The following is a 117,464-nucleotide window of genomic DNA, read 5'->3' on the forward strand; positions in this document are numbered from 1 at the left end:
AGTTCAGTTAAGGATCGCCTGGGAAACTTACATCTTGTAACTGGTAATTGGTGCCTAAATTTGTATAACCTCCCATGTTGCTACAATACTTTGAATGTTATTCTACGAAATTCTATTATGGTAATGGTTCCTGGAAAATATAATTGTCTTGATAAAGTGTGATAGATGTTAGTTTAGCTACATGCCAGAACAAATAATAGATGAATAAATAAACAATATAGTGATGAAAGAAGCCAACAGAATAAAAGTAGATGTAAAGAGAGAAGCTTATGAATTCATGCTACATCTACAGTACTAAAAATAAATGCCAAGCTGCATGGAGATTCACCAAAAGTAAAACTTCCAATTGACGTACTACTGATTCTATCAGAATTTTATTTTACCTAATCAATGCAATCACTGAGCAGAGGATTTTCTTTTGAATATTAACTCTTCTACTGTTTATCCAAATGATTTTGTGAGAAACTGCAAAATTCAAAGTCCTGATTCCCATGGAAATATGTAATGACACTTTATATAATTAAAACTGTGATCAATTCAAAGGCTCAAATAGTAGTAATAATATGGCCACTCAAATGACTTTCATAAGGAATTAGTAGTATATATTTCCCAAACATTGCCGGGGATCGAGATGGTGCGGGGGCTAACGAACTGGCTTCCCACCCTGAGGGCGCGGGTTCAAATCCCGGCGGTGTTGAATATTTTTTCAGAGGTATCTCGATCCCTACTTGAGGTGCTTTGTGGAGGGCACTTTGAGTGAGTACGGCGTCCGTCGGATGGGACGTTAAGCTGCGGACCCCTTGGCGCCTTTCGTAAAGAGTAGGCTAATGCCGACGCCGGGTTTCTCTTCACCCTTCATCCTTTCCTGTCCATCCCCTATGGCGCAAATGACCTTAGCTGTCGGTCGCCTCCCCTCAAAACTACTACTACTACTACCAAACATTGCCTGCAATCATTATCGAGTGCCTCTTAGAGGGTGTTTTTCCTTTTAAAGTGCAGCAGGTTAAATCAGTATATAAAACTGGAGATAAAAATAAACCAGCCATTATCTATTGTACTTGCTCTTTCAAAGCTATATCTGAATTATTACTAAAGAAAAGGTGTACATGTACTTTGATACCAACAATCTATTTACCCTTTCTCAATGTCTTTTGAAAATCAGGAGGGAGTTTACGTGATGTTATGTGATCTATTTAAAGCTTCTGACCATGTATCCCGTGTATTATTATGCAAGAATGAGAATATTATGGTGTGTTACCCTCTCAGAATGAATTGATAAGATAATATCTGTCTAAGAGGAAGCAATGAAAGACTTTTGATTCGACTGTGTGTCCCACAAGGTTTGTCTTGGAACCCCTTCTTTCTTATATTCAATATTGTACCATTGAACATTCCCTGTGAATCAATGCTTTTCATGCCAATGATTTTATTCATAGGCATAAAAATGTAAACTTGACAAAGGAACTGTTAGACTATACTCATCCCACAATTGGTTCTTTGTCCAAAAGTTAGTTGAAAATAGCCAATTTGTTAAACTACTAAGCTTCATTTTAGACTTTGAACTAATGTGGGACTATCATGGTCACAGTGTATATTTTAAACTGTATTGTAATATTCTTGAGAATATTGAAAAAATTAGTCCGTTCTTTGTTAATGCATACAAGTTGCCATTGTTTGGAGTGGATTGAAACTTAGGAGCTATTCTTCTGGTGATGATTCCGTCCTTCTTTTGCAAAAGTAAGTTCAGAATAATCGGCAATGCAACTTATAAAGATCACTGCCAACCACTGTGCATTTGCTAATTGTATTATGACTGTGTACAGCCTCTATTTTTATGATAGTCACAATGATGTAAATGAAATTTAAATCTTTGGATAAGATCCAATGTACATAATTACAAAACAAAAAACACATAAAAGCTAAATGCTTCATATTCTCTTCCCAAAGATTCTTGTAAAATATATGGTCATCAAATTTACTACCAGTCTTTGCAAGTAGCTTCAATATTGCACAATTAAATGCTAAACCGTATCATTGACTATCAACCAAGCCTTTTAACTCAATCAATGAATTTGAGCGACTTGGTTTTGAAGTAAAATGAATATAAATATGCATCTACCACCCTTTACTATGTAGTATTGTCTTTTTCATATCTTATTATATCTATTCTGTTATGTAACTATCTAAAGATGAATAAAGATTATGTTCACTAGATGCAGGACACCAATCCTTTAATAAAATAGAGATATTTGTTGTCTGGCAAGATAAACCCACGTAGAAGCTATGTTTGGGAATATTATGAGGAGTCAAATGTAAGCATACAGCCTTGGAAACACTAATCATTTTATATTTTGGACTAATATAACCTCCAATTTCTTCCTCCTCAGCCTTTAAAGGCCATCATCTCTGCCTCAGCTTCTAATTAACAGCCAGTAACTGCAAATAATTTCTCTTACAATGGTTAAGTCTACTTTGAATGCAGTTACTAGCATCACTAACCAATTCTGACCTGATTATATTTGAATTGTTAAAATCTAGCAACAGTGTATTGAAGAGAAATGAAAATAGCTACGTAAAAATCAAACTGTTGAAGAAATTGTGCAGCAGAAGCAATGGAATCCCAGAGCTTTTATTTCTACTTAATCAGGTTTTTCTCCTCCTAGCTGCCATGATAAGCTTGGTCAAGTCACTAGAAATCTTCAGAACGGTAGGTAGCACATAAAAATTTCAATACTAAAAATGCATATTGGTGGAATTTGAGGATTTAAATGAGTGTGTGTCACAGGATAATGGCATGACTTAAAAATTTCCTAGTAGACATAGTTCTAATCTGAGCTAAAAAAATACAGATAATTATGTGATTGCAGTTTAAAATTGGAGTAGCACGTCTATGGAAAAATAAAGAGCTTGTTCTTTAAATCATATGACTATCATTTTTATTTTAGCCCACATTTCAAAGCTGAGTGCATTAAAATGTAAGTTATTAACTGGCTGAGTCTATATAAAAATATTTTATTTTAGTATAAGAAAAATACTACACGTAGGTATATGCCGCTAGTTATATTGTGCACACTAACCTTTTGAAAAAAATAATGTGGAAAAATATGAACAACAATCATCCATGGAAAAATCTGATATCTCAATCATGAATGCCACTATTGTTCTTTGCCTTTTTAGAAAAAAGTTAAAATGAAGAAATAACAGCAAATTACCTGAGCAACCTATCATTTGTGACACTTCAGCCATCTGCCATTATAAATATTCTTCACTCTTTATACTTCGCCATGGATTGTTCGCCTACCTTTATGGAGGATGGTGTGCCTTATTATAAACTAGGTATTATACTTTAAATCCAAACAAGCCTGTAAAATCTAAAACTATCAAGGTGAATGTTAGCTTCAAACTGAGACTATTTCTAATGCTTGCTCAAGTGAAAAAAATAATAAACCTTTTGTAGGAAATTTTAAACCCCAAGAATCTTTGTATGTGACTGTTGTCCCTTTGATAAAATATTGGCCAATAACTTCACATACATAAAAAATATGGCAAAAAATCTCTGTAATTCCTGTCCTTGGGAACCCCTTCTATTTTTTTAACATATGTATATCTGAAACGAAGTTAAAATATTGTTTTAAATTATATGTACTTGTGTTTATAGGGGGTTAGGTGATAGAAGAGACTCCATAGTCTCAATCTCGTAGTAGTAGTATTTAGGGGAGGCGACCGACAGCTGAGGTCATTTGTGCCATAGGGGATGGACAGGAAAGGATGGAGGGTGGAGAGAAACCCGGCGTTGGCATTAGCCTACTCTTTACAAAAGGCGCCAAGGGGTCCGCAGCTAAATGTCCCATCCGACGGACGGCGTACTCACTCAAAGTGCCCTCCACAAAGCACCTCAAGTAGGGATCGAGATACCTTTGAAAAATATTCAACACCGCCGGGATATGAACCCTGGCCCTCTGGGTGGGAAGCCAGTACGTTAGCCCCTGCACCATCTCGATCCCCCTCAATCTCATTCCAAAATAAAGACGACTATCCATCTATGTGTTTAACGTCGGGATTTGTTGATTAAAAGTGTAATTGTGTTTCCTTTTTTTACAAAGGAAGGATCCCAATTACTTTTTTATTGAATATATAATTATTTAAATATTAATTATACAAGTGTGTGATAGAGATGAAACAGGACAGGGTTGAAAAAGGAATTTGAATGGGCTGGATGGATAGAAGATTGATACAGCAGCTATGTATAGGACCAAGGCCCAGTTTTACAATGTGTCGTTTAGCTTTAACATCCAGTTAAGACCGAAACTCAAGTTTATGACTGCTAGTTAAGTTGAAAACCAACCATTGAACAGCTCAGTCATTGACAGTTGATGATACTAGTTATTGTTGTGTATTAAATCAGATTGTTAGAAATCTCCATGTTTAGAATTCCCTCACTTTAATTAGCAATTGGATTTAATAAGACATTATAACACTAGACCTAAGGGTAATGGGAAAGATGGAACAATTATTGGAAAGGATGCTGCCTGTTCCCAAATTAATTCAGCAGATACAGGAAAAAAATTATGTAACATTTGGAAGGATTTTATGGGTTATCGGTAGGAGGGGGTGGTGATGGTGGAAGGTGAAGAAGAGTTTGAGAAAATATGGAAAAATTTTAGGTAGATTGGAGAGTAGTATGTCATGAAGGTAAATGCAAAAAAAAAACAAGGTGACGCAAATTGCAAATGAAGAAGATTAGTTAAAAATCAAGTTACGTGGGAAGAAAGTTAAGCAAGTACATTCTTTTGATGACTATCAACATATGGGATTGGTGCTGCTCCAAAGAAATTTGGATTGGCTATTGGAACAAAGTTAATCAAGTAAGGGTACTGTTGACAACTAGAGACAGCAATACCAGAGAACTAGGAGAATATTTACAAACTGCCAAAGGTGGAGCTTTGTTTTGTGTGGACGTAAAACATGGGCTGTTGATGAAGAAAAATAAAATACTTGGAAAGTTCTGAGTTGTGGTTGCAGTGAAAAAAGGAGAGGATAGATAGGGATGAGGAATCAAGATCAAAGAAGTAAATTGAAGAGTACAATTAGATAGAGACCACACCACCAGTAGGGACTGTCAACAGAGATTTTCGAAGGGAAGAATGGAGAAGAGAGCAAGGAGGAAATTTGTCATACCGGCATATATTAAGGAAGGGAGGAGTCACCAAGAAATGAAGCTGGAGCCACAAAACCATAATACCTGGCGATGAGGATTCCATTAAAGCCTGTTCAAAGATAATATTCAGTGCTAATGATTAATATTCCATCACCATATTCCTTCTTCATTCCCTGTTATTTATGTTCATACAATATTCATCTCCCAAACAGTTTCCTAACAGGGTAACTTGTGAATATGGAGCTGGAATACTTGAAATAATAATTAATAGTGCAGCCAAATGGGATAATGGCAGCATACTGGTACCTTCTCACAACAAAAACTTTTCCATCAGAAAATTTGGAATTACTCACGCTCTGGCCGAAACATAATTTGGCCCTAAAGACACTCGAAAGGATATTTTATGAATTATTAAAATATATTTATTTGTAACATTTAGTTTGTACCTACACATCATTACGCATACTGATTGAAACATCAATCAACACGAATCCATTAATGTTTTCCCTGATTTTTTTCTTAACAACATTTTATGAAAATGTCTCAAAATTCCATCACTTTCACATAACTGAAAATGTTCAGAAGGGAGAATTCATTCCAAGTTTTGTTCCAAATTCAAGTCTGGCCTTCTTTTGAAACCTCACATTTGCCCTGAAAAGCAAAGGAAAACATTATTAAAGGAGGAATCTGACATATAAGTCTCCAAACTTTTAAAGGAATAATAAAATATAGCTTTTTATTACCTCTCCACAATCATGGGCTTTTGAAGGAGTGATTTCATCTCCAAGATTAATTTAAAAAGAAGGTATTGAATACGACCTTTATTTTACACATATCATAATGAGGTCATATGATGCAACAATTTCAGAGTGTAAAAATCATTCACCTTGACCAGGATTCGAACCCAGAACACACGATGTCTGGCCGAGTGTTTTAGCCAGTTAAGCCATCAAAAGTGTTGTCTTACACTCTGAAATTTTGGGGGCTTTAAAGGAACAAGATGTTGTGACAAAATACCGCCTCCAAAATTTCAAAGTTTAGGAGAATGCCTCGATAGCCTAACTGGCTAAAACACTCAGCCAGACATTGAGGGATCTGGGTTCGAATCTTGGCTTGTTTGAATCTTGGCTGAATTTGTTTTTTGAACCTGAATAATTTTTACATGGTGCAATTGTTGCATTGTAATGCATAATAGCGGATGACTTACTTAAAAGTTACTGTCGCGGCATCTTATACAGTTTCTTGGTATTTGTAATGAGGCCTGTTTCAACTAGAATCCAGTTTTAACAATTCAGTAGAAGGCTGAGAATAATAAAAGATTTCTAAAAAAAGCTCGAACCAGAAACAAATGATAATTGTTTTTCAAACAAGTTCATAACTTTTGTCAAGTTCTAAAAATCAAAATTTCAAAATAAAATACTTCCCATGTCATTTTCAATTGATTATTTAAAAGAGGTTTTTTTCTTCACAATATATAAATCAATAACCATAATATTATAGGGTTAATGAACTTTTGAATATCAATTTGTTTTGTTTTCAGTGGGTTTTGTATCAATTTGTTGATTCTTTTAAATAACCAGTATACACCATACTAAGGGTGAGTAACATTTCTTTAGGGATTTAAATATGACATTTTTTTCTCCCAAATGGAGTGAAAGGATCTTGCCATCAGTGAAGCTAGATATTCCCAAATGGAATTTTTGCATGAAATTTAACATTTGAGTCCCACCAAAATAAAACTCCCATAAAAGAATATTCATGAAGAAAACTGAATCCTAATTAGGGACTAAAGACTTGCGTACATTATAATTTTCTCTCCCTTTGGAGAAAAAACTTCGCCTATTTCTTCTGCTTTCATTACCTTAAATTATATTTAAAATTTCCAATAAAGTCATTCCAGAACGTTTCTGCCTTGAACATTGCTTTTAAATACATTGCACCCCGTATCACCTAGTGACCATAGATTAAATAACAGATCATGAATATTAAATCCATATTCGTTTATGTATTGCCACAGACACCAACCCAAGGCTGATTTGAAAAAAGAAAGTACTAGTTAATATTCAACATGCATTATCATTGTTGCTACATAGTAGCTGAGTGAATTCATTTCCGGCAGGCATCCAGAAAATTCCCCAATTATGGCTTAGCTGGGAGCCTCTTAAGAGTGTACTCCCAACTTTGAACTCAGCCACAAGTAAAATGTTTTACCTATTGAATCCCAACGTCAACAATTGACACAAAATAAATGATTTCATGTACTGTATGTATCTAATACAGGGAGCAGTCAGTAAATGTATCACAAGCTGCTTTTGGATTGCTGAAAAGAATAGCGAGCGGTATATAAAAGTATCATTAGGTGAGAGCATAATCCAGGTTGATGATATCCAGTTAATTTTGAACAACTGTTGATGCTTAGGGCTGCAAATCAAAGCTAATGTGGCAGCTTACTGACCACGGGCAAATTGTTCCATCATGATACGGCTATACTTCATGTGACTCAAATAATCTATAAAATAATTTATGATTAGGGTGATAACTACTTCAATCATGACCGTACAGCCCACACTTATTAATAGTCTCAATCAGATGGCTGGTCTGAGAGAAAACTCGCATTAGCATCAAACATTAAATGACTGTTCAAATGTAGCCAAGACAGCAGCCCAAAGAGTTTCATGCAGAGGTTTTAGGGCCATAGGTAATAGCTGTTCATTATCTTATCACTGACTTGCCCTTGTACATACATGGTCATTACTGATTGAAAATATTTAAATTAAATTAGAAGTTTAAATTACATCAACTCAGATGAAAATCATAGTTAACTGAAATAAAAAGTTAGAATTTTACCACATCATGACATCCATTTGTGAACCTGGTTACTTACTTATTTTCAACCCATTTGATTAATTCAGTGATTGGGTATATTAATACAGGTGCCAGAAATCCAATAAAATAGATATGCCATGGAATATCTCCAGGTAATATATGGAATGAGCTATTGATTGCTGAGGCATTACTATTATCTTCATCTGGGTATGATTTCATAATGGACACAGAGACTCCAGTAAAGATAAATTGAAGACAAACTCTGGAAAAGGAAAGAATCAGGTTACCTTAGGGCAGTTAATATCACAATTTATTTTGATATCAATCAATATTCTTGAGCTGAGAACTATGCATTAGCCAACCATACATTCAAACATTAAAAACCATCAAACGGCAAAAACATATTTACATCATTTGCCATACTTACAGATATAGGTATGTTATTAAATACATTTTGGCATTTGAAAACTGACACTGACTTAAATCACAGTTAACTTATACATTACGATATAAATGTCTTAAATGAGGATATACTGTATCATATCACACATCAAAATGTGATTTCACCCTCACAAAAATCGGTTACAGCCGATTCAAAATGGATTTGATAAACTTAAATGATATACTAGTTGACTCACATGATCAAAGACACAGACCCCCACAGCTTATTTGTGAGTGGATTCTTTTTCCATATTGGATAATGGCGATGTACAAAGCCAATTGATATTGTAACTGCAAAAAAAATAATAAAATGATGTCAAATTAATTTTTTAAGCAAGTATATGCTCCATTATCAATTTCTCCATCATCAAAATACAACTCTATGTCAATTGAGCAACTTTCCTGACTTACCAAAATAAATTACTAAAAAGAAGGTGGCAAGAAGTTGTGCTAGGCATATCCCATTGCCATGGTCATAGCCCCATCCTCCCCACTCACTCCAGTGAGGGCCTAAACTGCCTTTGTCTCCATTTGAGGACAGGAGAGGGTAGACCATTGAGCAAGTAGTGTTGACCCCTACCCTGGCCATAGCATTCACAACCTTGGCACATAAATGACTGAGGGTGATCCCAGAAAGCAGGATTACCACAAACACTGATGGAATGAACTTAGCTCCATAATACCATAATACAAGCAATGCAACCTTAAATGCAAAAAAAAAATTATTTTTCATTAATTTTCATTAACCTTACGAGTTCACAGTTTAATGAGAACTACAAATGCATTGATATTAATGGATCAATTTGAACTTTAATGAATTAATTTATAATTAATAATTATTGATGGATCACTTTCAAGCCAATTGATTTTATACCCTGCCATTCATTCTCATATTTCTATTCTTGAGTTTTGATTCCAAAATAAAATACTTAATGTCAATTAATCAGAGCAGTGCTTTGAAGAATATGACAAAATGTAAACGGCGTACATTTTATTCAACTGCAAGCAGGAAAATACAATGAGTGATTTAGTGCATTAAAATTTATTAAACAATAAACATCTTAAATGATTTCATATTATGTACCATGCATTAGATCACCATTTATGCATGGCAAGCGAAGGTAATGTGTGGTCATTTTAGTGAATATGACAGATACTTAAGACACAATTAGTCACAAAATCAATGCAAATTCAATTTCCTTAATTTCAACATAAGCTTGACACTTTGTGTTTTAAGTTATTTATTGCAATGTTAAATAATAACAATTATGAATAAATTCTAGAATGCATCATGAATAAAAATTAAACAACTGCATGCATGCATGACATGATGACGTTCATTGAAACACCTTCCTGTCTGTGCAGGTGACAGAAATATGTTGCCATGAAATATTTCAGTTGGCCCCATACATATTTTGTTAAAAGGTTTCCAATATAGTTTCTATTATAACCCAATTATTTATTATTTATTGACTAATGCAGGTACTAATTAATAATGGTACAGACTTGCCTCCAAAGTTACATGACTCTGGCCTTTCCCTGTGGCCCGATGCATCACCTTAGGATCAGTTGGTGTCCCAATGAGAGATGTGGCCAGGAGGGGTATTACCACACATATCAACCATAACACCTGACCTATAAAATGATGAGAGAACACCAGTTGAAATCTAGAGCATTGCTTCCTACTAAACCAACTCAGAGTTGTCACTAAGTGAATAGGTAGTTTCAGGTCAATAGCTCACTCTCTCCCCTTAAGACATTAAAAAAGACCCCCCACAGATTGCTTTACCCCATCCCTTTGGAGCATATTAACATCTCCCTGATTTACAAATTATGGCTGAAATGGTAGTCTGTTTAAACAAGTCAGTTTTTTCTCACGATCAGCAACCCTTCCTTATTGTTCTTTTTTTTTAAGTCAATATCCACTCTTTTATGTTATTAATACATTTAATATTTTTCATCATGGCTGACATCAATATACCTCAAGGTTGATAACATGATTATTAACTGAATTCTCTGGCCAATATAAGTTGGCACTAAGCACTACTACATGTCTAAGCCCTCACAACATTAAATATCATAAAACCAAACACTAAAATAAACCATTCTTCATCCTTACATAACTTTTACCCTGTTTATGTTCAATTTGCACTATCATTTTCTTTATGTGCCTTGCTTACCCAATTATTCTCCCCTATATCACCATCTCCAACGTTCCATTGTCACTCAATACATCCTGCATCCACCTTCCTTACCTTCACCATATTCCTCCCAACGACATTCTCTCTTGCCCAACCATCCACAAAACTAGTTCATTTGTTGTTTCTGTCCATTTTATTTTTTCAATTCTGCTCCACACCCACATCTCAAAAGCCTCCAATCTACTCTCATTCTGTTGTCACAACAAACAGATTTCAGAGCCATAAAAAACTATTCTCCTTATGAAGTGATCACAAATATTTCCTTTCAGTTTCTCATATTTAACTTCTTCTTCTTTTTAAAATCTTCTTTGCCTAATGCAATTCTTCTTTTGATGTTCTTAGGGTGTTTACACTTTCTTGCTTAAAACACCGAAATAACTGGCCTGTTCTACTTTCTCTAGTTTATTCCCTGTCACTTTGAAGATTCACTTAACCTTCTTATTTCATGAAAACCTCACTTCCTTCAATTTTTTATGCTTGGTTCTCCTCGTCCTTTTCCTATCACACTGATCCTGAAATGCTCTTGGCAATGACTCTAATCCCTTGGCTAATTGACAAATAAAGCTTGATCATCCACAAATATAATGGATTCCCAGGAATCTACCTCCAGTCCTTCCCATGTCTTTCTTACTATTTCCTGTGCACATACATTGAAATGTGTACGTTATGATGAACAACTCTGCACTACTCCCCTGCCCATCACTATCAATACCGCTTAATGTTCCTATAATTGTGCACTCGTTCATTCTTCACATTCTGAGACATGTATAGGTTTCAGATAAGTTGGCTGTGCTACCAGTTTACTCCTATCTTCTGAAAAACAATCATTAACTGTGCCCTATTTAGTGCAGCAAACACTTTTTGAAATCCACAAAGGAGACAAAAACATCCTGGTTATGTCCAAAAATATGACATCATTACTGCCATGGAACCACATATATCTTATCCCCCTCTCAAAATTTACTGATCTTCTCTTTGGCAATCACTTATCCTTTCCTCAATCCAGTTGGTTATGATCCAAAATTCTACCTTGGCTCAGTGTGTAATCAAGCTTGTAGTTCTGAAGTTCTCACATACTCAATGCAACAATTACAGAGTGTAAAAATCATTCGCCTTGACTGGGATTCGAACCCTGATCTCTCGATGTCCGGCCGAGTGCTTTAGCCAGTTAAGCTATCAAGGCGTCCTCTTAAACTCTGAAATTTTGGGGCTTTTAAAGGAACAAGATGTTGTGACGAAATCTGTGACATTGTATGCACGGTATTTCGTCACAACATCTTGTTCTTTTAAAAGCCCCAAAATTTCAGAGATTAAGAGGACGCCTCGATAACTTAACTGGCTAAAGCACTCGACCAGATATCGAGGGATCTGGGTTCAATCCCAGTCAAGGCGAATGATTTTTACACTCTGTAATTGTTGCATTGAAATGCACGTTAGTGGATGACTCCGTTAAAAGTTACTGTTGCTGCATCTCCAGCAGTTTCTTTGGAATTCTCACATACTGCTCTTTTAACATACATACTTGGGATATTTTATCATCAATCTACTTTTTGTTGAAGGTAATCAATACTGATCTAAAGCCTATTTCCTTCATCATAAATAATACGAAAGTGGCAATAAAAACTCTTCCTTCCACATTTTCCTAAATTCCTTAGTAGTTTCACGGGGATTATTTCTATCCCCACAGCCTTTTTATTTCAAGTTCCCGTAATTTCTTTTAAATTTTGCCACTCAGGATTCCTGGGCCTTTCCATCAAGATCCCTGCTCAATATCATACTTACTTTATGTGTCTTAAATACTAGCCTAGTATCTTTAACACAAGGGTAGTTCCCCTGCACACCCCTTCCATTCTGCCCCTCTTCCCTTTTGTTTGACTAATACTCATCCATTTTATCTATGACAGTGTGAATGAAATTTCCTTTTTTTATTCTTGACAGCTCTTCAACCTTTCTGTACAGAGCACCCATTCCACTCTCCCTCTTTCAGCAAACTGCTAAAAAGGAATGTTCTTTTGAAAGAAACAGGATTGTATTCCTTCTTACTTATGCGACATAATAGTTACCAATGAATAGGAAGTGATTTGAAACTGCCTTTAATCATTTACCTACACTCTGTAGTTTAGGATACAGCAGCTTATTTTTCACGTTAAATGAGTTGTTTTTGTATATGCAAAAATCAAGTAAACTTTTTGACTAGTGAGCCAAATATTTGTCCCAATTCAGTTTTAGTTCAGAGTTCTATTAGTATCGGCATTTTCTCATGAAAAACGAACATGTCTGCCCTGAAACTGATCAATGAATTGGAAAAATTATAACTATCAACTAAATTGGCAGCTTAAACATGAAAATAATCGCAAAATCCAAGGTCTGACCATGCTATAACAGATCCTCACTCTACTACCAGATATTTAGACAAAATTCTTCCTGACCTGTTGAGAATACTGGAGGCAGCATTAGCAATACTCCTAGAAACTGTACAAGACTGAGGGAAACCAGACAACTTATCCAGAACTGCACAACATTCCAAATGCACTGCATATAATGCCTTGACTATAAAAAGAAAAAATATAAATTAATCATGACAAATTTAGTTGGTTTATAGTTACATAAGGTTATGAACCTAAATTTTTGTACCAATCTATAACTTTGATCGACAAAAACATCAAAATTAAATAATTAAATCCATTTAAATTGCAAAGAAGATGAATGAGCAAATTAATTTCATGCAAAATTGGCTGGGGGAGGAAAAATATAAGGCTGATATCTATGCCACCACTCTTAACTTCTAACATAAGGTATAAATATCAGAAAATTAATTATATATTTATTTACTGAAAAAGATATTATTACTTTAGTTTGATCAAGAAGCCACCAGTGGAACCTGACTTGAGGACTCAGGAGAGTGAAGGAATTAAATACCATAGCCATTTTGGCAATGAAAAAAGTAAGAAATGCAGAGATTCATCTTACATGGGGGTTTTCCCAAACTGTATACAGCTGTTTTAAAGTGCTATAATACCAATGCTAAGGAATGCATTTCCTCACAGCAAACAACAAGGCTTTGCATGTTCAAAAAATATTCAGAATGTTTGAAAAAGTTTATGGTTATCCTCAAAATGATTATGTATAACACTAAATGGAAATTTGTAACTGAATCATCTATTTCATAATATTACACAGATATACACATTAAATATTATGATAATATTGCACATATATTTCCTGCATGAGTGTGGGCAATCAACATTTACATTATTGGGAGATAACAGGAGTTATTTTTCGTTGTTTGGAGGATTGGATTTTGGGATATAACTACCCACAAAGTCACCTTCTGACATGGACTTTTCAACTACTTTGCTTCAGGCATCCACAGGCCAGGTTAAAAGTGGAGATTGCTCTAAAAAGAAATACAGCTGATGATGCACATATTGCCAAGAAGGTAGTGTATATAAGTAATGTATATTTTCCAAAGCAATCTCCACCAGCCTACAGAAAAGTAGAAGGTGCCATTTTGGGTAGGTACATCCCAAAATGAATACATAAAAGCTACTGACTAAAATAATGAAACATATAAAAATTGAAAATTTTATGAGTATCTTTGTACTTTTGAAATTTTGCGTTCATTTAAAAAAAATGCTCTCCGTTGTGTACTTATCATGAATTACCCTTAATTTTATCAGATTGAAATGGCCCTCATTTTTTTTTTAAGGCTAACTGATTTATTTTAGATTTTTTTGAAATTGCCATTAGACAAATTTAAACACGCCAAATGTTTTCCCATCAAATCTCATAGAAAAAGCATACCCATAACCTGAAAATGAATGTTGGCCAAATAATATGCAAGTAATTTGTAGCAACAATCATAAAGTAGCAATAACATTAAACTGATACCAAAGATGAACAGACCTCCATGATCAAATGAAAGATGGAGATGGGAGCATCACGGACAAATGATAATGAGCACACAATGGAACTCAGTGTTTGGCTCAGTTCCACCGGAGATGGGCCACAATCAGGACTAGTTGGCGCATAAACCGGAACTTTCTGGCATACTTGTGGATAAAGAGGTTCAACCCCCAAACTGAAAGAGATGTTAAACTTGATGAGACTTGCTGTTTATCCTAAGGCCCCCAATTCAAGGACCCTATACTTAACTAACGCTCTCAAAAGCCACCATCATCTTCTTCTCAAACTTTTAAGACTCACTCAACCATTCTCATGAGGCTAGCCTTGCATCAGAATTAAGCACAATGTCTTCGATTGTTTCTGACTCAACTTTGTGGAAGTTCATGTTCATCAAATGAAGAACACGATGTATTTTTCCACTGTTCTTTATTTTCGTACTACTAATACTACTACTAGGTACCTGATGATGACGCCTAAGCGTTGAAACTAGTAGTACGAAAATAAAGAACAGCGGAAAAATACATTGTGCTCTTCATTCGAATAAAAAAACACATTTTCATTGAGAAAATATATATTTCATCAGTTCAGTAGTCATTTGAACTTAAATTTTAAAATAAAAATCACGGTGGGTAAGTATTCTTCCCTTATATACTTAGGTCTCATCTACTAATGATCACCAAACAAAAAAAAAATGGGTGGATAATCATTTAATTACCATGCTTATATGATGGAATCAAAAGATTAACAGCTATCTGTCCTGACACTTCACACCAAATAGTTGATATTACAAGTTCAAACAGTTGATGTCATTTTACTCCATAATTATAATTGTATTTCAACCACAAAAATACAATAAAATATACAACAACACCCTAATGACTACTTATTCAAAATCAAGCCTTAAAAACAGAGATTGAATCATTTAAATGCTGTTCAGTATAGCTAGTTTAAATCCAGTAAATGAATACAATGAATGTTCTCACACAACTTCCCGTAACTACAAAAAAATTTAAGCATGGCTCTATAATGGATGAACTTCATGAAGATATTAAAAAAATCATAAAATGAGTTTAGTTTAATATAGTTGTGACACAATCACTTGTTTCATCATTTTGACTAAAGAGTCAAAAGGTGTAATACTTGAACATTCATGACATGAAATTCCTAATTTAAAAAAAATGATAAAATGACTCTCTTACAATTTAAACTAAGTCAAGAGTGGAGAGGGGCACAGGGTACATCAAATTACAAGGATATAAGAGAATGGATACATAATATTTTCAAATTCTTTTGTAAAAGTTTGAATTGATTTTTTTTGCAGTAATTTGTTGACCGTTTGCCGATGAATACTTGTAGTACATACCTCGCATCTGCTTGCATAAATATTGGCATATTGTGAGCATTTGCCAATGAACCCATCACACACACCACTTCCCCATATTCTTGCATTATGTGAAGCATTTCCCGTGTGGCAGATGGGGTGCAATCAGTGAAGAGGGACACCAGGAGAGGGACATTGTCGATCTGTTCCAAGTGAGGACGGATCTTCTCAATGCCACGAGGAAGCTTGGCCTGTTAATATGCAAAAAAAAAGATAAAAATTACTAAACTATAAAAGATGAAAAAAAGTGCACTTGAAAAAATTCTTTTCAAAAGTTATCGCTAAGAGAGAGACTTTGTGTTTTCATCTTTCCATCCTCTGAATTCTATAAAAAAAAGGCAAAATAAATAAAGTTATCAACCCAAAGGTCAGTTTGATAGGTGATGGCAGATTTCACACAATACTAAGTCCAAAGCTCAAAAAAAAAATCACGCATCAGGGTAGTGCTACCTATGGTTCCCCAGAAAGTTCTGGTACCTGAAAAATCACACACCTCAGGGAAAGCTGAGGGCACCGAGAGAGGTATTCCCAGGAGTGAAACCTGGGTCCTCCAGTCAGTAGTCAAATGCTCTACCCCTGAACTACCATGTACCATCCATATTTTCATTATTATTATTATTGTCAATATTATAATCCCTGACAGAACATACATACACCCTGCAGTATCTTGCAAGTTAATGCATCTTGCCAAGGATACAGATCAAAACCCACCCCCTAGAATGACCTATATTAATGCACACACTCTGTTTGACATGTCGAAATTGACTGGTGCACTCTGCTCAGTACTGTCAGTGAGGCAGGACAATGAGCGCCATGCTTCTTGCTGTGAAGTCAAATCCACACTCTGGACCAGAACACTGTCCTGGCTTGTCATTGGAGGGCCATTCCCACTTCGTCTCATTCCAGGACTCCTGGCAGTGAGTAAGGAAAATGCAGCTAATTATACCATCAATTCAATATCAATAACATTTAGAAATTTCATAACTTAATCCCATATCCAATGTTCAGTAGCAATTAAATCCCAACTAACCAAGTAATTAAACAAAACCATTAGCTGACTTTGTGAAAGATCACCGACATGAACTTTACAAAACTTTGTAATAAGCCACAGTAATAAATTAAGAAAAATTATCTTTAGAAATAATAAAGGCAAATAGAGATATGTAAACTTACACAGCTCCCTACACATATGAAAAATACTTCATTTGTATCACAGAGGAAACACTTAAAAGAGTCCTTAAAAGTTTTCCTCAATACACCATGTATCCATCCTTGACTGAGAAAAACTGATTCACTGACATGCTATTGATATCTAGTATGATCAATAACTCACACAAGTTACTCCAATCATAGTGCCGTTCATTCAGATAATAATATTTCAACACATGGTTACATAAGTTAAAGAGTTGATTTCAAAATTGACACAATCGATAGATGAATAAAACATTATATACCTTTGTAATTTTTTAATTTAGACAATTTAAATTAACTAAGACTATATAAATGTTGCAACAAGGGGGAAATACACCACCTTAAGAAGGTTAGATGCCAATGTGTCACCTTAGTTCATACATTAAAAATGAGTGATTGAAAGTAATGCAACAACCATTTCTGCACAGTTTGTAAACAGATATGATGTGAATACATATACAGTTTTTAAGCACACAGAGGTTCTTATTAATTCTTTAAATATGTTCTAAAGCCTATTTTGGACTTGTTCCGAGGTGTCAAATTTTGAAACTATGCACTTCCTATTATTTTTTCACACAGATTAATTAATATCATATAAACCAATGCGGGCATGTGCTGATACGTTAAATACCAAAACAACCCTTATGATATGATTGAGTGCATGAAATCAGTTTTTCCTGAGAGCAACATACACTCCTGCACCATTAATACACAAATCTTCCAGTGGTAATACTCCACTGCCATCTGAACATGAATAAACCATAGGATTTTCAATGCCAATTTTTATGAAAACTAGCACAGGAAGATCCTGTCTCATCATAGCCATTTGATAGTGAATTGAATATTACATATATATTCAACAATTTTTATCAAAATGGCATTTACAGGTACTTAACATCTTGACACAACCTTCTTAAGGATTAGCCATGAGTCAAACTTTTATCAGCTTGCCAAATTGGATCAGAGGAGTGCATATTATTTTAACTGTGGCCAATTAAGCTTCGCTTCATAAGAATACAAGGAAGAACAACAATTCTTTCCATCTTCGAACAAACTCTTTCCTTGGTGTAGAGAGGAGTCTTTTGATAGCTAGTTCTATAGTAATTTAGAGTTGGGCATGCCGTTTCAAGTATATTAATTACACAATCCCTCTCTTGTGAGTTGCATGGGGAACAGAAGGAAGTGATAGCAGACTCATCTCAATCCCTCTCCCCATATTTCATACAAGGGATCCAATTAGTGCACAAGACCATGTGGTAAAATATGAATTCACAAATATGCTTGTGAATGGAGAGGTGCATACCCAAGTGGAAATCTCATGGAAACACCAATCTCAACTAATGGAAATGAGTGAACCTATGGGTTTTGGAAAATCTATAATTTTCAGGGAGACTAAATAATCATGAGTATCTTTATTGATTGGTTTAGTATTTGAACCCCTCATCTATTGGTGTTTACATACACACCTGCAGGTCAGCTTAGAAGCATATACATATATTCATGTAGGTATGGACTCATTTTAGAATTCCAATGAGGGTGTTGATAAGGTTTTTCAAGTCCTTCAAAGCTCCTTTTATAACAAACTGTTACCTTATTCATAAAATGCATTGATGTAACAAATATATAACAGGTTACTTGATTTAAAAAGGCATACTGCATTTGATGGCATAAAAGACACATTTTGTTCATATATTATGGCTCAAAAAATCACTCATATCTTATACGTTAAGGTTTTAACTCCATGGGTTAATTTTCAATGCTGAACATTATTTTTTACATCAGATGATCAGTGCTACTTATTCTGACTCCATTATATTTACTCATATATACTATATATTATTCAAATGAAGATTGATATAGTTTGGATTGTTATTATTAAGCTCGTAGCTATTATGTGACATGAATTTCAAGTTGCTCATATCAGTGATGTCGAAAGAGGTGCAAGCCAAATATCAAATGAGCTTGATTGTATTTTATCACAACTGATCATTGCAAAACAGTGTGTGCTCTTCTTACTGAGAGGATTATTTGATTTTTTTAAATTACCCGTGCTTTTGCATGGACTGCTAAAACTTCTTCTGTATGCCTAACTGAAATGAAGGTGTGTCTTATATGCGGGCACATCTTATATGCCATCGAATACGGTATGTCATGATAGATTATTTTATATTCTGTCTTGTCGGAACTTTGCACATAAAATATTCCCTTGATGACCAATAAAGTTTCTCCAGCAGATAATGCTACATACAAAGATAGAGCAATAGTTATAACAAAAAGAAAATTATATACCTAGGATTTCCCAGACCTTTTCCAAGCCGACATTCTTCTTCTCCTTGATAGTTTCCTTCATCTTCTTCGAATTTCACCTGAGAGAACTCCATATTAATGGCACTTGGAGCAGAGAAACTCATGGCCCTTGTGTAACCTAGACTGCTGTGATTTTATCAAAACACAAAAATTATAGAGCATCACCTGATTTTTTTTACAATTTCATATCCAAATTATTTTACTTTTTTAAACTCATACTAAAATATAGATTGGATAAAATGTTTTGCACAAAGAAGCCTTTTCATTTTAAATCAACATATGCCAAAAGTTTATGCCCACTCAGCAAAAAAATTAAAAAATGACATTCTAATGTTAAAGCTAGTATAAAACTTATTTAATTTTATTTTCAAAAGTCAATTATGCACAGAAAATGCACCTTATATTTACTGCTAGGTGATTATGACAGAGACGAAGACTACTAAAATTTTCCACTAAATGATTTATTCACGACTAGTTTTGATGCACTACATCATTTTCACGTGAAGCTCTCACTGTACAGGCCCAATAAATATATACATAAACCATAAACACAATAATCAACCTGAAGGTTGGTTTGGTAGGTGATGGTAGAGTTCACCCAGTACTAAGCCCTGTGTGGCGTGTGAAAGTCACACATCAGGGTAGGGGGGGCCAGTTCCTTTCCCTGTGCCGGTTATGGTTTCCCAGGAAGATACGGTACCCAAAAAATCACATAGGTGTGGGTGGAGCTGCAGGTGCCCACAGAGGGTTGCTCGGGAATCGAACCCAGGCCCCTCCGGTCAGCAGTCCAGCTCTTTACCCACTGGACTACCGCGACCTACATATATATATATATATATATATATTTATTTATTTATTGGACCTGCATAGAGAGAGCTTCGCTTAAAAATGATGTAGAGCATCGAAATTATTCGTGAATAAATCTTCATTTAGTGGAACATTGTAGTAGTCTTTGTCCCTGTCATTATGGAACAGCTTTACCACATCACACCTGAATCTGTAATTTATATGCTACATGAGAAAACACCTTGGCACAAAAAAAACAACTTAAGGCAACATAAACTTGATATGGGCTTTTAAATTTTATATGATCCAATCTGAGGAGAGAGCATTTCGCTATTTTTAAAAAGAAGCACCCAAAAAAAAACAAATTTTATATGTATACAGGAACCCATTAATAATAAATTAAGCTTCACCTAGCCAAAGGAACATTACAAAATTTTCTCATGAGTTGAATTTCTCTCCAAGTTGCATAATTAGGATTCATGCCGTATTACGTTCTTTAGACTTCCAATGAAAGAAAAATCCCTTAATGCATTCAAGGCACCTAACAAGGCCTTAAAAATTAATTTAGTCTCTGGAAAGGTGACATATATATTAAAAGTATGTGACTAGAGTGGACGAATTAAGAATGTTCCAGGGATGTACTTATCAAGTTGTCGTTTTATCAAAACAACAAAACCATAGAGCATCACCTAAATTTTAAACAATTTCACATCAAAATTATGTCATTAATTTCATAATATAAGATGGTGGAAGTAAATATAATGCATCTTTTAAGTGCAAATCCATTTAAGGGTTCAAAAAGAGAACCTGAATTCCACCATTCTTCAACTGATACAAATAGAGTCATCTGAAAAAAATAATACATTTCAATGACTACAGAGATTGTGTAGCCAACTCATTAACCAACTTACTGTATTGTCAATGAATTTTTATCACCCACCTGAATCCAGTGCTCATTTAATATCCAATCTGTGACTGGAATTTCATTTTATCTATTAAATAATTTTAAAATAGTATCAATTAATGAATAACACAGTCATAACACCTCTATGGCTTATGCATTATGCATCAGTAGCTGGTTAGTTATAACAAGATTTTTAAAACCTGCTTATTAAAGATTTTCTGCATCATAGTACTGGTAATAGATAATAAATGACCCAAAAATGGGAATTATATTTTGCTCTGAACATACTTAAAGACAGACAAGTGAATTTTAACAAAATACCCATACCAATAAAAACTTATATAAACCTTACTATATACTGATAAAAACCCTTGACCCTTGGATTAGCCAGTGATTGCACTACCGATTGAACAATGAGATCAGCTCCTCAATAATTCAAGTGGAAAAAATTAATACAATTTTACACAGGTTATTATTAGTAGCACCATCCTTGTTAGCAATGAAATTAATGGAAGAAATGAATTGAAAATTTTAGAAAAAAATTGAATCATCAGTCAACATAGATTAAAAACTGCCAAAACTTCAAAAATCTAACAGAACATTCACAAAATAATAATTCATACAGAAACATAATGTCTCCCAGAATAAGCAAATAATTTCAAAATATGTACATACTAAGTGTGCACATGTTCCAATTATTTGTGCTTTGAATGCCATATTTTAAACAGTTAAGTAATCATGCAACAACTTTCAAGAGTTAATGCTCTCTCTAACTGAACAAGATGGCTGCACACACAAGATGTTTTGAAGTTCACCCTAATCACATACACATAGGGATTGAGTGGACATGGATCCAAATATAAAAAGTTGATGGAGACAATTGAAGGTGACGTCAGCACTGCCTTTATTCTTATTTAGTTAATGTTATGCTTCTGTAAAATCCATCTTCACTAAAAATGAAATGGATGCTTAAAAAAATGTTTACACCTAAAATGTAATTTGGTAGGAGGAATGACATACCCACACTCCACAGCCAATAAGCAACAACATTTTTGGTCTTGGTTGAAACCAGCCATTATCTATAAGGTTTTCAGTTTATCACACAGGTACAGTGACCATCACTCAACCCTATACATATATGCATATTCATACTTCCCTTCTTACATCATCCCAAACATTGGTATAGGATGACATGGATGTTCAATAGTGTGGTTGAAAATAAATTTTACGAAAAAGATATTGAACGATGTCAGCATGAAAGATTATACTTTCTTTGTCATTATACTGAAATGTCCATATTTTCAGTACGTTGATGTCATAAATACACTGCCATTATTATGATTATCAACAAACTAATGCTTCCATTCACCTCTCCTATCCTCTCCTTCCAGAAATGAAATGGCTAGAAATGGTCATACAGGTCTAAAATTTGGTTACTTGTGTTTTGGGTCATTTGGAACCAGAGCACTTTCAGAATGTGGGGGAAGGTAGGTGACTCGCTCACTCTCAAACAACTTTCAAAATTTTTATACCATAATATCGGGGATCAAAATGGTGTGGTGGCTAACATACTGGCTTCCCACTGAGAGCGCCCAGGTTCAAATCCTGGATGCAGCGGTTATTTTTTTAGTGGTATCCCAATCCCGACTTGAGGTGCTTTGTAAAGAGCACTTTGAGTGAGTAAGCCATCTATTGGATGGGAAGTTAAGCTGTGGACCCCTTGGCACCTTTTGTTAAGAGTATGCTAATACCAACATCAGGTTTCTCTCCACCCTCCACTTCATTCTTTCCTTTCCATCCCCTATGGTGCAAATGACCTCAGCTGTCGGTTGCCTCCCCTAAAAAATACTACTACTACCAAAATATTTTGGTACCAACCAGGTGCTATTAAGCAACTGTTTAGCAAAGCTGTCACAGTAAATGGGATCCAAGTATCCAATTTAATATAATAAAAGGTTAAGCATGAGCTGATCTCAACTAATGGTAAATCACAAGTTAACTAGAATAAATAAATGATTGTGATTGTGATCTTAAGTACATACTGAGACAGAGTTTTCCATACTCATTAATTTATTTTTGCCAAAACCTCTGAAATATGATACTACTATAATTATTATTCTGGTCATTCCATGTTGTAGTTAAATAGCACCTTTCCAGACTTAGATCCAGATAGAATATATCCAAGCTCTATCCTTTATCTATGAATTCTACCGGATTTTCACGTAAAAATTATTTCAAGCGGTGATTGAGAAACCTTTTACACACAGTATCATTATATCACTAGCATAAATTGAAATTGAAAAAACATTTGACCACTAGATAATTAAAACCAGTGGCAGAGGCAAGCATGAAGGAAAGGAAGGCAGTAGAAGGGGGAGTAGTTGACCTCCCTACCCATGACCTCCCAATGTGTTACCCCAGGTATCGCCACTTTCGACTTTCAAATTTTTAGGAGTCCAGGGGTTCTACACGTCTCAGTTGAGTCAATATCAATGATAACCACAATATCTCTTTAGCCTCACCATTTGATGATGCAGGCTTTATGTAATAAACTTAAAGAACCAGAAACTTTAACAATAAAATTTTCTTCCCATGCCGCAAGTTCTAATATTTTCTTTATCTCTAGCCCTAGTTCTCTCTAGTATTCTTTACCACAGTCATCAGACCCTGCCAGCCACCATACTCTACTCCCTCTCCAATTTTATTGACATGATATCTCCCACAGTAGTACGATGGGGATAATAATGCATTTATAATATCACTGCTAAAGAGACATCCTTCCAATTTATGCAAGAGATTTAATCTATAATTTAACCATCACTCCATGAAATTATTGAGGGTAATCAAAATATTAGCATCAGAAAAATAAGATAAAATAGGATGAGATGCACCAATAAATTGATTGCCCTCCTCTGGTGATAACTGTCAATAAATTTGGCCCATAATTTGAAGTAATTAAAATGTAATCCAAGTTTTTTTGTAGGCATAATAACTCCCGACAGTACTTTAGGGGACTGTGAATCCATACCCTTACATGGTAGTCTTAGCTTATTAGGTAGTCTATCATTCATGGTATCTTTGAGATAGAAACAAACTTAAAAACCTCTTATTCTTTAACCTTGCCTAAAAAAACCCAATCCCAAAATAAACCCCTCTTCAATTCTACTACATACATTCTATTTCCCTTAATTCTGTCCAACATGCCTATCCTTTTCTTCCCCAACTATGCTTGCCGAACACTGTCCCTTCTATCATGGTCTTCAACATTCCATTGCCAATCAATATTCCCTACATCTACTTCACCTATTGCTTCCCTTGTGTACAGACTTCTACAATTACACTAGCCATTCATACCTGGAATGGATCTTCATTTAGATCTTCACGCCAATTTACTGAATTACCACAACCAAGGATACCATTGGCCAGGAGGGAAACAGAGATGGATAAGAGAATATATAAGGATGAGAAGGGGGGAGACAGGCAGCTTCAGGATCAACATCCACCCAAATCCATGCATTCATTACCCCTTGATGCATTCTCAAGTATCTTAAAAATCTCATCTACTTCGGATAACTTCATCAAGAAGTTTAGTTCTATACCCACACAGAGCACATTGTTGAAACTCTTCCTTAATATAAATCAAAACCAGATCTGTAGCATTATAGGCCAGCATTCTAACATTCCATTACTGATATCCATTTCAGAAGTATCTTAAATTGGCAGATGAGAATGAGTTTGGGCAAATATTATGTGCGGTAGTGCAAGAACTTAGATTTATGGGATGATGGAATAGCATCAGTACAGACTCCGTTATAAATGAAAAATGGACATCACCCAATGGTGCCAATTTATGATCCATTGAGGTTAGAGTGTGAGGGGGAAAAGAGGTTCTTCTTCACTGAATGGGCCAAAATTATCCAAGGCTGAATCTGTCTTTGGATGCCCACAACTATACTTAGTCCAAGTGCTGTTCTGGATATGAGAAATCACAGACAGCACAAAAAATAGGGACTACTCCCCTATCTTGAGCAAGTCCATATTTCCAATAAGCTCCATATATCATAACAACATATGAATTCGGTATCAGTACAACATAAACATGGAGAATAGAGAGAAAAAAAATGGCACAATGGTTTCCAGGGATGTAACTTAGCAATATTCACAAGTAATACATTAATTTTAACAGCCAATAATAACAGCTAGATACCATCATTTTACTTCATCAGTCATTACCCTAAATAGCTCTATTCTCCAGATATAATTCCTTTTTCCCTTACCAAGTAGAAAATCATTAAAATATATGTATTGAAAACCGTCATTGATTTGAAGTCTTTGTGATTAAGCATCAAGTAATTTCCCATCACCTAATAATACAGGGTGTGGAAACGTAACTTCCTTTTTTATAAAGCAAAAATCCCTTTAAAAAAAAGGAAGTTATGTTGCCGCATCCAGTATAACGTAAACAAAACTTCACACTTACATCAATGTAACAAAAAAAACATACACTTTCAAAACAGGATAAGAACAATGGTGCACAACTTGTGGCCCAACACTGCTTATTCTGTAGCCCGTGACAACTGATGATTAAATTTCACAAAATGATGAATATTTGAAATTTCACGTTACAGTTTGCAGCAAAAAATAATACAAAAAAAACTTTAAAAAAAATAAACATCACAATGTCTGTTCATTAGTTACTTTATGAACCGATTGAAGTGATAATACATTTCAAATGCACAAGTTAATTTCTCTATTTATCCCCGTTTTCCAAAGGTGGGCCAGCAAGGACAGAAAATAATATCTGTTAATTTCCCCCATTGATAGACAAAAGGTTGTGCATCACTGGATTAGAGCCAGACCTTTAGTTAAGTCAATAAGCATGCTATCAACATGACTACCCCGATGATCTATCCTCTCCATCACACATTATTGCCCGTGTATAATCAATTGCCCATCTACTCATAATAAATACCCCAGTAAGTATATACCTACTAATTAAAAAATACAAGTTACAATGGGTCAGCTTGATTTTCTTTCAGTGCCTAATACACATAGACTTTTTATTGCAGACTAATACATGGTTAACAAAATGAACCATGGTCCAAGTAATATTATTCGGTTCAAGCCTTGGGCTCTGAACCTGCCGACGACGTACACATAATCTACAAAATAATCTGCCACACTCTTTGAATAAAACACAACCACACAGCTGAGTAGGTAGTAAACCTGCTGCAAATTCACAAGCCCACAGAAGTAGTTTACGACCATCATCCTCCCTCCAGCATAGCAAGAGACATACCGTGGTCCGTGCAGGCGCATTGAGTTCCCATCCTCTGCACAGCCTCCCCTCTCGTATGAGTGCTGCTGCAGTTGCTGTTGGGTGGGGTACTTAGGTAGGCTAAGGCGTGAGAGGCGAACATTGGCCGTTTGGGGAGTGGTTGATCTTGGCCACGAGCTGGAGTTACCACTCTCTGACCTGACGACCCGAGGAAAGGCGGCCAACGACAGATAGACAACGAGGGAGGGGGACACACCCAGGACAATAAGCAGTCATTCCACTCACATCCCAACACCAAAGTCACCATGCAAATTCATGTGATAAAATTTACACAGGTATTGACATTCTTAAAAGGCGTGGAGGAAAAGAATGAGAAACTCCATTGATTATTCCAACAAGCACTAAGACTACTTACACAATGTGATTTTGATTTCTGTTCACTTTTTTTTGAGAGTGCAGTATTTTCACTCAAGCATCATCAGTCCACAGAGAAGTTTTATTCAGGTGGCTTTAGGTGATTTATGAACAATTTAAAAAAAATTTTTAACATTCATAGATTAAAAAAGTCATGTTTGAGTCAAGCACTAGAAGTTTGATCTGGGAAACTTAGGAACAAAATACGATCACATCAAAAAATAAAAGATTCCAGGTCTGAGAATCATTCAAGCAGTTAACATTTTAAAGTCCTCCTTTCCAGTTAAACATTTAGTCATCTACACAAATTATGCACTTTTTTTCTCCTGACAGTCAAAACATTTCTCAAACTTGACTTTTAAAACCCCATCTTAACATTTTCATGAAAATGTTAGCTAATATTTTGGCTTAAATTTGACTAAGACAGATGCAAAAGTAGGAATAAAGCAAATAAAATGTCCTCTATGAGTAAAAAAACATGTATATCTCCATATAAAAATATGTATGCTTCCCAAATAGATGCTACAGAATTCATCTTAATATTTTTTTTACATGAAAACCAAATATCAAAATAAATCAAGAAATTAAACACCAAGTCTTACATTTTTAAAAAAAATGTAAATTGATAATTTTTAAATTCAGAATATATCAATATTCATAGAGCAATGTTAATAATGATAATTTCATTTTTATATTTGATTCTTGGAATCGAAGAGATGAATAATTTTAATATCTGAGAATGATAAAATGTTTCACTAGAAATAAAAAAGATTCTGATTTTCCATTATCCAAAGTAGGAGGTATTTCTCACTTAATTATTCAAATTGCAACAGTTCATTTAAAAAATAAATGGTTATGAGGGCATGCAAGGAAAAATTTATCAAAAGGCATATCAGTCACAATAACTAATATTAGGCAAGTATATATTGTAGAATTAGCATTCTCAGGCTTGAAAATAATATCAAACATGCAAAAACATGATTCAGACAGATTTAGTAATGCCAGCAGGCATATCTATAACAAAATCATGTTTAACCTAATCTCATGGCTCAGCACATATTTCAAGGAAACAAAAGCGTCAAATCCTTGTTTCTGAACATGAATTTAATAACTGCATATATCCACTCTAAATCACATCTTTATACTTCCCTATAAGATTAAATCACCTCCTGACACCTTCATTAATATAGTATGCTACATTTCCACACTGTAACCGGCTTTTTAAAATGATTAATAAATTATTAGTATCATTTCATTTATCCTAAACAATTATTATTAATTCAAAAATCATACCATATATGCAAATACACATATCAGGCCATATCATTTACAACTGGCCATATCATTTACAACTAGATGCCAAATGACAATGAAAAATAAGTCCTGTTTTAATTTGATTCAATTCTAGGTAGGAAAGGGTTATGGCATAATCAACTTCAATACTGATATTTGTGTGAAAAAATCTGCACTCAATCAACTGCTCAAGTCAATTCACAAAAAATATGCATTAACTAATTTTATTCAGTGAATACAGATTCCTAAAAGTTATTTCCCCAAATTTTTAATACACTTTGTGGAAGATACTAAAGACAATAGTTTAACAAATGCATTCCACATTATTGTCTTTTGCATTATATTCTGTTTCCTCAATCAATTCAGTTCACATGGAATTACTTTGCTCAGCCATAAGACAAGGTTTAGGGTAGAAATAAGTAGCTTTGGAATGTCATATAAATGCTGGCCTCTAATGCTGCTGCCTGTTTTCTCCTATCTTAGGCTTAATCGTAATTTAATCCTGGCAAATGAATCTTCATGGATTTGGTCAACTGTGAATGTCAAAATGGCCATTGATATGTCAAGAACCTCCACTCATACTGACCAGATAATATGATAATGAGGATTTAATGAGCAAATTTTGCAAATCTGATGCTGAAAAGTTCAATATACCCTTCAAAAGCATAAGTTGCAGTTATTCAGCCACAACTTCCTCAACTATTTCTCTGCCAAAATTCTAAATAAGTCAATATGTAAGGATTTTAGTGAATATAATTCATATCACACAAAAATAAATAAAAAAAATGTGTAACTTGAATATTTTTGAGAAAGCACCTCATATGCTAATTATTACCAGTTTTTATGAGTTCAGTTAAATTAAATGAATTCTTCCATCTTGTCTATCACTCAAATGGACATACTTTGTACACAACTTCATTCATTGATAATACCCATTTCCAAAGCAAGTGAACATAATCTTTTACTCAAAGTTTTTTTTTCCCTTCACCATCAGTAAAGGGACATAGGCCTTAGATTGTACAAACAGATCACTCCTCCAACTTTCCTTCCCCATTTCAATGATTCATTTCAAAAAGGCCAGCCATAGTAACTAACTTCTAGTCTTGATAAAACTTTAACTACAGTAAGAATAATAAAATTAAGAATTCATGCAGTTTGCATCAAAACATTCTTTCTCCAGAAATTTCCATAAGGACACCAAGGAATTATTTATGGAAATTCCCATCCACACTCACAAGGCATTCATATTGAATGCTAATTTCATGCTAAAATACACCACAGCACATGGCATTACAAAAATATTACCTTAAAAATGAAAGTTTACACCGAACATAGTCATTCCCCAAACCAAAATATTCAATACAACATCATTACACTAGGAAAAAAATACTAGTAATCTAATTTTGGAGCTCTATATGATATAAAATATCATAAATCAAGAAAAATTATATGGATTATTAGAATAATATCTAAAAAAATAATAGGGAGGCATAAAAAGTGGGGTATGTACTTTAAACTGGCTAATTTTCACAATATGCTGCTATCATATAAGACGAGCATAAAAAGAAAGACAAAGATATGGATAAAAAAATATACCTCCAAAACTAATCTTTTACATAAAGTTTTGAACAAAAACCACATAATGCATTCCTAAGGGGACATTATACATTGATTGATTAGTGGGAATTGAGAGTTTTATAGCCCTTACCTGGTCCTCTCACTCAGGAGAGAAATATGGCAATTCCAACCACTCTCCAGTCCCATCTTCTCCGAGAACACCCGCGATCGAAGCTCGTTTTCTTTACTAAAGTGCACAAACCTGATGCAGGCCCTCTCCAACTGTTCAATAAGCTGAACCTGTTTTAAGGTTAGAAAGAAATAAAGCATAAAAACATAAGATTTCACACAAAATCAAACATTATTCAATGATAAATTAAACAAATGTTGTGGAAAACACAGCTTTATGGAAAAAATATGCACATTACTTACACTACAGTTAATCACCTAGAAACAAGTATGTAAAATTTAAATGAGATTAGGAAATAAGTCGGGGGAGAAGTCTCAGATATGGCAGCAACATGATACAGCATCACAGTCATTCTGGGATATTAAATCAATTTTCCACTTTATGGCATGAAAGCATTATTGAAAATGGTAAAACACAAAATAAGACTTGGAAAATATTTTTAAGGTCCAGACGACTGTGCTGCATTTAATAATACAGAATAAAAAATTTAGCTTAATGATGAACAAATACAAAACTCGCTATGCTATATGTAAGAATTTTACACTTACAGAGTGTTATAAAAAATTAAAGTACATCTAAAAATAAAATAAAGACCATCCAGGAAGCAGTCTCAAATCCAGATTAATGATTCATCAGGAATTATTATATCAGACTTTTCCAAACTTGCCTGTAACTTTGCTGATCACTTTCAACCTTCTATTGCTAATCAGAGCAACTCTCCTAATTTAGAAGCCATTGCTGCTACCCACTCTAAGTCCCTATTTCTCTATCCCCTCACAAAATCTGAACTAAAAAATATAGTGAAGAATCTAGGTACAAAACGAAGCTCTAGTTTTGATGGAATTCCCAGTTACATTATTAAGCAATCTATCGACTTCATCATGCAGCCTCTTCATTTTCTCTTGAAATAATCTTTCTGATTAGGAGTGTTTCCATCTCCTCTGAAGGTGTCAAAAGTCATTCCACTTTATAAAAACAAGGGCGATAGACATGACATTAACTCCTACCATCCAATTTCTCTGCTGTACCAATTCAGCAAAATATTTGAGAAGGCTTTCTATGCTAGGTTAATTTCTTACCTAGAGGTTTCCAATCTCCTTTCACCGTCTCAGCATGGTTTTATGGAGCAAAAATCTACATCTTCTGCCAACTATCAATTAATAACCCAGACTTTAAATGCTCTACATAAAAAAATGGAAGTTGCTGTAATGTTTTTCGATTTCTCGAAAGCTTTCGATTGTGTTGACCACCAATTACTTCTTGAGAAACTCCAAAGGATGGGTATTCGTGGCATACCTAATGCTTGGATTAAATCCTACTTATATAATAGAATACAACATGTGGTTGTTTCTAAAAATGGTACATCTTTTGTATCCCAAAGTAAGGCCCTTAATCGAGGTGTTCCTCAAGGCTCTGTTCTTGGGCCTGTCTTGTTTATTTCTTATATAAATGACCTTGTTGATAGTTTTCAACATACAAATGGTGCTACCCCCTTGTTATATGCTGATGACACCAACATTATTCTTGTATCGCCTACTTTTGATGAATTGATAGTTAAGTGTAAACAGGTTAGCCACACCTTACTCTCTTGGTGTCATAATAATTTCCTAGATTTGAATATAGAGAAGTCTCACCTAATATATTTTGCAAATAAAAATAAAGCAAGCAAAGTACTTTCTATTGAAGTTGATGGGAAGGTGATCCCACAGGTACAAATTACCAAATTTTTGGGTTTCCACATTAATTCTCAAATTTCTTGGGATGAACACATAAGTACTTTAACCAGTAAGTTAAGCTCGGCCTGCTTTTCAATAAGGTCCATTAGATCCACAGTTTCAGTGGCTGTTCTCTGTGCACTATACTATGGTGAATTTTATTCTCACATAGCCTATAGTATCCTTTACTGGGGTTCATCATCTAAGGCCTTGGCTATTTTCAGGGTCCAAAAAAGAGCCATTCGGCTAATGAGTTTTGCAAAACACAATGCCCCTTGCCGTCCGCTGTTTAAAAAATTGGATGTATTGCCAGTACCATATGTTTATATTTTTCATGTAGGAGTACATACAAAAAGAAATCTATCTGAGTATGTGAAAAATTGTGATATCCACAAATATTCTACAAGGCAGAATGAGCAGCTGCACATTTTATGTGTGCGTACAAAAAATGCAGGTGCTGGCCCAAATTTTATGGGCCTTCAACTTTATAATAAACTCCCAGCTGAGATTAAGGCCCATAAAAGTGTGGCTGCATTGAAAGTCAGTCTACTTAGGTTCTTAAAAGTAAAAATGTTTTATTCAATTGCTGAATTTCTTGATAATGCCTGATATGTCTTGTATCCACAAATGTATTTTGTCACTTTCCCCTGACATGTCTTATATCAAGTGTAACATTTGTAGCTACTTGATCGCTGGACAAATAAAATGTATTATTATCATCATTATCACTGAGTTATGTAAATTACACAATCAGGTAGCGAAAAAACTCACCATATCAATTTGAGCCTGATACTGCATCGTCACCATGCCAATAAATATCTGATTGCACTGGAGGTCAAAGCATCCTTCTATGTCACGTACTTTTTCCTCCCGTCCATCAATCCCCAGAAGTGAATCTGTCAAAGAATGAAAGAGAAGAAAAGATTACCAATCGCTCAGACAACAACATCAATTGTTAAAAGTTTCTAAGTCCATATGCAAATAAGTAAAATATTTTTAGGATTTTTCTGCGACCTTGCTGAGCGCCCAGATATTCCTTCTCTGATGACAACACGGTCAAAAGTGTAGGAAAGACATAAAAACATTATTAAGACATTAACAAAGGAGAAAGAGGCTCATTAGGGAAGTTATTGCAATATGAAAATGCCCGCAAATTTCCAAAGGGTATCGAGGAGAATTGACAGCTGAAGTGTGGATGTCAGCCCTTTCCTGATATTTATTTCCTACTGAATGTCCTCCAATATGAATAAATGGCTGATAGAAAGGAGATTTTACTCAAAAAATGAGGTGATTGGGGAAACTAATGCCTATTTTGCTGAGATAGAATGATTGCATTATGTATTTGGAAGGGATAAAAAAAAACTTGAGTAGTATTGGACAAAATGTATGACCCTAAAAGGAGTTCATGTAGAAAAATAAAAATGGTTTATCCCAAAAAAAAAAAATACCAGGTGTATCCAAAAAATACGTGAACTGAGGCCATAAAAACTTCATTTTGCAAAATTTAGTCTACATCGATTTTTTCCCCTTTAAAGTGCTCTCCATTCGTTGCTATGCACTTATTCCATCTTCTTTACAATTGTTTAAAGCACCCTTGGATGTCCTCGGCAGTTAGGGTTTTTAGTTGTCTCGTCGTTTCTTGCTTTAGTGTCCACGTCTTTCCAGTGATGCCCCCTTATCACATATTTGCATTTTTGGGAATAGGAAAAAGTCACAGGGGGTGAGATCTGGCAAATAAGGAGGATGAGCAAGGATGGTGATTGAATTTTTTACCAGAAACTGGCGAACAATCAATGCTAAATGTGCAGGTGCATTGTCATGGTGAAGGATCCATCCATCATGTTTGGTTGAAATTGTGTGCACTGTTGATTTTCCTAAATTCAGTTCATCGGCTATCATTCGGACAGTTTTCCAACGATCGGTAAGGACAAGGGACCACACATGATCAACGTTGTCGTCGACACAGGTGATTGAAGGTCGTCTTGGCCTTGCATCATCTGTGGTGTCTTGTCGGCCATCTTTAAAACCCTTTATCCACTGGAAAACGGATGTTTTCTTCAGAGCATTACCACCGTAAACAGCAATCAACATTTCAATAATTTCTTGATAACTTTTACCGCACCTAACCAAAAACGTGATGTTGATTCGTTGCTCCATGATTTTGTCAATTTCCATTTTCGACAAACAGTAAAAACAAGGACAACAGGAACTAACATAACTAGCACCATACGCACAGCTCGACGATCCGCCAAGCACAGACGGCTCATTGGGTCTCAAGCAACTAGCGCCACTAGTGGGCTATAGTCTGCGTCATGGCCGTCAGATTGCACCAGTTTCCACATTTATTGCACAGACTATGTAGTTTTCATTTTTGCATAGACTTTTCAAACCATCCTCATGCATGTATAATTGTACTAGTGCTCTATAAGAAATTTATTACCATTGTGTTTATCCACATATTAGATTCCATTGAACTTTCAAACTCCCGATGAACTTTCAAGAGCAAAGTAACTTCTTAATATATGTATCTTGGAATGAATTCATGGTTTCTCAAAAAATTGACAGGGATATCACCATAACGAGATACGGGGGAAAATATGAGCAGCCTAGGTAGACTACAACAAGTGTATACACTCCAATATTTTTATACTTTGAATGTAAAATACAACTTATCATTTGCATGGTTATTAGTTCATTTTATATCCCATTTAATGTGCCAAGTTTTAATATAATAAATACCCCTATTTTTTAAAAATTAGTTTAATATGCATCATTTGTTTCGTTAGTTTAATTTGCTGTCTTTTATATTTTCGTGTAGTTTTGTATGCAAGCACAAACACTACTTCCACTATTTCATTCTCAAAGAATTTCTGACAATTGTAATTAAGAACCGCAATATTTTGGATTCAAATCCAAAGATGTCCGTTTTACCTCCAGGATTTTTCATTCTAGTTCATTTATCACCATGGCAATGCAGTATGTTACTGACCCACTGCATGTACATAACTAATAACAAAAAATTTTATTTGAGAGCTCCTTAAAGTAATACTGATGAACCAATGTGCACTAACTGACAGTGCATTCCTGTGGCCACAGTAATCAATCCAAAGGTTAGTCTGATATGTGAGAGACACTTAATACCTAGCCCCAATACGACATGAGACATTCAGGGTAGGGAACCAATTGCTTGCCCTATGGAACTAGTAATTACCCGGGAAGATCATGAACCCAAAAATATTGGTGAAGCTATGTCAAGAGGCATCACCCTGGTTTGGAACCGGCCTCTTCGTCAGGAGTCAAACACTGTAGACTACTATGATTCCTATGACCAGTAGCAGAATCATAAAAGACAAAAATTCTCTGAAGGCAATATTCTGGCAAATCAGGTGGCCATCATCAGGATGAGGGTGTGAAATGGGAAGAAGCCATTACTGAGTCAATGAAGTGCATGCTTACACAGCACTGCAGAACTTGATAGGATATTTGAACTTAGTATAACTCCAATCCCAATAAAATCTACAAGCAATAACATTTCACAAAACAAACTACTTTAAACCTTGATATCAAGTCACTGTCATGTTATTTCATAAATGGAGTAGTACTGAATTAGGACCAATAATCACTGTAATTTCAAGGCAAATTGGGAGCACCTGAAGTGTTTTTCACTTAACAGTATGTACTAAGTTAAGAAATTCCTGATATGGTAAAGGGACCTAGCAATTGTTGAAATAAATTTTTTGGAAAAAACTTAAAAGTAACAAAATTTTATGCTCTACATAGTTGTTTTACAGAGAAAATATTGATCCACCACTTCCAATTTGTTTATCTTTAACGCATGAGAAGCTGCCAAGAGAAATTAATTCTTTAAGACAAACCTGTCGAGTGAAACTGTGCCAAGAGGCCATGTATATGGTGACCATTTGACGAATGCCCACTCCGGCTAGAATCCCAATGCATGGGTGTAGGGCTTCGGTAAGGCATGTAAAGGTGCTTGCTGTCAGCTGGAAGCTCTAGGTATACATTCGACAAGTGACTGCTAACTGATCTTGACAGAGGACGGTATGCAAAGGCAGAACAGTAAGCTGTCAAGCTAGTCCTCTGATAGAAGTCCTGGACCTTCTTCCTGCATGATGAGAGAAAAAGGGATGAACACACCACAAGGGCCCAAATTGTCACAAATTATTATTACATTTCTCCCATCCCGAATTTTCTTGCTATGATGAGGGTAAACAAGAAATTTTACACTAACACTTTTTAGATATAATATTTCACGACCATGGTTTCGATGCTCTGCATCATCATCAAAGTGCAAAGTTTCTCTTTTACCCTCATCATGAAGGAATTCCACATAGTTAAACCTGAAACTGTTACGTTTTCTTGCTATCTTCAATAGCATGATTTGCATAAATACATGTACAATGATTTCAAGCTTAAGATTGATTTTTGAGAATGATGATCATTTAAATGATAAACTGTTAAAATGCACGTGAATGTAGACAAAAATGAAATTGATTAACACATTCAACATGAAGTACAAGCTGAAAACAATCCCAAACAATGCTATGTGGTATGGAGAAGTGAAAGTGTTGCAATCGATAATGCATACATACCCCTTGATAATGCATGCCTAAACAAGTGAATCACTTTTTAATAAATATAAAATTAAGAGTGAAAATGAATGAAACTACATAATAACATAAACAAAAAATGTACCACAAAAATAGGATGTTATTTGTTTAATTTTTTTCCTCAATTTAATTAGTGGTAGGTGGAGAACAATCTAATGATAACAATTTTATGAATGAAAATCCATAAGAGATGGTGGGTGACTTACCGGTCAGCTGGAGAAAGTGGACAAAGGTCCTGGCCATCCCAGAATTCTAGGCAGGAGTCAAGAATGATATCTGCTGTGCCTTGGGACATAAGTTGCAGTGCCCCACTGCTGAGTTCTCTAACAACCGTTCCCACCATATGAGGGAAGGGAAACTTGAGTTTGGTTATTGACAGTGAACGAGCAAACTTGATGTCCCTTCGTACCATTTCAGGTTGCTAAATAAATCAATGAAAATAAAGTGGCACAAAATTTTTCATGACCAGTTAACAACAATAACAGAAGTATTATTCAACTTTAGGGTATATTCACTGCAACAGTCATTTTCTTCTTTATCGATGTGTGGGTACCACGTAGGTTAGAATTCAAAACTGCACCAATTAATCCAAGGCCAAGATGACTTATGTCTTAAAACTTGAGAATAAATCAATGTATTTCTTAAATTATTTTATATATTATATCTAATCTTCCATTTGTTTCTGGTGGAACTTTGCATGCATGTTTTTTTCTGACACCTTGGTCTTAGAGTTGATGTTTCATATCTGTTGAATGTTTGAAATCCTCACCTGTCTTCTAAGCATATATTTTTAGGTGATGCCATTACTCATTACACTCATTATTTCTCTTGAATCTTTGGATCATATTTTTCTTACTGAGGATAATCATATGAAATTTAAATATTTTATGAATGTCTTCATGGTATGTTTTGAATCATGTTTTCCTTGAAAATGGCAGAGGCAAAGACTTCCATGATAATTTCAAAATTGATTCCCCACAACAATGCTATATGTCTGAGAATGTTCATCAGCTTCATTACCCAAGTAAATCCTTTGGAATATCCATTCACAATTAATATACTAAAATAAATAAGGAGTTTACGAACAAAGTCACCTTTGCAGAAAGGTTGCAAAGACCTTGGGAATTTAAACAATTTTATTAGAGATACTTGGAAGGCTATTAATCAGTATATTAGCAATCTTCTGAAATTACTCCTAATTCAAGCATTAATTTCATTGATAAATCAGAAGATGTCTCTCAAAAAATTGCAGAGTAGTTCAGTTTTTCATTTTGTAGAATACTTCCTACTGCAAACAGAGCCTTTTCTTATTCTCATGGTTGAACCCCTCTTCACTCTCATTCTTAACACCAACTATTTTTTCCCAACTTTTAAGTGCCATTAAATCCCTCGGTAACACCTCTTTGACCAGACCTGTCGGCTCCAGTTGAAGAGGAATTTCAAAGAGATTACTAGAATTTTGTAATTACTGCAGATATTATTTTTATTCCCACACTTGGTTTGGATATGCTAACTTCACATTTGCATTTGTTTAGGATATCCTTTGGCTTTTGATAATTGTCTATTTTAATAAATGAATGTTTTACTTATTTGACTTACTCATTCCCATAAAACATACATATAACTTCAAATAAGGATATAATTGCTTTGAGGTGTATTACATTTTGTTTACTACTGCTAATGTTAATAGCTCAATCCTTATTCATTCACAGGGACTTTTAGAATCAAAACTAAGAATAAATAGCACTGAAACCAAAGAAAGTGAACTCAACCATGACTAAATAATATTATTTTATACGTTTCTACAAATAAAAAATGAGATCTATGACTGTAACTAGGTTCTAATAATATTTCACTCGTTGAAAATTTTTTATCAGGTAGTAACTATGGAAATTTGCAGTCTATGATCATATGCATCAAAACATTTTTCAGTTTCTTCTAATTTCATGAGTCAAACAAAATACATGTTTACTTGCAGCTAGTTATGCAGACATGCAGCATTAGTGAAAAACAAAGGGATTGTTACTTCATAAAAGGTGGATTCAAAAATGAATTGTAATCATGGCTGAGCTACCTAAATCAATGCTAAAAAATTTGCAGAAAATGCATACATACTAAGTGAAGCTATTTATGTTGGATAATTAGATTGGTACTTTATCGTCAAGGATTTCATTGCACAAAATAATTCTGTGTTCAAGGCTGTAAATAGAAGAATTTGTCAGATTATGCAACAGTATACTTTTCTGCTCTTTTAACATTACAATGTAGATATGATTTGACACGAAATTAAAAAAAAAGGCTTATTATACATTACATTTCTATCACTAAGAGTAGGTACACAGAAAAATTGTCAGTTTTAAGATGCATAAACACACTCCACTCACCACATGCCTGAAAGTCGAAAGTTGTTCCTCCAATATAAATATGTCTTGGGCTTGATCTGAAAATCCAATTTGCTTGGCCAGCTCACACAGGCATCTATAAAACAATTTATCTGAGTCAATGGGTATTCGTGCTCTTTTTAGCTAAGCAATAAAAGAAACATAAAGAATATTGTGCACACATAATTGCACCGTGAATTTTCCATTAGTATTGTTTAGATCAATGAAGCATGAGTATTACGAGGGGTTTATGACAGAAAGATACAATTTTAATAGTTGAATATTGTGTATTTGGGCACCACAAACAGTGGAATTGGAAGTTAGGGGCTGGTTTGGCATTGAATTTTCCATAGTGGGAAACAAGCAAGAGTACCCTCCCATAAATGATGGTTAAAGAAATGAAGTGGAGATAAGGTAATGTGCAAAAATAAATAGCACAAATGGTGAAGATATATATTTGCCACATGTATGCATATTTAAAGAGGTTTGTGCTTCAGCTACGATATAATAACCTTACATCACTTCTTGAGACTTTCGAATGAAGATGTCATTCTGAAAAACTGTTGGCAAATGTTTTTTTTTAATGAAAAATAGTGAGAAAGTACCGTGAAACCAAAAATACAAGAGTATATCAAGGTGGATAAAAATATTTAAAAATTCTGGAACTGAATGGCAACAGTGCAGCAGCAAATGTGATTAATCTCCAATGGAGTATATGCAGGATATAGGCTCTTGCTCTTCAGACGCTGGTGTACTCTATGACCCTGAAATCCTGAGATGCCACTCTTGGCTTTTCATCAGGTTTCCCAGGGTTATGTGCAAGGTGGAACCCACACCCATAACCTTTGAATTAGTAGGCAGGAATGTTACACACCTAATAAATCTCCCAAGCAAACATTTAAAAAGTGCCAATTACATCATGTAGGGAATAAGGCATATAAAAAGAATTCAGAGATGGGTGCAATTTGGCCTTCATTATAGAACCTTAAGTCTTATAAAAAAAAACACCATTGTCTTAATCATTTCCAATCAAACCAAATCTCCATGTGAAGGTAATCTTTAATTTTGTTCCAATGCATTTGGCTTAAGTAAATTTTACTTTCAGCCATTAAACTCCACCTCTACAAAAAATTTTAAACATATGCTTGCCTAACAACTTTTTTCCAAATATAATTTATATAAATTAGTAAAAAAATGTTATCATCAACTCGGCACATTTAAGACATTTATGTTCAACAAATAAATCTGGCCATACCACTGCGGAATTCAAATGAAAAACATTTTGAGCAAAAGACATGGGCTAACTTAGAGTGATTGAATATTTGGATATTATTGGGTGTTGATGGATTTACACAAGTATAAATTATGAAGCTAGTTAATGGTAAAGAATGCTATATAGGATACAATTTTCATTTCTTTAGTTTCCTAGGCAAAAATAAAAAATCAAATTCATAGCATAAAGCACTGGCAACAAAAAGCATCATGCATAATTATGTCATGCTTCAGATTATTATGTTTAAAAAAAAAACAAGGAAGCAAGAGAAAGTAGTTCAGATTAAAAAGACGGTGAAATCACTTAAGAGAGAAAGTAAGGAATTCTTATTAAATAATCTGAGCACCAATGATTCTCAACCTTATTTGGACAAAAATTTGGAATTATAAGAATCAAGAACCTGAAGATTAATTTTTTTAATGCAATTTGAAATCCCCCATGGTATTCCAGTTCACTAAATTGCAGTCCAAACCACCCATTTATCCATTATATTAAAATTAACCACTAGATTTTGCCCATTAAAACTCAACAGTAGTGCAGAAATGGACAACTCTATTATCTCAATATAAAGAGAATGTGTATAAACCTCCTCATTTTTAAGAATAAGATTAATAGAAAAAATGCATTTTTGTGCATGTTTTGACAGGGCAATTTGAATGCAAATGACAGGTTGGGAACCATTGCTTTAAATTAGAAAATAATTTCTAGGGTAATGAAAATATGTTCCCAACCAGATGGAGCTAAACAAATGTTTCTGTACGTGAGGTTATTAGTTTAGATTTTGAGTGAAGTGACCCAGGTTCAAATTTCAAAGACAAGTACTAGTCATGTGTGTCTTAGATTAACAAATTAGGGGCCAGCTAGATTTGAAATATAAAAGCAACAACATATTTACTTATTGGCTCCAGGAAACATGGCCATCTCTCCCCACAAATCCAGCATCCTACGGCATAAATAACAAATTTGTAAAGAATAAAAAGGATTGGGAAAAGCTTCCACAGCTTTCTTCTTTGCTAAAAATAGGAAGAGCAAAGAAAGTGAGCAATGCATTCACAAAGATGCAAACAGTAACAAAAGCAACAGAAAAACATAAACAAATGAGCAACCAAGTTACAAACATACACTTACACTGAAATTTTGCATAGGAGCACACTATTAACCATTCATATACCAAACAGAAATTCCTTTTGAATGATTACTTAAGTATATATCGGCCAGTGTACATAGACATTCAAAATTATACCTATTCCACAATATAACTTCAAATTCTACATCCTGACCACTCTATTTATTGCTTCAAAGACAGCAAAAATAGCATAAACTTATTAATATAACAAAGCAATGCAGCAGCATAATAATTAATTTCTTTAAAGCTTTGCAATATTCTCATCATTGACAGAGATATTTAAATTGAAGCCAACTGTTTTTTTCCAAAGAGAGAATATCAAGCTTGAATTAGCAGAAACAAACTATATTTATAGTTTTGAAATTGAAATACCTATTATTTATCATCCAATTTTTTAAATATAAATACTGTTTGTTTCTATAAAATATTAGTGTTAAATCTATCAAGTTTTTCCATTTCATTTATAGGAACCCATTGCTTTTCAGTCACATCATTTTTCTGATGCAGTAATATAGATGGATTAATGGAATAAATAGTAGTTTCTGAATTGTTGGTGGATAAAAACAATTTACTGCAGGGAGTTCTTAATCCAGCTTCCTTTATGAAGATTCAGGCTTGATTTCCTAAGCTTCAGTTTTCTTTGAGTCCTAGTAAGAATGATAGTTGATAAGTCCACCAGATGACAGGACACTAGCCAACCAAATCCTCAAATTTTTTTTATTATCGTCATCAGTATTTCAAGTCTAAGATTAGCACAGTGCATCTCTTCATTCTTACAAAATCAGTGTTTATTCCCTCACCCCCCTAAGAGGCTTTCTATTTTATGTCCTACTTAATTTGTGCCATATCTTTTGGTATCCCTCGTCCGATCTTCCCCTCAATTTTCCCTTCTATTATGCTTCAAACTAAACCAATATGCCTCAAGGCATATTCAATCCACCTAGTATTTCTTTAACAGAGAGTTCTCTCCACATGGCTCTTTCATCTTCTGCTTTTTCCCAGGGTGCGGCAACTAACCCCCTTTTTTATAAGGCAAATTGAATTGAAAAAAGGAAGTTATCTTGTCGTACCCTGTACATACAGTGGAACCTCACTTAAAGAGCACCTTGAACAATGAGTAATTTGCATAATGAGAAAAAATTATTTTTTTTAAATGACTCACTAAACAAGCAACATTTCGCATAATGAGTAACAAGGAGAGGGGATTTTCGGGTGTCATCTGCTTCAGTTTGTGTTTACTCATTCCAATAGCATCCTAGTGTCTCCAGTGATCACACATTTTTCCAAACTTGGGTTAAAGCAAATTATTTATTGTATTTTTGTTCAACATTTAATAATATTTTGTGCACAGTTTTAAAAATGTCTCCAAAGAAAAATCTGCATCAAGACAGCACAAGAGAGTAAAAATAATAGTAGAAATGAAAAGTAAAATCATTGAAAAGGGAAAAATAGGTGCAAGCATGGCTGATATAGCATGCACATATTAGGTCTGTCTGGAAAGTATCTAGCCATGCTATATTTTGAGAAAAATAGCCTGCCTAGAACAATGAGGCCTTAGTCCTCTTCAAAACTATTCCCCTTGGGACCTCACACACATATTCTAGCGCCTCTTCCACTTTTCAAAACAATCGGCGAAGTCCTTTTTTGGAATGGTCACCAGCTGCCTCATTGCATTATCCTTTATCTCATCAACCGACTGTTGGGAAGACAGGGCTTTTGCTTCAAGGTCATAGCCATAGACCCCATGACTCACTTCCAGTAACGATCATTTATTTAGAAAACCTGGGTCATCGTTTGTGGCTTGGAGCAAGTTCCTTGCAACTGCAGCATAAAATTCTTGACATTGACAAGATAAAATAGAATACAACAAGGCAGCTGATGACCATTATGAAAAAAGGACTTTGCTGATTGTTTTGGATATATGTTAGAGGTCCCTAGTGGAGTACTTTGAAAGGGACTAAGGCTTCACCGTTCTAGTCAGGCTAATTTTCTCAAAATATTGCATGGCTGGATACTTTCCGGACAGAACTTGAATGTGTGTGCTAGATCAGCAATTTGCACTACTCTCATGAATAAGGACAAGATCAAGGATATAGGTGCTTAAAAGAGAGTGACAAGAATATCTATGCCATGATTATATACAAGTATTCACAATGATGTTGACAGTGTGCTTCTCAAATGGATGAACAGAAAGCAATTGAGAGTTGATGCTACTAACAAGAACATTATTTGTGAGAGAGTAAAAGTGATTTTCGCTGACCTTATGCCAGGATATTCACTACGCGATGAGGTATTTAAGGGAAGCCACAAGTGTTTCAAGAAGTTTAAGAGAAGAACTAACATCTTTAATGTTCTGAGGCATGGTGAAGCAGCAAGCTCTGACTCAAAATCAGCAGAGAACTTTATCATTGACTTCAAGAATTGTAACTAATGACTAATTACTTTGATTCTTTTTTGTTATCTACAAATCGAATTTGTATTCTAGTTTGGTAAATGCGCAATTGAAGAAAAGATGAAGATGATTCAGTCCCTGTTGCATCATGAAGCATCACCATAATTAGGTAGTTACTATGCATGCTACAAAGTTTTACTTTGATTCTTTTTTTTGTTTTATACAAATCGAATTCGCATTCCAAGGCAGTTCATTCAGTGATAGAAGAAAAGATAAAGACGATTCACGGTCTAAAACATTGTAAACCCAATTAGATTTGCATAAACCTTGTATGTAATTTATTTTTTCAGCATGGAACACAATTATTGTATTTTACATTAATTTACATGGGGAAAATTGTTTTTTTGCTTTATGAGAAAGATTCCACAACGAATTATGCTCATTAGGTGAGGTTCCACAGCACTTCCTAATTCCTCACTTTGTTTGTCCATTTAACCTACAAAATTCTCCTCTAGCACCATGCTTCAAAGGCTGCTATTATCACTTTTTCACAATTTTTTTATAAGTACTAGTAATTTAAATGCTAAGTTTCTTTAAAGATTTCTTTCTCTCCCATCATCATGCTTTCGTAAATTCATCCACATTCCCCAAATGGCATAAATAGTCCTAAAGAGTTCAATGTCTTCCACATTAACTACCACGCCCTCTGCTTTCATTATGAAGTAACTGCTAATGGAATTATCTCAACTGACAAAGGCGGATCCTAGATTAAATTTAATAAAAATTCAGCCCACTAATACAGGGTTCGTCCGGAAAATAAGTGTACTGAGCTCAGGAAAAAAAATTTATTACACTTTTACATATCTTAAGCTTATATTCCTCAAAATAGGACCCTTGTGAGTCGATACACTTGTTCCAGCGGCGTTCCCATTCCTGGAACGCTCCCGCGAAGGCATCATCGGGAACCTCTCGAAGACACGTCGTCACGGCCTCTTTGACGGCGTCCAAAGTCCCGTATCGCGTTCCTTTCAAACTCCTCTTTATCTTCGGGAACAGAAAGAAGTCCGGTGGTGCCAAGTCCGGGCTGTAGGGCGGGTGCGGCAGCGTTGCCACGCCGTGCTTGGCCAAGAAGTCCGACACGACAAGCGCGGTGTGAGACGGCGCATTGTCGTGATGCAGCCGCCACATGTTTTTGATCGCTGGCCGGACGCGGGCGACTCGTTTTCGAAGATTATACTGCTCTGCTATCATCCGAACACTAAGACGACGATCAGAGTTCAGTACATCGCGAACTTTTCGCACATTTTCGTCGGAGAGTGTCGTTGATGGGCGTCCAGGCCGTGGTTCGTCGTCGACCTCTTCTCTGCCCTCCACGAACATCTTGTGCCACCGAAAGATCATGTTTCTGGACATGGCTGACTCCCCGTAAGCCTGGTTAATCATACCGACAGTTTCGGTAGACGATTTCCCAAGCTTTACCGCAAATTTGATGGAATAACGCTGCTCCAAAAACTTCGGCATCGCGTTCCGTGACGTGGGTCGAGCGTGGAGGTTCGCGTTAACAGAGCTCCTCACTACACCACAGCTCAGAGCCGACTGCCTTTTTCAGCGTCGCTTGCCAACATACCCCCCTCCAATCGCAGCCCGTCAGAGCGGTGCTGGGCGCGCCTGGAGCGGCGGGAAAAAATCAGTACACTTATTTTCCGGACGAACCCTTTATATCTACATTATTCATACACATATTCAGTTATTTCTTAAAAATATACTGCGTTATTTATCAGGAAGAATGCCACCTCACTGAAACTATGGTGTACTGTCATTAGACATCGAATTAAGCTATACAACTGTCTGACTGCATAAGTTTTCTAGATAGAGCAACATCATTAAACATACAATACATAATTGGATACATTTTAACTTCTTTATCCAAGCGTGACTGACACTTGATAATTATTCCTGCCAATACAAGTACAATACAGCCATCCCTCGCTTAGCATATTTGCTGCCCTCTCTTTCCAGAGGTTATTATACTTTTTAACCTTTAGTTGAACCATTGTATAGATGATATTCATTATTTTTTCATAAATCTTTTCCCATCTCAAGGTAAACATCATTAAAAAATATGCTATATGCTAATATTTTTCTAAGAAAAGTATTGACTAAACACCACAGTGCACAACTGCATTAGTAGAACAAATGCCAGAAAGGCAGACATATGCATCAAAAAAACAGAAATTAAATAAAGAAAGATATTACATTCCTTAAAAAACCTTCTTAATTGAACAATTTTACAGGACGATAAAATAATGGTAGCTTAATATGGATGAGGAATTAAATTCATAAGTCTTTGCTTTCATTGTACACAGTGATATTTTTTGTTGAACACAAAATTAACACTAAATCATACCCTTGTACTTGAGAAACTAAAACATTCAGGACCACAGTGTAAACACACCATACTTGCTGTTTTTGGAGAGGCATCACGCCTCCCCAAAAGGCCTCAAGATTTTGAGATTGGTCCTGAAACTGAATGAATAAAAAGCAAAGGATGGCAGTGCTAAATTAAGAAAAGTAGGTTTGTGCATGACTCAAAATAATTTGGTTATCCATGCAAGCAATATCAACTTTGTGCATTGAATAACATCACTGTTACAGTGAATAGTGCCACTGATTTGGTAGGAAGTGTACAACTTCTAAGGTCATACATGCCATTTAAAAAAATGCAGGTAATTTATGCAAGAATGAAATCAGGGAGTTGGGAAATTGAGGATGAAATTTCGGTTTGGTTTTCGAGGGTTGTCCCATGTATTGTGTCAGCTTGCTTCTTAGCTGCCTGTTGTCTTCCCCAATGGAATTGTTGTATGCAGCTTATTAATGATTGCCAAACGAAAATTTTCAACTGGAATATTTAGGTCCAAACTCGAGTTATTTGTTGTTAAAATAGCTGTAGGTCTCTTGATAACCTAGACATTGGAACGAATAGATATCTGAGAAAAATCTTGCACTCAGTGCAAACTCTGTTGCCAAAAAAATTAATTGGCAATATTGGGCAAAAATCACCAGGTAACCAAAATGAATATTATTAGGGTTGTCATATGAACATTTCATGACAAAATTTTGTTCAGGTCCTACAGCAATAGTAAAATGAATTCCAAGAAACTGAAGGAGATGCCGCAACAATAACTTTTTGATGAAGTCATTCGCTAATATGCATTTCAATGCAACAATTTCAGAGTGTAAAAAGTCAAGGCAAATGATTTTTGAATTTAATGAGTTGTTATAGTACTACTCGTGTATGGGTGTGATATTGTGGATAGGCAAACACGATCAATTCATGGCATTTAATAATACACTGTTCCACTGTGAGTAAAATTTATTTCAGCATAGGTTTTAACTTAGTCCAACCACACCTGGTTTTTTTATTTTAAATTTTTGCACCTACAATGTAAAGGCAAGAGGTTAGATGTGCTAAAGCAAGTTGAAATAATCCAATAAGGGAAAAAGAAAACCCCCTCTCTCAATTGACACACAATTTAATTCATGCTCTCCCCTCATCAACATTGTGTTCCCCAGTGAATGTGTTGCCCTCTGCAACCTCCAACGCCAACTATACTAGCCAGGATCCACCACTAAGGACGAAGTGCTGAAGGGCAGCCATTCAGGGCAGTCTAACCCTCATTCACTGATGACAACTTCACACTATGGCATGAATTCCCAGCCTACCCCTTCCCCCCAACCCTGGCTCTCAGATGATCACGTGCAGCGGGGCCCCAACTATGGACTTTATATATACCTTGCAATTTCTGTCAAACCTTACTTGCTTCCTTCCCTTTCCATTTACCTCCCTCCTGCCCATTTCCTTCCCCTCCAAACAATCCTCAACCTCCCCCTTTCCGTCTTGGAAGAAACTATGCAAGCTTGTACCTATCAATATTATGATGATGACGAAGTAAGGTGGACACCTAGGTCAATACAAATCTTTCTCAATGATAATACAGTGCATTATTATTTGCTAAGAAGTGATCAAGTTCCCTCAAGTTCTCCACCAAGTCAAATTCATTTTTTCTAATGTTTAGAAGTCCCAATTTGTGCATCCCCCTCAGGGCACTGAGGGCAGGGGATGAGTTATACTTTGAAACACTGAAATTAAAAAATCTCCAGAACTTGACTCAGATAATACACTGGCAATCACAAAATTCTTCTTCATTTGGCACTGACTTCCACCCTCCCATCAATTTTGGGAATGATACAACATGGAGTTGTTGAAATAAGGGGCTGTAATCTCTATGTCAAAAGAAATATGTATTCTCCTTACTAAAATAAAAATTTGAAGATGCCATTTATTGAAATCCATTCCACTTCATAAGGTTCATATATAGCATTTAAATACTGGGTTAGGTTTCATGACCAAAATCAATGAGAACCACCCAAACAATTCAAATAAAATCACACTCATCAAAATCTGAGTGCTTTTGCCTGAAAAAAGTCAAGTGAATATATATAGAAGATGGCAAAGTGAATTCCTCTGCTTCATTTCTCATTGACATAAAAAAATGCCAAAAATATTTGTGTAAGGGGTCCGATTAATTTTTTTTACAAACAACCGTATTCAATACCGTAAGGAAAAGGAGCATGTAACAGAAGATAACCCACCAAAATGTTCACACCTCCCAATAAAACTCCAAGCAATGTAAATGATTATTGATCCCATCACCCAATCTTAGGCAAACCATCCATAAATTTCTGCTCAATTAATCCCAGTAAGGAGTGCATGTATATTAATATAAAAAAAGGTACATCATGCCCAGGAAAATAAAACCATACAGGCCCACTTTGCTGGAAAACCATCTGCATCTAAAAGTTTCTTTATTTTTTTTTGGGAATCTTCAAATTCAGAATTAAAAATTTTGCAACAGCATTTGTGAGTTTTGAATATGAGTCACGTGTCCAAATATCCTTTAGCAATAAAAGCCTAATAATTCCCCTTGCCATTGAAGGTAGTTCGATAAGCATCAGGAAACTACTGCATTACTTGCATAGGTGATCTAATGAAAACAATAATAAAATAATATAACAATATAAAATGAAAGCATAAAAAAGTTAAACTAAACTGAAATCAAAGGTAAGTTAACAACGCTGTTATTTGGATGATGAAATATATGAGAACCCATATGGCTGAAAATATTTTCTGTTCCAGAATGAGATTTTTGGACTAAAAATTAAAACCTGCTGCTGATTAAAATGTCATCATTCTAAAAGACCTAACTTGGAAAAATAAAGGCAATCTGGCAAACATAAAAAATAATAGGCCGGCTCCCACTCAGCAGATATGTGAGTCTGTGAAAAGTGCCTTACTCTCTGTTTTTGTTACCATGCAAATGCTTCGGTTGAAATATCAACCAAAAGTTGTGAGTGGATTTTTAAGACTCTGTGGTGTCCTCAGCTCAGGCTTTTAGTTTTAAATTTGCAGCAGTGGTGATGAAACATAAATGAGTGAGCAGAAGATAGTGTGGGATTGATATGCAGTGGCATTACTTCAAGAGGCACACTTCTCAGGAGAATCTTTTGCTTCTTTTGACAGGATGACAAGATTGAATGAGTTCATCAAAATGAAAATTGAAAAATGTGAGGTGTCAAACCAGAGGAGAGCTTTAAGTGAAACTGGTACAAGAATGATATTATCATACATTCTCTAGTATGGTTACACTGAAAAGTAGAAGAAAAATTAACCATTTGGATTGAAATTTAAAAAAAAATTAAGTCTAGTACTGAGCCCACTGGCAATTCATGTTATTATGGCAAGGTGAGAGGACCAAGGCTAATATGCTTGCTGTTAAATTTGACATTTTTGCAAATATACTCTATTTTAGGCTAGTAAATTCCAGTTGTCACCATAAGTGCCCATCATAATTAACTTAAATTGTCATCTGTACATTACCATTCTTCATCACTTATTCCTCCTTACCACAATATTTCTTTAGCTATGAGAAAATCATTCATATCGACTTATTTCTCTTCGTCTATTCTCAAGCAACAAATATTCCCTCTTTTTATTCTTACAAGATAATAATATGCATAATACCTTACAAGGTAATAATATGCAAAGAAAGTTGATTTCAAGTAGTAACCACGGATGTGTGAATTTCACATGCTTAGGCTAAATGTATTCACTGTTTATAACAATTAGATAGGCAATAAGAGCTAATTCAATCATCTAGATGACCAGAATCATTCAAATCCGGATTTCACTTAATAACGATGGAGTAATTGATCCAAATAATTCTGTGAATGCCATCTGTACTACATACCCCAAACTTGGGCAAAATTAAGGAAGCTCACTCATGATGTATATATTTGGCAAATACCACCTAAACAGGTTTGAAATCCCAAGCATTTCCTACAATGTCCATCCTATTCTATGACATGCAATCACTGTCACAAAGCTTTTCCAAATACAAACTACAGTGAACAATTTCATGTATTATTCAGAAATTGTAATCAGCTTTGCAATTCAACTCCCTCTCTCTATCATTCTCCACACCAATGAGCCTAAGTCTTTTCACCTGTCTTCGAGCAATACATTTTGATTTGAGAGTTGTCAGAACCAGATATAAAAATTATGACATTAGCTCCAGACCAAATTCTGTATGGATGAGTGGAAATTCTAAAAAAATTGTGAAAGGGGCCACAAAACCTTCCCTAATTCAAAAGCATTAGCTTATACGACTGCCAACATTATTCGACATTAATCATTGGCATCAACTCAGACTTTCTGAGGCCAAATTCCAAAGAAACTGCGGGAGATACCTCAACAGTAACTTTTAACAGAGTCATCTGCTAATCTGCATTTCAATGCAACAATTTCAGAGCATAAAATTCATTCGCCATGACCGGGATTCGAACCCAGATCCCAGTCAAGGCGAATGATTTTTACACTCCGAAATTGTTGCACTTCTGAAGCCACTCCTGAAAAAATGCAACAAACAAAAACAAATCTGCATAATAAGTCTGTACGTGAATCACCTATAAAGTGAATATTTTTCATTTTTTTTTAATTACAATGAGATATATATTTTAGTCGGTAATCAATGCAGGATAGTAGGTAGGATACATGTAAATTATGCATGCACATACAAATTTACCTATCAAACATGAATACTTTTTTTTTAATTTCAAAGATGATTTCAGGAAAAAAATTGGCAAATGATACACCACTTTTTTTCACCACATCTTTGAACATGAGTAAAGAGAATGAAAATGTAAGATTGCTTGAAAAGCAGGAATATGGGTTTTTACCAAAGGAGAGCACAAAGCACTTAAACACACATCACACATAAAATCATGAAACATGTACTAATATCTCACCTAGAAATATTTTTCACAAATTAGTAAGCATCATAGAAGGAAAGCACACAGTCAATAAGTGAGTCATTAAGTTTCCCATTAATTTTAAGAGAAAATAATAAAGAGACTCCTGACCGATGTAACATACATCGAAAAAGTTCAAAGTTCATGCACATTCGACATCAAAAGACCCATCAAACTTGAGGAAAAGGTGTAGGGAAACAATTTCACCAGAGTAACAATGACAGGCAAACCTCCGATTAGTGACTGGCACAAGGTCCTCGTTGTACATTGCTTCACAGGTCACGTGAGAGCAAAAGCGTGCATAGTGTTCTTGTGTGTCCATGTTACATGTGTTCAGAAGGATCGCCAAGCCTAGAGGCTTTAAGGAGCTCAAGTGGCGCCGCCAGGACTGGTCATCAAATTGCAACCGGAAGGGGCTACCATGGTCGTGCGTTAGGTCCAAAACCTCGGCAACAGTTTGGGAAGCACTGGAATCTGAGTCACACACACTACTTAGAAAACACAGAAAAGAAAACTCTTGCGGATATTCTCATTTTGCAAAATGGTTGCCCATTCCCAATAAGCTTCTCCCAAACCCAGAGCGAAATATTATTAATTATCTTATGAATAGCATGCTTTGAAGTAAATATCTGATGAAAGAGGAATGGTTCAAGCTTTTCTACATCCTCTAACTTAGAGCAAATGGGAGATCCCGGGCCACCACTATTTTTAGGGATACCTTCATCTAACCATAACAACAAGATGTGTCTCACATTTACCATGGAATTGAGGGGAATGGTATAAGATCGATCATGTGACTCTGACAGGAAATACAACAAGTCAAGGTGTCCAAGCACATCTTAATTTTGTTATTCCCTTATTTCACAGTATTATTTTACAAAAATTCAGTGATTTTTTCAGTAAAACACCCAATTAAATAGCAAATTTTCAGAGGTAAAAAGTAATTGAGCAAAATATGAAGAAGTTACATGTCTAAATTTCTGTGTTCCTCAAGAAAGAAAACAATCCCAAACATAAGAAGTATTGCTCATTGGAGCAAGATGCCAAACCTGCCTCGAGTTTCTTCAAGGCAATGAAAGATGATTTTTTTTAACTCTAATTTTCAAAAAATTTAAGATCATGTAAAACAAATTTAAAAAACGCAAAAACTGGTTAGGTGCAGGCTAGTTCTGGCAGGGAATTGGGAATGAAAACATAGTGAAATGAATTCATGACTGATATGGTGCAATCGACAAAATAAAAATAAATCAAACTCTTGCAACATTATCACCTCTCCATCAATATGAGTAAATTCTCTTTCTTTGGGTTTGACACATTTAAACATCTTGACTTGCAGCTCTTTCACTTTCAAAGCAGTCATTTACTCTTTCCTTACTTTAATTGTCTCTTGAGGTCTTCTCGGTAGCCTTCCTAGCTGCAAAGAGTTTCATCAAATACCTGGAGCAACCACATAGACCTAAGTAATATTTTTCCAGGTTTTTACCATAAAAAAATGCTAAAATCATACAAGTTTTCCAACCTAATAAAATTCTCTAAGTTTATCAGGTTTCCCATATTTTTCAAGATGCTGGACACCAAGACAAGTTCAAAGGATCATGGACATGACTGATCCATTGACCGATCTTTTTCTCAAATTCAAAAAGTGGCAAAATATTTTTTCTTCAAATTTCACTCGTTAAACTATGAGTACAAGATTGCATCCATACTAAAAAGAAAGACTTGTACTTTTCCACAGATTCTTTTTAGTATGGATATTAAATAATTCCACGAAGTGAAGCCTGAAACAATAGAATATACAAGATTGCATTTATACAAAAACCAAGCTTTTCTCACCAGGATGCTGGAAGTTTGGCTTAGGACCATCATTCACATCAGCTTCTTCTTCTTCACCTCCAACCTTGTAATGCTGTCCAACATCACCGCCAGCAGCTGGTGGAGCACTATAGCATGCATTCATGCTCAGGACACTACAACACCCAACAATTCAGACAGTCAAAATCATGACTTAAGGATAGATGAAAAAATTTCAATTATATTTACGCACAACGCTGGGCTCAGTAATCAGGTAAGCTCTACCCTCACCTATCAAACCCAACCTTTGGGTAGATTATTGTGGTTTATCCACAGAATAGGATGAGGCAACAGTTGACATAATTTACAGTCATTTGAGTGCCAATGAAGAGCATACCTGGAAGATCTCGAGTTAGGTTTTGCACTTCGAAGAAAGAATACTTTTTCTGCAGTGGGGTTAGGCCAGGAAAGAATTCCTTTCTTGTCCACGCAGCATAAAGCCTGCAATCAAAATATGAATGAAATTAGAGGCTGTGGAATAAAAACAGTGGGTTCCCTGAAAATAAGTTCATTAACATCACTTACTTAGTACCAAAGTGGAGACAAATAACTAAAATAAACCCATTTAAAATGCAAACTTGGATTTTATAAAATTCAAATACTTTCAAAATTCAGCATTTGGCTTAGAATTGATACAATAAAGATAGCATTTTAGTTTTCTTCATGGAACCACTCAAGGAAATCATGGGTTACCTTTGATTTAATGTCAGCTTACAATTGATTAATTTACATAGCTGTTTCAGGCGTTACTTGGTGTAAATCTCTCATAATAGGCGTAAATGCACTAGAAATTTTATCTACATTTATCCTGTATACTTGGAATCTGTCAAGCTAGTCTTCCTTCATTTATGCCCAATTGATCAATTCATTTTGCTGTATGCAAAATCTGTAAAACGTTTTTTAATTCCTCACCACAGCTCTATACATTACATAGTTTACTGAGAAAACTCCATTATTTATTCATTTGACACTAATCCAAAAACAGCCTTTGGCAACAGATTTTTTTATTGTAAAATAACAAGGACAATCACAAATACGCAAGTCCTAGATGGAGGAGAACCCACCTAGATTTGAATTGGACCCCTTGCCTACTAGGTAGCATACAACCCCTTTCACCACCAGGGCCAGAAAATCATTATGTAGTTGCCTCAATGCTCACCAACTCATAACTCGCTCATTGCTACACAAATGTTTACAATTTTAGACTTTCAGTTTACTGATAAAAAGTCATTACACAGCTGCCCCCATGCACACTAAATTGTTTAAAACAAAAAAATGGTGGAACTTAATGGCATTGGTTAGGGAAAAAAATGTTTGTTCTCATTTACAATGACTTTGCCTTTTGGAAATTTTAATATAAAAATATAAATAGGTAAAGCAAACATTTTCACTGGATTTTCCATCCTTCAGAGGTGTTTGCCAGGAAATATTTCTTTTTTTCCTGGAGTTACAGTATTTTTCATCAGAGCATCATCACAATTTTTCTGTAAAACAGTAACAGAAAGGGGTTATAGAATTAAGCAATATAAGATTCATGAATGAAACAGGTCAGTTTGCTCCAGACATCACAGAGGATATTGGGCAGGAGTTGGGTGATTCTTGTGGACTGCCTTCAACAAATAAATTTCATTTTGGTCAAATATTTCTACTGAACAATGACATTTATCATCCAAATAAATCAAATCAAACCAATACATGAATTATGCACTAGTTCCCCAGGATAAACTTAAAATTTTGATTCAAAAAGAATAAACCACATTTTGAAACAAAACAAGTTTGTATTCCTCAACAACATTGACGCTGACAGGAAAGGACAAGAGGAACTATAGCCCTTGAAAATTTTGCCTTTGTGTTAATTTATTTATTATTTATATATTTAAGAATTACGTTGCAACTAGGCAATTTTCCTGGCGGCAACGGTCAAGTTTGATCAATGACCACTCTTGCAGCGAAAAATACAACATACACGCACTAGAAAAACAGATAAGAGACAAAATATTCTTATATACAATGACACTTCCACATCACATACAAACAAACTTCCACATCACATACAAAATGCCATCCACATCACATATAAACAATACATGAAATATTGTAATGCATTTTGTTAACCCAGCCACATACACCTACCAAGAGTATGTGCAGGGAGAAATGATATCCTTGTTAAGGAATGGTGGAAGGTAAATAGCAGTAGTAGTTTTATTTACCAGTAGGCAAAATGCATTTGCATGGAGTAATTAGGAGGGAAACAAAAGAGACACACTACAAATAATAGCACAATTAGAGTACACATGAAATGCAATATAAAAAATAAATAAAATAAAGTACGGTGAAGAAGAAGAAAGTAATTTCATATTATATTCCATTCCGTCACTAATATTATAAAATAATTTTTTTTTTCAGAATATTTTTCACACAAAGTTTGAATTTCCTTTTTTCCAGAAAGAGTTTGAATCCTTGGTATGCGATGCTATTGAGACTTTCTGATGTCCTGTGGCTGTTTAAATAAATGAGTTCATTTGATAATGTGTTGCTGTTATGAAAATCTGATTTTTTTTAAAGAATAATAGTTTTTGAAAATAAAGGTCACTGTTTCAATTATGTACATGCATGGTATAGGCAAAATATGGAGTTCAGCATATATTGGTTTCTTGGAAGTTCTTGATGCAACCTGCATTATTATTTAATTTAATTCTTTTCTCCATCTGTTTTAGTTAACCATGATATGAGGATATCCTAGAGTGGATATACCCATAATAATTATGCTGATAAGCATCCAGGGACATAGATTAAGCTAAAACGCATAGCATAGCAGAGTGAGCTTAATTTACTTATTAGTTTTGATATGTGTTCTTCCCATGATAATATATAATTAATTCAATCACTTAGAATTTTAGTATGATGTTCTTCCTTAATTGGAAGTTTATCTAATGCTCTACTTATTTGTATTGCCTTTTTCTAAGAGGGATTTAAATCTAAGACGATTAAATCATCAGCATTAAGAATTTATTTATTTGATTTTAATCATCATAATAAATTACCTTGGATTTGAATAAGGGAAGGCTATCATCGGTGAGGAAGCTTGGTTTTTTGCCTCCCTCTTTCTGCAATTGAACCTGACAATAGCCTGTTCAACGGCAGTTATTAATGCATTCAGGCTCTATGGTACAGTAATAGGCTAATAATCACTACAAAGGTAATATCATGGTAAGCATTCATGGAATATTAAAAAAATTAAAAGTTTATGACAATGGGTGCAAAATAAATGATCCAGGAGCAGTAATGGAAAGTGGTAAATAACTCACCGTTACTGAACCAAGAACATGAAGAAGATTGGCTGTTCGGGAGAGGACCTTTCCCTTGCCTCCTATCACGTCCATCAGGCAACTATGAACTTCTCTCCAGGAGATTTCAATAGCTGGATGGGTTGGCTCACTCAAATCAGTTTCATCAAATGGATCCAGGGGAACAGGCTGGAAGACATAAAAAGAGGGCAGCACCTTATTAGATATTTTGAAAACAATCTGAGATGGAACACACATGTACTCTGCTACCTTATACTGGCAATGACTACCTGAACACTAAACTTAATTGAGTCACAAATCTCTTCGCTTTGCAATTAAATCCTAACAGAACCATTCAAAAATGAGGGTTGCCCAGAAAGTAAGACCTGTTTTTTTTATAATTAAAACAAAAACAAATAATTTTTTGGAATTAAAATATTTGTACTAATGCTCTCTTTTCAGCATAATCATCATCACTGTTTAAACATTTGTCATGTCTTGTGGAGATCTTTTTAATACCATCACCATATAGACCTCTGTCACCAGACTCTTCAATAAGTGTTTCACGCTTCAGATGGATCCATGCAGCTTCTGTTGAGTTCCACAGTATTTGTTGTGCCTTGCAACATGGCTTTCATGGTTTGATGCGGGCCATGAATGATGCCACTCATGCGACTAGCATATGTTTTCAGGTGTACAAAACATATTAAATGGTTGTCACAATATGGCACACACTTTAATTACCTTCTTATGTAAAATGCATCATAAATGTTAATACTGTCACTTTCATGGTATCTGTATGCATTTGTGTCTGTACCCATGCGGTACTTAATGTAAACATGAAGCAGTGATTGAAAAAATTACAGGGAAATGTTCAAGAAGTTCTTTAATTGATGCATTCATATTCATGAGTTCGTGAAGTTTCAAGTTCTTCAAGTTTGAGTAATCATGGTCTTATGTGATGAGGGATGGACAAATAGATGGGTGCTGTTCACCACACGCATTTTTCCCACAGAATTAAACTTCCAAACCCTACATCTAATGATTCATCAACAACCTTATCACAGTAGACTGCTGTAATTTGATGGTGAATTTCTTTTGAATTCACTGTTATAGAATTCAGAACGTAGAGCACACTTCATATGCCACGTAGGATTGTCAATTTTCATTGTCATTTAAAATAAGCACAGAAAATGGTCAAATTCATTGAATAAACCATAAAAATTACCATGGGTCAAGCCAACATGTGACCGAAGATGGATAATTTCTCTAGTGTGGCATGTGTTGACCCTTAAACTATCTATGATCAAATAGGGATTACTTTCTGGAACGCTCTCATACTATTGTGCTGTAAAATGACCACTGTGCCATCAATCCAAAGTTTTATATAATTGGCAATCTCAGAAGTAAATAATTATAATCCGCTAAAATAATAATTCAAAATAAAACACTTTTGATGAAATCTGTCATTCAGAAAATGTTGGGGCCACTAGAAATATACGAACGTAAGCATTAGATGTCTTCTATGTGAAGTCCATGGCACTTGGGTTTGCTGATCTAGTGAGCCAATTATACGAAAAAGAAATGTTTTAATATTCTATTACTCCAGGGTACTCTCCAAGTTATAAAAAGCTACTCTCTAGCAGAGTAGCATGCTATAATTTTAATCCTATACCTAATCAAACCAACTGAAAGAGGATTATTAGCACATATTTCCCAGAGTCTTCAATTTCTCCTAATAGTGCCAGAATTAAAATATTCATAGTTATGAAGAAATGAAAAAAATGTCACAATTTTATAGAGCCAAACACCACATATTGCTTGTGCTTATGCTATTTTTGAAGGATACTTTTCTTGCAATAGACCCAAAAGTTGTCGAGATTCTGTTGTTATTTAATTGCATACCTATGTCAAAAATAGATTTGACTCATAATAATTATTCTCACTCTGCGTTCTGGCACAGAGATACCTGAGCATAGAATTTGTACTCTGAATGCCAATCCCAAATAACAATTAATTAATGTTACAAATGAAAAGTAAGATACAATATTCCCATAAAACAAATAGTAGTTTTATCACAATAGATCACGTACAATGTTTCTCTTCAATATCGTCAATTCAGTGCTCAATATATATGCATTAATTGAAATATTCAAGAATTGATGACAAGAAGGTCTCAAGTTCAAAAGTGGAGAGGACTCCAATGCAGTTTATGTATAAACCCCAGCAATGTGATTTTTTAAACAACAGAAAAAAAATAATGCTCAATCTTATCAACCAGTCAAAGTTGCGATTGAATTTTAAATAGTTTAATAAGAGTTACTTCAATGAAAAACATGCTACATAGATTTTTAATGTTGAAAAGGGAAATTTCTGAAGCTAAGTTTGCACAGTATATGAAGGTAATTTTAACTGCATAATGGCAATTGCATACTGAAAATAATTATATTATTTTTATTCCTGTTAGCCGGTCAACAAATTTTCATCATAAGAACAGGAGTACTCACACAGCACTGATTTGTGGATTGAAAGAGTGCTTGGATGCGTGCCATTCCAAGTGCATTGAGGAACAGCCAAAATGTAGGGAATACAATTGGAAGCAGAGGGAGTGAAACAGAGGCAGGCAGTAGGAGAAACATTTCAGTCCAGTGACCAGCACCAACCCACTGCGCAAGATAGAGATGCCTCAGTACACAGATAAATATCACAGAAACCTGAAAAGAGAGTTAAATCATTCAAATATAGACAATTTTCACATGGAAAAACTGGTGGAGTCATATTTGAATTTTCAGTATTTGGGAATTTACAGATATTGCATTCTTGATCACAATATAATAATTACAATGATGGGATTTATTCATCCCTGTCAAAAATTACAAGAAGAATAAGAGAGTAAAAAAATACAAACATATTTAGATGCATACAATATGAATAAAATATACAATGGTTACAACAATCTAGTATTAATAAGATACTCACTATTAGAGCAATACAATTTGCCCAGCATAAACTTTTTTCAAGTTGCATATCAAGGGTGTGCTACTGCTAGCATCTTTTGCAGACTAAGGATATTTATCAAAAGTCTAATACCAAACTCCCTCGTCATGGCCTGTTGCAATGTCGAGGGCATGCATTCGCGATACCCTCGTGATAGGCACCTTACGCACCATCTAATTCGTGGAAACTAGATACCGGGCATGACTCCTCAGGGGCATGACTAGTTTCCGTTATCACTACCGAGGGCTGGTGACGTGGGCCAGAAAAGCCTTGCTTCCCTGAGTATGACTCCTGGCTGCGCGTGTCAGAGGACAAGGGTAATGCCCAGGAGCGGGAATAAATTCGGCTGTTGGCAAGGCATCAGGGTCAGTTGGGCCACGCATGTCGTGACCGCGTCTAGCACGAGGCTTGTTATGCTTGCCTTGACTTCGGCTAGACAATCAGACCCTCCCCCATCCGTCCTCGAGAAACGGAGGCTCCGCCAGGGGACACGTTCACTGTGCCCGCGTTTCTCACTTCCTCATCTCTCTCTCCCTCTCTCTCATCGTAGAACGTAAGTGATATCTTATTTTTGTACAATGTGATGTGCCTTGTTTTGGGGAGAATATATATATATATATATATATATATATATATATATATATATATATATATATATATATATATATATATATATATATATATATATGTATTAATATATATATATATATATATATTTATATATATATATATTTATATATATATATATATATATATATATATATATATATATATGTATTAATATATATATATATATATTTATATATATATATTTATATATATATATATATATATATATATACATATATATATTTATATATATTTATATATATATAATGTTCCTGGGTATTTCGGCCTAATTATTCCTAATTATCCTACCTCTCGATGCTCCTTATGTTGCCAAGTGCCCGCTGCGACAGCAACACTTCCACCAAGCTGTGATGACATCCTTTCAGCATGGATGTGGCATGGGAGAAGATAAAGAAGTCTGCTGGGGCTTTGTCTAAAACATTTAGATCCTTACTCATATAGTCAAGTAGCTCTTGGCAGATCCATGTGCAAGTTTCCTTTTGTTCATCCGATAGCACTCGCGGCACCAACTTCGCACACACCCTTCTCATACCCATGTTTTCAGTCATAAGCAAATGCACATTACTTTTAGGGATGCCAAGTTCATCAGAAACCATGCAAACACTTAATCTACCATCTCTGTCCAACAAAGCCTTCACTCTAGCAAGATTTTCATCACTTTTTGAGGTCAAAGGGCATCCTGAACGTTTGGCATCTTCAACATCTTCCACAATCTCCCAAAACAACTCGTGCCACTCAAAAACACCCGATCTACCCATGGCATTATCCCCATAGGCTGCCTTGAGCATGTCATGAGTCTCTTTCCCATTTTTAGCTAGTTTCACAAGAAATTTGACGGCATAGTGCTGTTCCAATGGGCGGTTCATGAAAGTATAACGAGATCATTTTATGGAGGTTTGGCAAACAAACCATCCACACTCCACACAGGCTGGGAGCCAACTGCCACTGGCCTCCAGCCTTTCCTGAGACTCCCCTCACTTGAACCCAGCCATAGAAACCACCACCCATCCGTCCATCTATCCAGGAAAAAATGTCATACTACTTTTGGGACAGGCCTTGTATTACCCTATAACTATCACTCCAGTAATTCTCACCATCCTTCCACCTCATTTTGCACATCCCTAAAATATCTATACTTCCTCTTGCTTCCTCTTACTTTATACATATTTTATAACTTTCCAGTCATCAACATTGTCCCAGCATTCCAAGTCCATATTCTAACTAATTCGGTTCTCTTCTGCTTCTTCTGCAGTAGTTGATTTCACATTGTGAGGATTTTGTGACGAGAAAACTGTGGAAGCCCTGCCTCTCCCACTGCTGGGTATGACACATGGGCCAGCATTGGTCATTGGGCCAATAGGTCTCTAAAAGCAATGGTCAATGCTACCACCATGAGGACTCCTGGATGGCAACTTGAACTGAACTTAATGATCCTACCATGGATATACATCCTTCATTGCTCTTCACTTGTTAAAAAAGAATCGATGTTTGTTTATACCAAATTCCACTGTGAATGATCACTTGACATGTAGAAGGAAGAATGTGCACCTGAAAAATCAACCACTCACCATATCGAAGAAAGTCCATCTCGCTATATCTACAACTGTCTATTCTCATCTCTTCACCTCCTCTACCAAAATATACCTTCCAACCACTACAGAGAGAAGAATATTCCACAAAAGCGAATGTGTCATCGATTACTTTGACAAAGTGGAACTCCAAGTAATATGGATGAAAAAGAAATAGAAAAGTTAACAGCCCTGAACAATGGATGCTTGAGTACTGGGAATTGCAAGGGTGATGAGGTTATTATAATAATAGACATTAAATTAGATTTAAAAAATAACATCTAGTAGCAGACCCATTAGATTAGATTGGGATATTATCACCAGCAAAGAAAGAGTGATTCTTCTTTTATAGAACATGAAGGAAGATGAAAATGGTAGGGTCAGATAAATGAGGGATAAGTGTGGTTATAAGAATAGAGTTGATGGTAGAAGCTTTGACATTGTGAAATTCCACATTGATGTGAAAAGATAAATAAGCTATGTAAAATTTCAAAATTTATTTATATGCACAACAACATACTTATAAATAAACTATGAAATTATGATCAGTTGAACTACCTTTCCACAATGAAATGATTATAAGAACATCTTCACATTTTTCTCACAAAAACAGGAGTGATGAATTGTGGATGCACATAGTAATGAGATAGTTAATTTGAAATATTCTTTCAATATGGTGCCACATGCATAACATACCAAGAGTGTGGGCACGGCTGCCTGTTCTATGCAAGTGACCATGAGAAGATGGAGTCCCCTCTTTTGGCATGAGGCTGGTCGACTTAGAGCCCCATTCAGAGCTGTATGCAGGTTCTTGAGGTATGGGGTCTCCTGTAAGGCATGGCAGGCATTTGGTAGTGGCGTTCTTGCTTTTGGAACGCTGAAAACCTCTCGTACTTGCTCGTGTAGTGGAGGAGAGTAGACTTCTCCAGCATGCAGCACACTGCCTTCTTTGTCCTAAGGGAGAAAGTTCAGGATTGGATGAAATGAAAGCTTTTTGTGGTAAGAGAAATCCTTCCCCAACTTGAGGGTATTTTAACAGCTAATCACTAGTGAACAGGGGAAAAATGGAATTACAAACATGTAAAAATGTTCAATAGAGACAATCCAAAACTTTCTGCGAGTATATTTGATCCATGGAAATTCCATTAATATAATTTAAGCATGTGCTATAGTAGAGAAGAGGACCGGGGTAGACCACAGGTAGACCAGGTGTCTACCTGTGGGGCCGAAGGTCGCTGGTTCGATTCTGTTCCGGCAAAAATTTGTCAATGGTTTTTTGGGATGAGGCAACCACAAATTCACAGAAAAAATACTACAATGGTATTTTGAAATGAGGCAACAAGAAAAATAGATCCCTGAACCTTTTGTGAAAGGCAGCAGTTTCACCATTAGGCACCGGTGTCACAGACCGAGTGGCTTAACCTGACTTTAGCTGCCACAACTGTAGTAGCGTGGGATACTTAGGATTGGGAAAATGAAAGGACGTGGGAGAGAGACAGAATTCTGCAACAAGAAAAACCTGGTAGTGGAAAATACCATCTTCGATCAACTTCTGAGAAGAATATACACATGGAAGATGCCTGCAGACAAGGCACAATACCAAATTGACAACATCTTTGTCAGGAAGAGATACAAGAACCAAGTTACGAAGTTTAAGAGCTACCCCGGCCCAGATATAAATAGCGATGACAACCTGGTGATCATAGACAGCAGACTGCGATACAAGATGAAGAAAGAGACACAACAACCCAGATGGAACACAAAGATACTGGGAGAAAAGAGCGCAAGAGAAAAAATCACCGCGGCCATCGAAAAGGGAGTAGAAGGAAATAATGAAAATACCAGCCCGGACGGTCGATAGAAAAAGAAAATTGAAGAATATAATTACCAAAGCTGCAACTGAGCTCCTTGTGATTAAGGCAGAAATATCTAAGAAACCATTGACAACAGCTGAAATAAGGTCTCATAGACTATACATACATAGAAGAAAATACAAGAATCCAAGAAATGAGAGTGAAGAAGACCTCTACAAAAAGTTGCGGAACCAGTTCTACGAGAGTACAAGAAGGCAAAGGAAAAATGGATAGAAAGCTGCTGCAAGGAAATTAATGACAACATAAAAAAGGAAAATAGTGAGATGGCTTATAAACTAGTGAAGAGGCGATTCAGAGAAAGAAAAATAAAATCGAAAAACATTGAGCCGCTGATGGAAAAATACTAATAGATGATGACAGCATTGGGAATAGATGGAAAGAATACATTGAAGTACTCTATCAAGCTCCCAAGCCCCTAGAAGATGGCTTAATTAAAGATGAAAGCATGATAGGTAAAGACAATCGGGGTCCGCAGATATTAAGAAGCAACTTAGACAGAGCCGTGACAGACCTGAAAAACAACCAGGCAACAGGGGTTGACAAAATAAACGGAGGAATAATCAAGGCACTCGGGGTTAAAGTGAACGATACTAAGTCAAATGGAACATGATGTTCAAGATACTACAAGCGCTTGGATTGGACTAAAAGGACAAAAGAATTATCCATAACTTCTACAAGAATCAGGTTACAACAACGCAAATAAAAAATGGAAGAAAAATAGAAGCCAAAATGAAAAAGGGAGTAAGACAAGGATGCAACCTCTCACCAGCAATATTCAATGTATAGCTGGAAGAGGCAATAAAAGAAACACAAGAATAGGGTATCAGAGGAGTCAAGGTAAATGGAGATGAAATCAACATGCTCCGATTAGCAGATGACACCGCAGTAGAGGAGGAAACGCAAGAGGACCTGCAAGAAACTATGGAAGTACTATGGACAAGTACTGGGGGAATATAATATGAACATCAACAAGAAGAAAACTAAAATCCTTGTGTGTGGAAGAGAGAAGCTGAATGCAGGTATCATTGTTCGAGGGGTGAAACTAGAGCAAGTAGAATCCTTCATGTGCCTGGGCAGCATCATAACATGAAATGGGATGAAAGAAGTTCAACCAACATCAAGCAAAGAATAGCCCAAGCTAAGAACGCATTCCTACAAGAGAACAAGAGGCAATTCCTATGTTCAAAGAACCTATGGCTGGAAACAAGGAAGCAATTCGTGAAGACTTTCGTGTGGAGCATGGTGCTTTATGGTTCCAAGACTTGGAACACTGGAAAAGTGGACCAGCGAAGAATAGAAGCCTTTAAAATATGTTGCAGGAGGAGAATGCTGAAGATTAAATGGACAGACAAAGTAAGGAACACGGAAGTATATAGAAGAGCAGAAGAGTATAGGACCATAAGGAGAACTCTATTGCAAAGAAGAAATAGATGGATTGGACAAACATTAAGGCACAATGGATTGATTAGGGATATAATAAAGGAAAAATAGAAGGGAAGATGCCACGGGGAAGACCAAACGACATGTAAGTAGGACAAATTAAGAAGGACGTAAAACAAAGAAGCTATCAGGGATTGAGGGAATTGACATTAAATTGAGTAGAATGGACAGCTGCAGTAAACCAATCCTGGGATTGAAATACTGATGATAATGATGACAAAGAAATTGGACTGCAGATGTCATCTCATTGAAAAGAAGTTACATACTCCCAAGTTCAAAATTACCAAAACATCTGCACAGGAGAATGCACAAATTTTTCATAGGAAAGTTTTATTTTGAATAAGGCAAAATTTACAAGCGAAAGTAGTTAAGGTTCTCCTCCCTTCATAGCAATACAATTCTAAATTTTAATCAAAGGTTGCAATGACATGATCTTTATCCACCATTAATAATGAGCTTTTAAATGATCCCCTCAACAAGAAAATGTTAGCTGTAATCTCACAGGTCAATGGAAGGCGGGGCACTAAAAAGAATACAATTTTTTCTTAATCCCATGTAAAAAATAAAGCAAGCCTTGGCTCACCCATCACCTGAAGCATATTGGGAAAATGGCAGTGCTAGGATTAGTGGCTTATAGAATTCTTGTTCAGTCTGCATCATTATGTTTTTTTATAAATATATTGCGGCTTAGCTATGTGGTGGTAGCTTCCAAACATTTAATAAAACATTCAATAATGATTATCAAAATGACAAAAAAATTAGCCTTGTAATAAAGGCACAATTACTGTTATTTGTTTTACAACCAGTTCCACTCATTTACAGGTATCATATGTAATGATGTCATAATGGACAAAATTGATTGAGAAAAAATGAACAACAGTTTCAAGCTTGACTGGGTGGAATTCCTCCATGATGAGGGTAGAGAAAAAACTTTGCTACGTACAGCAAAGTTTTTATTCTCTACCCTCATGAGAAAAATGAAATGGTGTGATTTTGACGGCATAAAGATTTCACTAAATAATGCCGGAAAACCACTGATGTTAACTGCTTTATTTAAGTGTGATCACAAATAGTAAAGTGCCAATTATCTATTAATATTGAGGATGTGCAAGCAGATAACTAAAAGTTATCTTGAATTCACAGGTTACCAAAACTTAATTTTCAGAAAATAAGTGGGTATTTAACTTGTTCATGAAAAAATACTGTCGGATTAAACAGTGATTGAAATAATCATGCATCTTTATTCCTATCCATTATTTCAAAAAATAAATGTTGCATTTGATCTATTCTTTCAAAACATTTCACATAACTATTTCAATAATTCATACACACAATTTATTTATCTATTAAAATTATTCATAGTTCACTTCTTATATATTCTTTTACAGAATCATGAGTGAAACCATTTATTTGGATAAGGATGTCATCATCTTCTCAACACCATTAGAACACTACGAGGAAACTTAAAAAGTCTTTGGTAATTTGTTTTGTGTTCACTTGGATTTACTGTGCTTTGATATAATCTATGCAGTTGCCATCTGTGACAGCGTTTTAACTGTTCCTTTATTATTAGTGTGCTTTGAGTCTTGGTTTTTTTATAGGTATTTATGGTTTGAGTAAAAAAATTGAGCAGTTTCAGACGTGATGTGATGGAGACCAAACATAATAAAGAAAAGATAGTAACAATTTTCCACTAGATACGTTTAATAGCATGACTGGGTTGTGATGTATTACATTATCTTCTCATTCATTCATCTTCACCCGAAGATAATGTAATACATCCAAAACCCGGTCATACTATTAAACTTATCTGGTGGAAAATTGTTACTATATTTTCTTTAATATTGATGGTTTGATAAAGTATTTTGAAGTATTTGATATAACTTTTGAACAATGGGAAATTCTGTCTATGAATGAATATTATTATAATTAACTGAACTTGATCATTTTTATGGAAGAGTTAACACTGTGGTACAAGTGATCACCAAATTAACCATCAAATCATCACTTCCCAGGCTTCTATGCAGGATTAAATTCATAACTTTACTTTACCATATGCCTGATGGAAAAAATACTACTAATGCATTACTCAGCATGGAATCATTCCATATTCTTGGATGACTTTGACTGATACTTATCCCAGTCACAAACTTCTTACCCTGGATTACTTGAACTGTATTGGAGCCTAGGAGTGACAAAACCAATTTGGGTCTGCAATCATTAGTGCGCACACTGATAAAAAAATACACACTGTTACATTTTTACATAAGATAAAGCTCAATAAAATTCTCACAAAATAATGAAATGTCATACAGACAGTGAAGAAGACTTCAGTTGGAGAAGGTAACTGGAAAACAGATGGATACAGAATTTTTACGCGGGGCAAATAGCCACCATATGGCAAAACACACCCAATACATGTGGTTGCACATATATTGAATTTAATTATGGTTCAAAATTTACATGTTAATTGCACTAACAGCTTTTTCATCATTGAGTTGAGTAGTTTATTTCACTACTTAGAACTGAGTATTGAAATACATACAGTTTCAGAAATATCTACCCAATGATGCACTACAAGGCATAAAAATGCTGCGTCTGAGTCTTATGTGAAATTTTAATAATTTTTCTGATGTGTGAATATGTACTATTGCCACACAAAAATAACTTATCAAGGGTGGGGTGCCCAACACAGGAGAAATGGGCACTTAGACATTATGGTCAACTGATTGTGTCAACCAACGTACATGTACTTGCCTAACCTCCCGGTCATGTTCTAACAGGGAGATGAAAGCACCACAGCAGAGGTATGGAGGTCAACCAACCAACCTCTTTCCATGTGCAATGTTACTCAACTTTGATAATTTAATATGAAACAGAATTTCAATGTGGGTAGGTAATTTCACACCATTTCCATTAAGTACTGTCAGCAGTACACATTTGAGAACAAGCGTGACCAACTTTATAACTATAACCATTTCTAATGTGTGATTTGGTTTATGACTAGACCAAGTCTTAATCAGCCAATGTTATAGCATTGCACACTTCCCTCAGTCTATCCCCCACACACTGGTTGAAATATATCAATGATCCATAATATAATATAGTATTTTCTACACACAACACTCATACCTAATATCATCTCATTCATATCATCACATCAATGTTTGCCAAACCTCAACATTCTCTGGCTTATGTCACAAATTTTTGGCATAGATGCAGAGTGAGCTAATACCACCCACAAAGTGGAAATTTTCAGCTAGTTTAACTTTGCGTATAAGGCCATATCAAACACATAAGAATTCTGGTTTCTGAATATGCCTATTCTGGTTTCAGGTCTCTATCAAGTCTGCCTTCAAAAGAGTGTGATGACATCCCAATTCATACCGTCCCAAATTGATCGCTCCAATTCCAAACTCAAAGGCAATAAATATGAAAATTGCCTGCAGCACTATGCTTCATTTCCCTGATTGTTTTGTTTCTGTCAAGGAGTTTTTCCCACAGATGCCATCCTCGCTGGCCAAATTTAACTTTGGAGCCATTCATGCTCATAGGTTTACCTTAGTTATCCTGAAATATCCTGGCTTTCAGATTTTTTGGCATTTTTCAGGGTAAAGTTGCACAATTTTTTTTTTTTTTGAGATTTCCACGGGATTTATTTATTGTAGGATGCTACTCCATATCGATTTAATTTTTCTCCAACATTTTTTCCAGTGCAGGATACTTCATCAGGAAGTGTACTATTATTGTCCCCATTTAATATGTGTAAAAGAGTGGCCAACTAAATGATCATTGATTTGTAATGACAGTTCCCCACTCCTTCTAACTAGCAACAGCTGCTCTCTTTTTTCTTCAAAGTTATGGAATAAATATGAGGCATATCCAAAAAGTAAGGGTAATTTTCTTATTTTATACATAAAGACATGACAATAATCCCTGAGGTAGATTATTCATCCAATGGATTAAATATATGATCTACTGGGTCATGGTAGTCCAGGGGGTAGAGTGTTGGACTACTGACCAGATGGCCTGGGTTCGATTCCCAGGCAAGCCTCTCTGGGCACTTGCAGCTCCAACCAAGCTATGTGATTTCTCGGGTACCAGATCTTCCTGGGAAACCATAACTGGCACAGGGAAAGGAACAGCCCCCCTAACCTGTTTAGTGGTTTTCACACACCGTCGGACTTAATACTGGTTGAACTCTATCATCACCTACCAAACCGACCTTCGGGTTGATTACTGCGCTTATGGTATTTTTTATTCATGATATGACCATAACAGAGTCTATAATAAATAACGAGAAGACTGAGAGAGTACCCTGCATTTGTCCGCAGTATATTTTAAAAACATATTTCACAAAAAGCTGACATCGATACTACATTGACAACTTAATGATACCATATGTGTTCATGCAATCACAGAGTAATTAAGCCTTGGAAATCCACTATCAATGTAATGCGTTTAAATTGTCTTTAAGTGTATAGAGTAATACTTCTAATTAAGGGGAGTAATTGTGACCCACAGTGTGAGTATCCAAGATCGGAGTATCTACATATGAGTTAATCTAACCTCTAGAGACACACATTTGCCTGGAGCCTGTTGGCCAGGCCTCATCAATACAACATCCCCGGCAACCAGCAGAGCCCATGGCAAATTGACAAGACGACCATCTCGGTAGGTCCATTGTAGCGTGATGCATGGTGAGTATGGTGAACAGAGGTGAGGATAGTTATTAGAAGACCACTGAACCTTTTCAGAGGCAACTGATGTGTTAGAAGAGAAAATAAAAAAAGAAAAAATGTAAAGGAAAATATATTAGTTGATTCATAATTATTACAATACTAATTTATATGCCTAAATTAAGGAAGCTGTGAAAGATTAAGTCTACAATGATATACTATGCTTGCATTTCCAGTATATTAAATGTCAGTTTAACTCCATAAATATTGAAAAAAATCCACTTCTACTTTTAAGTGCAGATTTAGTAATAATTATTAAGGAGATCTACATTAGTCAGACAATCTAAAAAAAAATTTTTCAACACTTTACGCATTACAATTTGGTAAATCTTAGCCCTTGTCACACATAACATGACTAATTTTGATAAAAATGTACCAACTACCTAAATTTTCACATTTAAAATTGAAATTTGATTAAGATTATTCTTCAAGTCTCATTTAATGAAAAAATATTATTCACCTGGAAACATATACTAACTTTGCAATGCTGAATAACTTTATACATATAAAACATGCAGTCTTCACTTTCAATAGGGAGAGTCTTCACATTTATTGCAGAGGTTCACAACATGATATTTTCGGATACACAGTAATTACCACTTCATAATAAATAGGGTCAAATCAAAAACAAGATTTTCTATTTCATATGAGTTCAGTATTAAAACTATTCTTTACTTGTAAATGAAATAGCATCAACTGTAAGGGATATACTCAGCACTTAATACAAGGAAAAATATTGAAAAAAAAACACATGGGAAAAGAAATGAGCACAGAATAAAGATAATGAACAGCGAAGCCATTATACTTGGAGTGCATACATAAACATTGCAAATGGAGGTAATGCAAGATTATTAGTTAAATAAGAGATTTTGAAAGGGAGAGGCATTCTTTGGAGCTAAGCACTTAGTAATAATTTGCAATCAATGCCAACTGCAATCCTTTGGCTGTCTGATTAACTATTGCTTGGTCATTTGGTAACCTAACTTACTTAATCAACTCTATGTCCACTTTTATTCCCCACTCAAGCCTTTTCCATGCCACACTTAATCTCCTCACAGCCTTCAAGTTAAAAACCAAAGACAATAATTGAATACCCTACCTGTCTCTCTTTCCTATCACTGCCATCTCATTTCTGCTACTGCTACCCTTAACCTTACTTGTGCCATCTTATTCAAATTCAGGCTTCTATTAAGCTACCTATTTATCTAGTCTATATCTATATAACAGAATAAATGCATTAATTCTGTCTCCTCTACTCTGCCTAGAGCCTACTTGAAATCTAGAAAGCACAAAAAGACATTCAGGTGGTATTCTTATATGTTCATCTAAATCATATTCATGTTCTCATTATCACAAAAGTCATTTGCTGTTTCAAAGACACGAACACTGAGTGGAGTAAAATGATGGTACTTAATTTAAATTTAAAAAAACAACCATATAACTACTAAATCAAGGCAGTCAATGAAATTTCAATCCTCAAAATTTCAACATTTTCCGAGAAAAGGATTTTTATTTAAATTACCAAAATATTCAAATTTTAATAAACAAAAACTTTCCTTGACAATTGGGATTTATTTCCTAAGATTCTGATCCGTGCCATGGTTACTCAAAGGCTCTAGTCAATTTCATTCTATAGTTATAGCAAAAATACAAGCTTCGACAATTGTATGATCCTCTTTGTTATGATGATAGATGATGATACACCTATGAATTGCTGTCCCAAAAATATACACGTAACATACCCACTCTTTGGGTAGGCGAGTGAGGGGATTTACATTTTGGCTTTCGTGTAATTTATTCAGGCATGGAAGAAGGTTAGAAGTTAAGCCGCAAACAAGCAGCCAATCCATCATTCCTCTCCTTCCTCCAATGTGATCCCTTTAGTTAATGCATAGATCCCATTCATAATAAAAGGGTGAGCAACTATGGTGCATGTCAGTTGCACAGCCACAGTGATAGGGTTGGTGGAGCAAACTGACACCATCCAAATAACATAGAATGCAAAACCTGAACTTTTACACTGACAACTGAAAATAAAACTAACATAATATTTAATTCTTTTGTATTTCTTGATGAAGATTCATGTTTGATTTAAAGTTTCTTTAAGGTTAATTTTACCAGCACATAATGCCCATGCAAAAAGGAGAATATTATATCTTTTGCAGTTGATGCTTGCCAATCCCCCCAGTAAAATTACTATATCAGCATGAAGTTACATGATTAGTTTGCATCATAAAATCATAACTTAGCATAAATTTTGGAGGGTGACTTTTGCTTGAAAGAGGAGCTGTGGAAGGAGAGAGGATAACATGGCAAGTCAGGGGGTGGCAGGGTGTATGGCAGGGGTTGGACACTGAAGAAAGGAATATGGAAGAGGTTGGAGGAGTAAAAGATGGGGATAAAACATTAAATATTTTGGATCGGGAAGAAAATTCAGCTAAAACTCAATAAACCTTCATTTATCTGACATCAGCCAGGATTGAGAGATTCAAAAAAGAATGAAAAATTATTACAACCCTTCTCTTTCGACAGTCCCATTTGAAACGGTTAGAAACTGATTAATCTGCAAATACTCCGAAAATTTTTTCTTAAAATTGGTATATTAAAATCAAATTCAGGTTTGAATATTTCACATCTGACAGAAAGCATGTTGTACAATCATAAAGAGAGCCAAGGAAACTTTAAAACAACATTGGTATGCTTCCACTGAATCGCAGTCGTATTGATGTTTTTAATATCCATTTTCAGACAAGTAATTCTTACAACTCACAGTATGTCATTTAACCAGAAATTACCGGAAGAATTAGGGAATGTTGGAATGAACTATATTTTTGGGCATCCCACACAAGCTCTGCTTAATGAACATAGATAATCAAACAATATTTTTAGATATTTTCCCCCAAAAAATAAACAAATCTTTGTGATATGTCGTGGATACAAGGATAATATTTTGTTCACTTCATATCATTTCAGAAACAACCTCATGCTGACTACAAATTCAGCAAATATAAGTTATCTGCTTTAGGGGAGATTTTGCGGGATATGAGGAACGAGCACATAAGTTTTTGTGCACATGCAAACTTTCCTAAATTCTAAAACTTACAAGCATACTATCCTGAGGAATGATTTCACAATAAAAAATTTTATTAAACAAAGGGTAAGATCAAGGTTTCCAATTGCAATGTAGACATATTTTGATGCTTGCACCGAAACGTAGGTACACAAAATTCTATGACTTTGGCCAGGGAACACACATTACAGGGTTCGTCCAGAAAATACTATAAGTGTACTGACTCCTGGGCTGGGCGCGCCGCTCCAGGCGTGCCCAGCACCGCTCTGGCGGGCTGCGATTGGAGGGGGGTATGTTGGCAAGCGACGCTGAAAAAGGCAGTTGGCTCTGAGCTGTGGTGTAGTGAGGAGCTCTGTTAACGCGAACCTCCACGCTCGACCCACGTCACAGAATGCGATGCTGAAGCAGCGTTATTCCTTCAAATTTGCGGTAAAGCTTGGGAAATCGTCTACCGAAACTGTCGGTATGATTAACCAGGCTTACGGGGAGTCAGCCATGTCCAGAAACATGATCTTTCGGTGGCACAAGATGTTCGTGGAGGGCAGAGAAGAGGTCAACGACGAGTTTTCAAGAGGTTCCCGATGATGCCTTTGCGGGAGCGTTCCAGGAATGGGAACGCCGCTGGAACAAGTGTATCGACTCACAAGGGTCCTATTTTGAGGAATATTAGCTTAACATATGTAAAAGTGTAATAAATATTTTTCCTGAGCTCAGTACACTTATTTTCCGGACGAACCCTGTACTTTGATTTGTGCAGTACCTTGAAAAAGGAGGAATCAGGATTATGGAATGGTATAGGGACCACAACACTATGGTTACAGTTAATAATGAGCATATACATGACCCTAAATTTTAAAGTAAATATTTTGCTGTGAACTAATTATCAAAGAAGAATCATTCAAGAGATAACTGTAGAATTAAAATAAACACACTGATAATTATATTGTTAACATTGGTGTGACAAATATTCCACTCAATTTCAAGAATCAGATATAAAAAAAATTTTCTTGAAAAATTGTGATACAAATTGATGAGAATGACTTGAAAGAGCAGGGTGATTCAAACAACTCCAAATTATTCTATTAAAGTTTCAATAGGAAACAATGAATGCATCAAACCTTCCAATTGCGACAGTATGTAACGTATCCTTTGGGGAATTTCAATGTGGCGAAGCTTGTTGTCCCATGCCACCAAACAGAAATTAATGATAAGAAGTACGATAACAATCAATCCCTGAAGTGGTAAAAAGTTGTATCTGAAATTGAAACATGAGAATAATGGATCAGGCATAAATCTTTGACCATGAATCTTTAAATTTTATAATTTCAATTTCCAATTTCTCAAAAAATCCCATCAAAATCACAGCCAGCAAAAAATATGCTGTCGGTCCCTGATTGCCTGAGATGAAAGAGACGAAAATTATATTTGTTAAAAAACTTCTAGATGGACCAACCCACAGCTAATATCCAAACTAATTGTTATTTTTATATTTTTGTTTCAACAATAATCTATTAAAAACAATCCCAGAATCATTAACAATGATTAGTAAGTTAGGACTCATGGTATTTTCAACTTACAGACAACCCAAGTTTGTATTTCGTCAAGAGTCTACAACTCTGATTGAGAATTACATATTTGTGAGAGCCCTTAATTTGTGAATTGCATTCAATGCAAGATTTGCCACGTCATCACATAGTAGATATATCATGAACTCAAAGCTGGCTTAAGCATAATACCTTATATAGTTGGTCAGTTGTTTGTTTTTTTATAAGATAAATGAAATGATGCAGTATTTTGTAGTTTTAGTGGATCTCTTTTCAACATTCATCTTCCCCCATTTGAGATGAAGTGCTCTTCACCAGAAAAATACTTAAAATAATATTTAGCTTTCATTTAGTACATGTAGAATAAAGAATATTCTCTAATATTTGATGCAGAGGGAAGACAAAAACATAAAACAAACTTTTGAGCATCATCTATCAGAGATTGTTTTCTCAAAAACAGATTAGTTTTATAGTTTTTATACATGGTAGCTAACCTTATATCAGGGGATACTTCAATATAAGATTATCTACTTAAATCTTAGCCCCAACCCACAAGGTCCCTGATTAACCCTTTCCAGTAAATCAAGAGTCGTCAACAAGAAATATAAATTATGAAGAAACAACTCCAAGTAGTAAACAGTGAATATCACTGGAAATCTAATACCGAATTTAATTTGACAAAGTATGGCAGAAAAATTTACTGAGCTTCTCAAAATCCCTTGCACATAATGAATTTTCATAATTAACTTACCAAGAAATTGAACACACATACACAAGATAATTAACAAGATATGTTGAATAACATAAAATATATGAATGATAGACATTTCTAGATGTTTAACCATTACCTTGGAGAGTCACATAAAAAATAAGCTAAGATGAACACCAAGCCATTAATCAAAAGAATTACAGCTGAAGTCCAACAGAGGGTTGTATACTGGCTGTTTGGGTCCAATGACTCATTGATCCATGAGCCATCCTGGAAAATACTCTTTCTCCTGAAAATTTAAAAGCAGATCATTCTTTTTAATTAGAATATTACAGTTGAGAACTAAGAAACTCATTAATGTAAACATTCCTAAGTAGCATTTAAACTAAAACTATGAAATAAGAAAACAATAAAAAAGCCTCATCATTGCAAGGCCAAGGTATATCACCTCTTATGCTGAGAAACTTCATGTAGAAGTAGCACAGAAGAAATATCGCTATGAAGTCTTTTGAGGGCTTCCTTTGTAGTTAAGCCTATGCTTACAGCTTTATCCATGAAAACCTCCTGTGGACAGTTTAGAGATATTTATATTATAATGATTTTGTAATGTAATATTATTTATTATCTCTCCATATCTGTGTTTGTTTTCCTAATTCATGTATTTTTTCCTGAGCGGTTATGTAAATAGTTCAATACTGACGAGTTCTATGTCTTTTGAATATTTTTAACTTTAAAAAATTATTAATAGAGGCATATATTTCTTAAAAAATAAGGCAGAAAAAGCAACACACAAACATGGGAAAATATTTTTTTAATGAATAAGGAGAAAAGTAATGAGGACTGTCAAGTCCAATGACATACAACCCTGGCTGATAGTGATACACCTAAAAAAATTAATAGCAAATAATGAAGATGGTAAATTTATATTATAAGACTTAGATTGCTAAAAAAAACTCATGAAGTGAATTTAATTTATGTTGCATTTACGATGGCTGCTACAAATGCTCCTTGCCACCTGGACTCTGACTTAATTCCTTTCTCATATTAATAAATACATTGCATCTTATTTATTTTTAATTTTATTAATTATAAATTAATTATAACCTAGTTTTAAAATATCCAAAATCATATTTTATAATATTTTCAACTATGCCAAATGAACAATGCAAACCAAATTCTTTGGGATGTGCCCGTATTACTAAACAAGAGGTCTTGGAATTTCCACACTGAAAACAAAAGCATTATAAAAATGAAAAATTTATTCTCCCAACTCCAAGAGGAATCAATTTCTAACCATTATACATTATGCAATGAGTGAATGTAAATGCAACCATATTGATATTAGCTTGATAGCCAATGAGGTCACCCCTAAGCTCTTGTACTTCATACCACTCATTGTCTGTCACTAATTTATAATGTAATGTCCAGCAGTAGAGAAGTGACATAGGCACAAAGGGACATTTACCCCTCCCCATCCCATCTACCAAAGTCCAACCCCACATGTATAGCAAAGAACCACTGACTTTAAGGATTAATTTTTGGGATGTTAGATGCTTTGGACCACTGAAGATCATCACAGATGACTACAATATTTCAGCATGCCCATTTTACACAGAATGCTTCAGGGAAGAGAGATGAGGAGTCAGAAGCCATAGCTATAAAATTTTCTTCCCAATTCACAAGGTCTAATGTCCTCAATTCCAGTTCCAAACTTTAATGACCTCTCCCAAATTTATTTCCACACTCATCAACCCAGCACCCCACTCAATTGCTCCTTCTTCCCAAATATATATAACACTTAAAACATTCCAATGGGTATCCCATAACCTACTCTCCAAATTGTATAATAAAATGACTTCATTTAATGAAAATTTTACTTCATGAGTCTTTTATCATTCATTTCATCCAATAATTACCAAATCATACAAAACTATTCCCAGAATTTTCATTTTGAAGATCACCAGTTTTCCTTTGCAAAAGAGATCTAACATTTCAGATCCCAATCCTCAATTTTTGACATACTAAAGTTAAAGATGTACTACACCAAGAATGTCCTACCTGGATATCAAAGCCCATGGATTATTTGACCTACAGCATATTTAATTCAAAATAATTCCAATTCAACTATTGGAAAAATTCCAAAGAAACTGGCTTCCCAACCAGAGGGCCCGGGTTCAAATCCCGGCGGTGTTGAATATTTTCAGAGGTATCTCGATCCCTACTTGAGGTGCTTAGTGGAGGGCACTTTGAGTGAGTACGCCGTCCGGCGGATGGGACGTTAAGCTGCGGACCCCTTGGCGCCTTTCGTAAAGAGTAGGCTAATGCCGACGCCGGGTTTCTCTCCACCCTTCATCCTTTCCTATCCATCCCCTATAGCGCATATGACCTCAGCTGTCGGTCGCCTCCCCTTAATACTACTACTACTACTCCAAAGAAACTGCGAGAGATGCCGCAACTGTAACTTTTAACAGAGTCATCTGCTAATGTGCATTTCAATGCAACAATTATAGAGTGTTAAAATCATTCGTCTATACCGGTCAAGGTGAACGATTTTTACACTCTGAAATTTTTGCATTCAACTATTGGAGATAGAAGTTTTTTCAGCTGCAGCTCTTTGGGATGAACAGTCAGTGGTTTCCCGGTCTCTAACCTCACCACTGTTTCAGCCATTAACGAAATTCAGTGAAAATTAGTGTTGTTTCACAGGCTATCTCAGAGTAAGAAACAGAGAGTTTCATCTTCTCTCATATCAAGTACTACAATCCTCTTCTCCAGGTTGTTGGTTGCCTGCTGTTGGGTGGCATAGCCTCTCACCAATACATGGGGTCCACATGGCTTTCTATAGTATTTTGAGGAAATTGTAACGAAGGTTAGGCACCTATGCCTACTAATATTAGCCAATCATTTCCAAACTATATCCGAAATTTTCATTGACTGCCCGAATAGGCAAGTATAAACCATTCCACAGAGTGAATTCTCACCTTTACCGGTCATTGTACATGAGGGGATGAAGGTGCAGGGTGTAGAAAAAATATAGATGTATATATTTACTAAAAGAAAACAAAATATGTGGAGCTAATGATACTAACAACCTTTTCCCAAAACCAAGTTTCAAAATAAAACCTATGCCTTAAGTAAATCCCATTATGAGTGGTGTAATGACTGGTCCCAATTGACTTGATCTCCTACTCCAACAGTCAGTCATCTCAATGTCTCATTACCAGGCTAACAGATCATTAGGTATTCTTGGAGTTTTTGTTTTTTATCACACTCATGGAAAACTAGTTTGGATTGAGAAAAGGCAAAAGTCGGCATAATATACTTTAATGTTGATGCTTTGATGTTTGAAAGAAATTATTTTTTTTAGGTTTGGCACATGGGTTCTTTTGGCAAGAATTAAGATTTTTTCATGTGTATGTATGGACTGTAATAGTAGTGAGCTGAATAACAAGAAATTGCAATCTTAAGGCGCTCATTACTAAAAATTATCCATGACCACAGGTATTTGTTTACATTATATTTCAGGGATTTTGTTTTATGACACTAAAAAATTGTTCTAACTATGCAGGGACTTTTCAAGTAACAACTTGTCATATTTCAAATTTTAAAAGCAGGTAAATTTATGGGAACGAAAAAAGATTTCGGTGAAAACTATTATACTTGATATATACAGGCCAAATAGTAATTTAAGTTGAAAATCGGTTCTATTGCAGGGAAAAACTTTCTTACTGAAATTTGGATTGAATATTTCGTCCGACGGCTCGTCCATTGATACATCAACCCCTGAAAATATTTACACGCATGTAACTAACATGATTCGCTCATTGGCATATTGGGCTTCAAAAAAACAAATTTAGATAAATTCCACACCAATCCTCAAGAGTTTTCATTAATCAGGAATTCCTGATCATAGCTCCTCCGAAATATAACTCCATAATTGAACATTGAACTACGTAGAAAATTTCACTCTGCAGTTTATTTAGAATTCAACTCAAATCTTGATATAACTCAATGCCCGCAACAACATACAAGTGTTCTTTTTACATTTCATTACTACAATTAGTTTTAATATAAACCATATAATATTCGGGTATACTTATTATCATAACTTATATATTTTAGCATTTAGACACACGCAATTAAAGCAAATAAAAGTCACCATTAGCCTATAATCTTAATAGTTTCCGAAGAAAGAAATTGACATCGACAGCATAACAAACAAAAATGAAAGACATACCTTGACTGTTATAAGAAGTCCAAATAACAGGTTTTGGATAAATGTTCTCAGAAATGGTCATACCAAAATCATTACAAAGAGACGTTATATATTATGATATTCTCCTGGAAGTGCCTAGGTAATATTATTAAACTCACGGTATTCTAAAATGTAATCTAATCATTTGAAAACCTCTCTAAGTTGGTCTGCTTCACTTAAAGCGCATCTTGAATACCATTTGCCCTTTATGGTTCTCGTACTTCTCATAACACCGTGCCTTCGATAGCATGGTGAAATGGTGATATTTCCAAATTTCTTGACTGCCCGCACGCGAGATGGAGCAGAGTAGAGCGGTGGGTGTTGGTAAATGTAAGGTAGTGGTGGTTCTCTATTACTAATGTTTTGTAAGTGAAAGAAAACAACAGTGGCATATGTTGTCTTGCAGTATTTTTACGTGAATAACATTGGTTTTTATAATTATAACCGGAAATATGATCGTCGTTTAAGCATGAACCAATTAATAGAAGAAACTTTCAGTCGCACTTTGCATTTGCTTGGAAACCCGCAGTGTAAAATTCCGGATGATACTTATTTGCAGTTACTTCTTTCGAAGCTTTCAAAAGAAGGTAAGTCCCGTGATTCTGCTCTCTATGAAGGTAAAAGGGATTAATTTTAATGAGATTTCTTTTGATTTGAAGAAAGTGCCAAGAAATTACTCATCCTTCCTGTTTGCGAGGCGTTCATCAAGAATAGTCTTGAGGATGGTAACAACTGTGTTGATGTATCCATCAAAGTGTTCTCTTTGCAAATACTGGCACTTTTGCTTACCGAAGAAGAAAAATTCATGTCCCCAGAGTATAAACATCTCATTATTGTAATCTCGAGAGATTACAATTTCAAAGAGTCGAAAAGCTCGTCTTTGCAGTTGGGCTATGTATCTTTGTTGTTGTCATTGCTAAATCACGGCAGTGGAATAAAGTACATATTAGAAAAAGGTAAATTTCATGATTTACTGGGTGATTATATTATTAATTTTTTGGGTTTGATTTTATCATAAAATTTCTCGATGTTCATTTCAGAATTATGGAAAGATATCTTGCTCATTCATCAGAATGATAGAAGTATATACATTCGTCGAGAGACTCAAAAGTTCATCGTTACTCTACTGGGTGCAGTAAAACATGATAAGCCTATGAGCGAAATTATTCTCGGTGATGTATTTTCACCCATGACTGCCAAAAAGGATGTCTGCAGCAGCCATTTAGCTCGTGAAGAAGATGAAACTAACCCTATTTCATTAACAATTGATTTGGCATGCTCCATTTTGGAAGCATCCCTAATTAACCCTTTACCAACTCTCTTTATATTTTTAACTGGCTTTGATTTGGAGCCATTTATTTTTCATCTTTTAGATCATGCCATTGAAACTAACCCAAACCATGGATTTCTGGCAAAGTTAGGGAAACTTCTCTGTCTTTTTCACTTCAATGCCCTCAACCAAAGTTCAACACCTTCAGACTTGGCAGTGATTTCTGAGAAAATTCTTTCACTTCTCACAACCTTAATGAAAAAACGAAGCATTTCATCGGTGTTGGCCGTGGCATTGCAGAGTCATTCCTGCGCGTGTAAAATCAAGAATACTGCCGAAGTTTCTTTTGAAGATGAAGCAGGCAAAAGGCTACTGCTGAAGGACCAGCTGATATATATTCTGGTATGTGATTTGTTGAATTTGGTCAAAGTTAGAGGTAATTATTAAGCTATATTTTGTGTACCTAATACAAGAATGGTTTAGTCAGGAGGGCGGCACGCATCCCTCCAGGATTGCTATTATATAAATTTTATATTACCGCGTTCCTCCTTTGACTGAATAACATAATGACTCTACTGACCAAATGAAAGCCTATGGCACTCGTGCAAGTTTTGGTTTTGTCTATAATGTATTATAGTGATTAATCTGGGAAACCTGTGAGTGGAGGGAATTGTCATATATGAGTAAAAATAATTTTATAACTTTTTCCTACCAAGAAAGCTTCAAGTCATGTTAATTTGAAATTGATCACAATAAAGTAGTAGTGGAAGCAGACCAGCTTCAATAGATAATTTTAAAGGTTGGTGACAAAAGGGATTCAAAAGTAATGTCGGGCATGTAAGAAATGTTAATTTTTATTGTTAGTAAATTCAAATAAATTCTATAAATCTACTGATGACGAATCTTATTTATCTTTCAGGTCACTCCTTTGTTATTGGTGTCTTTGCCAAGTATTACAAATGAATTGAATTCCAATTTTATGTCTCACATTTGTGAAACTACATCATCCACAACTCAACATTTGGCAATTCAGCTGAAAGAAGCCATTAAAAAAACTAACAGTTCAGTTGATTATGCGTACCTTGCATTGGTCTCCATACTTCAGATAAAGGATGTACTCGATAGAGTGAGTATCTGTACTGATATATTTTTTATTCAGCTGTTTTTATTTCTGTTAACCATCGGCGGATAGTTCAATCATTAACAACGTGTTTAGTATTGCTGGTCCAGTGACCTTCTCACCACATGTTTTGGTTGAATTCCCAGGAGTAAAATGTTTTCAATGAAACATTACATGGAATTTATAGGGTTACAAATAAATAATTCATAACATGTATTGTGAGAGGAATATCAAACCCATTTTGGTGTCCATGGTGTGTGATATTAAACTGTTGAACCCCCAGAAGGCTCCATTTAATGTATGCTAATCTTAACATGAGATTTTATGACACCCATCCTAATCAGATTTCATTTGAAGCATCATTGGTGACAAAAGCAGTCACCTGTTTTCCATGTTTGGTTATTAAAGTTATGAGAGGAAGTGGCCATGGCTGAGGTAATTTGTTCCATTAGGGATATGTGGGTGATTTGGTAGAGATAATAGTATTCAGGAAATGGGGAAAGTTGGAGAGAAAATGAAGAATGACCATTAGTTTACTCTTAATGAAACCGACCATGGGGTCCACAATTTAATATCCCAAACAATAGACGATGAACTTCGAGTGCTCTTCACATAGCACCCAAGGAGGCGTAGGGATACATTAAAAAATCCTGCCCCTGCTACAATTTGAACTCCCTGAGGGTGAAGTGCTAGTACAGCAACCACTGCACCAATTGAACCACACTAACCCCCTTCATGGTGTTCCTGCTAAAGACCTGAACTAGATATGTCCATCAGTCCCAGTTCCATCAACTTCTCTCGCAGATAGTTTTAAACCTCTCCCCTCAGTGGATCTATCAGTTTATAAAACTAGGTGAAAAACTGGACAGCTGTAGTAAATTCGCTTTTCTAGAAAAGTAAAGAGATTTGGTGGATGGTCTGGAAAAAAACTTTTTTTTTTACACTTCCAGCCTTTCATTTTGTTTACATTCCCAAGATGTAATTAATTTTTGCCCAGTCATCTCTGTTCTTGGTCCTTGTTCCATTTGACCCTTGATTGATATATTCTGCATCAAGGTTGTGCAAATTGAGTGTGTGTGCAATGTATTGCATACAAATAAGGACATGAAAATTTACTCCTCGGAATGCCTTCTATTTCCTACGGTCCAGAAGTTTTATTTTAAAGGATACTATTATCCATCTTGAGATGTCTACCCTTCCCGTTGATCACTAATTTGAGGGTGCATTATTGAATGCCTAAGGTCATGAAACTGTCTCTCTTTGGTGGTCTGCGTTGTTGTAGTTGCATATTGGCTGCACAAAGGGAAGACAGACATGCTCGAAAGTTGTACCATGGAAATAAGCATAGTTTTGCCACACCTCCTTTTTTCTCCATATGTCACCTCTGATTTGTTGCTATGATTGCAAAATTCTCCTATTTATGTCATATTTGTAAGTGACTACTTACAATATGAAGAAATGGAAAAACGTTAGGAACATTCTGATGAATGAATATTTATATGCATGAAACTCCATTGCTTTTGCACTGCATCTTTAGATTCAAATATTTAATTTGGTGGAGTAAGCAAACTGTAAAATGCATTCATTTTAGTTTATTGAAGTAGGAAGAAAGTGACATGAACATTTTTGTCTCAAGAGTTTTTTCGCTTTTATATCTCAAGACAATGATTTATGTTTTTGAAAATATGTATGGCATGACTATAAAATTGTATTAACTGAACAACATCGAACCATTTTAATGAAAGAAATGAAGTAAACTTATCAAACTACATGTTTATCAGTAAATTTTATTCAACATCGAGTGATTCAAAACTTAAAATCATAAATATTGATTACAAAGCTTTTGAGTATTAAGACTTTAATTTTTTATTTAGGTCTTCCAAATAATCCTTGGAGTCACTGTATGATTTACTGCATTAGAAAATTTTATTATTTTTTTTTACTATTCAGCGGCTTTTATTTCATTCAATTTTTTTATTTCACCAATTCCATTGAACTAATGGGATTTTTTTTTCCTGATGAATAGGAGTCTGCTGTGGTTGCATTTCGCTCGGTAGCATTCATGCTCTGGGGGTTTGCCCGACCTGGTGTTACTGAAATTTCACTGCTCATTTCCAAATCTCCAAAACTACTTGGTGTTGTGTTGGATGGGCTGCGCTCTTTAATAGAACTCTTCCATTTGACGTGGAGGGATTCACTGGAAACACTTTGCCTCGTGACGTTCACCACTGAAATCATTCAAAATGTCAATGCTCCAGCACAGGTACGTGTGATCTTCATACTTTGAGTGAGAACTTGCAAACATTGAATATAGAGCTGCAAAAAATGTTAAAATGTTTTCACCAGGATGAGTTTTAGGCATAAGAACTCCCTGCAGCAGGTAACAGCAGTGAATGGATATTAATAGTTGACCATAATTCCTTTATGACTTCTCATCTTCAGAAATAATTCACTTAAGGTGGTTGAAGCAAGTTTTAAATTAAATTAAGATATTTATTATTATTATTAAAATCCACTTGTGCAGGTGGCACACAAGTCCCTAATAATCACAAAAGATGATAGGTAAAATCAGTCAGTAAAACAAAAGTACACCTAAAGGAAACTTCAAAACACAAATCTCTTTCGCAAAACAAGAAAATCCCCATCTCATTAACATCAATCAATCAGCAAGAAAAAATAGATAAATTTAAAAAAATTAAGCTGTTACGTATAATTTTACACCACACATCAATCAAATGATTACATATATTCCTTACATCTTTTCTTAAAAGTATGCACTCTTTTAGGAAAGAGCTCGAATAGTTTTGCAGGTAAGGTGTTCCAATCAACAATTGTTTTATTTAGAAAAGAAAATTTTTTTTAATTCGTTCTTTGTGCCCGGCATTTTACCTTGAATTTGTGGTAATTTCTCCCAATAAAATTTGGGTTCCCCACCTCTTTCCTAAGATCTGCCCAAGCTTTCTCACCGTTCAGAATGGGGAGGGAGCCACAAAATGTTAACCTTGTACTTCTGACAATGTTGTGAACTATGTCAAAAAACAGTTGAATATTTTAATAAGCAAATGTGGGAAAGTAACAGTGGTTGAAAATATATTTTACATGCAAAACTTATGTAATCCAACTTTCAGGTAGAGAATCGGATTTGACATTTATTTGTCAAAATTGAGGCGATCAATGTTCGCTATAAATAGGTAATTTTTAATTTGTTAATATTTTCAATTCAAGTCAATTTTTATCTTTAGGTGGTGGTTCAAGCATTTCAACTCATGAAAAGGTGCATCGAAGATTTCATTCCTCCAAATTTGGCCCTTCTTACCAACAGCCTTCAGAATTCGTCACTGTCCCAACTAGGTCCACTGCTAGAAAAGCGAATACATGACCTTAATTGGGAGGTCAAAGATAGTGTTTATGAGGTCTTGGAATGTATATCCAGTATATCAGATTACAGTGAGTACATTATTTACCCAGCTCAATTGTATTTTGCCAATATGGATTTATGAAAGTTTTGTAACCACATTGTCGTGTTACAGAATTCCCTGTGTTTCAAGAAATGCTTCTGAAGAACAATCTCTGTGAACTGACTGTGAAAGTTGGAATTATTGACAGTGAGCCATATGTTCGAGGGTCAGCCCTAGCATGCTTAACAGCCATGGTTCAAGTTACTCCACTGTGGAATGAAGGTTTATCTGCCTTGGGAATACCAGTAAGTATTGAGGCTGAAATCACCGAGTGATTCCTCTTTCAAAATCCTTTATGGTTAAGAAATTTGCTAGATCCCAATATTCCCCCATGGGGATTTACCTGACAGGCATAGAAAATAATATAATGTAAGTTTTCAAATTTTATAATTGTGTTCCAATGTGTTGTAAGCATCTCTTACTTTACATTTTGTAGTTACTTTCTTTGTAAAGATCTTTTTATTAGCCTGTTCCCTTATCATTTGGAAATAATTGTTGTATGTAAATCACTAAATTTTTTGTAAACTCCTTCCTTTTTTACAATTAGAGATCTATCATGAGATTTGTTTAATGAAATAAAAATATTGCAATTGTTCTCCTTGTAGACCATAGCAGTTAACATTTTGCAAGAAGAGAGCGAAGGCCTTGTTCGAAAGGAAGCTGCTGGGCTTTTGATGGAATTGTACCGAAACAATAGAGTTGTGTAAGTTATTGAGAAGCTGAAGTCAATCTGGTTTGTTTTGCATGATGTGATACATTAAATGTATGTTAATTTAAGTTTGTTTCCAGTTAAAACCATTTTTCATGTAGACATGTCAAATTGTGTTTCCACCAAAGTATGTTAATTTAGATGACTGATTGTATCAGTAGAAGTTTGCTTGACTAGGAATTGAACCACAAATCCTTCACTTTCCGAGTTAATTCTAGAGTCACTTACCTTTCCAAGTTCATTAATTCTGAAGAAGGCAAATGGAGTTGAAGTGAAATGCAATGGGAAGTTTGTATTTGGGTTAATTCTTGAAAGATGGAATTTGATACTCATGGGTGGTTAAAAAATCCTATTTTATTGAGAGTCCTGTCAAAACCATAAAAGCTAATTACGAAGCCTTACAAAGTTTCATAACGTTGAGCATTGGTCCTTAAAAGTAAAACATCCAGTGTACAATTCTTGTTCTAGATGTTTTTTCTGGGACATTCCATCTTCAAAATTTTTTGGAAAGATCTGTGTCCATCTCTGAAGTTAATAGAAAACACATAAGCTACCTAAGTATTAAATTCATAGCATTCGGTAGAATTTTTGTGCACTGTAAAACTTTTCAGAGATGTGAACAAAATTATTAATCAGTGATAATAAAACAGTAATAAAAATTTTGAAAACACCATGCAAATTGTGTTGTTCATTTAGTCATTTATTTGAGCATGCAAATTATAAATATAGGTATCATTGAATTGCCAACACATGCAGTCTTGAAGCACTTCCCATTAGGAAAGTGCAGCAACATTGTTTCAAATTATGCACAATGAGAATTTAAGAACTGTGAATTATTGTATGTTCTTAAAAATTATGTAGGATGCAGGAATGAAAATACCTTGCGGTAACACTTTTTTTAAACATTCTGCTCTCCATCTCCAGGAATACATTCAAACATGAACTGTATGAAGTAATGTATGCAGCAGCAACAAAGGATCTTCACTGGGAGGTGAAAACGAAAGCATTAAATTTTTGGAAGGCAGTCACCGAGAAAAAACTTGCAGACCTAGGAATGATAGATGGGACATTCCCTTACATCACATTTTCTAAGGTAATACTATATGTATGTACCAGTGGCTATGCCTAGCTTTGCTAGGCCCATTTATCCATACCGCTGTTACCAGATTTAATAGATATTATATGCATTGTTCTCTAGGCATGTAAGGTTGATAGTATTGTGTACATTCAAATATAAATAATTCTTAATAAAATAATCGATTTTATTGACGTACGAAGTAATGCAGAAATACTGCTTTGTTTTAACTAACATTAATGTGTATAATTTGTTCATTCTGGCAACACAGTTTTGTGAATAACATAAATTGATCATTTTCTCAGTACAGATTTATAATCAACATTCATATTTCCACCATTTTCCTTAATAAGTTAACTGTTAAAGAAATAATTCAAGACCATTGAATTTCACAGTAGTTATTTACTGAAAAAATTATGCACTTACTAAGGAATAATCTGAGACTAGCTCACTTTTCAAATGCCTATAATCTGTGCTTAACCTCTTGCCTACATGATCAAGTTTCTGAGCTGAAAAAAACTACACTCCATATGCAAGTGTTCACTAACCTTTTATTTAAATGCATGCTTTTTCAAGGTCCTTGTCATCCACTCCCTCCACTCTATATAAGCTTCTTTGCAATGCATTTCCTTTGATCATACTACTGTGACACCTCTTGTCCAAAACACTTCCTAGAAAAGTGAAATACTCTGCCTTCTCTAGCTAATGCCCTCCAATTTTAATGTTTAACTTGGCCTTCATATTTTTACAGAAATTCATTGCCTTTGTTTTATTTGCCTTAATTATCATCACATACTTATCATACTGCTTTTCTTAAATAGCCCAAAATTATTGTAATCCTTTGGCTTATTGGCTAGCTAGATCATGTTCAAATGTTACTGGTTTTATGAATTATTCACCTATTTTCATTCCTACCTCCATATCCATGCCTTTTATAGCACTTCATCTAAATATAAATTGAAAACATGAGTGATAATGGACAGCCCTAATTGCCCATCCTGACTATCTGCTATTCACACCTATCACTTAAGGGTCACCTATTCATCAAGTCTACTCTTATTTTCTGTTCTAAAATCATTAATTCTACTAAGTTTACTCTTTCGAATACCTTTTTGAAATCTGCAAAGTAAGTGAATACATCCTGGTTTTACTGTACATTTCTTTAAATTGGTGACCTCATTACTACTATGGCATAATCTTATCTTTTCCCTTTCTGAATCCATGCTGATCATCACCCAAGTGTCCATTTGCCCCCTTAATAATAATAATTTATTTTTTTTAGGATCATGCATAAAAGATATAAGACGCATCATAATCTATAAATTAATGATAAAACTGCAATATAAGTATAGTAGATTAACAAAAATGTATTAACATTTTAGTTTCAGCTAGATGAGGAAATTATTAATCTTTGAAACTTAACTTTCTTAAAAGTTCACGTATAGTTTTCTTTCTTTTGAAAAAAATCAAGCAAAGAATGAACCTTATGGGTTTAAAAAAAATATGTGAACCCCTTTAAAGAAATGCAATACTTCTATAGGTATTCTGTATTTATTTCCAGATGGACCGAAAAATTGTCACTCTTGACCCCCCAAAGGTGAAGGAATTGATTCAGAATGTTTTGGAAGACCTGAGTCAACTTGGATGTTTAAGAGCTCTTTTACTGGCCATTAAGGATTGTGATTTGAATGTTGCAAGGACTGCTGTTTCACACTTGTCATACTTAAGGACCATCAGCCTTCAAAATGGGCTGATACCTGAAGATTCTCTGGAGAGAAAATCGAGTACTTGTATCAGTCAGAATTCCAGTTCAACTGACAGTGATTATTTAAACCTCTTGAATTCTCTGCTTTTAGCTAATGAGGTATGTATCATTTTCTTTGGAGTTAATTTGAAACAAAACATTAGGTACTAGAATGATTGCAGGTAATGGAGCCAAAATAAAATTTGACTCTGGTAGTATTAACCCACGGCTGGATCATGTTACATTCATTGCAAAAATCTCCCAATTATAAAATGCATTACTTTCGACATGAAAATATAAACTGCAAAACAGATATTCACATATGTTATTGTTGAATAACAGACACTGTACATTAAAGCCTCATTATTGTAACATTCATGGACAAAAAGCGATTGGATTTCAAAATATATATATATCTGGTTTCAAGATAAATTTAAAAAAAAATAAATTTTTATATTTAAACAGTAGCATCATAATACTATGAGGAATATGTCCACTAAAATATCATGACAATTAACCTGGAAAAATATTTTTTTGATTTTTTTCCCATATGTTTAGGAAGAAGATCTTTTTATTGAATGTAGTTATTCATTTTGGGAAGAAGTTGGTAAAAAATACATAAATAATATAAATCCCCATCAGTGGGGAAATCTAGCTTTCAATCCACTTGCAAAAATCCACAAAATAAGTATAACAATCGATTTCAAAGTAGATATTGAAACAATATCTTTAATTGGTTGCCTTTTCTTCTAATACTATTCTCACTTCCATTGAAGTAAAGGTCAAATAGATCATTCTGCTTCTTAAACCGTTGTGAGATCTTCTTTGATTATTATTCACTGAAGGCAACTCTCCAGGGAGTGAAAAATATGCTGACACTGTCATATTTCCTTCAAGTATTCCCTAAGGTAGTATGTGCGTTTTATATTTACCCAAATAAATACTATTGCTTCCTCTTTTGACGAATAAATATTCTTAAATTTCCAGTTTTTTCCACATATAATGGTCCTAGCAAATTTTATTGTAATTCTAATTATGACTGTATGACTCTGTGAAAAAAAACAAGTCCCTTATGAAATAAATACACAACTTATGCATAATACCTCCAATTAAAATAAACAAAAATAATTTCCATGCTAAAAAGAAAGACTCGTATTTTTCCACAGATTTTATTATACGGTACAATGCGTTTCACCGTATAATAAAATCTGTGGAAAAGTACGAGTCTTTCTTTTTACGAGGGTCATCCGGAAAGTAGTACCCGTTCGTGCCGCATGAAGTGCTGACGACGCGAGTAGCCGCTGGACGAGGTCAGGTAGCTTCAGTGGCTTGTCTGCCTTCTCTGAGCCAAGTTGCGTGACGCTAGCATTGCCTGTGTTGTTTCTGTGATTGTTTACAATGTTTAAAAAAATTGAGAACGCCGCCAGTTGTGAAGTGAGGGCAGTGATTAAATTCCTCAATGCAAGAAACGTTCGCCCATGTGATATTCATCGCCAATTAAAGGAGGTGTATGGAGACAATGTAATGGACGAGTCGTCTGTTCGGCGGTGGTGTCGCAACTTCAACATGGGGAGGGGGAACACACACGACGATGAGCGTTCGGAGAGACCGTCTGTCATTACAGACCAACTGGTGAGCACAGTTGACGAATTCGTGAGGAACGATCGGCGCGTCACAATTGATGACATCTGTGAGCATTTTCCCAATGTTTCTCGAACAATTGTTCATGAAATTGTTAAACACCATCTGCATTATGCAAAAATTTGTGCAAGATGGGTCCCTCGCGTATCTCAATGAGCTGGCGGCGAAGGACTATGCAGCAGGAATACAGAAACTTGTCACACGTTATGACAAATGCCTTAATTTGCTTGGAGATTATGTTGAGAAGTAGTTTAAAGTATCCTCTTTCAAATAAAATTTTTTATGTTTGTTAATATTTACTTTTGTGTCTTTATTTCACGAACGGGTACTACTTTCCGGATGACCCTCGTAGTATGGATATTAAATACTTCCACGAAGTGAAGCCTGAAACAATAGAATATATTCACAAAAATAATTGTTTAACATTAAACATTAATAATGATAATAGCTTCATAAAAACATGTTTCTTTATCACTGGCCTATAAACTCTTTCACTGCATCTTAATCTCCTGGAATGTGCTTGTCACATGTGGCGAAAAGTGAGGGTATCATATCTCCGTGGCCTTTATCTTTGCCACCCCCTTTCACTCTTTGCTTCAGTTCTCTTCTCGCATGATTTTATTTCTGTGCATGTTTTCAGGCTGAAGCTGATGGTCCAAGTGGTGCTGTCTGCTCCGGAGAAAAGTTGTACATTAACCCCCAAAAGTTCCTGTGTTTCCTAAATGCAGTCGACTTGCATGTTGCAATGGAACAACGGTGTCATTGGCTGGATCAGTGTGGGAGCAATGACATGTTGTCCCTGCTGGAAGACATATTGGCATCTCACAATGGCTCAGGAAGAGGTCCGGGCCCAAATGTCAATGATATGGATTGTTACTAGCAGGCCTTAAGTTATCATTGGACTATTAATGATTTTTTTTATAGTCCACGCTTTCCTCACATGCAAATTTATGCTAGAAAAATTTGCGACAATAGTTAATCACACCATGAAGTTGTGGTATTGTTTTAGTAGAGCGTGAGTACATGGATATTCAACAATAGACATGTATTATTTTGTGCCTGAAAAATCTATAAACTGTTCTCAATGCTTCTAGGTGTATTATGGAGTGTCCATTTAATCACATGATGCAATTTGGGGCAAATATTAAACCTCTCTCACCCAAAATGGCACTCGAAAAGTATTTTCTGGTAATCCCGTGCACAGTCGACTGAAATTTCAGGTTTATCTGTGTTTCGTTGAATACTTTGGAAATATTGAATTTGAATTCCAGTATGGTTTTACCATCAAGGCCCCCAGTTGTGTATGAAACTGGTTTTAATTGAGCTATTAATGCCTTGCTCACTTTATTCTGAAGTTTTGCAATGTACAGTAATTTGATTGGTTTAGAAATTTAAAGGGTTTTAATAGTAGTGGTTTGGTATTCAATTGGAAAAGCTCTGCTTCTGGTCATTCCAAAGTTCACCCAATCCACTGTTTTGTCTATTCCTGATTTCCCAGGAAACCACAATTGGCACAGGGAAAGGAATTGGACCCCCTTACCTTGAAGTCTGAATTTCCTTGACTTTTAAGGCTTAGTATTTGTTAAAATCTATCCTCACCTAACAAATTAACCTCTGGCACTGTTGATATCTGTGGTGTTTTTTATGATAAAAAGTTTTTGTGTGACAAGTGGCAAAAAAAATTATAAAGTTGATAAAATTAAATTTTTCTTAGGAAATAAAAATGTTTGAATCTTACATTGTTGTATTCAGAAAGGCTGTAGTAGCATTTCTTGCAAATTATGCATAATGTTTCACTTTTTGTTGCTAGAAGAGGTTAAGTAGTCAGTTGGTGTGTAATATAGACTTTCTGCCCTTGGAAGTGTGCCTATACTTTAAGAACCAAACCCATTCATCCCAAAATGAATCATGTGATTAATGATTACTCCCATACCACTAAAGCTGTCACTATCATGCTGCAAATATTTCTCATTTCCTGATGAAAATTATGAAATGTGAAGAAGATGATGAGGGGCCAAGTGTAGCTTGAAGTGCTTTTGGACTAACCATTCTCAACGTTTGTTGAAGTTTTCACCCTGTACAATATTTTAACCCCTCTCAGTCGACGGAGAGTGATCAAGATTTAATGATTTTGCTGTTGATGGGTGTTCATTATATCTTTCACTTGTACATGTATTATAGTGACCCAGATTTATAATTTTTGTGTGCACCTTCTTGACCCCAAGTAGTGCCAGATGACCAACCATTTTGTCCTTGCTACTTGTGCGAAAAAATGTCAGATGTTTGGCTGTGACTTTACATATATGATTTTCATTTAAAAATATAGTTCCATAAATGTTTTGTCCACCTTTTCGGTCCTGCTTGTACGAAGAAGAGTGATTAGAAAATTGAGATCAAAACATCTGCAATACAGAATGACTTTTCATCAAGCTTTTACTTCAGAAGGCTGTGCAATTTTGCACATTACTTGACCTAGTACTTAGAGTGTAATATGTATTAAGGAGTTAATGAATGTTATGGGCTGTTAGGCAAATGCAGATCCATCTTCATTTGCATATTGCTAAGTTGGGGACTGTATGGAAACATGAAATCCACTGCATATATTTTTCACATTTTTGCAATAAAATATTATTAAGACGAATTTAGTTCATTCTTATGTTTTACTGTGTTATTTTCTGAAAAAAGTGACCCATAGGATCCCTATTTATCTGAGTGATACCCCTGGGCAATTGCTGAATCCAAGCTGTGCAATTTTTAATACATAAGACTTCCTGGGAAACTGAAAATGACCAAGGGAATGGAACTCTCCCCAATACCTTCATGTGTCAATTTCACATCCTTAATTTCATTGAATGACAAGAACTTACTCTCATCAGTAAAACTGACCTTCAGATTGAATACTGTGACCAATGTTGGTGGATGCCTATTGTGATTGGGCATTCAGCTGTATGTAGGCTGTCGAATGAATTTTTTTTCTCATATTGTCACAACTGTGAGTAGACACCCTTGTGAAATTGTAAGCCATTCTATCCAGCAGTTAGCTGTAGACAATCATTTGAATTTGTGGTGTATGTGTTGTTAGAAATGGAAAAAATCGATTATCGTGCAGTGACAAAATTCTACGTAGAAGAAGGTTTAATGCCGCCCAAAATTCATTTGAGGTTGGTAAATGTGTATGAGGACTCCACTACTTTAATTTCCAATGTCAAGAAATGGGTGGCTGAGTTTAAACATGGCCTTGTAAGCGTCCAAAATGATCCTTGTGAAGGATATCGAAAAAGTACAACTGCACCGGAAATCATTGAAAAAGTGCACAATATGATTTAGGAAGATTTGGCATATGAAGGAGCATGAAATTGCTAATGCTGTAGGGAAATCAAAAGAATGCATCAGTTACATTTTGCATGAAGAAATGATTGCCCTTGGCAAACGTTTTGCAAAATGAGTGCCGCCTATGCTCACTATGGATCAAAAATGCATTCGAATGACACATTCCAAATGGTGCTTGCAAGCTTGACAAAAACAGGAGTAATATTATGCATCAATATGTATGTGACAATTGATGAAGCATAACTTTGCTATTGCACCCCAGAATTGAAACAACATTCCATACAGTGGATAGAGGCTGGTTTTTCATCTCCGAAGAAGGCGAAGGCTGTGTCATTGGAGGGAAAAGTCATGCTGTCAGTACTGGAATGCGGAGGGAATTCTGTGGAACTACTGCCTTGAAAAAGATAAAAAAATAACTAGGAGTGTTATTCTAACCTTTGACAAACCTGGATGCAAAAATTTGTGAAGTCCAACCCAGCTTGCAGAGGAAATGGTTTTCCATCATGACAATTCACCTCCCATAAAAGTTCCTTTGAGATGGGAAAATTGAGGGATTTGCACTATGAAGTGCTGGAACATCCACGCTATTCCCTGAATTAGACTCCTTTGGACTTTCACCTCTTCTAAGAACTCATAAGCTTCCTCACTGGTCAACATTTTTCATCCAATAAAAAGTGATTGCTGCTGTGGACGAGTACTTAGCAGCACTACTGGAAGGAATCTATGAATGGGATAATGGCACTGGAATGCCACTGGAGGGAATATGTTATTATTAAAGGCGATTATGTTGAAAAATATTACTTTTTTGGAAACAAATTGTCATCATCAGGGTAAGAACTTTTCCGATCACCCTCGTATACTGGAGAGTCATGGATTAAAATATGGCTTCTGGATACCTTAAGCTTAGTCCTCCAACCTGTGTAATTTTCTGAGGATGAAAACCTCCCATGGGCCAGCAAGCAAACCAGGGAAAGGTAGCAAGGTTCATTACCAAGGTTCTATTGGGGCAACTGAACACAAAGGCAACTCCATACATACCAAAATATTATTGAATTTCACCGAGTTATGGGTTTGTTTGTGTGCGAGTTGCATCTACTAAACTCTAGTCTTAAGACATTATCATCCTCTTTGAAATAAGAAAATCATAATTAATATTAGTTCACAATGATATATAGCTGAAGTAATCAAAATTTTCAGTTTGTACACAAAAATTTTTCCACTTGAATATTGGTATTTTAAATGTTGTGTGGGTTTTATATGTTTTTCAAAGGTTCATGATCAGATAAATATTAATCAATTTTTCCTACAATGGTGCAGTTAATGCAACTTAATTTTCAAGTTTTAATGTTATGCTGTAATGAACATCTTAGATTCATAGTCCAGTAGGGTAGAATTCTCTGATTGATAATGGACAATTTATTTCCATCATCCATAGTGAGCAAATTTCTCTGGGATATGAAGCTGCATCTAAGCAGAGTATCATGAACTGTCAAAATTTAGGGTATATGATCATGACTGAATGAGGATTATGCATTGACTTTTTAAACTATAGTTCCAATTCAAGCATTTTCCATAAAAATACAAGGTTATCTCTCCTTGGTTAACCCTCAATATTCGAGTTGACTCAAAAAGAATGATTGCAGGAGCATCAAATGTGTGGATGAATTGAAAGAATGTTTAGGATCCACTGAAGGCTATCTTTTATTTAGGTCTACAATTAAGATCAACTAAAAGTTAATTTTCTGAGGATAGGGGGGATTAGGATGGTGTGGTGACAAATGTACAGGCTTCCCACTGAGAGTTTCCCCCGGGTTTGAATCCCCGAGACAACAAATATTTTTCAGCGGTATTCCAATCCGTACTTGAGTTGCTTTGTGAATAGCACTTTGAGTGAGCACGATATCCGTCGGATGGGACGTTAAACTGTGGACCCCTTGGTGCCTTTCGACAAGAATAGGCTAAGGCCAGGTTTCTCTCCACCCTTCCTTTCCCATCCATCCCGAATGCAGCCAATATTGAACTTAAGACCATATTTTGGTACTCAGAATAATATTGTAATGGCCCAATAGTCCATCCATATTTTCTGAAATTATGAGTGTTGCTAAGATACATGTACGTTACATGCAATGGAAAGTCCAATGTATATTCAGCCACAGAGAAGAATTCCTAGGGGTTGGAACTCGGAATGCTCAGTTTTCTATTCGTTAGAAGTTAAATTCACAGTTAACACCTGGCTTTCTACATTAACTACCTCAATGATACATGATTATGCCCACATATTTCATGAAATAAACTTCAAAATTTCCCTTCCTAACCTACCTTTCTTTTTCAATTGAAGATAATGATGCAAAATTTTCATTTTTTTTTGCAATATTCACAATTTTCCTATCCTTCCATCTGAGTGGAAGAAGAACCTAATGCAATTTTTACATTACAAAAATATAATTTAGATTTCGAGTAATTTACAGGTGGACTCTTGGGGGACATCAAGCATCTACATACATCTATGCTTCAACTCTGAGAGGTATCTTATGAAAAATGAGCAAATATGTGGATTATGATACTAAAATTGATACACAAGAAAATTAGGAAATGAAAAGTACACAACCAGCTTTATTCTGAACAAAACAATAGGCCAATTACATAGTAATAACAATAATATTGTGCTAAATACTCAGCAACATAACATGATAGGTCATTCCAAGGTAAATATACAAGAATAAATACGGATAAGCTCATAATTTACAAATAAAGATGAAAGACAACAGTAACCACTGCCTTATTATGCAATTCAGAATGCCATAAATACATTTGAAGGTAATATATTAACTCACTAATTTTTTAAATATATACATTGGCCATGTTTTCATAACAATATGAATAAAGAGACAACAGCCCAGGATTTCAATTCTGAATAATACTGCCTTACAATAATAGCGACCAAAAGTATGCAAGGTAGCTTTTTTTCATCGAGATAACTGGGTTTATTGCTGCATTCATACATGTAAACGAAATCAAAGTTAGCACAGCAGAGAAACAAAAAAAACAAATCAGGATTCAATTTTCCTTTTTACTTGCTTATGATCTCTAATCTCTCCCATATCATTAGTATCTCTGAATATACTATTTGTATCACCAAAATTAAAACTGGTCTCATTGCCAAGGGTACTACCAAAATATTTTCCAATAACATCACTGTCAAAGTTAGGATACAATTTAAAATCAATTGGATAACATTTTTTCCTAATTTTTATAGCCCCTGGATGCTCTGTTTCAACTGATAAATCTGTGGCAGGCAAAGCCATTGAAGGCATTTTGGGTAAGCTAAACTTTCTCTTCTTCACTCCTAACCCCCCACAACTCTCTTCATTCCTGAAAGTGAATACAAACATGAGTAATTTTAACCCTTCCTCAGTGCTTTCATATAAAACCAGTGTCCTGAATGTATTTCCAATACATTAATGTGTCTATATTATTTATAACTATGCACATGAGTGACTACACAAGCAAAACCTCAGCATCCAAAAAATATTGTACAGAAATTAGTATAGATTTTCATTTTATTCTCAAAAAACATATCAAAGCACAAACCTTGGATACATTTCTTTAAATTATGTGGAGTATTCATTTTTTAAACACTAAACCCTCATGCTTGCAGACATAAACCCTCGGATTTTTCATTCATAAATTTCAGGTGGTACATAGTTATTTATTAGTAAACTTTAATCCTTCAACTCTGCAAATGTTTTGGAAAGGATTGCCCACTTGCCAAAGTTTTACTATTTGAAAACATGAAATATTAAAAAAAAAACATCTCTAAAGCCATACTAATGGATGGCTAATGCAATGAAGAAATTGATTAATTTTAAAATGATACTAATTTGAACATTTTATGCAAATGGCATAAATAATAATAGTCTGGAGTGAGATTATGTACACTTTACAGGAGCAGAGATAAATACACAAACACACACCTTTTGAGCCTTCGAATTCCATTCATAAGAAACAAAATGAAAGGCTGAAGCTATAAAAGATTGTGATCAATGATTTTAGTATTGCATAGATAAACCATGGCATTGATCAGTTGATCTTGGCATATCTCTGGATTATCTCCATGAATGTTGGCTCAAATAGGCAACAGTACCCAGAAACATGCAGAGATTAATGTTTCAAGAGACCTACAAAGTCTATGAGTACGCTCACCTTGGTTGGGGATCCATGTACGTGTGCCGAGAAAGAACTCCTGTCATCGGAAACAGATCCCCATAGGAAAGACGAGGTGCATTGGGGAGAACTCTAGATGTAATAAAAGAATATGATCAATCAGTATGTACATGGAAGGAACCAACATTCTAATGTAAATTTAAAAATGGTGCTATCACACCAGTCATGGCTTTGTATTAATGCATTGAATGATAACAATGAACTTTAATTGGTAACAATTTGATTCAATTGTTAACAATGCAAAACTTTGTTACCTATTACAAGTTGTGGATGGCACTGCAATGGCAGTTGTTGGGACTTACAGAATTTTGCACAATAAATTAACTACCTTAAAACTAGACATTTACTTCTACCATCCCTTCCTCCTTACCATTCTGCCTTTCACATTCACAATGTGGGTTTTTGTTAAAGACTGTTCTTTCAAAAATCGTTACTCACCATTAGTTAGCTGGCAGCAGTATGCCCGAGAAACTAAATCCTCAAAAAAGAACCTCAAATGCACAACAGCAAACACCATTGCAATGCATAATTACACCACAAGGGGCCTTTGTATCAGAAGCACAGTTTTTCATTATATTTTCTGGATGCTAGATTATGTGATATTCGATTTGTAACATTTATCATACTGCAAAGGTAATAACATTAAGGGTCATTAATAGCTGTTGACCTGCACAGACGTGTGCACGCCGTTGCTGATACATAAACCATCCTACATTCAAGGTCACCATCGGAGCAAACTATTAAGTCAAAAGGATATTTTTCTCTGTCAACAGGATATCTAAATATAAGCCAACTAATATTATATCAAAGTACTGGAATAATGATTTCTCTCCATTGCCTATTTTAGAAATAATAATGACAGGAAATCTTATTGTTCAACTGTTGTCAAAACAACTCCATTGTTTAAAAAATTAAGTAGAATAATAACTAAATGGTTAAATAATTGCATAAATATAATTCAACATGGACAGATACCAAAAGTATGATGACTAAACAAACAGTTTCAACACTAAAATAATAATAATAGCAGTAAAATCTACCTTTTTAAGAACCATACGAGGCATAACATTTGGCACCTATGTACTACAAAGGAGATAAGAGGAAGCAAAACAAGTCCTAATTATGTTTGGATGTGTCTCTCCATCTGCATTGGTAAAAAGTGATTGGAATGTGAATAAATATGACTTGGAAAAGAGAAAAGGAAACAGCAAAGTATTTATTTCGACAAACTATCACCACAATGTACAACATAATATTGAAATGGTGTCCATTTCATTTTTTCCTCCAACAATAACTTAATACAAATATTATTACGAAAGGGTTTGGAAGATATTTCTCAATAATAGAACCTTAATTAAATATATCTCGTCCAAGGCCAATATGCATTAAAATATTCATGACAGTATGCATACATTTGGAGAATATGTATCTAAGACTAAGTGTTAGCAGAGGAAACTCAAATTAAGAAATCAGCAATGAGTATTTTTTACATATCATTCTTTACATACTTATACTAGCCTTTTTTGGTGCGTGCATTAATTATGAATCATTAGATGTTTTTCTACAGCCTTCCTGAGAATCCATATTGAGGCTAGCCTTAATAATAATGGCATGAAGACACTTCAATAGGAAGTTAACATTATTAATAATATATTATATTTTTATGAATGAGTAATTAACATTGAGAATTTTTTACTAATTTTGGAGAATTTTACAGTGTTGGCATATCACAAGTGTGATAACAATTAATTAATAATTTTATTTAGACAGCAATAAAGGAACAATTTCTTATAATTCCTTTCAATCCTTCATTTGACACACACACTTGCGTATTTTTGTTTGGTGTGTTCAACTGCAAAATCTGACCACAAAAAATTATTTTTGGCACTAGTGATGAAGATGTGTTGTACTATCATCCTATAGCAACCCCATACACTATCAACTTACTACTTAGAGACATTTAAATAACATTCTCCTTGTATAAGTCTGACTAATATTATTTGTGCAATAATGTGTCATTTTTGTGCAGTAACACCATAAAGTCAACAAATTTCAAACAAGTTTAACATTAGAGGCTCATGCACCTAAGAAAATGGCAAGACATTACTAATGACGTGATTATGATACACAACTTTACTTTGGGCAAGTATGTTGAAAAATGTTATTCTCATGCAGAGTAGAAGGGACAATATCTCACCTTCGAAGAATAATTACTGCCCTCTTAGCCACAGTATCCTGGGGTCGAACACAATGGGTAATTTCATCTGCTGCGAAGTCCCTGTAATCATACCCAATTTGTTTCAATTACAAAGTAGTATCTCACAGCACACAGTGCATCTAATATGAGGACTAGGAGGGTATGCAGATATACACAGTCTGTGGAACTAAACTAAGGGAGGGGCAAATAATATCTGTGGGAGGAGAACACCAAAGAAAATGAAATAAAGAATAAAATCATGAACTCTCACCTGAGCAGTGTAACACACCCTCTTGTAAGTGGCAAGCGAAATATGGGCTTGGAAACTCTTATGGGTTGGTAGTAAAATTTGCAACCAAAGCTTAGAACGCTATTACACATGAATGAAACAGACACTATTGGCCTGAAATAAAGAACAAAATTAATATGAAATTACATTAACGTTTGCATAATTCAGCCTTCACCCGAGTGAAATTTCCTCATTTTAAACTCCAGTAAAAACTGAATTAACACACACTACCATTATTTAATATTCTGTGATTTTCTCGCGAGCATTTAAAGGAACTCAAACTAATTCTTCAGATAATTCATACAATGATGATTGCTTATGCACACAAACCTTTTTTTCAGGTTTAATGGAAACCTTGTCTACCATCATTAATGTGGGAAATCAACTTTTAAAGACATTAAGGACGTTTGTACAGACACATACTAGTTTATCTAAATTTTCTTAATTATCTCAAAATTATATAAAAACAACTATCATACCCCATTAAAACAATTACCATACCTGTCAAAGATGTGAATTGGATCGATATGGGACACAATGCAACCCCCTGGTTGATAAACATTGATTGCTGCGGAGTTGAAAAAGCCTGGAGGAATTAATCTCGCGTCAACTATGGGCTGAATGACCAGTGAGTAAATCCAAGATGGAATGGAATCCACCTCTCCACAGGGGTATAAACGTTCCATTCCGGGCCCCCTTCTCGAAAGCTGAGAGCCATATGTGTATCCCTCGCCGAAAAAATATCTACAATACAATGAATCATCATGATTTGGAAGACTTCAGCAATATATAACATACTTTTGAAACTTACTTATTCCTTAGTGGGGCTCTGTCAACGGAGCACGGTTTATATGCCCCTTCATCTGCCATCGAAATAACTTCGTCAATTTTACTTTCAATCAAGGAACACTGTTCTTTGTTAAAAATGACTGTTTGCTCTATACCTGCACGAATTCTTTTTACAATTAATGATTTGTCTTCCACGTATTTCCGACAGTAAGGAAGAGTTGATCTGCAAAAATAAAGCTATGCATGAACAAAACCGAAAGACGGTATTTTGAAAACAGAAATTTGTAAAAGAAGCACACTTGGATCTTCTTTTCAAAATGATTGAACCAGGCTTGGAAGTATGTCTTCTAAGACCATCCCGAAAGCTATCCCCCGATGCCATCCTCCCCGTATATGAGTGGAAAACACGATGCATAACAGAGAAATTGTCCCAAGGGTTAAGCGGGATTGGTTCAAATCGTTGCTCGCACGGGAAAACAATTGAATGCGGGAGAGCGTCGTTAACTTTAGTGGCTATTGTTTACTTTATGAAATGCAGTTTGCAGAATGTTGGAGTTGCCGTTAATGATAGTATTTGCTAGATAGCTTGAAAGCATGACGGAATTACGACTTTCGTATTATAATTACCTACTTAGGCGTAACTTGACATGTAAATAGTTATGTGTTTGTCACATTAATTGCTAACTATTGTCACATTGATTGCTAAAAGTTGTAATATTGTAACCTTATTGTCTGTCGATTTGGAAATAAATGTTTTGTTAAAAATTATTCCATCTGGAGATAGAAGTTGACTTTCGACTGTACTTATAGTATAGTAGTGTCTTTCGGTATCTTTTGCAGTACTATTTATATTCGTTAATTAAGACGAGATCATGAAAAGGTCAACTAATTTGTACTGAAGTATAATCTGGTCCTACTTGATACAATAGTTGCAAGGACTTAAGTCCCACTTCCATAATGATTTGAATTATTATATGCTTAAAGTTTCAAGATAAGTTCAATATCTCCGAGCATGTAGCCACGAAGCAAAAATTGCGCATTATTTAAAATTATAGGCGGGCACCTACACTTAGGTCTATTTAATTACATTTAACTAGACCACTTCACTAAAATTGAGGCACATTTTATGGGAAGATGAATGTTACATTCGCATTGCCGCGTCTGTGCGCTCGCTCGAACCTAAGAGTTAGTTAGCTTTTATTCATATAAGCCCAGATATACCACTACTCATCTGCAATTTACAAGGAGGAAATATTTCCAAAATAATAACTAGAACCTAGTTATTGTAAGTTTCGACCAAATTTGGCCAGCATCACAAAATCCCATTTATCATGTAAACAATATTGCACCGTAAGTATCTGCCTTTGGACTACACCCTGATGCAGTGAAGGGGCATTCCTATCAATTTGGCCAATGATGTAGAGCTGTACATGAATCTAGGATCTCCAACAATGTCTAAAAACTCCAAATAATGCAGGAATAAAATTGAACTTGGTCCACACAAAATCACCTTGAGGCGGCCTGCCATTATATGCTCTCTGGCTAGGAGCACTATTGAGTGACATTAAAAGTTTTATTCATAACTTACAAAGGCAAAGAACATTCTAATAATAATATATATATATATATATATTGCAGTCCTAGCGGCAACCAGACTATTCCGTTAGGCATACAAGGCATGATAACCTACAGTTCCACTGAATAGAGTTGGTAAACTACTCTATAGGACAATAATATAATTTGAATTCTATTCAACCCTTACCATGCAAGCTTTGCATTTAGTCCTCCCAAGTAATTATACTACAAAACATAAACAAGAACTAGAATCTTGGCAACCACAGGGATAGAACTGCGTCTAAAGGGATATGTAATCATCAAACGAAATCTTGAATAAACCTTTGTGGGCTGCTGCCATAGGATATACTACTTTTAGTATCCTCTTCTGGGGTTCCTCTTCCCATATGAGCATAATCTTCAAAATCCAAAAGAGGATTATACATATTATGAGCAATGCTCCTTGCAATGCACCATGTAAACCTCTCTTCAAAAGACTGGGTTTAATACCAGTGCTTTGCAAATACATATTTAATGTCATCTTGCATGAAAAGGATAATATTTCTCAGTACAATTCCAAGCACAATTACCATAGTCACTATACAAGGACCTGCAACAATCATTTGTCAGAACACACAATACTGCTCATAGGCCCAAAGCAATGGGCTTCAGGTTATTCAATAAACTTCCTCATGAAATCAAATATGAAACAAAAGTAACTGTTTTCACGAAAAAGCTGTTCAACTTATTAAAAAATAATATGTTCTATTCTGTAAATGAATACCTGGAATTGTCGCTACACATCAATTCCAGTTTAATCAATTAATATGTAATTATACTAGTCTATTGGTATGTGTATGAATGTATTTTCTATATATGTATTGTATCTCTTCTAAAATTGTGAAAGTTATACCTGGCATGTCCTATAAGTGTGTAAGTATGAATATGCAACAAATCTCCGGACAAATAAATGATTATTAGTATTATTATGTTTTTGATGAGCCCTGATGCTACACACTACTGCACTCCTAAGCCTCAATTCAAATGAAGCCAAATACCCTGAAAACCTATATTACAATAACTTTCTTTAGCTCCGCATACTTTCTACCTCTCCAAATTCCATCCTAAATGACCATTTGTTTTATGTCCCTGCCTCACTTTCCCAGAATTCTCTTCCCTACTAGTCTTGAGCATACCATTGCCTCTCAGTATCTGCTACTTCTACCGGGCCTTCTTCAAATTTCACCCAATAGCCATCTCTCTTCACCCACCATGCCTAGCAGTTATTTGTTTTCCTTCCCATCAATATTATCGTCTCCACATCTCAAAAGTCGCCAATCTAGAATTTAAATAACTTTTTTTCCTTTCCATAAATTTTATTTTCTTCTTTTTCTCCGCACCCGATTCTTGAAAGCCTCCAATCTATGCTTATCCTTTTGCCTCATTGGCCATGTTTCTGAGACATACAGAAGTATGCTCCACACCCAAATTTTTTCGTCGTTTTTTACATGCTTACTTCAGAAATCAACTCCCACATCTTTGTGAATGCTTATTCAACTAATGCAATTCTTTCTTTAATGCCCCTTACCACTATATCGACCATCATCCTAAACACTTCCCTGATTCAGAAACTGTTTTCCCTGTTCCGGTTTATCCCTCCCAAATTTAACATTGATCTGAACGTTCCTTTTTTTTTGAGAATCTCATTAACTTCGTATCCATATGATTAATTACCATCCCAAACCTATCACACTGGTTCTAAAGAAGGTAAGCACAGTCGCTCTTTGGCTGAATGAGCAGTTGACTGCCACTGCAGAAAAATGCGCAAAAAGTAAAGACAGATGAATGAATGCTGGGACAGCATTGCAGAAAGTAGGAAAACTTAAGGGTAAAAATTATGATGGAAGATACATTACATATTTTTTGGCTTAGATAGAAATGGGACAGCAGAGTATGAGCAAGAGAAAGAAAACATGAGGAAAAAATTAATTATGGACTCCATTACAGAAGAACATTGATTTGATTGACAACCAGATAAAACATCTCACAAGGGAAGGTATTCATTTAAGAAGTACAAAAATGGTAAATGTTATCAACTAGATAATAGAATCACATATGGACAATGTGTATGAACAGTTTGCTTCAGTCATTTTGAAGAAGTTATAAGTAATAAATTGAACGCATATTCCTTTTTAAGATTAAGATACAGAACCTAATATTAGCATACACCCCATCCAGGGGACATTTCAGATTTGAAGAATAATTTGACTGCTAATGCTGTGGGAAGATTGAAGAAGTAGAACCTTTGAAGAGGAATGTTCGAAAGCACTTGAAGTAAACTTGGACAAAAATAAAATAAACCACCAGAATTTCCAAATTCAAAAAGATTCAATCATTTGTCAATGCTCTAGTAATTTGGATGAATTCCTGAAATGGAAACTACAATATGTAATTTGTGATAAACATAATCATTTGACTTTCAAAAAGCAATCATGCAATGCCCATCACGAGCTTTCCTAGCAGTAGAGCTTTTAGTGACTGAAGGAACCTAGATTGAAATTTTGATGAAACTTTCAGATACTTCAAGCAAAACTAAGTCTGTGCGATATTCAGGGTAATAGCTGGTAACAGAGGGAAAGAAACTGCCTCTCATATCCTTAATGTGTGAATTTCACACACATCATAGGGTTAACCGCAAGAACTCCACCTACAAATAACAGACTATCTGCTAAAGACTAAACCAATACTTACGTTTAATTACATAATTTGTTGACTTGGTCCAACAAGTTTCGCGAGCATTCGAGCTGGTGTCTTCAGGTCGAAGTTCTGACAATCCCTTTCAATGCTGATGAAATTTTTGTCAGACCAAGACATTATATACGGTGAAAACCCAAGAGTTATGTCTAACTCATCTTAATCCATGCTGCAGATGACTCCAAAAGAACAAGATTGTTTGAGGTCCACATTAAAATTGGATATAATGGAGACATGAGGTCAATGACAATATCAAAGCTTCAAGGACATTAATAGAAAGAGATAATTATAAAACCAATCAATTTTCTCAACAGTTTCAGGCTTCACTTTAGTGTAAGTATTTGATAACCATATTATACATTTCCACAGACTATTTTAAGATACAATCAACTTCACCTCCTTGTAATTAAACATTTTATCTTAAAATAAAATGCAAATGAAAAAGTACAAAATCTTTTCTATGGCAATCAATTTTCATTTTTCTTTGAGCATGAACAGATTTCTGACAATTTGTGAACAAGTGTTGCATATGAGAAATCTGGAAAGAGAAATCTTCATATGACACATTGTTTACACTGATGTACACTTTTATGAGATAACTCAGGTAATAAAGGGAGCCCAATCAAAAATAGTGGTGATTAGTCTGAATGAGCAAAAAACAAATCAATATCACAAAAACTGTCATAGAAGCTGATAAATGCAAACTGCATAAAAATGAAATGACTTCATGTTACATAAATAACTCGTTCGATATTATGTAACCCATATTAAATTAATATATCTATAATAAGCTATTTAGGTGTTTAAACTTAGCCCGAGAAACAAAGTGAACCATACTAAGATTAAGTGTTCTTGACAGTTAAGACTAAAATATAACCCCATATTATATTGATAAATTTTCTTCAGCTGCTGCAGCAGTTTCTAACAATATACAGACCATTGCATTCCACAATGTTTTTCTAAAACCATAAAGATCGAACATTATAAGAAAATATAATAGCAAGAACGGCCATTAGTTGGTATAAAAGTAAATTAATCATCCCATGTGCTCCACATAACCTGGAAAAAAAAACAAATAGTACCCTCAATACAATTTAGAACATTAAACAACCCCTATCCCAATCGAACTGCAATATCTTTCATTTATTGCTGCAGATTTTTATTCTGCTTCAGCATGCAAATGAACAACAAGGATACTTTACAAATACTTTTTATTCAGGTGAAGGCATAGGTGATGGTGGCAATAATAATGAGTAAACTATGGAAAATTATAAAGGCCACTAAGAGATTTGCTCCACCTTCACTTATTGATCCATAATTAATATGTTAACAAAAATATATCTTTATCTTACAATTAATGTACTCCATTAAACAATATAAAAAATCACTCTCCTGCCACATATACTCAAAACATCTTAGTTGATAGTAATCATTTCACAAACAAAATATTTAGTATTTATGAGATACATCGCCTCACAATAATTTTTTAATAAAGAACAAAAAGCACTTCAAACTGACAGATCCATCATTATTGTTTCACCATTGCAAAACTGATCTATGGCATCAAGAGTCAATGTGAGCTCATTATGTTGATCTGAATTAGTCTGGGGAGAGGTAGATCCATCGGGAGAGACAGGACCCACATCTATTTCACCAGCCGCATTCTCACAGTCTGCTTCCAAAAGATGCGTAGCAAGATGTATCTTGAGGTACACTTCATGTACAAAGGATGCATTACACTTGTTACACACATGCTTTCGATTGCGAGAGTGCAGAGTTTTGTGATCATCCAGAGCAGCTGAGGTGAAGAATGCCGAAGTGCAAACATTGCACACATGAGGTCGATCCCCGGCATGGTTTTTGAGGTGATGGACTAATTTATGATTGGAAACGAAAGCCTTGTCACACTGATCACATTTAAAGGGTTTGCCAGTGTGCAACATCATATGTGTCATAAGGCCACTTTTTTGAGGAAAACGAGCAGCGCAAATGGTGCAAGCATATGGCTTTTCCCCAGTGTGTATTCGGATGTGTTGGTTGAGAATGGAACGCACGGAAAAGCCCTTGTCACAATAGGGACAAATAAACGGTCTTTCCCCTGTATGCACCCTCTTATGCCTCTCCAAGTGTGAACGCTTCTTATAAGTCTTTGCACACTCATTGCAATAGAAACGCTTCTCCCCTTCCATGAACACTACTTCAGACTTGACTCGAATAGCTCCAGTCAACAATTCCTCCTTCAATACACTACCCAGCTTGGCATTCTTGTCCCTTTGATTTTTGTCGAGACTGGACAAAATATGCTTTTTCTTTGGGGAACCTTTTCTGAGAGAGAAATTGGCTTTATTGCCAATTACTCTACTATTAGCTTCCAACATTCTTACCACACTGTTACTAACTTCCTCATAAAAAAAATTGTCAGTCTGCACACAAGTATCAGTGAACAATTTTGTACCATCTAAAGCCATAGGACTCATATCACTGGACTTATCTTTTTCTTCTAATTTTATTTCTCGATTTTCAAACCTTTTACCTTCATTTTCCTCATTAGTTTTTCCTCGATCTTTTAAGATACTAATACTTTTTTTAGGAGATTTTGAATTAGTAGGCCCCTGGAAAGTGCCACCCTTATACCACGTGCTGTGCTTCTGTATTTTCCCACGAAGCCTTTTGCTTTTAACCCCTTTGGATTCATCGAGAGCTTCATTTGAATTCAAAGATTTCTCCTCAGAGCAATTTTCAGAAACTAATTCCTCATCCTTAACACTAGTTTCCTCTTCCTTGATCTCACAATTTTTCCCTTCCTCATCTGATACATCCGTCACAAAGATGTCATCTTCATCGCTATCATCTGAGCACCCTAATTCTATGCAGTCATCAAATGACGACATATTCATGAGCTTCAAATGCTTTTCCAAGACTTTCTCCTGATTCGAGGGGCTATCAGAGTCCGGGGATACGGATACATTTTTAGCTTTTTTAGAATATGACTCACATTTTTCTGGAGAATCCTTTCTACCTGTATCGCCCTTAGTAAATTTGGATAATCGATTACCATTACGCTTCTTCTCTATTTTAATAACAGGAGCATCTACAGTTTTGCCATCAAGCGTTTTAATAGCACCCCATAGGCTAGACCGAACAGGCTCATCAGGTTCTTTAGGTTCGGTATGTTCTTCAACTTTTGGCTCAACTAATTCCTTTTCGCTAGGCTCATTTTCTGAATTATTACAAACCGCTTTGTTTTGTACAATATTCTCTTTGTCAGCAACTAGGTCATTAGGAGCATCCGTTTCACTGTCTTTGACGTCGAGTTTACTTTCGGGGTTCAACACTTTTGACTTCCTACTAGAAGTCAAAAATCGTGGATACTTAGCTAGTCCGTTTCGTAGAAGTTTGTCTTCACAGTCATTAGAGGGAGATGCAGCATTACCGGAGGAACCTGCTACCGGTGATGCATTGACTGTGAGTTCCCGAATAGATAATATTGCTAGAGACAGTTCTTCCGTTGTATGAAGGCACATCTGGTGATAATGAAGAGTGCTCACCGTTGCGAACTGGTCATCACAAACAGAACAGGAAAATGTCTGGGGCGCCATGAGTAACTCCTATCATCAATACATACACATGAAGGTGTCTTATTAATCACGATTTTTTATGCAGTCATTCATCACATTAATAATAATTTTAAGTACATTAATTACTTACTTTAATAAGAAGAAGAATTTAATCTAATTATGCCTTCTCTGCGGATTAACTTGCACTATTTTGCAGTTGAAATTCTCCATTTGAGATTTTGATTTGTACGTCAGTAATTGTTTAAATGGTATTAGTTTTGAAAACAAACTCCATTATACGATGTGCGATGGGCATTAGTCTGAAGCACGTGAACAAAACATTGGACCAATTTTACCACCGCAGTTTTGATTTGCGGACAAATGAGATGCGTTATGTCTCAAAGTTCATCTAAGAGATTACAGATGTCACAATGATTCGATAATAAGAAAAGGACTACTAGGTCGAACGTGGAAATTAATCTCAAAGAAAAAAATATGGTGGAATGGGAAATTATTATATAATGAAAAATGTTTTAATGATTCGATATATTCATTTTGTGCTTTATTTTGATAAAATATATCCATGATGTACTCTTGTTCTACCAGCGACTGTAACGGTGAATCGATAAACCAACAGAAGTTACTGAAATTGGCGCGCTGAAATATGAAGAACTTGAAAACCAATCGGGAAACATGTAAAGTGAGCGTCAAATAAACAATACGAGCTGCGGATCAATAGTACTTTACTTTGAAGAACAGAAGTTTATTTTATTTTAGTTTTGTGACCAAATTAGCTTTGATTTCTGAACAAAATCTGGTTTTTGTAGGAATTATTGGTCAATAATAGAAATGTAGCGTTTCTTATTTATGGCCTGTTACAAATTAATTTTACATTAATTTAATGAATAGTAGTAAAGGTAATATAAATATTTCGGAGCCACATTTTTTCTCATATTATCAAGCATCATGTTGGAGAAATTATTTATAGTAAGATTTTAATGAGAAAAGCATTAGGGCGTTACTCTAACGGTTAGGAAAATGATGCATGACAGTACTGTTGACATCCTTAGAGATTTAAGAAATTTCTTTCTTGGTACGAGAGTATCATATCTGCAGCATTTAAACACGATCGTGTTCTATGGATATGTATGTTCTATCGTGTACATATTAGGATAGTGATGAAGATAAGAATTGCCTCATCTAATGTAACAGGTGTATATACTGCCGTGTTTTACCAAATTATTAAATAAATATGATTTACAGTGACATTTGGTATAGTAGCACTTGGGGGGAAATGGGTGCAGTCTATTGAAAGTATTGCCGTGTGCAAAATGTATTCCTTGAATTATTAGAATTCTCGGTATTTTCAGGTATATATGATCATAAGACTACCAATGGAAGTAATGTCAGTCGTGTGGACACTCGTGCTTATCATGATCTACACCATGGAATCTTCAGTTTCTCTGTGGCTCCCTGGCAGTGAATGTATGTATATTATGTGGTTTGCTTGTGTGTATTGATTTCCTCGAAAGGAAAAATTCGCATTTATAAGGTTGTTGAATCACAATTAGTCAGTAATATGATTCTTTTCTAATTTCGTCACTTTTATGACACTTTCTTGCATTAAATAGGTACATGATATGTAGCAGAATGCGTTCTGTACATTTAGTAGTCCAATACTTCTAGTTCCTGAAAAACTATCCTAAAGTGGCAATAGTTGTAAATCTGTTTATTTTAAGTAATTATGATTAAGTAGATGAATGATCACGTTATTCTCTGTGATTACATTACATTTTTATTATGTTATTAGTTGCTTCAGTGTCATTATCCTTCAGTTAAAAATAATATACAACATAAAATAAGCTAGTATAATATAGTTGTTTATATCTAATTAGAAATGAACTTAAAAAGTAAAGCATGATGTCCAAATCTCTAAGTTCTCCATATCAACTCTTTAACTGAAGAGTAAAAGGGAGTTTGAGCAAAAAAAACAGTTAATTATCAAAATCTTCATTAACTGTTCTGTTCTTTGGGGTTTTTCTTCAAATAAGCTTTATTCACCAAAATTTTGCATTGTATGGAAGGTCAAGGCTGAGAGAAGGGTACGATTCACAAATATCAACTCATTCAGTAATTCAAATTCCTTCTTATGTTGTACAAACTTGCAAAGATCTAATGCATCCAGCTTTCTCTCTTTAGCAAATTCCAATAAACTGCAGGAGAAATTGCGACAGTAACTTTTAACAGAGTCATCTGCTAAGTGGTAGATTCAAAATTGAGCTTTCTTTGAAATGAGTGAGTTTTATGTTTCCAAGTTTTTAAATATATACTGTTTTGGAGAGAGGAATTAATCACATTGTATATGATGTTTGTGCCCACATTACTTCATTTTGAGACCTCCCCCATTTCCAACTCTCCCACTTAGCTCTCAGAGTGAGGGGAAAATTCTGGAGAATTCTTCCCCTCACTCCAGTTTGTTATACAAATTTCTCCATGTGTGCATGGAATTGTATGGAGAAAATTGTATTTTGTACTTGAATATGATGAATGTGCATTTAAATTAGTAGTATGCATTATATTCTATATGGAAAATTGCAATTATCATTACTGCTATCATTTTACCCATGTAATATTTTGTCCGAATGTCATCATTTCTCCTTTGCCTCTTTTCATCTATAATACCACTCAAGTAGAATGTGCCACCCAAATTTGTGCTTTACTACGTTTATGTTTAACATAGCCTTCCTGCCTCTTAATGATTTAGATACCCTCTTCTGTTACTGTTTATGTAGGTTTATGCCTCTTACACTCATCCTGCAAACCCATGGATGACTGGTATTATTATTATTATGATTTTTTATTTGCCCAGAGATCACAATACAAAAATACCAGGTAGGTGGTGTATGTACATGATATAAGGCACGTCAAAAAGGAGCAGAAGACACAGGCTCAGTGAAGATTCATAAAAGAAATGATGCTCACAGTTACATAAATGTTTGGCACAAGCCCATGAACATTGGCTGTAACTTGCACATGCAATATCAATTCAGAAAAATCATTGATCACCAACATGAATTGAGCCATGACCATTGCTATAAACTAAAAATATGAACTTACTGGTCGGGAATATTGTTGAGATATTTGTCAACCGAGTAGAATATACTGCGCTGTAGATATCTTTTAATTTATGCTTGAATGTAGCAGTTCCCTTTGTATCCTTCATAATTTTGGGTAGTTTGTTATACAATCTAATGCCCATTTCATTTGGTCCTAATTTTGATGCTATAGTTCTTATATTAAACATGCTTTAGAGCAATGATTCTACTATTAGTGAAAATAACAAATTGCAATTTAATAGTCTAAAATACAATTAATTCAAGATTTATTAGGAATAGGTTCGTTCATAATGGTCCTTTTCAGATATTTGCAGTAGAAGAATGAGTCACTATTTCATTGGTGGGGTGACTTCATTTTTAACAGTAATCACGATATAATTTTTTCCACTGACAAGAATTTATTAAAGTTGGTCGTGAAAATCACACATGATTTTTCATAAGAATGTAGCTTCATAGATTAATCTTTCCATTGTGTTGCAGTTTGGTTGTATGCCCTGGAATTCATGTTGAACGGAAACGTGTGTATTTTTTCCTTTATTTTTTATTATGCAACCTTGATGAGGCATCTTTTGACAAATTTTGAAGCATAATATACATTTGCAAGAAAAGGGTAAGCATTTGAGGTCTGTGATGGAGGGCAGAAACCCAAAAGGTAGAAAAGGATGTGTGATGAACATGAAGTTAGGCCTGTGCCAGGGAATAAGATTGTTGATAGAAAGATGGGTCAACACTGCACAGTGTTAGAAATGGCTCTCTCCTACCAGAAAAAACACTCCCTTAGCTTGGCTGCTGCCATTTTGCCAAAGGCTAGTTTAAAGCTTCTTAATTATTTAAGTTTTGGTGCATTGTGTGGTAGCTATTCACTGAGATAAACCATTTGGTATATTCCAGGCCTGATTTTACTGCACCATGATATCTACATGATTTGTCCAGTGAAGACATTTGTTTATTTGTAGACCTCGGAAGACAAGCTCTTCAGCATTCTTTATGAGTTTACTATTTAACGTGAGGTATGTGTATTTATCAACCTAGTACTGTGCAGGATGGAACTCCCAAGTATTTTGTTTGTTTTACATTGTTTTTTAACAATCCATGGGGATTGGGATTGGAGTGGTGGCTATCGTACTGGCTTCCCACCCTGAGGGTGCGGGTTCAAATCCCGACGGTGTTGAATATTTTTCAGTGGGATCTCGATCCCTACTTGAGGTACCTTGTGGAGGGCACTTTGAGTGAGTACGCCATCCGTCGGATGGGACGTTGAGCTGCGGACCCCTTGGCGCCTTTCGTAAAGAGTAGGCTAATGCCAATGCCGGGTTTCCATCCACCCTTCATCCTTTCCTGTCCATCCCCTATGGTGCAAATGACCTTAGCTGTCAGTCGCCTCCCCTAAAAACTACTACTAGGGAATGGGTCTTGCAATAGAACCTTGAGGTTCACCTTAAACTATGCAATTTTGTTTGGATTGTATGTACTTGTAATCTAACTACCATTAGAATCAAGTTCCATATACTTACCTTATATTTAATAATATCAGCTCTGTGAGGTGGAGCAAAGAAGGAGTTTGTGATAATATATCAATATTATAATTAGATGGATCGATAAAAACATTAAATAGCCTAGGAAAGTAGTCCTTTGAGCTCAATTTTTACATTTTAACATTAACTAATTATTCCTCAGTGCTTTGGGTCATTTGTGTTAACTAAGTAAGTTGTAACCTTATTCAATTGTTATAAATAGGAAGATAACAATTGAATGTTATAGAAACAATAGAATCCACCCAGGAAGATTGACAAACTAAAAAAATCCTTGTTTCAGAAAATAATTTCTTTTGGTAAAACAAAGTTCAACGTATAGCTCAATGAAATGATTGTTAAATTTAAAAATAGCTCATTAACATAATATCTCCAAATTTAGAACTTTCGTATTCAAATGCTTACATGCCTGTATTCAAATTATATTTAAATAAGATAATTAATCCCATTGCAGTTTCATTTTGAATTGGTGTTGCCACTAATATTTTTTGGAGATTTATGAATTCCAAAAACTGAAAGGTTTTATTGCAAAAGAGTTATCATAACATGTTGTATGATGAGAAGAGATGCATAGTAGATTGTTTGGAGTATAGTGCTTGATTATTTCAAATATGTGAATAATGTACCCATGAGTTTTTGTTTTTTAAATATAAAAAATATGGCCCTAAAGATATATCCTACTATTCTATTGTTTCAGGCTTCACTTTGTGGAAGTAATTGATATCCATTATTGAAATAGAAAGAAAGACTCGTACTTTTCCACAGAATAATAAAATCTGTGGAAAAGTACGAGTCTTTCTTTCTATTTCAATAATGGATATATCCTACATTTATATGCTTTGAGGACCTTTGAATTTATAAAGCGGGGGCTGAAATGATCATATTTTCTGATATCTTGGACTCATTTCACATAAGCAATAAGTGTTTTACACCATTGCTATTAGTATTCCCAGGCATATTATTATTATTTGCAAGACAGCAGCAGTTAAACAGGGACAATAAAATTGACAAGTATAACTTGAAGATAAATTGGCAGGCAATTATGTTTTCTTTTCATTTGATGTAGTATCCTAAAAATATATTACTTGTTGGTACTTACCTTCCTGAAAAGGGTCTGATCAATCATGACTCCAAGATGGAGAAGCTAATAGCACAATCAAGCACACTATATAGAGTACATTATTGCGAAAATTATTAATGCTTTGATGAGCTTCCAATGATGATTAAATTAGTATTATTTTGGTTTATAATTATTTTTGGTACATAATAATCCCATCCCCATGGACTACTACAGCCTTGATTAGGTGGAAGGGCTTGGTTGTTTTGATGACCCCTAATGCTAGGCTGGTGGTACCTATGAAAATTTCTCCTGGTAAGGTCATTCATTCCAGTTAGGTTGAAGGATTGGAGCTAAATGAAAGGCAGTAAGAGTAGTGTCAGTTCCTCCGTGAGGCATCTTAACACTGCGGCACAAAGAAGGATCATTTGAGTGATTGTGTCACATTATAAACAATATTGTGGAAGGCAACACAAAACCACCTGAACTATTTATGAAGAGGTTTAGGTTTTTGCAATCATCATTCATCACACAAGATCTTTGCTAAGCAGAAGACAGCAGCTGCAGAGAAGAAGCCACAGAAGTGGATCAAACTGTGTTCAAATAGGATCTTAGAATGTTAGGACAATGTTGGGGACAGGGAATTTAGAACATATGCGTTAGGGAGACGAAGAGAGGAAATGTAGATATTTTCTGGCTGTGTGAGGCGAGATGGAAGGATATCAGTGATTACTGGAATGATAGTTTTAGAGTAATATACAGTGGAAGAGAAGAGAGCCAGTTAGAGGTGGCAGTAGTGTTGAAAAAAAAGGTAGGAAGAAGCATAGGCCATAGGTAGAAAGAAGCATTACTTGGTTATTATTCAGAACTACATGCCGAAAGCAACCATAAGGAAAAAGAAGTCGACGGGGCATACGATCAATCATAAAAAATACGAGGGTCATTCAAATGCTCTCATTTTAAAACTATTCAATGAATCTCAGCCATTTTTTCAGGGGTATTAGTTGGCAACCTTGGACCGAGATCTGATTAGCTGTTTGATTATTGCACATCAAGATAACCTCAAAACTTCAGTTCACCAATGGCAAGTTTACTAGAAGTTTGTGCCTTAGAAGAGCAGTGCTCTTTCATTAGAATTTTAGTTGCAGAAGGTGTAAATTCAAGTGAAATACTTTCAAAAATGTTGATACATTATGGGAAAAATTGTATGAACAAAGCAAATGTTTACAAGTGGGTCGATCGGTTTAAATTTGGCCAAACAAGTGAACCCTGAAGTGGATGTCCAGTCAAAGTTTCTGGTCCCTCATTATGGTCGAGGCTTGATGGACTTGTTTGTGATAACGGAAGAATGTTGAAATGATAGCTAAGGAAGTTCAAGTGAATGTTGGAAATGTTCACGATATCATTCATAACCATTTAAAGTACAGAAAAACATGTGCGAGATGGATTCCCAGGCAGCTTACTGATGCTCGTAAAGAATCGAGACTTTCCATTCGTCAATACTTGAAGCAATGGATTTTGATGGAAGGAAATGCTTTTTTTTTTGAAAGAATAGTGAATTGCGACAAAGTTTGGATCCATCACTACGATCCTGAGATCAAAAGGCAGAGTGTGGAGTGGAAACACACCAGCTGTCCTGGTGCAATCTTCTAGTGGACTTGCCATGGTGAACCAAAGATTTTGAGGTTATTTTGATATGAATATTCGAATAGTTGATCAGAGCTCATCCCAAAGTTGTCCAATAAAAACCCTGAAAAAATGGTAAAGGTTTTTGATTAATTTGAAAATGATAGCATTAGTCTCTTTACTTAATGAATGACCCTTGTACTTGTGGCCCTGGGAATTGATAGTTATGGAGGATTAAAATATGGTGGTTGGTGAAAGGTAAAATGGGAGCAGTAGTGGTAAGAGGAGAGGTATAATACTATGGTTTCATGAACAAGAAATAACCGTGGGAAAAAACCGATTGAGTTCTGCAGGAGACAGGAACTAAGAATAAAAAACACTTTGTTTAATAAATGAACTTCCACAAAGTTGAGGCTGAAACTATTGAGATAACACTTTGTTTAATCAACACAATAGACGAGTATACACGGAAGATATGTGGTGATTCAGAGAGATGTAGGTTAGACTATATTATGGTTCAGCATCATATCAATTCAGTCAAATTCCCGGTAGCATAATAATAATATATTTATTTTCCTAAATATCAGGTAACAATTGCTTGTATGAGATATATAAGGCACATCAGATCTTCTACATTCATTGACACAAACATGTTAGGCATAGGATAAATCACCATTGTACATATATGCATCAAATAAATTATTGCATGAAGATTATTGTTTGACATAAAGACAATTGTTTCTTAAACACATCATGCTCTGAATAGTAACAATTCATTAATAGATAGTATTTTAGCCTCATCTTAACAATAAAAATAGAGTTGGCCTCTTTTACATGGCTGGGTCACACATGGCATATTTTTGCACCAATAGCTGAGGGGGATATTGCAAGATATGTTCCTTTGGTGGTATTGTAAATGAATGTGGTGACTAATTCTATTGGGATACGAATGAATATCTTTGTTGAAGCAATATTTGTTCAGGTTATTTCTCATTAAGACAGCAATGTGATAAATATACTAATTTGGAATAGTTTACATATTTAGCTCAATAAATAATGGACGGCAAGGAGTGAGATAAGTCTCCTGTAGTATACTTACCTTACAATTTTTTCCTGCCACAGAAACATCTTACGCAACATACACATTTGAGGAGCCCCAAAAAACAATCCCATATTTTGCACAGGTTTGGAAATTAGAAAAATAGATGGTTTTAAGTATGCCAATGGAGACACTAAGGCGAAGAAAGCGGATACCCTATAATACAGAACTTAGATTGGCATACATGAATAGTCCAGCTATCTCTATGTTGCACATGTGGTCCCAAAAATTCGGCATCTTTTATAAACATTATAGATTGGTTGCCCATCGTCAAACTTACCTCATTATGTACTCTCTCTGGCTAAATGGAAGAACTTGAGTCTTTTCATAATTTAACTGCAGTGAATTACTAGTGCACCAATCCCAAACTTGGGACAACACCGCCTGAGGTTCTATTTGAAGGGATTTTATACAGCCTTCCTAGAGACAATTAAATTGGTGTTATCAGCAAAATAACGCAGAATGCACATTGTTACTGACTGCTATTATTGGTAGATAAATTATAAATAAAAGAAATAAGATAGGGTCTAAAATGGAACCTTGGGGAACACCAGTGGAGATGTTAAGGGGTCTCGACATATATTTTTTCCACTCTGTGATCTCCCACTCAAATATGAATGTAACCAGTCCAGCAACTCTTCTT

The 117,464-nt window shown here is 35.1% G+C and overlaps 4 protein-coding genes across 6 annotated transcripts; 1 reads left to right on the forward strand and 3 right to left on the reverse strand.

Annotated features, from left to right (window-relative positions):
• Positions 1 to 5,592: 5,592 nt before the first annotated feature.
• On the reverse strand, positions 5,593 to 78,836 carry l(2)k05819 (transmembrane protein 94-like protein l(2)k05819). 3 transcript variants are annotated; one of them, XM_071588664.1, is made up of 28 exons: positions 78,663 to 78,836; positions 74,874 to 74,989; positions 74,565 to 74,714; positions 73,291 to 73,427; positions 68,933 to 69,126; positions 61,746 to 62,003; positions 58,362 to 58,568; positions 55,876 to 56,043; positions 52,905 to 53,008; positions 52,550 to 52,683; positions 50,947 to 51,190; positions 40,726 to 40,773; positions 38,561 to 38,654; positions 36,383 to 36,597; positions 35,424 to 35,671; positions 32,320 to 32,444; positions 29,795 to 29,943; positions 26,401 to 26,577; positions 19,394 to 19,537; positions 16,656 to 16,824; positions 15,896 to 16,104; positions 14,533 to 14,707; positions 13,056 to 13,176; positions 9,936 to 10,060; positions 8,837 to 9,128; positions 8,623 to 8,716; positions 8,043 to 8,246; positions 5,593 to 5,809 (listed from the first exon to the last, which is right to left on the reverse strand). In XM_071588664.1, the coding sequence occupies exons 2-28, from the start codon at positions 74,978 to 74,980 to the stop codon at positions 5,737 to 5,739; spliced, it is 4,365 nt and encodes a 1,454-aa protein (XP_071444765.1). In that variant the 5' UTR covers positions 74,981 to 74,989; positions 78,663 to 78,836; the 3' UTR covers positions 5,593 to 5,736. The 3 variants fall into 3 exon arrangements, with proteins under 3 accessions (XP_071444765.1, XP_071444766.1, XP_071444767.1); XM_071588665.1 differs by lacking the exon at positions 40,726 to 40,773 and having other exon boundaries at positions 78,663 to 78,835; XM_071588666.1 differs by lacking the exon at positions 26,401 to 26,577 and having other exon boundaries at positions 78,663 to 78,835.
• A 151-nt stretch (positions 78,837 to 78,987) lies between these two features.
• Positions 78,988 to 92,338, forward strand: LOC139690976 (BRCA1-associated ATM activator 1). Its single transcript, XM_071588667.1, has 12 exons — positions 78,988 to 79,004; positions 79,087 to 79,267; positions 79,340 to 79,636; positions 79,721 to 80,352; positions 80,870 to 81,076; positions 83,097 to 83,333; positions 84,313 to 84,517; positions 84,601 to 84,773; positions 85,134 to 85,231; positions 86,162 to 86,330; positions 87,874 to 88,176; positions 90,338 to 92,338. The coding sequence occupies exons 2-12, from the start codon at positions 79,150 to 79,152 to the stop codon at positions 90,575 to 90,577; spliced, it is 2,679 nt and encodes an 892-aa protein (XP_071444768.1). The 5' UTR covers positions 78,988 to 79,004; positions 79,087 to 79,149; the 3' UTR covers positions 90,578 to 92,338.
• Positions 92,339 to 95,759: 3,421 nt separating this feature from the next.
• On the reverse strand, positions 95,760 to 100,918 carry LOC139690726 (RNA demethylase ALKBH5-like). Its single transcript, XM_071588249.1, has 7 exons — positions 100,826 to 100,918; positions 100,549 to 100,749; positions 100,239 to 100,481; positions 99,720 to 99,851; positions 99,449 to 99,529; positions 97,231 to 97,323; positions 95,760 to 96,399 (listed from the first exon to the last, which is right to left on the reverse strand). Exons 1-7 carry the CDS (start codon positions 100,906 to 100,908, stop codon positions 96,078 to 96,080), a joined length of 1,155 nt encoding a protein of 384 aa, XP_071444350.1. The 5' UTR covers positions 100,909 to 100,918; the 3' UTR covers positions 95,760 to 96,077.
• A 4,839-nt stretch (positions 100,919 to 105,757) lies between these two features.
• On the reverse strand, positions 105,758 to 108,739 carry LOC139690250 (uncharacterized). Its single transcript, XM_071587589.1, has 2 exons — positions 108,543 to 108,739; positions 105,758 to 108,442 (listed from the first exon to the last, which is right to left on the reverse strand). Exon 2 carries the CDS (start codon positions 108,431 to 108,433, stop codon positions 106,343 to 106,345), a length of 2,091 nt encoding a protein of 696 aa, XP_071443690.1. The 5' UTR covers positions 108,434 to 108,442; positions 108,543 to 108,739; the 3' UTR covers positions 105,758 to 106,342.
• Between the last annotated feature and the right edge of the window lie 8,725 nt (positions 108,740 to 117,464).

This window comes from Hetaerina americana, unplaced genomic scaffold, assembly GCF_022747635.1.
Source record: "Hetaerina americana unplaced genomic scaffold, ioHetAmer1.1.p SCAF_3, whole genome shotgun sequence".
NCBI lineage: Eukaryota > Metazoa > Arthropoda > Insecta > Odonata > Calopterygidae > Hetaerina > Hetaerina americana.

Coding starts and splice junctions, on each gene's coding strand:
- LOC139690976 (XM_071588667.1), top strand. CDS start 79,150: ATGAACCAATTAATAGAAGAAACTTTCAGTCGCACTTTGCATTTGCTT. Junction 83,334..84,312: donor ATGTCAATGCTCCAGCACAG/GTACGTGTGATC, acceptor TTTTATCTTTAG/GTGGTGGTTCAAGCATTTCA. Junction 84,774..85,133: donor TATCTGCCTTGGGAATACCA/GTAAGTATTGAG, acceptor TTCTCCTTGTAG/ACCATAGCAGTTAACATTTT.
- LOC139690726 (XM_071588249.1), bottom strand. CDS start 100,908: ATGGCATCGGGGGATAGCTTTCGGGATGGTCTTAGAAGACATACTTCC. Junction 99,852..100,238: donor CCAATTCACATCTTTGACAG/GTATGGTAATTG, acceptor TCTTTATTTCAG/GCCAATAGTGTCTGTTTCAT. Junction 97,324..99,448: donor GCAGTAATTATTCTTCGAAG/GTGAGATATTGT, acceptor TATTACATCTAG/AGTTCTCCCCAATGCACCTC.
- LOC139690250 (XM_071587589.1), bottom strand. CDS start 108,433: ATGGCGCCCCAGACATTTTCCTGTTCTGTTTGTGATGACCAGTTCGCA.